At 37.7% G+C, this 143,359-nt stretch overlaps 8 protein-coding genes and 2 long non-coding RNA genes across 13 annotated transcripts; 7 read left to right on the top strand and 3 right to left on the bottom strand.

The window, feature by feature from the left end:
* Positions 1-33,138: 33,138 nt before the first annotated feature.
* On the bottom strand, positions 33,139-36,099 carry LOC149588732 (uncharacterized). Its single transcript, XR_016379771.1, has 3 exons — positions 34,925-36,099; positions 34,730-34,835; positions 33,139-33,445 (listed from the first exon to the last, which is right to left on the bottom strand). It is a non-coding gene; the product is annotated as an uncharacterized LOC149588732 (long non-coding RNA).
* An 11,817-nt stretch (positions 36,100-47,916) lies between these two features.
* LOC149588731 (nose resistant to fluoxetine protein 6-like) lies at positions 47,917-54,104 on the top strand. Its single transcript, XM_089862086.1, has 10 exons — positions 47,917-48,001; positions 48,391-48,570; positions 48,638-48,731; positions 49,126-49,212; positions 49,975-50,140; positions 50,492-50,570; positions 51,234-51,991; positions 52,083-52,269; positions 53,842-53,984; positions 54,053-54,104. Exons 1-6 carry the CDS (start codon positions 47,917-47,919, stop codon positions 50,537-50,539), a joined length of 660 nt encoding a protein of 219 aa, XP_089718212.1. The 3' UTR covers positions 50,540-50,570; positions 51,234-51,991; positions 52,083-52,269; positions 53,842-53,984; positions 54,053-54,104.
* A 433-nt stretch (positions 54,105-54,537) lies between these two features.
* LOC149588730 (nose resistant to fluoxetine protein 6-like) lies at positions 54,538-58,147 on the top strand. The gene is made up of 5 exons (XM_089862167.1): positions 54,538-55,259; positions 55,351-55,537; positions 57,110-57,252; positions 57,321-57,440; positions 57,500-58,147. Exons 2-4 carry the CDS (start codon positions 55,357-55,359, stop codon positions 57,435-57,437), a joined length of 441 nt encoding a protein of 146 aa, XP_089718293.1. The 5' UTR covers positions 54,538-55,259; positions 55,351-55,356; the 3' UTR covers positions 57,438-57,440; positions 57,500-58,147.
* A 10,583-nt stretch (positions 58,148-68,730) lies between these two features.
* LOC149588726 (nose resistant to fluoxetine protein 6-like) lies at positions 68,731-98,146 on the bottom strand. Its single transcript, XM_089862264.1, has 14 exons — positions 97,976-98,146; positions 96,871-96,985; positions 81,284-81,377; positions 81,137-81,225; positions 80,065-80,244; positions 79,170-79,263; positions 78,951-79,037; positions 77,631-77,796; positions 74,967-75,046; positions 74,770-74,892; positions 70,082-70,199; positions 69,764-69,950; positions 69,132-69,274; positions 68,731-69,065 (listed from the first exon to the last, which is right to left on the bottom strand). The coding sequence occupies exons 3-14, from the start codon at positions 81,364-81,366 to the stop codon at positions 68,949-68,951; spliced, it is 1,467 nt and encodes a 488-aa protein (XP_089718390.1). The 5' UTR covers positions 81,367-81,377; positions 96,871-96,985; positions 97,976-98,146; the 3' UTR covers positions 68,731-68,948.
* Positions 73,923-74,704, top strand: LOC149588729 (uncharacterized). The gene is made up of 2 exons (XR_016379834.1): positions 73,923-74,158; positions 74,226-74,704. It is a non-coding gene; the product is annotated as an uncharacterized LOC149588729 (long non-coding RNA).
* LOC149588728 (uncharacterized) lies at positions 82,970-87,463 on the top strand. 3 transcript variants are annotated; one of them, XM_089862262.1, is made up of 5 exons: positions 82,970-83,237; positions 84,090-84,198; positions 84,291-86,413; positions 87,028-87,223; positions 87,355-87,463. In XM_089862262.1, the coding sequence occupies exons 3-5, from the start codon at positions 84,299-84,301 to the stop codon at positions 87,432-87,434; spliced, it is 2,391 nt and encodes a 796-aa protein (XP_089718388.1). In that variant the 5' UTR covers positions 82,970-83,237; positions 84,090-84,198; positions 84,291-84,298; the 3' UTR covers positions 87,435-87,463. The 3 variants fall into 3 exon arrangements, with proteins under 3 accessions (XP_089718388.1, XP_089718389.1, XP_089718387.1); XM_089862263.1 differs by lacking the exon at positions 87,355-87,463 and having other exon boundaries at positions 82,971-83,237; positions 84,291-85,316; positions 85,404-87,171; XM_089862261.1 differs by lacking the exon at positions 87,355-87,463 and having other exon boundaries at positions 82,971-83,237; positions 84,291-87,171.
* On the top strand, positions 92,958-95,495 carry LOC149588727 (sterile alpha motif domain-containing protein 3-like). Its single transcript, XM_089862265.1, has 8 exons — positions 92,958-93,383; positions 93,467-93,691; positions 93,833-93,926; positions 94,117-94,293; positions 94,404-94,601; positions 94,688-94,868; positions 94,928-95,004; positions 95,077-95,495. Coding segments are annotated over exons 2-8 (1,011 nt in total). The 5' UTR covers positions 92,958-93,383; positions 93,467-93,689; the 3' UTR covers positions 95,359-95,495.
* An 8,378-nt stretch (positions 98,147-106,524) lies between the features above and the next one.
* LOC149588725 (uncharacterized) lies at positions 106,525-107,290 on the top strand. The gene is made up of 3 exons (XM_089862092.1): positions 106,525-106,543; positions 106,596-106,835; positions 106,905-107,290. The coding sequence occupies exons 1-3, from the start codon at positions 106,525-106,527 to the stop codon at positions 107,288-107,290; spliced, it is 645 nt and encodes a 214-aa protein (XP_089718218.1).
* Positions 107,291-112,638: 5,348 nt separating this feature from the next.
* LOC149588724 (uncharacterized) lies at positions 112,639-115,544 on the top strand. The gene is made up of 8 exons (XM_089862090.1): positions 112,639-112,886; positions 112,955-113,040; positions 113,112-113,374; positions 113,442-113,965; positions 114,046-114,135; positions 114,508-114,587; positions 115,134-115,286; positions 115,369-115,544. Exons 2-8 carry the CDS (start codon positions 112,965-112,967, stop codon positions 115,542-115,544), a joined length of 1,362 nt encoding a protein of 453 aa, XP_089718216.1. The 5' UTR covers positions 112,639-112,886; positions 112,955-112,964.
* Positions 115,545-129,279: 13,735 nt separating this feature from the next.
* On the bottom strand, positions 129,280-132,256 carry LOC149588723 (uncharacterized). 2 transcript variants are annotated; one of them, XM_089862198.1, is made up of 3 exons: positions 131,788-132,256; positions 131,590-131,727; positions 129,280-131,529 (listed from the first exon to the last, which is right to left on the bottom strand). In XM_089862198.1, the coding sequence occupies exons 1-3, from the start codon at positions 132,155-132,157 to the stop codon at positions 129,332-129,334; spliced, it is 2,706 nt and encodes a 901-aa protein (XP_089718324.1). In that variant the 5' UTR covers positions 132,158-132,256; the 3' UTR covers positions 129,280-129,331. The 2 variants fall into 2 exon arrangements, with proteins under 2 accessions (XP_089718324.1, XP_089718325.1); XM_089862199.1 differs by having other exon boundaries at positions 131,590-131,715.
* Between the last annotated feature and the right edge of the window lie 11,103 nt (positions 132,257-143,359).

Genomic DNA, 143,359 nt, shown 5'->3' with positions numbered 1-143,359 from the left:
TTTCTTAAAATGGAAATAAATTTCATAAAATGGAAACAAATTTCTTAAAATGGAAATTTGAAAATGGAAATAAATTTCTTAAAATGGAAATAAATTTCTTAAAATGGAAATAAATTTCTAAAAATGGAAACAAATTTCTTAAAATGGAAATGAATTTCTAAAAATATAAACAAATTTCTTAAAATAGAAAATGTATTTTCTTAAAATAGAAAATGTATTTTCTTAAAATAGAAAATGTATTTTCTTAAAATAGAAAATGTATTTTCTTAAAATAGAAAATGTATTTTCTTAAAATAGAAAATGTATTTTCTTAAAATAGAAAATGTATTTTCTTAAAATAGAAAATGTATTTTCTTAAAATAGAAAATGTATTTTCTTAAAATAGAAAATGTATTTTCTTAAAATAGAAAATGTATTTTCTTAAAATAGAAAATGTATTTTCTTAAAATAGAAAATGTATTTTCTTAAAATAGAAAATGTATTTTCTTAAAATAGAAAATGTATTTTCTTAAAATAGAAAATGTATTTTCTTAAAATAGAAAATGTATTTTCTTAAAATAGAAAATGTATTTTCTTAAAATAGAAAATGTATTTTCTTAAAATAGAAAATGTATTTTCTTAAAATAGAAAATGTATTTTCTTAAAATAGAAAATGTATTTTCTTAAAATAGAAAATGTATTTTCTTAAAATAGAAAATGTATTTTCTTAAAATAGAAAATGTATTTTCTTAAAATAGAAAATGTATTTTCTTAAAATAGAAAATGTATTTTCTTAAAATAGAAAATGTATTTTCTTAAAATAGAAAATGTATTTTCTTAAAATAGAAAATGTATTTTCTTAAAATAGAAAATGTATTTTCTTAAAATAGAAAATGTATTTTCTTAAAATAGAAAATGTATTTTCTTAAAATAGAAAATGTATTTTCTTAAAATAGAAAATGTATTTTCTTAAAATAGAAAATGTATTTTCTTAAAATAGAAAATGTATTTTCTTAAAATAGAAAATGTATTTTCTTAAAATAGAAAATGTATTTTCTTAAAATAGAAAATGTATTTTCTTAAAATAGAAAATGTATTTTCTTAAAATAGAAAATGTATTTTCTTAAAATAGAAAATGTATTTTCTTAAAATAGAAAATGTATTTTCTTAAAATAGAAAATGTATTTTCTTAAAATAGAAAATGTATTTTCTTAAAATAGAAAATGTATTTTCTTAAAATAGAAAATGTATTTTCTTAAAATAGAAAATGTATTTTCTTAAAATAGAAAATGTATTTTCTTAAAATAGAAAATGTATTTTCTTAAAATAGAAAATGTATTTTCTTAAAATAGAAAATGTATTTTCTTAAAATAGAAAATGTATTTTCTTAAAATAGAAAATGTATTTTCTTAAAATAGAAAATGTATTTTCTTAAAATAGAAAATGTATTTTCTTAAAATAGAAAATGTATTTTCTTAAAATAGAAAATGTATTTTCTTAAAATAGAAAATGTATTTTCTTAAAATAGAAAATGTATTTTCTTAAAATAGAAAATGTATTTTCTTAAAATAGAAAATGTATTTTCTTAAAATAGAAAATGTATTTTCTTAAAATAGAAAATGTATTTTCTTAAAATAGAAAATGTATTTTCTTAAAATAGAAAATGTATTTTCTTAAAATAGAAAATGTATTTTCTTAAAATAGAAAATGTATTTTCTTAAAATAGAAAATGTATTTTCTTAAAATAGAAAATGTATTTTCTTAAAATAGAAAATGTATTTTCTTAAAATAGAAAATGTATTTTCTTAAAATAGAAAATGTATTTTCTTAAAATAGAAAATGTATTTTCTTAAAATAGAAAATGTATTTTCTTAAAATAGAAAATGTATTTTCTTAAAATAGAAAATGTATTTTCTTAAAATAGAAAATGTATTTTCTTAAAATAGAAAATGTATTTTCTTAAAATAGAAAATGTATTTTCTTAAAATAGAAAATGTATTTTCTTAAAATAGAAAATGTATTTTCTTAAAATAGAAAATGTATTTTCTTAAAATAGAAAATGTATTTTCTTAAAATAGAAAATGTATTTTCTTAAAATAGAAAATGTATTTTCTTAAAATAGAAAATGTATTTTCTTAAAATAGAAAATGTATTTTCTTAAAATAGAAAATGTATTTTCTTAAAATAGAAAATGTATTTTCTTAAAATAGAAAATGTATTTTCTTAAAATAGAAAATGTATTTTCTTAAAATAGAAAATGTATTTTCTTAAAATAGAAAATGTATTTTCTTAAAATAGAAAATGTATTTTCTTAAAATAGAAAATGTATTTTCTTAAAATAGAAAATGTATTTTCTTAAAATAGAAAATGTATTTTCTTAAAATAGAAAATGTATTTTCTCTTAAAATAGAAAATGTATTTTCTTAAAATAGAAAATGTATTTTCTTAAAATAGAAAATGTATTTTCTTAAAATAGAAAATGTATTTTCTTAAAATAGAAAATGTATTTTCTTAAAATAGAAAATGTATTTTCTTAAAATAGAAAATGTATTTTCTTAAAATAGAAAATGTATTTTCTTAAAATAGAAAATGTATTTTCTTAAAATAGAAAATGTATTTTCTTAAAATAGAAAATGTATTTTCTTAAAATGGAAACAAATTTCTTAAAATAGAAAATGTATTTTCTTAGAATGGAAACACATTTCTTAAAATAGAAAATGTATTTTCTTAAAATAGAAATTGTATTTTCTTAAAATAGAAAATGTATTTACTTAAAATAGAAAATGTATTTTCTTAAAATAGAAACAAATTTCTTAAAATGGAAAATGTATTTACTTAGAATGGAAATGTATTATCTTAAAATCTAAATATATGATCATAAAATCTAAATATCTTAAAATATAAATATAATTCTTAAAATGGACATATATAAGTTAGAATTCTATGCTATTCGGCGCCCCCACACTTGGATAATTCAGAATTTTTATTTTAACGCGTGCAATTGCTTATCAATAAAGTGCAATAGCTGCATGTTCAGATAAATAAGTTGGTATTGATAGTTCTGTCAACTAGGAGAGGTAAAAATGTTTTATAAACGATATATTTATCAGTTACGCTTTCAGGTACGCGAATGTTACAACGGGAAATGTTGGAATTATGGAAGTAAGAATATTAAAAATTTCTTCCTTTTTATTTAATATATTCTTTGAAATATAATGAAACGTTTTGTTTTTGGTATTAAGTTTAACACAAGATCCTTTTTTCAAACAGGCGGTGCTTTATCATAATTCATTTTTAAAAATGTACCAATTTATGGCGGCATTTATTCTACAATTAGTAAACGTAAAGTACGTCTTCAGACTACAAATACATAGATTTGTCGATTTTACATAATTGTTTTTCATTCTTAATATAAACTAAGCATATAGACCATAGGGTACCCATTGAAAAAATTATAAGACAAGTTCAGGTAACATAACACTATACCTTAAAAGAACTGCCTTTTTCTTAATATAAAAAGAAAAATCATATGTACCATCATAAATTTAGTCCCTAAAACGTGGGCTATGCCCTATCTTACCCTTAATACCCTGCCTGTGAGAATTCAGCCAATCACTTTAGGGGTAAGTGGTTAGATTTAGGAGACGCCACTAAACCAATGGCGGTGCAGTAGTCCACGTTTTTAAGACAAAATAAATGCTAATTATTTTGTAATAAGAGATAATTATTTAAGTAATTTCCTTTTATATTTAGAAAAATTCCATTCTTAAAAGGTATGGTGTCATGCTACCAGATATTTTCGTTTAACAATTATAATTATAACAATATACCCCAGCGATTTCTTGTAGGGATGTGAATTGGCAATTTACCGTCGGTCATTTACTGGCAAACACCGTGTTTTTACCGTTGTAAATTACCGATGTTCAAATACCGTATTTTTACCGTTGTAAATTACCGATGTTCAAATACCGTATTTTTACCGTTGTAAATTACAGATGTTCAAATACCGTATTTTTACCGTTGTAAATTACCGATGTTCAAGTACCGTATTTTTACCGTTGTAAATTAGCGATGTTCAAGTACCGTATTTTTACCGTTGTAAATTACCGATGTTCAAATACGTATTTTTACCGTTGTAAATTACCGATGTTCAAATACCGTTGTAAATTACCGATGTTCAAATACCGTTGTAAATTGCCGCTGTAAATAAGCGTAAATTATTTTAAAACCAAATTGTTTATAAATTTAGGGTTACTGCTTTTTTAAGTGAAGCTTCTCCAGATTCACATTATCGTCTGTTTTATTCCGAACTTAGTTAAATTATCTTTCCATCAGTACTTCAAAATTTTAGTTAACGGTAATTTACCTGGTAAATTTCTGGGTTTTTGCAGATACGGTATTATTGCATCCCTAGTTTCTTGCTGTGTTTTGGATTGGATAAATTTTTATTGTTTAGCAGAATTTTCTGATGTTGTGGCTAAACCCTTTTTTAATCTTTGTTAAGCCTGGTTTTCACTGGCCCAAAACGCAGGTAAAACCGCGCCGTTTTTTTTACTGTTCCGTGAAATTTTCGGCAGTGAAAACCAGGCTTTATGTAGAAGAATGAAGGGTTGGCCTATGGCTATGTGTCGGTAATTTACCGTCCGTTAAATATCGGTAATTTACCAAATACCGACTAACTTACTGATTTATATATTACCTTAATTTTACAGTGGTAATATGCGGTGCTAAATTATGAAATATTTTTTGAAATTATGGTGATCAGAGTCCGAACCCAAGGGTCTAAAACTAAGTGTGCTAGCCAGAGATAATACTTTGTCCCTTTTTACTTCGGAATCCCGTTTTTACGCCGTATGGTTATGTAATAACCAACGGATTAATGCCCTGATACCCAGCTATATAGTTATTAAGTGTCATGCACTCAAAAAGTCGTTTCACGCGATTTCATGGATAATGCGACGTTAAGTGACAGCTTTGATAGTTCAAAAATCGTGGGAGGGTTTTGTAGTTCAGTATAAACCTGGGGATCTAGAGGGTATTGTGAAACGTATCTCACTAGAGATTGTAGAAGTGTAGAATCATTTTTAACCTCATAATGTAAATGAAGAATTTCGCATTGTTTGATAGTCCCGTATGACCCAGCAGTTTTCGTATGCATGTACTAGAATGCCCTCCTCACCACCAATTCGAAAATCCTAATTTGTATGACTTGTTACTCACGTAAAACAGGTTTGCTTTAAAGCCCATAGATGTAGACGGGAAAAATGCGACAAGTATACTTCAAGGCGATCAGGTAACACTGTCGTAATAAGTTTTCTTTCGGCTTTTCTCAGGATAAGCATATAAATGTGCTTGAATTTTTCTCCTAGGATTTTGAATTTATCATATGGTTGTTTAACGTGGAAGATTTCTACGAAAATGAATATTGGCTACCAACACCGACCTATGTGGAGACTGATCTATTTCTAGTCTCACGCCCTCCTGCCAAGTTTCCGAAGTATTCGACTAATTTAATCAACATTGATACTTGGGTATGTGGTTAAAATAGCAAGGCCCATTTAAACGGCACTTTCCAAAGCCAATATAAAGGGTATGAGAAGCTTCGTTTGAAAAACCTCTGATTTATATAACAAAAGCAGAAGTTAATGACTTCTTATCCTGGGAAGTATTGGACACCAAGGCTTTATATAGTATCCATGACTGCTAGTCAAAATTGCGTATGGCATTCGTAAAATAGGGTCGAAAGTTCCCTCCCCACTAGGAAAACGATCTAGTCTACTGAAAAAATCCCACGCCGCGAGGCTGTGGCTCTCAAACTTTGGGGCGTGTTCAAAACTTCTTCAGCGCCAATCGTTGAAAAGCCGTCTGTCTAGAACTCTCTGAAAATAGGACCCTGCACTAGTTTGAACGGAATTTCTAGCAGTCTATTAAAACAGCTGTTCTTGTCACCATTTCTGATTCGTTGCCTCAAACCACAGGACACGACAATAAGTTTCGTTACTTTCCCGCTGCTGGCGCGTGTTGGGGTATTTGGTGTGTAGCAAGAAAAAAAAAGAAACTGTCGCGTAGAAAGACAACTAACAAAATTTATTGAACTTTAAATTAACATAATTGACCGAAACAAGATAACAGACTGAGCAAAGTTTGTACACAGTAAAAGCTATTTATACAGACATTAAAAAAATATTAGTGTGAAGGGTTTTTACCTCTCCGAGTGACGTATGTCACGGAGAGGTTCTGTAACGATCGTGTGTGTCTGTGTGTCTGTGTGTCTGTCTGTGTGTCTGTGTGTCTGTGTGTGTGTCTGTTGTTACACCCACGTGACCGCGTTCGCAGTTTCCAAATCGGAGCAAACGTGTTCGCCATTTCCGAACTGCTTTCACAGTCACGGAAATGGCTACTCTATTTGAGTTCTCACACCACCATCTTCTGGTCTTTGTCCATCCCACACGGACACCAGTCTGTACTTACTGGCTTCTAATCACCACCATCTTATGGCCTTCGTCCATCCCACATGGACACCAGTCTGTACACACTGGGTTCTAACACCACCATCTGCTGGTCATTGTCCATCCCACATGGACACCAGTCTGTACACACTGGCTTCTAACACCACCATCTTCTGGTCTCTGTTTTTGTCCATCCCACATGGACACCAGTCTGTACACCTGGCTTCTAACACCACCACCTTCTGGTCTCTTTTTTTGTCCATCCCACATGGACACCAGTCTGTACACCTGGCTTCTAACACCACCATCTTCTGGTCTTTGTTTTTGTCCATACCACATGGGCACCAGTCTGCACACCTGGTTTCTACTCCATCGTCATCGTTTGGTTTAAGACATTCGCGGCGATCAGCTAGGGTTACGAGAAACGTCTAGCCTCCCTAGGGTGGGTTGTCCACGATAGGTTTTCGCAATTCCGGTTGTTCTTGCTTTTAACCGTAGTTCGACACCCTTATATACTACCTATTTGAATAAGGCGAAGCAACCGGCGTATGCTTCATTTCAAACGCCAATATTAGTCAAGTCTCTCAAGAATGTTTAATTGTTCTTTTTTAAAACGATGTAACGTTCAATAATGCGAATAACTAACGAAGAAAATATTAAATATTAATTATATTCATTTTAATATTTAAGATAATCTTGTTTCTCAATTCAAAATTAATACAGAAAGAGTTAAAAAGCAGTTTATGTTATTGTCTGTGTGTGTCCGTCCGTTATTACACTAGTGCCGCAGTGCGCTGCGTTAGAAGTTCGTTTTGTTTTGATGTGTAAAGAAATCCTACAGAACCATAATATTCCCTTTATCCTTAATATAAAGTGAATATGTGGAAATATTTTTCGTAATTATGATGCATTTAGTACTTTTGTAGCTTTAAAGCTCTATTTCATTTTGATAATCCAAAGATTTTGTTTAATATTATTATTTAAAATGGATGTTTATATATTACCTAAGCTATACTACATCTGTTTATAGCATAATCCTTTCTAAAGTGAATACAAGCACAACGCTACTATGTTGGTCAAATGAACTTTTATTTGTCAATAGGCCTAGTGAACCAAAAAGTAAACGCTTGGGTTTGGATTTCGTTTCTGTAATGCAGAGACATTAACGGTTCAGAGTGAGCCGAAAGTTAAGTACACTTTAGGCTTAGATATTATAATCATGGTGGAAATCTGCACCGCGTTCAGCAGAGCCCAGCGATGTTAGCAGTATCCTACATAACGGGTTTTTGAATTTTGACGTCACGGTGCTTAGCGCTTAGCTAGCGCGGTCTTCAAAGAAAATAGTCGGCTTTTGGAAACCGTGGAGGAATTAATACAAATAGCTCTATGGGACTATAGCTAATTAATTGGCGTGAAACCGGTTGATCACGCGAGAATGTTAAGAGAAATGTTAGTTTCTAATTTTAATTATAAAAGTTGTTATCTATCTCTATAAATATGTTATCATACAATTTTTGTTAAGCCTTGGTACCTTGCACGCTTTATTGCGCTAGCGTCATTTATAAAACGCCGATGACCGGAGAAAAGCTATGACGACAGAGCTCACCGGTAAACATTTCCCTAATCCGCTGTCTTTTTTGGTGAGCTCTGCTGAACGCAGCCCAGACCAGTGAAAGGTCTGGTCGTAATCGGATAATAGCTTCGTGTTTTCATGCTTTTTATGGTACGCATTTACTTTCAGTGTGTGTAGCCACAAACAAGATACACGTACACATTTCATAGTTAATATAGAGCACACATTTCATAGTTAATATAGAGCGAGTATTTAAGAATCTAGCCCACTGTATTAGTGATCATGGAAACCCTGGAAAGTTAAAATAGGTCGAGTATTAATGTTAATAGAGACGGAGTAGAGAAGTTGAATTAGGATAAATAACAAATGCAGTTTGTTGTGTCACTGTCTCAGTTAGAGAGGTAACGGTTGGTAAGTGTGAAACTATCATAAGTGTGGTAGGTTGTGTTTCCCTGTTTTGGGCTCATTCGCGTTGTTGGTACACAATTAGAAAGATGTTTTCAATTCGCGGCCATCTTTGAAGCTTCCACACCTCTGTTCATACTCCTTGGGTGTTTTCAATTTCTTTTCTTAAAGAATTGAGAAGTTGAAACTATATATTTTATTAGTGGCGTATTTAAATATTTTTTACCGTCGCGAAACACCACAATGATAAGGAAAAATTTTTTTAAAACATAAGCAGACGAATTTGAGTTATAAAGGACTAAAATCCTGTGCATACCTAGGAGTAATGGAGTGAATTTTTACCAATGTCCAGAGATGATAAACATAAGCGGGATTGTTTCATATTTCAATAAAAATACTGTTTCCACTAATGGGTTTATACTCCTTGTTTGTGTAAGAGTAGTGTAGCTGTAGAGTGTAATCAGGATAAAAGCTTAAATTAAACTGACATTTTTTAATCCTCTTGATTTATTATTAATAAGAATATTAAAGATTTATTCTTTGTTAAAAAATATTTTATGAGCTTTGATTCTAAGATTGCTTTAGAAAAATCCCAACTTGTTGGGCAGGGTTAAAAAAGATATTTTTAAGCAAATTGTAGAGATTGAAATTGATATTTATGTTTTAAATAAGACTAAAGCTTCCACTATTGTGTTTACACTCCTTGTTTGTTTGACCTAAAACCATCTAGCTTTAGATAACAGTTCGAAAAAAAAATCACTAAAATTATATTTTTAAATCTAATGAGATAACGCCCACCTAGTTGAAAATTGACCTTTTTAGTCCGCGGGAGCCATTCTTAATGAGAATTTCTATGCTTGTAGGTTGTCAATTAAACTACCGGTATATTATTGTTGTTGGAAGTTGGAGAGTAAGTGAAATTAAGTGGTTGTAAAGAGCCAGCAGGTTTTTGCCGTTTCTTTTTGTGAGTATTTGACTTTTTGTATGTAAAATGGAGGAAGATAATGTTGAGAGTAAAGAGGAAATGCGAAAGCGTAAAGCTAGGGAAAGGATGAGGGCAAAAAGGTCGGATCCAGAGTTTAAAAAGAGAGAAAATGAAAGGAGACGAGTTTTAGCAGCTCAGAAAAAAGCTAAGGGTGAAGGTAGCGGTGCTAGAACGTCCAGTCCTAATATGTTTGATAGATCTATGGCGTCGCCAGTCGGCCACGGTAGTTCTGGTTCAGATCGCTCTTTTGTAAACCCAGAGCTGGTTACTGACGATGAACCTATGAATTTAGTTAGTAATAATGCTAATAGTTCGACAATGGTAGCGAACGATGAACAATTACCTTGTACGTCTCATGGTAATGTTTATCCGTTAGAGAGAATGAGAATTTTGAGACAGAATGAAGAGTATAGAATGAAAGAGGCGCGATCAATGGCTAAAAAGCGGGAGAATGAGTCATATCGTGAAAGGGAACACCAAGTTGGTATACTGACCAAGAGAGTTAAAAGGGTGGATGAATGTTATAGAGCAAGCGAAAGAGTTAAGAACCAGTTAAGTATGGCTAATAAACGGCAAGATTTAGAGTACGTTGAAACTGAACGTGCTAGAAATCAGTTGGCTATGGCTAGTAAACGCCAAGATTTAGAGTACGTTGAAACTGAACGTGTTAGAAATCAGTTGAGTAAGGCTAGTAAACGCCAAGATTTAGAGTACGTTGAAACAGAACGTGTTAGAAATCAGTTGGCTATGGCTAGTAAACGCCAAGATTTAGAGTACGTTGAAACTGAACGTGTTAGAAATCAGTTGAGTAAGGCTAGTAAACGCCAAGATTTAGAGTACGTTGAAACTGAACGTGTTAGAAATCAGTTGGCTATGGCTAGTAAACGCCAAGATTTAGAGTACGTTGAAACTGAACGTGTTAGAAATCAGTTGAGTAAGGCTAGTAAACGCCAAGATTTAGAGTACGTTGAAACAGAACGTGTTAGAAATCAGTTGGCTATGGCTAGTAAACGCCAAGATTTAGAGTACGTTGAAACTGAACGTGTTAGAAATCAGTTGAGTAAGGCTAGTAAACGCCAAGATTTAGAGTACGTTGAAACTGAACGTGTTAGAAATCAGTTGGCTATGGCTAGTAAACGCCAAGATTTAGAGTACATTGAAACTGAACGTGTTAGAAATCAGTTGAGTAAGGCTAGTAAACGCCAAGATTTAGAGTACGTTGAAACTGAACGTGTTAAAAATCAGTTGAGTAAGGCTAGTAAACGCCAAGATTTAGAGTACGTTGAAACTGAACGTGTTAAAAATCAGTTGGCTATGGCTAATAAACGTCAAGATTTAGAGTACGTTGAAACTGAACGTGTTAAAAATCAGTTGAGTAAGGCTAGTAAACGCCAAGATTTAGAGTACGTTGAAACTGAACGTGTTAAAAATCAGTTGGCTATGGCTAATAAACGTCAAGATTTAGAGTACGTTGAAACTGAACGTGTTAAAAATCAGTTGAGTAAGGCTGCCAGGCGTGAAAATGTAAATGTTAGAAACCCAGAGCGTTCTAGAAATAGATTGTCTATGGCTGAAAGGAGGACAAATCCTTTGTTTATAGAGCAGACTTATTTTGAAAGTATTAAAGAAGGTCCAACGTGGCCATGTGAAGGGTGCTCTGGCCTTTTTTTTAAAGCATCGGGTAGCTTTGTTAAGTCTACAGTGCTTTTGGCTGTTCCTGGGATTCACGGTCGTGAATTAGGTGACAAAGTATTTTTATGTAGTACTTGTAGTAAAGCTGTGAAAATGAACGAAATTCCCAAGTTTTCCAAAGAAAATGGATTTGAATTCCCTGAAATTCCGGCAGAACTAGTTAATTTGTCCAATTTGGAGGAAAAAATGATTTCACCAAGAATACCTTTTATGCAAATAAGAAGGTTAGGTTGTGATCAACAAAGGGGGATTAAGGGAAACGTGGTCAACGTTCCTATAAATGTAGAGTCTACAGTGTCAGTGTTACCACGGTTACCTCGTGAAACAGATACTATTCAAATTGAGTTTATGAGGAGAATGCAATATAATACACCCTATTTGTATGAAACTGTTAGGCCGAAAAAAATGCACGAAGCTCTAAAGGTTTTGGTGAAAACACCGTTGTATATTAAGCATGGGATAACCGTTAGGAGCGATATATTAGATCCAATTCCAGAAGAACTTGAATTTATTGTTGACGAAAATGACCGTCAGTTAAACCATGGTGATACATTAAGTGAAAACCCACAAGGGTCAATGAATGTAGAGAATGAGAATGATAGCGATGAAATTTGGAATGAATCTAACGAAGTTAATTCATTCCCAGTTGGGAATCAAGACACGTTGTTAGTGTCATTGTCTGATTTCCTACCCACTAATACCATGCATGTTAAGTTTGCTCCTGGTGAAGGTCAAACGCCAATGTCTTTACTCTATGACGAGGACGCGGAGGAATTGTCATTCCCCTGATTTATTATTAATAAGAATATTAAAGATTTATTCTTTGTTAAAAAATATTTTATGAGCTTTGATTCTAAGATTGCTTTAGAAAAATCCCAACTTGTTGGGCAGGGTTAAAAAAGATATTTTTAAGCAAATTGTAGAGATTGAAATTGATATTTATGTTTTAAATAAGACTAAAGCTTCCACTATTGTGTTTACACTCCTTGTTTGTTTGACCTAAAACCATCTAGCTTTAGATAACAGTTCGAAAAAAAAATCACTAAAATTATATTTTTAAATCTAATGAGATAACGCCCACCTAGTTGAAAATTGACCTTTTTAGTCCGCGGGAGCCATTCTTAATGAGAATTTCTATGCTTGTAGGTTGTCAATTAAACTACCGGTATATTATTGTTGTTGGAAGTTGGAGAGTAAGTGAAATTAAGTGGTTGTAAAGAGCCAGCAGGTTTTTGCCGTTTCTGTGGGTCAGAAGAGAGACCTTAAGGTTAAAGGTAGTTTTGGGGACATTGCTAAGTGGGAGCTTCGTAATGTTGATAGGCGTTGTGCTAAAAATCCGTCTAAATTGTTTTACACTTTTGTTAAGTTGGAAACTATGAAAGTTAGAGATTCCATACAAGTTTGTATGAGAAAAACCAAGAGAAAAGATGGCTCAAACTACACTGCTGGGTTTTTATCGTCTGCTGGTGCACTCGATTCAATTGTTAAGCAGGATGATGGTTTTAGAGTATTAGAAAATTTGCAGTCCTCGCCTTCATATTGGCAGCATAGGCAGAAAGAGTTAATGGCTATGATTAGACAGCTTGGTACGGCTACCTTTTTTATAACGTTTTCAGCTGCGGAAGGCAAATGGCCTGAGCTTTTGAACATATTGAGGGTGACTTCGGGTCAGGATCGCTTAGCGAATGATGATATTGGCAATTTAAGTTTTTCGGAAAAGGCAAAGTTGATTCAGGATGATCCTGTTACTTGTGCTAGATATTTTGACCACCGTTTTCGGGCTCTTCTTAAAGCTCTGCAAAAGCTAGGCCCTCTTGGTGTTATTGAAGATTATTACTTCAGGGTTGAGATACAGCAAAGAGGCTCTCCTCATCAACATGGGTTGATTTGGATTAAAGATGCGCCGAAGCTTAAAGGTGACTTGTCAAATGTTAAAGAGGTAGAGGAATATATTGATAAAGTTATTTCTTGCGCTGGTAAATTGAACGATGATAATGGGGATTTGTTAACGTCATTGCAAATGCATAAACACACGACAACGTGTAGGAAGAAGGTTAATGATAGTTCAGTTTGTCGTTTTGGAATTCCATTTCCTCCCATGCCTAGAACTATTATTTATGATCCGAGTTTAAGAGAACCCGGTACTCTTGACGAAGAACTTAAGTGTAAGAACAATTCAAAGAAATTGCGTGAGCTTTTGCAATCGAAAGAAAAAGAATTGTGGGTAGATAGTTTTGAGGAGTTGTTGGAAAAGTTGCGTATAACTGAAGATGATTATATTAAAGCCATTACGTATGATCTCAAAAGGAAAGTGGTTTTATTGAAAAGACACCCTAAAGATACTAGGGTTAATCCGTACAACCCGTGCACTTTGCGCCTCTGGCAAGCGAATATGGACATTCAGTTTGTTCTTGATCCTTACGCTCTGGTTATGTATATCGTGTCTTATATAGGGAAATCTCAGCGTGGTATGTCAATGCTTCTGCGTGAAGCTGCTAAACGAGCGCAGTCAGATAAATGTACGGTGAAGCAAAAGTTGAAGGTGATTGCTAATCAGTTTTTGAACGCGCACGAGGTAAGCGCGCAGGAAGCGGCTTATAGCGCTTTACAAATTCCAGTCTCCAGGTGTAGCCGGGCTTGCATTTATGTTAATACAAATGTGCCCGAGAATCGTGTTCATATTCTCAAAAGCAAATTTGAGCTTGAACAATTGTCCAAAGATAGTTTGGATGTTTTCGCTTCTGGAATGTTAGACCATTATGTTCAAAGGCCAGATGATTTAGAGACAGTAACGTTAGCTCAATTTGCGGCTTGTTATGAATTTTCCAGAAGTCGTAGAGTTTTGAAAACTCAAAGTCATATTGATGACGGTGAGAGCGATGAAGTTCAATGTGGTAAATGGTTAAAACTTAAAAATGATTCAGGGTTCATTAGAAAACGTGGTCATTCTAAAATTATACGGTATCGTAGATTCAATTTAGTGAAAGATCCCGAGCAGTTTTATCGTGAACAAATCATGTTATTCTCGCCTTGGCGTGATGAGAGTAGAGATATTTTGACAAAGGATGTAAAATCTGAGTATGAGCTTAGACTTGAGATTATAACGGAATCCAGAAAAGAATTTCATAATGAAATTGACGAAGTAGCTATTGAACAGGCTGTGAGAGATTTCGAAAGTGAAGCTATTGATGCTGATCTTACTAATATCCAACCTGAATTGGAACATCAAAATGAAATAGATAGGTCTTTAATTGTTGAAGATTCTGAATTTTTAATTAATACAGTGGAAGAGGCAATAGGAAATATTAACAGAGATATTCTTGATGGTAATGCGGAAAAAACTGTTGCTCCATCAGTCACGTTAGTTAATGATTCAGAATACAATGCCCTTGTTAGAAAGCTGAATTTGAAACAGAAAGAAATATTTTATGAAGTTCTGCACCATTTAAAGTGCAAAGAAACGCCTTTACGGCTATTTGTTACAGGAGGCGCTGGTGTTGGAAAAAGCGTTTTGATAAGTGCCATATTTGAATCTGTTACTAGATTTTACAATAAGCAACCAGGGTCTAATCCCTCGGAGGTTAAAGTTCTGCGATGCGCACCTACGGGCAAGGCTGCCTTTAATATAGGTGGGGCGACTTTGCATAGTACCTTTTGTCTACCCGTTAGTCAATTTGCCGGAAACATTTCCAGATTAGAAAGTGAAACTCTTCACAATTGTAGGTTGATGTATGGTCAAGTGAAATTGTTAATTATTGACGAAATATCAATGGTTGGTGCGAAGGTTTTTAACCGAGTTAACTCGAGAATGCAAGAGATAATGGGTTGCCCAGATTATTTTGGTGGTGTCTCTGTACTTTTAGTTGGAGATTTTAACCAACTTAGACCCGTCCGGGATCATTTCGCTTTTCAAAGTCAAAGTGATAGTGACAATCCATATGCGTCTTTAATTGGTAACCCAATATGGGAGGAATTCCAATTTAGTGAGCTTGAAGAAATTATGAGGCAAAAAGATGATAAGAGGTTTGCGGAAGCTTTGAATAGAATGGCTGTGGGAACTATGAATCAGGATGATATTGACTTATTCGTAAGTTTGGAAGTAAACAGAGAGCGTGTACCGCCAAAAGAAGCGATACATCTTTTCCCTACTAACGTTGAAGTCAACCAATTTAACCAAGAGACTCTATTAAAAATGAGTACGGAAAAGTGTATTTCATTTTCAGTAGATGTTGTAAATGGTGATCTTAGTAGCGAAGTTAAAAGTAACATTCTTTCCCAAATTCAAACGTTAGCAACGTCTGATACGTATGGTCTCCCTAAAGAACTAACACTCGCTTGTGGTGCGAGATATATGATGACTAACAATGTCGATACGTCTGATGGACTTACGAATGGTGCGACAGGTTGGTTAAGGAAGATAGAGTACGGTAAAAATAGGCTCGGGGAACAAATTCCGTTCAGGGTTTGGATTGAGTTTGCTGATGCTAATGTTGGGAAGTGTTTGAGACAAAAGTGTCTTGGATTGTACGAGCAGAATAACTATAACAGGACTTGGACTCCTGTCGAGAAGGTTATTAAGGCGTTTAGTAGAAAATGGAGGCAAAATAATGTTTCAGTCTCTAGGAGACAATTTCCTTTGGTAATTTCTGAGGCTATTACGATACACAAGAGTCAAGGCGATACATACTCGTCCGTAGTAGTGCATTGTAATCCCAGAAAAAAATTAGAGAGAACTCATTTATATGTTGCTTGCAGTAGGGCGAGAAACGCCTCCGGTTTGTATATTGAGGGTAAATTTCAAGTTCCAAATGCGCCTAAAAACAATCAAGTAGAATTGGAACTTCGAAGATTACGAGATACAAAGAGTATTGTATTACCGTTTTTGAACGAAAAGGTGTACATTTATGTTCATAATGTGCAATCCTTAAACGCACATTTGGAAGATATTTTAGCAGACACGGTAATAAAAAATGCCCAGTTATTATGCTTTGTTGAAACGTGGAAGAAAGATACCGATGATTTTAGTGTGCCATCCTTTAAGGAAGTGGGCGGTATTTATCTGCCAAGAACGGCACGTAGAATTGCGTTTGGTTCTTCCATTTATTTAAAAGACACACCCGAAAATGTAGTTAACGATTTGGATAATAGGGTTTTGAGAACCGATAGACCTTTCAGAAATTCGCATGTGGAACGTTGCTGGTTGAATGTTTCCATTGAAAATGAACCGATGACTGTTGTTTTGTTGTACAAATCGCCCGGAGCGAGTTTGAGATCAGTTTTTGAGGATTTTAATCCTTTATTCGATATTAGATACGATGCCTCTGTTTCGACAGTTGTAGTTGGAGATTTTAATATAAATTTTTTAAAAAGTAAAACGGCCCTGAAAATGTTCTTTGATTCTTTTAACATGTCTCTTCTGCCGGGTCTTGAAGAGAAAATTTCAACTGACTATCATTGCCAGTTAGATTTAGCGTTCGGAAACAAACTTTTTCAAGACAGATTCGAGGCCTGTTACAGAGAATCGTACTATTCGTATCATAAAGGTATATGTTTCGTTAAAAAGAAACAGCTGTAGAAGTTTAGTAAGAGCAACCGAAAGGGATTGTTAAAGTCCTAGCTCTCGAAGCTTTGTATTATAACCCTGTGAAAGCCCTAGCTCTCAGAGCTTTGTATTATAACCCTGTGAAAGCCCTAGCTCTCGAAGCTTTGTATTATAACCCTGTGAAAGCCCTAGCTCTCGAAGCTTTGTATTATAACCCTGTGAAAGCCCTAGCTCTCGAAGCTTTGTATTATAACCCTGTGAAAGCCCTAGCTCTCGAAGCTTTGTATTATAACCCTGTGAAAGCCCTAGCTCTCGAAGCTTTGTATTATAACCCTGTGAAAGCCCTAGCTCTCGAAGCTTTGTATTATAACCCTGTGAAAGCCCTAGCTCTCGAAGCTTTGTATTATAACCCTGTGAAAGCCCTAGCTTTCGAAGCTTTGTATTATAACCCTGTGAAAGCCCTAGCTCTCGAAGCTTTGTATTATAACCCTGTGAAAGCCCTAGCTCTCGAAGCTTTGTATTATAACCCTGTGAAAGCCCTAGCTCTCGAAGCTTTGTATTATAACCCTGTGAAAGCCCTAGCTCTCGAAGCTTTGTATTATAACCCTGTGAAAGCCCTAGCTCTCGAAGCTTTGTATTATAACCCTGTGAAAGCCCTAGCTCTCGAAGCTTTGTATTATAACCCTGTGAAAGCCCTAGCTCTCGAAGCTTTGTATTATAACCCTGTGAAAGCCCTAGCTCTCGAAGCTTTGTATTATAACCCTGTGAAAGCCCTAGCTCTCGAAGCTTTGTATTATAACCCTGTGAAAGCCCTAGCTCTCGAAGCTTTGTATTATAACCCTGTGAAAGCCCTAGCTCTCGAAGCTTTGTATCATAACCCTGTCAAAGCCCTAGCTCTCGAAGCTTTGTATCATAACCCTGTCAAAGCCCTAGCTCTCGAAGCTTTGTATCATAACCCTGTCAAAGCCCTAGCTCTCGAAGCTTTGTATCATAACCCTGTCAAAGCCCTAGCTCTCGAAGCTTTGTATCATAACCCTGTCAAAGCCCTAGCTCTCGAAGCTTTGTATCATAACCCTGTCAAAGCCCTAGCTCTCGAAGCTTTGTATCATAACCCTGTCAAAGCCCTAGCTCTCGAAGCTTTGTATCATAACCCTGTCAAAGCCCTAGCTCTCGAAGCTTTGTATCATAACCCTGTCAAAGCCCTAGCTCTCGAAGCTTTGTATCATAACCCTGTCAAAGCCCTAGCTCTCGAAGCTTTGTATCATAACCCTGTCAAAGCCCTAGCTCTCGAAGCTTTGTATCATAACCCTGTCAAAGCCCTAGCTCTCGAAGCTTTGTATTATAACCCTGTGAAAGCCCTAGCTCTCGAAGCTTTGTATTATAACCCTGTGAAAGCCCAAGCTCTCGAAGCTTTGTATTATAACCCTGTGAAAGCCCTAGCTCTCGAAGCTTTGTATTATAACCCTGTGAAAGCCCTAGCTCTCGAAGCTTTGTATTATAACCCTGTGAAAGCCCTAGCTCTCGAAGCTTTGAATTATAACCCTGTGAAAGCCCTAGCTCTCGAAGCTTTGTATTATAACCCTGTGAAAGCCCTAGCTCTCGAAGCTTTGTATTATAACCCTGTGAAAGCCCTAGCTCTCGAAGCTTTGTATTATAACCCTGTGAAAGCCCTAGCTCTCGAAGCTTTGTATTATAACCCTGTGAAAGCCCTAGCTCTCGAAGCTTTGTATTATAACCCTGTGAAAGCCCTAGCTCTCGAAGCTTTGTATTATAACCCTGTGAAAGCCCTAGCTCTCGAAGCTTTGTATTATAACCCGAAAGGGTTAGTGATAGTCCTAGCTCTCGAAGCTTTGTATTATAACCCGAAAGGGTTAGTGATAGTCCTAGCTCTCGAAGCTTTGTATTATAACCCGAAAGGGTTAGTGATAGTCCTAGCTCTCGAAGCTTTGTATTATAACCCGAAAGGGTTAGTGATAGTCCTAGCTCTCGAAGCTTTGTATTATAACCCGAAAGGGTTAGTGATAGTCCTAGCTCTCGAAGCTTTGTATTATAACCCGAAAGGGTTAGTGATAGTCCTAGCTCTCGAAGCTTTGTATTATAACCCGAAAGGGTTAGTGATAGTCCTAGCTCTCGAAGCTTTGTATTATAACCCGAAAGGGTTAGTGATAGTCCTAGCTCTCGAAGCTTTGTATTATAACCCGAAAGCGTTAGTGATAGTCCTAGCTCTCGAAGCTTTGTATTATAACCCGAAAGGGTTAGTGATAGTCCTAGCTCTCGAAGCTTTGTATTATAACCCGAAAGGGTTAGTGATAGTCCTAGCTCTCGAAGCTTTGTATTATAACCCGAAAGGGTTAGTGATAGTCCTAGCTCTCGAAGCTTTGTATTATAACCCGAAAGGGTTAGTGATAGTCCTAGCTCTCGAAGCTTTGTATTATAACCCGAAAGGGTTAGTGATAGTCCTAGCTCTCGAAGCTTTGTATTATAACCCGAAAGGGTTAGTGATAGTCCTAGCTCTCGAAGCTTTGTATTATAACCCGAAAGGGTTAGTGATAGTCCTAGCTCTCGAAGCTTTGTATTATAACCCGAAAGGGTTAGTGATAGTCCTAGCTCTCGAAGCTTTGTATTAAAACCCGAAAGGGTTAGTGAAGTCCTAGCTCTCGAAGCTTTGTAAAGTCAGCCGTAATCAATGGTTGATGGAAATCCTAGCTCTCGAAGCTTTGTAAAGTCATCCGTAATCAATGGTTGATGGAAATCCTAGCTCTCGAAGCTTTGTATTATAACCCGAAAGGGTCTGTGAAAGTCCTAGCTCTCGAAGCTTTGTATTATAACCCGAAAGGGTTAGTGATAGTCCTAGCTCTCGAAGCTTTGTAAAGTCAGCCGTAATCAATGGTTGATGGAAATCCTAGCTCTATAGGAGCTTTGTATGATGAAAGATGTATCTTTGAAAGTATAGCATAATTTAGTGGCGTAGCGTGAGGGGGTGAAAGGATCTCTATTCTAGGGGATTAGATTGTACTGTTTAGTCGAAACTTGAAAGCGCTTACCTAACATTGTAATGCTGATAATATTCATCAAAGCTGCTATAAGTATGCGAGTTGAGAGAAAATTCTCGGAATTGAAATTGATCAAATGTATTAGTCTTCAATGTCTAAGTCGAGATTAACAAATCTCCTTATCTTGACAATCGAACAATAGGTATAAATCAACTTTTATCACCATACTAAAGACTTTGCATTGGAAAAAAAAACGCAAAATGAAACTTTATTTAATGAAATACATTTCATTTTAATCCTTTAGAAAACAGTGAAACATTATCACAGCTTTATTACAGAGCTTAATAAGCATAATTGCGAAAAAAGGAGGGCAGAAAATCTATTGTTAGCCTCGGGTGGGATAAAGTCACGCTACGCCACTATTATAGAAAGGGTTGCCCAAATTGAGTTGAAGTGCTAGCTGTAGAAGCTTTGCATAGTAACTCGGAAGGGTTAGTGATAGTCCTAGCTCTCGAAGCTTTGTATTATAACCCGAAAGGGTTAGAGATAGTCCTAGCTCTCGAAGCTTTGTATTATAACCCGAAAGGGTTAGAGATAGTCCTAGCTCTCGAAGCTTTGTATTATAACCCGAAAGGGTTAGTGATAGTCCTAGCTCTCGGAGCTTTGTAAAAATCAGCCGTAATCAATGGTTGATGGAAATCCTAGCTCTAGGAGCTTTGTAAAATGAACTTATAACCCAGATGGGTTAGAAGCTTTACCTTTTTAAGTTGTTGAAAACCCTAGCTGTAGAAGCTTTGTATTATAACCCTAAAGGGTTGGTGAAAGTCCTAGCTCTCGGAGCTTTGTATGATCAGCCGTAATTAATGGTTGGTGGAAATCCTAGCTCTAGGAGCTTTGTAAAATTAACTCACCCGAAAGGGTTGCTTGAACTGGAAACCTATTGCCCGAAAAGATCGCTCAAATTAGAAACCTATTGCCCGAAAGGGTCGCTCAAATTGGAAACCTATTGCCCGAAAGGGTCGCTCAAATTAGAAACCTATTGCCCGAAAGGGTCGCTCAAATTGGAAACCTATTGCCCGAAAGGGTCGCTCAAATTGGAAACCTATTGCCCGAAAGGGTCGCTCAAATTGGAAACCTATTGCCCGAAAGGGTCGCTCAAATTGGAAACCTATTGCCCGAAAGGGTCGCTCAAATTGGAAACCTATTGCCCGAAAGGGTCGCTCAAATTGGAAACCTATTGCCCGCAAGTGTCCCTCAAATTGGAAACCTATTGCCCGCAAGTGTCCCTCAAATTGGAAACCTATTGCCCGCAAGTGCCCCTCAAATTGGAAACCTATTGCCCGTAAGGGTCTCAAATTGGAAACCTATTGCACGCAAGGGTCGCTCAAATTGGAAACCTACTGCCCGAAATGGTCGTTCAAATTGGAAACCTACTGCCCGAAATGGTCGTTCAAATTGGAAACCTACTGCCAGAAATGGTCGCTCAAATTGGAAACTGTGGAAGTGGTAACTGTGATATCTAGATATGAAGGGTTGCTGAAACTGGTATGTTCAGTTGGTAGAGTTACTATTCTCTCATCAGATATAATTGGTAAGTTAAATAGAATCACTTTTGATAAAAAATAGAGGAGGTAGCCTATCGTTAAATATAAAAAATCACTTCTGTGTTACGTATAGTGAACAAGTTTATTTACGTGAAGATGCGTTTGTACAAAGCGCGATACTAGTCGTATCCATATTATCAGGAATGAATGGAGGGGCTGGAATGGCTAAGGGAGCTCTCGTTGTACCCTTGATGGTGGAAACATAAGGCGAGACCTTTTTGTTTTTCGAGAAGTGTAGCTCCTCCCCCTACGTCTGTTTAGCTGTCTGCCGAAGGCGAAAAATGTCATGACTCGTTAAAAAAGGCATGGCAGAAGTGACCTTTTACATTTTTTAAAGTTAAATGCGCTGATTCGCCGCCGTTTGCGTTCATATTCGATTCTCTCAGCCTAGGCAGAAGACCTGACCTAGGGTAGAGGGTGGAGAATTATAGCAAACAAGTTTTTTTGGCAGCCAATGAATGAATGAAAATAATTTAAGTGGTAAATACGATTTTTACGCCAGGCTATGACGTCACTAGCGTAAATTAAGCCACGCCAGTTGTTTCCAAGATCATTTCACGCAGATTAGGATTTGACCTTAGCCATTCCAACCCCTTCATACATTCCTGATATTATTTATTACTAATGTTTAAATAAAAACAGATGAATAAAGTTTAGTTCACAATTTAACAAGAAGTGTTTTTATCTTTAACATTATCACCTTTGATGGGGTTTAAAACGTTTTTTTACCATCGTAGAAAAAGGACGCTAACCATTATTGCATTGTGTGGGTGCAATCAAGAGTACAAAGGGAATTACAACGCATGCAACAGTTAGGCATCATAGTGTCCGTCACGGAGCTCACCGATTGGGTCCACCCAATGGTAATAGTGGAAAAACCAAAAGGAAGGTCACACCCGGAACCCTACTATCCAATGCCTACCGCTCAACAAATCTACGCTGATCAACACCGTCCTGGACGCGCAAAGTGCGTTCTGGCACATAGAGCTGGAAGAACCAAGCTCTTACTTGTGTACAATCGCAACACCTTACGGACGATACAGATTCCTCCGGCTACCTTATGGTCTCTCCTCAGCGTCAGAATTATTTCCAGCAACTAGCGGTAGACAAGATAGAATACTTGGGCAACATCCTGTCCTACAAAGGCCTCGAAATTTCACCAAAAAAAGTTCAAGCGATTCAATGAATACCGTCACCAACAGACAAAAAAATCATTACCAAGATTCCTCGGCATGGTGAATTATTTGGCAAAATTCCTGCCCCAACACTCAACAATTACAGCTCCACTACGCGAGCTCCTGAAGAAAGAGGTCTCATTCATGTGGGACGCAAAGAGGGAAGCTGTCTTCCTAAAACCTAAACGCCTCATCTCCTCGTCCCCAGTACTGGCCTATTACAATTCGCAAGCCACCAGGACAATATCAGTAGAAAGCAGCCTAATAGGCGTCGGTGCAGTACTACTACAAAATGGTAAACCTGTTGAGTATGCTTCATCCTCTTTGACCCGCACTCAACTAAACTACGCGCCAATAGAACGTGAACTTCTAGGCATAGTCTACGCGTGCGAAAGATTCCACTATTATGTCATTGGAGTCCCCTTTATCGTACAGGCCGATCATAAACCTTAAATTGTCATCATTAAGACTCTCACCACTCATCCAGCGCTTAGTTCTTCGCCTGCTCAGATACCAAATAACCATGGTCTACATACCTGGCACTCATTTACAAGTGCCCGTCACGTTGCCACGTGCTCCTCAATCCACGACAGAAATTGACTCATCATACTTAAAAACCGATGAGCCGGGAGTGTACAAACTCAATTCAACAACGCTAACGCATCTGAGCCACCTGCACAAACGATACTGTTCTACATAAAAGAAGGATGGCGATCTGCATGCGAAAAATTAAATTACACAGCGAGTTAAAGCCGTTCTGGGCGATAAAAGAAGAACTTCATGCATCAGAAGGCCTAATTTACCGAGGGGATGCGCTTTACGTTTCGAAGTGCTCCGCCGTGATGTCATGACCCAAATTCACTCGGTTCATCAAGGAATAACCGCGTGCCTATCTAAAGCCAAGCTGTATCTCTACTGGCCACAAATGAAAAGAGACATCACAAAGTATGTCCAGAACTGTACAACTTGCCGAAAAAAGGGACCGTTCCAACACGCTATGCGCTTACGCCTCACGATATACCTCAGCTACCCTCGCACACTGTTGGTGCGGATCTCTTCCACATCAATAATACAAATCTGATCATTCTAGTTGACTATTACTCCAAATGCGTAGAAGCTCAAGAGTTACGAAGCACTAATGATAAAGCGATAATAAAGTTCCTAAATCCACAATTCTGTCGATATGGTGCTCCGCAGAAATTGGTGTCTGATAATGGTCCTCCCTTTAACTCGAGCTTTTTCAAGGGTTTACTTCAACAATGGGCAGTAGAACACGTAACATCCAGCGCATATCATTCTTAAAAAGCAACGGTATGACTGAACGAACCATACAAACATTAAAAAAACCTGGCAATCAAAGCGCAACAGGAAGGTCGTGACCTACGGTATGTTCTTATGGAATATCGTTGGAAGCCCATTGGAAAGCTACCGTCACCCAGCGAGATGTTAAAAGGACGCCGAACCAGAACACCGTAAACTATAAACAAAACAAACACTTCGAACGCACTTCTCAACTTGTCATATTCGCAAACCTTACTGGATTAAAAAAGCCAATGATTAAACGTCAAAATCACGCGCACCGCACGATACCTGAAACCCTAAAGGCCGGGAGACCAGTATATTACCATGTCGGACCACGGTAATGGAAACCTGCAGAAGTACTACACGAAAGCAAAGAGCCCTTGTCGTCTATCCTGAAGATAAATGACGGAAAAACATTGCGAAGAACTCACCACCAAATACGTCCGACACACCTACTCCGTTCAGTACCTCAAAGCGACTACGCTGAACCCAACACGGCACAAGAAGTACAACAGGTGGAGGACAATTGTGTTAAGCATTTGCGGCAAAATTTAACCAATCTACCCGATCCTGCGGCCAATACTTACCGAGCCACTTCAAGAGTCAGACTAGGAAGATTACCACCACCCATTCAAAAACAAACTTCAATTTCAACAACTCAAATTTTTTCACCGCCCTCGGCAACGCAGAACACATCTCCAACACCACGACCCTTGCAAAATCAAACGTCAGTCTTAACAACTCAAACTCATTCACCGATTTCAGCAAAACAGATCCGATCTCCTACTACACTTCAAACGTCAAGACCAGACCAAAAGCAAATAGTGGTTGTAATTACACCGCGTAAACTCGAACCGCCACGTACAACATCAATATCAAACATTAGGACTTTAAGTCCTTCTGGCATGACGACTGCTCAGACGCTGGACAACACCCGAACAGCGCTACTCGAATTTCTCCGGGAACTTCCCCATTTCCCAAGACAATTTCTGTATCCGCCATACCCAGCCCACGAGCACCATTTACACATTTACAGCAAGTACACAACAACCAAGGTCAACCCGAACAAGAACTAATATTTTCAATCCAAAACGTTTTCGTAATACTTAATTTTTTAAAGAATGAAAGATGTTATATAGTCCTGTTATACACTTTCGTAATACACTTGATATATATACTCTTCCTATATACTCTTAATAACATTATCATATATTGTTAGTCTCGCCACTAGTATACCCTGATCTATTCCACTAGTGCGCGCCACCTATAGCGAATAACGAGGTTTCCTCATAAAGGAGCTAGCTACTTTGTAGTCAGTTTATATTGGACACTTGATGAGCACAGTCAATAAATATTTTATTATAATTAATTCTGTCGACTTACTAAACATAAGTGGGTTTTCTCAGAACCTTGTTTTAGACGTTCGAGTGGTTTTTTTTGGTTCGAATTAGCCATTAGTAGTTTTGCATAAATTGGTAGTAATGAAAATTAGAGATACGTTTAGGACATTTCATGTTTTGTTAATTAGGGAGACTAGAGATTAAATAAAGATTTATGATTTGAAAGTGAACTTTAAAATTACCGAGATAAACGCTAAGGTAAAAGAAACCCTTTCAGTTCTATAACCTTGAAAAACTGATAAGGAAAGTTCAGTTTTTCGTTAGAAAGGAAACAAGATCTTCTCGTAAAGGTATGTTCTAATGGAAATCGTGTCTTACAGATTTTATTCCGAATTAAACGTTATATAAGGCAAAGCTAGCGGTATGCATCAGAGAATAAAATTTAACATAGAACTTATATATTCTTTGTAAGTAATGATTTGAAACCTAGGATTAGTGGATGATTATATATTTTGACAATGTAGAGAAAACGTTTCAATGACTTAAGCCTCGTTAGACAAAACAAAGCGAAAAAATGTTGGTCTAGTATTTCGATATTGAGTCGTCTTTTCCCCGACTCGGAGAGGTAATATTTTGGTTTTCCCAACTTGTTATTTTCTATATAATAAAAAAAACTATCTTCGGCGTTGTTATTTTTTAACTATTTAACACTCGCCCTCGACGAAGATATCATGGTATTCATGCAGGCTTAATTTCTGACGTAAGCGGGTGAAGACTTCAGGTGATAATGGCTTCGTGAATATGTCCGCTAGTTGGTCTTTGCTTGATATATAGTTGACTTCAATTCGACCATCTTGAACCAGCTCTCTGACGAAAAATTGCCGTACGTTTATGTGCTTCGTTCGCCGGTGAAACTCAGGATTCAGAATCAATTTAATGGTTCCGGCGTTGTCAATGCGCAAGATTGGGACCTCGTTCTTGCTGATACCCAGGAAGGACTTGATGTTTGAAATCCAGACGATATCTTTAGCTGCTTCTGTAGCGGCGATCAGTTCTGCCTCAGTGGTAGACAAAGCAACAGATTGTTGCTTTCGACTGGCCCAAGTGACTGGCGTTGAACCCACCAAACAGACAACTCCTGAAGTTGAGCGTCTAGGTTTCTCGCAGCCAGCATAGTCAGCGTCACAGTAAGGGAAGAGTTGTGTTGTGTCACTGGATTTAAATAGAAGGCCCAAAGTTGTAGTTCCTCGAAGATAGCGGAAAATTCATTTCACCGCATTCCAATCTGCGACAGTCGGGTTTGCCATCGCTTGAGAGGCTCTATTTATAGCGAACTGTATGTCGGGTCGAGTGCCTAGCGCAGCATACCGGAGACTTCCAATGGCGGAGGCATAAATAGTTGGAGTCTCGAACTTCTTTTGATCATCGTCGTTTCTATTGGATTTTAAGCTGCAAAGCTAATAGTAATTAAAACATGGAACAATAGGAGATCACAACCATTAGGTTCAGAGAAGAGAAAAAACTGTGTTTATTAACAAAGACTCAGAAAAGAATAATAATACATACACAAGTATTTATATATGTTTTACTGCTCGGTTACATAGATGGCTCTAGCATCTCAGTAAATATTATAATGCGGGAAAGTTGAATGTTCCAACAGTTTCTATCTTGGGTCGTAGCCGGTGTATTTACTGCTTTACAATCCCGCATGTTAAATCTTTCCAGGACTTTCTCAAGATAGGCAGTCTGGTGAAGGAAGATGGAACCGTTTTTCGTGAAGTCGACTTTCAGGCCGAGATATATTGAAGCGGCGCCCGTAGTAATCTCGAACTCCTTGGTAAATTGGCGTAGAAATTCTTCTACATCGGAATCAGTAGATCCAGCAATGAGACCGTCGATGACAAGAAAGACCTCTCCAGAAGAATAAGCGTAAAGGCAATGGTCTCCATCTGCACGTTTAAAACCGTACTTCCGTATGACAATATCAACTCGCTCATTCCAGCAACGTGGCGATTGTTTAAGTCCATACAAGCTTTTCCAAAGCCTCCAAACTTTCCCGCTGTGATCATCGAATCCATCTGGCTGACGGAGATATATTTCTTCGGATAAATCGCCATGTAGGAAAGCTGTCTTTACATCAAACTGCTTTAAATGCAATTTTTTCTGGACAACGATGCTGAGAAATATTCTCAAAGTCTCGAAACGAGCGACAGGAGCAAAAGTGTCTTCATAGTCGATCCCTTCCCGCTGCACAAAGCCTTTTGCTACGAGTCTCGCTTTGTATTTAAGAATCGTGCCATCCTCACCAGTCTTTATGCGGAAAATCCATCTGTTCCCGATGATTTTGCAGCCTTTAGGGGGATATACCAGTGAATAGACTTGGTGTTTCTCCATAGATGATAGTTCTTCCGACATTGCCTCTTCCCATTTTAAGGAGTCAGTGCTGGAACGAGCCTGTTCGACAGTACTTGGAACAGCATCGCAGATCAGAGCCACATCGTTATCTGGCAGGCAGGTGCAACAAGTGTTTTTACGTGTCTTCAACTTGGCACGATCCCGAAGGACTGGACCGGTAACTTCGACTGGAGATATAACAGGATCGTCAGCAATTTCCTCGGTTTTAACGGTCTCATCTTCGTCATCCGATAGCTCTGATACTGTCTCGCCCTTGTTGGAGACTTCCTGCAACGAGACCCATGTATCCAAGATGCACTTCTCTGGATCGTAGAACATCATTTAGCTCCGGAACGTATACTCGATAACCATCTGCATAACCTACAAGGATACCCTTGTAGGCTTTCTTGGATAGCTTCTTACTCTTCTCCTTCGGGATATGGACATAGCAATCAGTCCCAAAAACTCGCAAGTGCTTTAGTGACGGATTTGGTTTGCCAGTCCATAACTCATATGGTGTTTTACCAACGACACGAGTAGGAGCGGTGCGATTGAGGATGTACGTCGCCGTGTTGACAGCCTCGGCCCATAGCTTGGGAGGTATATCCGGTTTTGAGTGGAGCATGGCACGAACTGACTCCATAATTGTCCGGTTCTCTCGTTCTGCAACTCCATTTTGCTGAGGAGTGTAAGGCATTGACGTCCGATGTTTCAGGCCGATTTCTTGCGTCGTTATCTGTCGGAATGCCTCATTTACATATTCGGTACCATTGTCAGTTATGAGTTCTCGTACGGTATGATCGTAATTCTTGCAGAACGCAAGAAAATCCTTAAGACGCTCAACAACTTCAGACTTCTTTTCCAAGAAATACGTGATACGGATACCGGAGTATTCGTCTTTGAAGAAAAGATAGTAGAGTTTTCCCTTCATTGACGGCGTTGGCGAGGGCCCCCAAAGATCGGAGTGAATTATTTCTCCTGGTGTTTTAGCCTTATCCAAACGAGTGCCAAAACTATGACGAGTCATCTTCCCATATATGCAGCCTTCACACAGCTTGCCAGCTGCATGTTCGATAACCTCGTAACCGAGCTTCTTCAGAGTAGCCGCTACATGTCGCTTATCCTGATGAGCAAAACGTTCATGCCATACTTGTAAATCCGTATCTCTCCCTGGATTAGTGGTATGGTATACGGAACTTAGGAGCTGCTCTACTGTGATATACAACCGGAACAAGGACTCGACTTTGCCCGGAAGACATAAACGCCTCTTTCCCTTCACGTTCTCATACTGGCCGCATGACGTCGCCGTAGCTTGAAATTCCAAATTTCCATTTCGGTTCATGGCACTTTTCAGAGAAAAGATATTACAAGCAAAACCACTGATATGCTAAACGTTGTGGATGACCTCATATCGTACAGTGTTTCCCATCATAAATCTTATGCGGATATCTCCCTCACCGTCTGCTATCATCCGTGCTTTATTTCCAACTTGTAAGGTGGCTGGATTTTCGAACTTCCTGAACGTGATAAACTTGGTTCCGTCATTTGTTACGTGCTGGGTGGCTCCTGAATCGAAATACCAAACTGGTTCTGCAGTAGAGCGAGCAATCAAACTGTTTGCAGCAAAGAGACCTCCACCATCGTTTCGTCCTTCCTTCTTTTCTTCTTTTCTTCGGTCTGGACAGTCCTTTGATAAATGACCATACTTGTTGCAATTGGAACATCGTGGCCGATATTTCCGGTTTCTCGGCCGTAACGGTTTTGCAACGTTCGGGGTAGTTTTCGGGCTCCCTTTACTATCCCGGTGAGCTACCAGTCCTGAAGATTGTTCGAAGGTGTGTTCGTCTCGAGTGGCTCGTCCGATCAGAAGTCGTTCCAATTGAGCTACTGTTTGTTTTCCTTCTGGTAAAGTATCCCAAAGCATTCCAAATTCCCGGTACTCGTCGTGGGGCAGAGATTCAAAGATGCAAGCGACGAGTATGCAATCATCAAAAGATACGTCCTTTTCTTTCTTTGCTGTCATCAAGATGTCCGACCACAAAGATCGCATTTGCGCGAGATGGGTCGCCATGTCGACATCAGATGCTTTTGTTGTTCGCATTAATTGTGCAAGCAATTTACGGAGCCGATTTGATGACTTTTGTTCGAAGATCTCTAGCAACTTACCCCACATCTCTTTGGGCTTCTCGCAATCGGAAATCATGTTCTGGACCTTAAGAGATAGAGCTGACCAGATAACGGTACGGGCAGTACTGAATGCCACTCGGAACTTCTTTAATGTCGCAGCGCCAGTTTCGATTGTCGTAGTAGGTTCTACCCAGTCTCCAGTGACTATTCCATAGACATCTCGTATTGTCAATATATCAGTCACTTGTCTCTTCCAGCTTCGCCAATTCTCGGGACCAGATAGCTTCTTAACCTCATGGCGTAGAAGACCATCCATCATAACAGAAGAATGTAGAGCAGGATATACGGAGAGACCACGAATTCAGGATACTGTTGACACGCTTACTAGACGACACGGCTTATCTAACGACACATCGCGCAGTGGGAGCGTGCTGGGCCCATAACCTGTTGGGGTATTTGGTTTGTAGCAAGAAAAAAAAGAAACTGTCGCGTAGAAAGACAACTAACAAAATTTATTGAACTTTAAATTAACATAATTGACCGAAACAAGATAACAGACTGAGCAAAGTTTGTGCACAGTAAAAGCTTTTTATACAGACATTAAAAAAATATTAGTGTGAAGGTTTTTTTTTTCTGTATAATAAAATAAACTATCTTCGGCGTTGTTATTTTTGAACTATTTTCAACAGCGCGCGAATCAGCCTGCCAGCGCGAAATGAGAGAAGCGCTGTAGGTGGCGCGGTGATCGGACCTAATAAGAAGTTGGCTAACAGAGATCGTTCCGGATATGGTTAGAGTCCAATACTTCCCAGGATAAAAAGTCATAAACTTCTGCAAAAGATAGAATTAATTACTGTGAATTCAAAAATATTAAGCTTTTAATTCTCCGATTTCTGGTTATTTGGCAATATGCATTTGAAAATGCTTCATATGAAATTATTTTAAATCCACTTTTTAAGAAAGGCTAAAACGTTTCCCTGTTGGCTGACGTCACACACGCGAGATGGTGCCACTCTCTCCGCTATAAGACCCAGAGTTTAGACAGGGGAGAAGCATGGACAAAGCTCGAGACGCGTATAGGATTCCCGCGCTTTTCCTTCCTCATGTCATAGTGATGTCATCAAGCAGGCGAACAAGTTCGACAAGACAACATTGTTGATATATCGAAACTGAGTTTTCGTGATTTTCCAATGGATTTTGAAAATAGAAACTTTGGTTCAATTATATTGAAAACTTGATATTTTGAAAGTAAAGACTTGAAAGTGTAATATAATACCACTTTCGTGCTAAAATATGATATTAAATTGTAAATTCGCATACCCTTTAATGAGGTTAGGGTATTTTTACCTCTCCGAGTGACGATGACATCAAGGAGAGGTATTACACTGCGTCTGTCTGTCTGTCTGATTGGCAAATCGGAGCAAACGTGTTCGCAGAAAGGAACATTGGCTTTTACCCCATTATCATAGTTAGGTTTAAGATGTACGCGACCATCGGCTTAGGGTTACGGGAAATGTCTAGCCTCCCAATGGCAGGGCTTCCACCAAAGTTTCAGGCAATTGCGGATTTCTATTCATTTATTATGAATCAAACGCCTTATACCTAAAATAGCTATGTTTAAACTGATTTTAGAAATAATGTTTCTTAAAACGATTTAACTAGAATTAAGGTAAATTAATGACGATTAAAATAATTAAAACCAATTATATTTATTTAATTATTTAAGAAAAACATCTTAATTGCGTCTCGACTCGGAGAGGTTTTATTTGGTTGACAACTTGTTATATTTACAAAGTTTCGTTAAATCGGTTCGCATTTCATGAAAAAACAATTTTTTGAAATTATTTAATAATAAGGTTCACCCACTTTAAGGGGGACTGTTGGAACTGAAAGAGTTTCCAACATTAATTTTTACGACGATATTTTAAGCATATGTTCTTTATCGTATTTAATGAAATAGGTGTGTATATTTTTAAGGCGAATATGAGATAACGTCTTGAATAAAACATGTTGCTGTTTATCAACTAGTTTTATTGTCAATTAAAACCAATTTAGATCCTCCTCATGACCCGGAGAGGTAATAATTTTCTTTCCCCACTTGTCATTTTAATGCAATTGCTCTCTGATATATTTTATTCGATACTTGAAAGCTCACGTAAATGTTTTAATTTCAGGTTTTAATTTTGCTCTTCTCGTATATGTGCATTATGTCCCTAATTATGTGCTTTTCTAAGAAACTAAGAAAACTGAGGTCAAAAGTCAAGATGTTTTTGGTTAAAATGTGGGATGCCTTTTTTCTATTTTTCTTGGAACGTGAGTATATCAATGAACGCGTGTTTTAGCAAAATGTGAATGACGTAAATTGGGACATTGCGTAATGAATGAAATGCTTATTGTCACTTCTATTAGCTGTCACGGCGATGTCTAGAAATATTTCGTTGAGAATTTTATTCGGATCTTGGCTACTGGTAGTAACCGTCATTTCAATTTGGATCTCCTGCATTTTCAAATCGGACGCTTACGAAGAGTCATACGTCAAAATTAACACCCTGGATGATTGGCTCACTTTATCGGGTCGAAAATTGTTGATGCATCATAATTCCGATTCCCTGAAATTCTTCAAGTCGTGGGTAAGTCTAAGATACTTTGAAAATGTCCATATTTTTCAAAACTCACCAGTAAAGGTTCGACCGACACGTTGAAAATACTATTGAATAGTTCAACGTCCAATACATATACGCAGGAATTTATACCTCTCTTTGGAATGGGAAAAGCTATACAGGGTGTTTCTGAAAAGTCCATCACAAATTAAGGGGCGTGTTTATGGGACCAAACTGAGCGGAAAGTACCAAAGAACATGGGGTGTACAACATTTTGTTACGGAGATATGGCCTTCCAAACATTCGCCCCTAAAACAAGGAAATATCCAAAAATGAGGAGTAACACTTAAGACCGACTAATCAGCTTGTTTAAAATTACTAGACAATTTCAATAGCCTTTAATCGAACAATTGATTTCTACCTTTACTAATCAGAAGCGTATAAATGAGTAGAAGTATGCCTACGGTGGTAATGTAAAATTAATCCCAAGTGACATGATGTTTCAAGATCTTCCCAGCACCAAGTAAAATGGTTCTGATTGAAGGGACTTTTATTAGCACAGCGTAAACAACGTTATTTTCAGGAATTAGTCCAAATGTCCACGGGCGGCATTACAAAAACGAGGCAGTCTTTCGAATGATACTTGGACATGTTGGAAGATCCCTGGCTTGTTCCTGTTATCTCAAACCGTAAAAAGCTACGCAAATCTTCATCATCACGGACAACACTCTTGTACGTTAGGTATGACCTTGAGAAAACCTAAAAGGACATCTCGAATGTATTTGAAAAACCCATCTCCAATTAAGGGGCGTGTTGTTTGTTTCCAACAGAGTAAACTCGCCCAGAGAACAATTACAATGCAGAGCCACGTTTCGGCGTTAATGGCCCACAAAGGTGGTCCCAAAAACAAGAACAAACTTTAATTTGTTTCGTTCAGTAAGTGTTTCATGTGTCATAGATAAAACGCCATGATTAATGCACGAAGAAAATGAATTTATTGACAAGTTTTAACATTTAATTGCAACTAGTTACAAAAATTGTTCAAAGTGTTCACCACCCGCGTTAAGGCACACATTAGCACGTCTTACAAATGATTCCCTTACACGTTGAAAAATGCCTGGAGTTTCGCGAATTGTTTGACAGCCGTGAATTATTCGTCGACGTAGCTCTTCAACATCGGGCACTTCAGTCTGATAAACTAAGTCTTTCAGGTGGCCCCAAAGAAAGAAATCACAAGGGTTCAGATCGGGTGATCGAGCAGGCCACTCCACAGGTCCACCTCGACCTAACCACCGCAAAGGGAAGGTCGCGTTAAGATAATTTCGGACCGCGATGCTGAAATGTGGTGGTGCACCATCGTGCATGAACCACATTCTGTTTAACAAACCTAAGGGTACGTCTTCGAGTAGTTCCGGTAAATCGTCCCGTAAGAACTGCAAGTAAGCCACACCGTTTAACCTGGGCTCTAGGAAATGTGGCCCAATTAAATTGTCACCCACAATACCACACCACACGTTTAAACTGAATTGTACTTGGTGACTTCTAACGCAAGTTGCGTGGGGGTTTAGCTGGGACCATTGATGTTTATTATGTAAGTTAATAATACCATCCCGTGAAAAGTTAGCTTCGTCAGTAACCAACAAATCCCGTGGGAAATCGATATCGTTTACTTTAGCCATAAACCACTGACAAAACGCCGTGCGTCGTGGGTAGTCCGCTGGATTCAAACCTTGAACTTTTTGAACATGGAAAGGATGAAACCGGTGGCTTCTGAGGATTTTCCACACGAGCGTGTGGTTTACGCCTAATCGGCGACCAACTTGGCGGGTACTTGATTCAGGCTCGTCCTCGAAAATGGTGAGAACTTCGTCTTCTACGGCCTCTGGGATGGCTCTCGCTCTAGGTTGAGGTCCAGCCGGTTGGATTCGTCCATCTTGCCTCAAACGTCTGTCCACAGCCTCGAACGTCAGTCGATTTGGTAGTCACCTCTGCGGAAATCTTTCCTGATACAAGCGTACAGCTGCAGCGGCATTCCCCTCGGCTAGTCCATACATTAGGTGCATATCCGCATATTCGGCATTTGTGAAGAAAGGCATTGTAACAGACTTCGTTGAATTATGAGTTTAATAAAACAAACACATGTACGTGAAACCTCTTTTATTCCTTTCTTAAAAAACATAGTGCTCTGTTTTTTAAGAATAGGCGAAGTTCTCACTATTTTCGAGGACGATCCAAAAACAAGCAGCCGCCAATTGGTTTGCTGATTAAGAAAAAACCACACGCAACTTGCGTTAGAATTCACAAAGTACAATTCAGCTTAAACGTGGGTGACAATTTAATTGGGCCATATTTCCTAGAGCCCAGGTTAAACGGTGTGGCTTACTTGTAGTTCTTACGGGACGATTTACCAGAACTACTCGAAGACGTACCCTTAGGTTTAATAATCAGAATGTGGTTCATGCACGATGGTGCACCACCACATTTCAGCATCGCGGTCTGAAAACTTGTCAATAACATTTTCTTTGTGCATTAATCATGGCGTTTTATCTATGACACATGAAATACTTACTGAACGAAACAAATTAAAGTTTGTTCTTTTGTTTGGGACCACCTTTGTGGGCCATTAACGCCGAAACGTGGCTCTGCATTGTAATTGTTCTCTGGGCGAGTTTACTCTGTTGGAAACAAACAACACGCCCCTTAATTGGAGATGCGTTTTTCAAATACATTCGAGATGTCCTTTTAGGTTTTCTCAAGGTCATACCTAACGTACAAGAGTGTTGTCCGTGATGATGAAGATTTGCGTAGCTTTTTACGGTTTGAGATAACAGGAACAAGCCAGGGATCTTCCAACATGTCCAAGTATCATTCGAAAGACTGCCTCGTTTTTGTAATGCCGCCCGTGGACATTTGGACTAATTCCTGAAAATAACGTTGTTTACGCTGTGCTAATAAAAGTCCCTTCAATCAGAACCATTTTACTTGGTGCTGGGAAGATCTTGAAACATCATGTCACTTGGGATTAATTTTACATTACCACCGTAGGCATACTTCTACTCATTTATACGCTTCTGATTAGTAAAGGTAGAAATCAATTGTTCGATTAAAGGCTATTGAAATTGTCTAGTAATTTTGAACAAGCTGATTAGTCGGTCTTAAGTGTTACTCCTCATTTTTGGATATTTCCTTGTTTTAGGGGCGAATGTTTGGAAGGCCATATCTCCGTAACAAAATGTTGTACACCCCATGTTCTTTGGTACTTTCCGCTCAGTTTGGTCCCATAAACACGCCCCTTAATTTGTGATGGACTTTTCAGAAACACCCTGTATAGCCTAGCTGCGATGTGTAGGGTAAAAGAGGGCAAGGACTTAATCTTGCTCTAAGCGCGGATCTATAGCAACATAGAACGACTTCTGTTGTTGCCATGGCAACAGAGATTTCCATATGACACCAACAGGTTCCAAAAAATGGCTGCCTCAAGCGAGTCGAAGGTGGAGTCGTTGATTCATATTTCCTTTTAAGTTTCCAAAACTACATTTTCTTTTTACAATTTCTCGAATTCTTGATGTAAAGGCTATTGATTTTAACTACGAAATAATGTTTTAAAAATTTTATACCGAATAATTCACAGTTGCTAAGCTCTTCTTCAACGCTACATTTTTAGCTAGGTGTGGTTATATAACCAGACCTAGTGCTTGCGATGGTGTTTTGTCTGTGTGTGTGTGGGCGGTAGGGATGTTTGAAACCCGGGATTACACGAAAAACAAGCGTGGATAGAAATCGATTAAGGCAAAATACCCTTACACCTTGGAGCTCGAATTGTTAAAGAATTGCAAAAGAAAGTGCAGTAGCGCTGTGGTACGAGTTTGCAGCAGTTTTCCTGTCTTCTTATGGCCCTAAAACAAGTTTTCTGGGACCCTTATTAAGAAAAGGTCCACTTTCGACTCTTGGAATTATAGGGAAAGGAACGACATTAGCATCGTAAAGGAATTCACCCAGTTAGATTATGGCAAGCCTCAGGTTTAGGTTTAATTTTATGGACGGCTGTATGGAAGCGATTCGTTGGAAAGCGTATATAGGCGTGGGGGGATGGGGAATGCGGGTATGATAGCAGGGAGAGATTCAGTTTCAGACGGGAAGGAGAGCTTGGTTGCTGTTAGTTGTCGTAGAAACCTTGTCCTGACCCTTCAATGTATATATATACATGCATAGGCTTAGTTATAATTGGTTTTTAGCTACGAGCGTGAAAGTAAAAACCGTACTAAAAATTACATTTCGTTACTTCATCCGAACAAATAGGAAGACAAATTGCCCCGGGGAAAGACCTCTTTGGAAAGAATTGGTAAGGTGAGTATTGTGGAAAGTGCCTCCGCCATTTTCGTTGAGAAACTCGCCGAGGGACAGCACGATTTCCTCGTTCCGGAAGTCTTGCTTCATTTTGCGATTGATGTCGCATGCGATTTCCTCTTCTACAAACCCAAACTTTTCATCAGCGACAAATCTTTGGCAACGTTGAACTACGTTTTCGCGTTTAAGAAAACGATTGTAGATACTCCTTGGCTCGTGGAAACTACCATGATTATGTCAGTATTACTATAATCTCTACTTTGACGAAAACCTTAAAGAGACATTATTGACAGATATTAAGTATTTTTATCCTGATTCTTACCTTGAAATATGGCGCCTTGAACTGATTTTTGAAGGACTATTTATAGATTTAAACAATGATTGAAGTTTTGTATCCAAAACATGCATTTGAATTTTGGTAAAGCGATCTACCGGCCAATCAGCGCCCGCGATTTATAAGAGGCAATCCCCAAAGGTTTTCTCATAGCGATTTCCACTGACTGCACTAGAGCACTCTAAGTGCACTCTCGGCGCGTTTTCGTCCGCCACTGGGAACACGAGTGCAACACTCGCCCAGAATCGCGTTTTCCACTGACCCCAAAAACTGCCCGAGAATTGCTCTTTCGTGCTCTGAAAAATTCGACGGAGCGACGGTGCTCGAGTATGACGTAATAAAATTAAAATGGCGGACCATGGGGTATCTCATAGAAGACAGGCTCTCGCTTATGCTTATTTATTTCTGGAATCATCTTCTTAAAGTTCTGAAGATGAAGAATACGAGGTTTTATCATTACTTTAAAGATATTACGCCTCTTCCTAAAACCAATAATTATATCAGAGACGTTGTCGATCATTATTAAAAATATATTTTTTGAAAATTAATTGAAATGTTAATTCTATTAATTGGTTTCGGCCCATTTGCGTCAAGATATACACACTTTATTGCAATTTCGTCTCCGGCGCCAATTTTGATTATTCAGAGCGCGCTCTGACCTCTCGATCGTGTTCCACTGACGAAACTATTCTCTCCAAAACTCGCTGAGGGCAGTTACTGACACTGAGAGCACTCTTTGGAGCAGTCAGTGGAAATCGCTATCAGTCGAGTTTCATTTACGTCGTCTGCATTAGGTTCGGAAATCAATATTCTACTTTTTAGAACTCGAAAGAAAGACGCGGGTTCGATCGTTTAACGATTAGCGGATTAGGAACTTTAAAATTAGCAGGTTTATGCTTTGCGTTTCACTTCAAATCAAATTACCCTCGTAATCTTATTACATTAAAATGTGGCGTGTCGTATTTTGTTGTATATCAGAATGTCTAGTTATTATCCTATGGAATGGGAAGATCTGTGTTCTTTGTGACCTTCGAGATTTAAAAAATTAAAAACCCATCTTTTACAACTCAGCAGAGTCAAGCTGCAACACAATTACTATCGTCCTCAAACTTCAGCAGACGACGGGCCCCTGGTGACGAGTCGACTCAGACCAGTGCACTCTAAAAAAACCTTATTTCCCATACTAGCTTTTCCTATTTGAAACAGACAGCATACGACTTAATATTTTCTAAACCTCACGGGATTGGCTGATTTGGCACTATCCCTAAAGAGGTTTTTATTGGCCGGTAGGTAAGTGCGCTAAAATCGAGACCCATTGCTAAGCGTAACAAACTTAAAAAAATTTAATTTTCATTGAAAAAATTGCTTGAAAAATCAGAAAAAATTAGAGACTTCACATTTAATTGAAACAAACCAGGAAAAAATAAAACACGGCACTAAAATTTTCAGATTGCTCAGAGGTCCTTTTTATAATTATTCTTAAAATTTGAACCTAATTTGAATTTTAAAATCATTCGGAAGTATTTCCTGAATGTTTCACTATGCAGACTGGTCTTGTAATTAGTGGAAGAATCGACAAAAAAATCACTTGATTTTCCACTTCACCCTCCCTTTAAGATCTTCTGTAATTGCTTGCCAAAATATTTCGAAGCGATAAACTGTTATTATCACCATCAGGAATGTATGGAGGAGTTGGAATGGCTAAGGTCAAATCCTAATCGGCGTGAAATGATCTTGGAAACAACTGGCGTGGCTTAATTTACGATAGTGACGTCATAGCCCGACGTAAAAATCGTATTTACCACTTAAATTATAATAAATCATTCATTGACTGACAAGAAAAAACTTGTTTGTTATAATTCTCCACCCTCTACCCTAGGTCCTCTGCCTAGGCTGAGAGAATCGAATATGAACGCGAACGGCGGCGAATCAGCGCATTTAACTTTAAAAAATCTAAAAGGTCAATTCTGCCATGCCTTTTTTTAACGAGTCATGACATTTTTCGTCTTCGGTAGACAGCTAAACAGACGTAGGGGGAGGAGATACACTTCTCCAAAAAAAAGGGACTCGCCTTATGTTCCCACCATCAAGGGTACAACGAGAACCCCCTTAGCCATTCCAGCCCATCCATACATTCCTGTCACCATGTACTATTTTTATTGTCATTTAGAAAAAAAAATTATTATTATTTTTTTTTTAATTTTAGAGTCGAGAGACTATTTGAAACTAAATGTTTCGATAATGTCTTTCTACAATCGACGTACGTCACTGAGCAAGTGAGATGGCAAGTGCCTGAGAAGACCCTTTCACCAGTAACGCTAGTTCAAACAGTGGTCGCATTTCGCATCTTTGGTATTGGCATCGTAATATGCATTGTTACCCTGGTGTTAGAGATCCTATTTTATATCTTCAAAAATCTAAAATAACAATCTCGACTTAAAAGCATTCGTAAAAATTCAAGGTACTAACAGTTAATATCAACTTGCATCAGATGATTTTCTTATCAAAAAGTCTGATAATATTAACAAAGTTACATACCTGTCTTTATCCGTTGCCTACGGAATAAGTGTTCAGGCCAGTTCGCCGTAGGGTTCGCAGGCAATATGTCTGTCATTTTAGTTTGCCTTTAATATCCAATAGGTGCGCTCTTTGCTATCCTATCAGTGACGCTGCGATCAGGGACAAGAGAGGTGAGATGGATTGCAATTTGGAAATGATGATGGTCGACCCGCGGCACTGTAACTTTCCCAGTGTACCTCGCGCACGCCCTTTCCTTCGGTAGGCGATTGCTAAATGCTGCCGCGTAGCGCCATTTTATTTGTATGAGAACTAGCTTCTATTAATAAGATAGAGGGAGCGTCCTTTACGATTTCGTCCGGTACGACCCTACCTAACCCCTTAAAGGGATAGGTTCAATGTTTTCCGACTAGTACAAGATGAGGGCAGTTTTAGGTAAAAAAAATGTGCCTAAAATTATGTGTGCCAAAAAAAATCGAATTAAAATGTTTAAAATTAAGAAAAGTACGTTAGATATTTTGAAATTCAAACTAGCCGCGAAATACCGCCCAACTTGTTTTTCACACTGTGACGTTGCAAATGTCTCTTGATTCATTGGTTGTTTGGAAATAGGAGAATGAAGAGAGCTCTAGACCACTGTATAGTAGCTTTTCACAGTCACAATCACTGGGGAAGCGCCGCGGCGCATATTTGATAAGACCTTTGTAAACATAATTCTGATTTTTCATGTTTATTATCCTTTGTTCTCTTAACTCTCGGTTACGTTGTAGAGTAAGGATGATAGAGATTTGTCAAAATTGTTACAGGTAATGGCCAAAACACCACATTTTTGCGCTATTTTGGCAAAGGCTTAGCTTCCATGTATAATAATGGTATGGCCATATTTTAGCCTAATGGCCCTAATCTAAGCTTTAACATATTTTTAATTGTAATTAAACATAGTAAAACTATTACTTTGAACACCAAAATTACAGTGAAACTATTTACCTTCCTTTATAACTTTCAAAGCATCCCCGTATCGAAATGAGTTATATTAATTTGGCGAAAATGCAGAATAGTATGAAAACTACTTTTAGGAGTAAATCTACTGTACCTCCGAGCAAGAGGAGAGTCGTGGGAGTAATTTAGTTTTTTCGCTCGTGTTTTTGCAAACGCCTGTAGAGGGAGCAGTGATCGGAGCGGCCCCGAAAACTAATACTTTTAAAAATTAATTAAAAATAGTTATTAAAACTATCAATATCTATATATTTTTGAAAACGTAATTTTAGGTTCTATCTGATTTAAAAAAATGAAAGCTTTTCATTAGTAGTCAAAAGATTGATTCTATCCCTTTAAGATGCTGGGAAGACTATGGTGCCGTAGGTGGGCGTACAGAGGCAATGCTATAGGTATTCCTCCATTCCTCTCTCTTTCAAGCTTCGATTTGAAATGTTTTAAGCGCCGAGCTGAGGGACATACATAGCTGCCGGGAGACTGACTTGGGGCAACACGCCCCAAAGCTAAAAGGATGGATTTCTTTATCATCCTCTTACCGGCTTTCACTTCTTTCCCCTTCGTGACTGCATTAACTGGAATGAAATGAATAAAAATTAGAACCATTTGAAAATAAATAGAGGCTCATGTTTGGGGTCTTTAAAAATAGGTTTGGGTTGACGTTCTTTTCCTACACGTTTATACAACGTCAGTTCTCGCGCTGTCTACGGTTCTCGATTTAAGCTTTCAGTATTAAATTACTTATATTTATTAATAAGATAATAATAAGATTTTTAAAATCGTCAATGAACCAAAGGAAATTTACTTTTATGAATGTTCCCTTTATAGAAGGATAGCAAAGAGCGCCATCATGCGACGAAATATATATTTTGAAATAAGGTAAAGTCCCCCACCTTCAGCCAGGCATGAACAGGCCTTAATACTTATTCCATTGGCAACGCTTTATCCGTATCCACCTACAAATTGTTTGTTTAGTTACAATTTGTTGTTAGTTCTCATTATGCTCGGCTGCTGTGTTTTTGTTTTTCGGAGAATCTTAAAACCTAGTCCCGAAACTGCTGATATTGACAAGCGAGTGACTTAATTTTTTCGTTACTTTGAAATGTCAGTACAATTCTATCCTATAAAATGTATGAAAACTTTATTTCGAAGATAATTTTGATGTTCAAATCCAGCCTCGTTAGGACTCTCAAATAAATCCTAAGTTAGTGATGGCTCGTCGCAGAATGATATTGAAGTAGTTTTAAGTTGCGTATCATTAATTAATTTAAAACAGTAAAAATAAAGTTTTTGAATATTAGATGTTATCTTGAACCTTAATAAAATAAGTTATATAGAATGAAATCTTTGGAAACAACATCGCTACATTCCTTTTTTAGCCACATCGTTTAATTTAAATCTACGATGAGGAAATTAGTTCGATTTGCCCTGCTGTCGTGCCGCAGTACCGCCTTTGATAGTGTAACATCTTTCGTTGAAGGGAGAGTGAATTGGACATGATTGTTTTAATGTCATATATTTTTCGTTAGTTTCTAAAGGTGGGGCGGCATACCGACCCCCTCTCCTTTTCTACACACCCGCAATTATAAGCTCTATTAGGAACAGCCCCTTTAATAGGCCTAGGATCTCTGTAGTTGCCAGTATTTGCCCAGAAATCACCCTAAACTACACCCAGTTCACAGGTAAATTGTTTTACGTGACTTGTTCAATAATTTTAGCACTATTAAACTTTCGATAGTCTATAATCATGGGTTGTGGGTAGTCATTTAGCACAGTTGTAGAAAATTGATCGAGGGGCTGTTCACTCAAATGTTCCATTTCGTTTTGAACTATAACAATTATCATAGGATTTATATTTTTTCAAAGTTGCGACATATTCACTGCAAATAAATCGGATAAATTACGGTTTGTTTTCAACAGAGTCATTCCATCTTGTTTAACCCTTGGTTAATGAGATAGCGAAGCGTGTTCGAAGGTCACATTTTCAAGCATTTAAAACCTTCAACTCAATATGGTTGCCAAAAAAAAAATTTAAGAGGTTTTTCGGAATATTAATTAAAAAAGCAGTATTAAATCGAAGTATTTTTATTAGATTAGAAAATAATTTGTTTTTCGCGTGCAATAAAATTTTGTCGATAATTCATTCTCAATAGAAGCTCACAACTTAAAGTATAGACTTTTCTTTTAACATTTTGAGAATTATTTTATTAGTAAAATTACTAATAAATAACATGAAACTAATATTAAATAACACGCTATTTCTTTCGATGATTCGTACTGTTGCACGATAGTCCAATGCTCTTCCACTAAGCCACGGAGAGCCGAAACCTCCTATATTGCTAAATTAACTTTTGACGAAGTATTATAAAGCACTATAAGAAATAATATTACTAATAGAAAAATTCCCAATAAGCAGAAACCGTATAAATGGCGGATTTAAACTCATATTTCAGATAAGATTGGTCGACTAGGATTCGGTTCAATGGGAGAACACCTAAAATTCGATTGTTTGAAAAATTCTCCTCAAACACTCCGACAGCTGCCAAAAATAATTTTTGAGCAAGTTTAAGTTATTTTATTCACGTAATTAATTATCAAAATTAAGTTGGCAACATTTTAGCGAATTTTTGATAGTTTAAAAAAGTACCTACAATGGACCTAACGAAGACAGACTCGAAGCAAAGGGGCAGGGAATAAAGCATGTGAAGTGTCGGTCGCTAATTTGTCACTGGCATTATCACTGTTTTTGTTGTAAAAAGTCATAGTCTTAGAATTCAACTTTCGAGTCTTTGAAAAGTTATATATAAAAAAAATTGCGTTAATGATTATATCGGTAAAAAAATTGTCAGGCCATTTCCTTCTCCCTTTAATAAACCCTATTATTTGGATTTATAGTAGCAAAAATATTTCAGAACAAGGTAGCTTATTCCTTAGTTTCAACTAATTTTTAAATTAATTATAACCTTGGTCTTTCTTAAACGTTGGGAAATGTATAAAGGGAACATAACCTATTTTTTGCAGCAAATAAAAAGAGTGTTTATGGGTTTTCTAATGTAAGGTAATAAATTTTGATATCTATACTGCCGAAACAAAATTTTTGCAGGTCTAAAATGAAAAAAAAAATTAAAATTTTTTTTTTGGTAATACAATTGTAAATATTTTATATAGAAGGGCCCACCGGCCCTCTGGAATTTGCTTGTTAATATATAATATAATTTGCTTCATTTTGTAATATTGTATTCGCCGTAATAGTAGAAGCCGTGGATCTGTAATAGTCGCCATTTTGTACTAAATTTTTAACTCCCTCGAAGTACGGAGGAGGTTGTTGCGTTGAAACTGTGCGACAACTAAAAATTCAATTCTCAGTATATTATTGAAAGTCCTTTATCGGGAGGGACCCAGTCGCCTTGAGACTTATTTATACCCTTACTTATCGCTACTTACCCCCTCATACAAATTTTTTTATTCACATTCAAGGTCTTCAAGACCCATCCATTAAAAATAGACATAGATCCTATTTTAACGTAAAATCAAAAAAGCGTTTCATGTGAACGGCTAACATCTCCTTTCAATTTTCAAATTTGGAAGTAGTCTAACCATATTGTGCTGGATTATGTTAAGTCTTTCTTCAAAACTTTTCGTTCTCAATGCGTTGACAATTTGGCAAGTAAACGCGCATTATTTAAGCAACTTGCCTCTTAGTAAATATGAGAACGAAATACTTCTACAAAAATGGAACGCCCTTGAAGATGACTTTAAAGATTATGGAACCAACTTGGCTAACGATTTCCAATCAACTGTTGACGCTCTCAAATCCAAAAACGTTACCGTTTCAAATCTTTGTTCGGAGGCGTTATCAGAAATGGTTACCGCATTGAGGCAATACAAATTATGGGCCTATGAAAGTAAGTACTAGATTAGTATTGAAACTCTGCTAAATTATTAATAGATTATCTTAAATAAACATAAGTTATAAATTTAATCGAAAAAGCTCAGGTTGAATTTTTAATTCCTTCTAATGGCTAAGATTCATATTATTCTAAATGAGCGGTATCTCCCTTAGATAAGACATCATACTGGTTTAATTTTAAAGGTTGATTTTTGATTGGATGTAACGTTTTTCGCATTGTGTTTGTTTTCTTATGAAAAAACGAACGGAACTAAAATCCGGGCCATTAATGTTTGGTTAAAATTTCAAAGAGATCCTCAATAGTTTATGTTATAAAAATTCAAAGTAGCTAAGGGCGGTTTTAGAATCCATAAAATAAATCCGACCTTTAGGTTCAAAAGACAAAATTTTCCCAAAGAGATAACATGGAAATGGTTTTTTAGAGAACCAAACTAAGGAACGTCGTCTTGTGACCGATCTTAAATGAAAGATACTACCAGGGATAGATTAATTAATTATAGAAGTAGGAATGGAGAACGGTTAGCCTGTTTACTTCAGTCCGACTCATTGCCCAGTATAGAGCCCCTTGATCCTACAGCACGTACGAAAAGTTTAAATGATCTTATTGGCTCACTTTAACTACGTTTTGATGGCGTTGCTGACGGGGACGATAAAAATACTTTGTTCCTTCTTACCTCTGTCGCTATGACCCGCCTCTTCTTTCATACCCCCCCCCGTCCCGGGTAAGGGGTCTGGGACTTTGACGCTCGCCCATTCCTACTTATAAAATTAAATATATCCCAGGTACTTCTATATAGTGCCTTTCCATCGTAACGATCTTTACCCTGAATATAATACAGTCAGTAGTTCCGAGTTTTGCCGGTAAATCACTAATAACCTAGCCAAGGCTTACAAAGTATTATGTAGTAGAATCGTTCTAGACGTTTTTCTCCAAGTGTGGTAGGAGCGGTAGGGAGAACCATCTATCGGCGAGTTGCATCATACGCGTCTAGCCATAAAAATAAATGCAATGAGACTGAAGTCGACGTCGTATGTTTGAACTGTTAGGGTTTTAGATTAGAAAAATCTAATAATTAGCCTTACTCCAATAACTAGATAACAAAATTTTAAGATGTAGGTGGGATCGGTTATGGTTGCTAGAAATGTCTTGCCTCCCAATTGGTAGGGCTTCCTCAATTTATGGCGTCCCATATAGACCACTTCAACATAACTAAGAACGATAGACATGCATGGGTAAAACTTCCACGTCGCTATTTAGCACCTGTAGGCTTGGGGGATCATGAGAGTTGCGCAGGGACAGCGAGGGATCAAAACTCTCGTGTGTCCCGATAATGTGGGTTGCCTACCCACTATTTTACATCAAAAGGGTCTATTGGAAATCGGTCGCCTGATATACTGTAAATTTCCACACATTGTGAAAAAGGCATAAGTTAATAGGAAAACACTCCAATCATAACTCGTGAACGTTTGCCCTTACGATAAAATATCTTAGACTAATTGGTATTAACTGATATACAGATCATAGTCTTTTTACCGAAAATAAATGGTTCGAAAATGTTTCTTTTTAGTGTTAGACGCAACGGGAAAGCTTCCATCTGGCATTCTTTCGTTTTCAACAAGTGAATTAGGATCGTACGAGCAATGCCTTCGGATTTCTGCACCTATGAGTTCAATCGCTGAGAATTCAATCGAGGGGCAATATTGTCTACTGAAATTCATCTTGCCTCTTCCAGAAAAAACTGAGAAATCTCTTCCACTTGGAAACATTTTTCCCTTCACAAACCACATTTAAGACGCAGGTTAGTTTAAAACTTTGTTGCTTTTAGTCTAACCAGTGGCGTCGCTAGGCCATAGCCCCCCCCAAATTCCAAACTTAGCCCCCCCCCCCAAAATAATCCGTAAACCCTACCAAAAATTGCTGTTAGCAACCTAAAATTCTGCAGCAATATATAAAAAATTATAATGATAGCAGGGATGAATTTCAATATCAAACAGTACAATTTTGAAGAAAAAACAGATGGAGACAAGTAAAATTTTTCATGTTCTTTCGAAGGGAGTCCCAAAACTAAAATTAAACTTAAAACGAGTGAAAATCCTTCATAATCGGTTCCGTACTCTTTATCAATAAAAGGTTGTATATCTTTGAAATACGAATAATTTCACGTTGGCACAAATTTAGGGATAGTTTTAAAGGTCTACACATTTTCCAATGAACCCATTATGCAATTTTTTTTAAGTTCCTATAATAACTAGTTTGCCCAGATTTAGCCCCCTCCCCCCAAATTTGAAACCCTAGCGACGCTACTGAGTCTAACGCAATTGATTTAGGCCTATATTGAAGAAATCCGAACTCATGAGTCCGTTTTATAAAAAATTTATAAAAGAAAGATAATGTTTATATGCAATCAGAGAGTAATAGCAAAAGCCGATTAGGCTTCACACATGAAGTGCGTAATGTGAGCTTGTGCGAGCTACAGACTATATTCCAAACTTCTAGGAAAGATACTCCCACACGCGGAGCAAAATAATTCGGTAACGCGGCTTAAGAACCGATTTACCAGGTACATAAATTCAAGAACTCATATAAAGACCACGTATGGGTCTCTAAAATATTCTTTAGATAAAACTATTCACAAATCACAATACCAAAGATTATTTGGGAGTAAGGCAGGAAGAACTCATCAATCTGGGTAGCTGCTGCTTGGACTATTTAAGACGCCGTGTATCTGTTCATTTACGAGGAATTTTTTCTCATTTGGTAGTTGCGGTGGGCTAGCCAAGGCTTAGTGTATTTTTTGAGTCAAACATTCGCAGAGCCATTTTAAATCCGTTTAATTAAAACAAAATCTTATAATATTTAGTTGAAGAATTATTAAGCGACCCTAAAATTTTCTAAACTTGAATGTCATGATCAAAGCTACGGAAACGTTAGACTCACGGACTTTATAAGTGAAGCCTAATCGGCTTGGTAATAGGTAGGGAGACGTAGTGTAAGAGCATTTTAGAGTTACAAACGATAATTAAACGCTCCCACAACGGGCAAGATGGGTTAACACTTGTTTAGAAATTAGCACTTATCAAGGGGTTAGAAGCATCAGATTTCCCGCAAATACGCATTGTGAACTGCCTTCTCCTGAGAATTTCCCATCATTATGAATTCGTAATAACCCTCCTTCGGGGATTTTTTTTATGAAATCCGGTTAAAAGTAATGGTTTGTTAAGGTATTTGAGCATTGGAAACAGTTCATCCGATTTCTGTACAGTACAGCACCAACACTTGGAATATGCCTTCCCTCAGCATGCACCAAAGAAGATACAAGTTCCATCTCTAAATTTTGTAAGTGGTGCTTAATTGCTTCGTTATTTGCAAGTACTGTTTACTTCTAAGAGAAAAGGCATGTGCATTATTTTACTAATAGACCTTATTTTTAAAAATAATCCATTATTGGAAAGAAAAATCCGAGCCCATTTAAATTTTGGTTTTCCCATTTTCCAGTTTTAAAGAACATACCCATTAAACCGGTCGTTGTCAGGTGCGAATCTAACGAATCTGAAATAAAAACTTTAGATAAAGCTCAGCTGGTGGCCCTGTGAGTACAAACTTCTAAAGCAGTGAAGTATCAGCACTCAATTAATCACATTAAATTTTAGATCAATGTTTGGTTTGTTTGCGCTTCTTGTACTCGCCTCTACAGTTTATGCTCCTATCCGTAAACCGATAAAAGGTGCATCGAATGAAGGTACAATATTAACACAATGTCTTGAGTAACTTGTCTCGAAACGAAATTTGAACGAAACCAACTTCAAAAATAATATCTGCATTTATACCATAAGTTTATAAGATATGTTCCATAAGTTTGACACTACGTATACTTCGTAATGCGAGAATTGACTTCACTCGGTTAATTTTCAAATTTTGCAAGACTTCCATCTTCATTACTAAGCCTTTGACAGCGCCTCACGAGGCATCTCTTTACGAGAATCAATGACATTTCACCTATGTCACTTCATGACAAGCTCTCACTCAGTAACCTTTGACAAACTTATGGACCATATCTTATATTAGCCAAACTATATATGTTTGGTTAGAAATACAGAAATACTTATTTTATGAAAATACCTTTGACAGGTTCAATATTACGACTGGAAGTCTTTGAATCGTTCTGCTTATTTAATAATAGTCGAAATGTTTTCGACCTGAGCAGTTCTACCAACGAAACTCTAAGTTTTCTTCATGGAATCAAAGTCATTTCAGTCATTTGGGTCATTGCATGTCACGTTGTAGTTCATTTCAATATCGACGTGCTTCGTAAGTGGTCTACTATTCCACTTTCATACATTTTGGTGAACCTTATTTATTTTAAATTTCTATTTAGGCGATTTTTATATAAGTGAAGGTGCAACAAGGTCCCTTATTTTCCAAGCAATTTCCAACGGGTTTTTATCGGTGGATTCATTTTTCTTTGTCAGGTTGAGAAGGATTCACACAATATAATCATAAGCTCATAAGATATATTTCATATGTTTGTCACTGGTTGCTGAGAGTTTGTCAAGAAGTGACGTAGGTGAAACGTCATAGATTGTCGTGAGGTATCGCCTGATGAGGCGCTATCAATGGCATAGTACAGAATAAATAGGAAGATGGATTGCTAAACATCGTGTAGTCGATTCTCGCTTGTCGTTCTCGTACTAGCTCGAGCTGTAAGTCTCTAGCATTAAGAATAATAGGTATTGTCATACTTATGAAACATACCATATGAACTTATGATATCATCGGGAAATTATTTTCGGTTTTGAATTTTGAAATTGATGATTGTGTCGAAAGTTTTAGCATATTGTTATTTATAGAAATTTCTCCTTTCAGTGGACTCCTTATAACTGCTTTGTCGGTTGAAAGACAGAAACTAAAGAAGTTCAATCCTGTTTTTCTAATCCTCATGCGAATAGCAAGGTAAATATCTTGAAGACGAATATTTTCTACTGTAAGATGTTACGGGGTTTTTCTTTCAAGTAATCGAGGAGTCGGTCATCACGAAATCCAACTTAAGAAATCCGAAATCAATAACAAAATCAGAAATCCGGAAAGAATTAAAACGTATTTTTGCTCATTTCGAAATTCCATAAAAAATCCGAAATCAGTATCGAAATCACACAATCAGTAAAAAATCACAAAATCAGTAAAGAAATTACAAAATCAGAAGCAAAATCATAAAATCAGAAACAAAATCAGTAATGAAATCGCGAAATCCATTACAAAAATCACAAAATCCGACGATATCACGAGAAAAATCTCAAAATCCGAGAAAATCACCGGAAATGCATCAAAATACAACAAAATCAAGGGAAATATAGCAAAATCCGTCGAAATTATGGGACAAATCTCAAAATCCGACGAAGTCCGTTGGATTTTATCGAATTTTGAAATCAAACAAAATCCGATGAAATCCGACGAATTTAATTGAAATCCGAAGTAATAAAATTGAATTTAGAAATCCCGTACACTTGCATGTATTCCATAAATTAAAGGGTTTTTTCTTTGGGTGTAATGATTGAGAAATTAGCTTTACGCTAGCGTACTCACACTTCTACCCATTTAATAGAACTACTCTGCTAGGTCAATAACGTTCTTAGATTGAGGGCAAATATGTTATTAGGAATACTTTAATGGAAGCCCTCGTCGCCTAACTTTGATAAGTCATTTCTTATTTTGCAGACTTTTGCCTTCAGCTATGATTGTAATGGGCATATATCTTTTATTTCCTCTACTGAGTAGAGGTCCATATTGGAACGAGTTCTTCCCCATCTACATTCGTCTCATAAAAGCCAACTGGTGGAGACTTTTAACATTTACTAACAACTTAGTACCGCTGGGAAAAATGGTACCCTTTTATTTCATTACTTTGCATTAGACTGGCATCTTAAGAGAAACATGGATGAAAAATAGTCTATGGATTTCTTACTGACGCTCGATAAATATCGCAATGTATTTGCACGAGACAAGCTATCTCATTTCTGGGCATTCACGATTTCATATCCCGTTTTTTGTGCATTTTCTACCGCGTTTTAATCTTGTCCAAGGCGGAAATAAGAAATTCAGAGGACCTATTAATCATCCATGAATACACTGTAAAGATACATGTGATTTAAGACCACACCGATGAGGTTGCAACGAAGACTTTCGTTTCATGGTTTTCAGTGTAATGATTAATTAAAACAATTTTTTAACCCAGCCAATAGTTCACTACTGGTACATAGCCTGTGATATTCAATTTTTGTAATTGGCGTACTATTCCTTTTGCTATATTTTAAGTATGTATTATCAGAAGGGAATAACACACACTTTATATCTCCATAATGCTTTATACTCGTAACAACAGTCTTACTAACCTCAAATCAACTACCCTTCACTGATTGGCTATCTAACTTCTGTCGTAGCTGTGACGTCACATAAGAAGGTGACGTCTCGGTTGACGTATAAAAAGTAGTTTTGTTTACAACTTTACATTGAAGGAGATAAAAATGTTGATAAACGAAATCAAGCTGTGCAATTAATTTAGATGCACGGGAATTGAGAACATACCAAAATCAGATAATTTGAAGGTAATAAATAGATGGAAACTAATTATTCTGAATTAATATTAAAAAATAAAAATTATTTTCAATAAAATACATACTTGAGGTTATAATTACACAAGAACGAAACATCGACAGCCCTAAGCCTTTGGAGAATGAAAATCTAGCAGACAAATAGGCCGCCTGAGGCTGATACCGCGGAGAACTTAAAGAACTATATTGGTTAAAAGCTGTGTACTTGCGCAAAGTTTTCGCGGTTTTCTTGAGGTTGGTCGGACTCTCGTTACCATAGCAGGCTCTAATGTCTCCCTTCTCTCTTATTCCCTTCTGGTATTATGAAAAGTTTCCTGTTTTGTAATTGGTTCAGCAGGAAATTGAAACTCTTGTAATTTCTTTTAGAAAGCCTGTTACTGCACTTGCCTTTGGTGTTTTTCTTACCTTTGCTAGTATTTTAACCACCGCTGGATTGATCTATATATACGATGTTGAACCATTCACATCAACTACTATCATTGATAGCAAGTACAGTACAGTTAACTATTCTGGTTACTCGTCGCTTTACATTTTATTCGATTAATATAAGAATTTTTGAGCTACTCGAAAAACATCAGTTTTTGCAATAAATCGACTCGTGTTTCGAATAGTGATTTACTATTCAAAATCTACTAATAGCGTACCCCAAACAAACCTCATATACTTAACTTTATTCGAGGATGCAGTGTGTAATGACAAAACTTCAATACGTTATTAGCGACGTAGGGAACTCAAAGCCATACTCTTATCCCAAAAACAGGACAGATATTCTGTTCAGTCGTGATCCACGTAAAATATTTTAAGCCGCACCTCAAACACCCAGTCGAGTAGAAATCCAGCGTTATCTAGACTTGACTCAATTCGACAAAACAAATATAGAAATGGTCTGTCAAATAAGATTCGAAAACAAAATTGTAACATTTTTATCTTTTCTGACGTTTTCGACCTAAGAGTGGCTTTGTAAGCTCCCTATTCATCAATGTATTCACAACGTTTTGTTATTTAGGTCCTTCAGACAAAACCTCTTCATTCACTTCTACCCATCTTCTCATTTGGGTCCTTTCGTTGTTGGCTTGCTAACTGGCCATTTTATTATCAGAAATCATGACTTCAAAATATCCAAAGTAAATATAAAATTAAACATCTTGTAGCACGGTACTTAATTTTTTCCGTCACGTAGAACTTAATGAAGTATTAAGAAAGATTATTTTACAGATTAAGATGGCATTCGGTTGGAGTATTGCCGTATTTAGTTGTTTTGCTTCCGTATTTGGTATCTATTGGTGGAGTAACGGTGCTCCTATTACCATGATGGCAAACTTAATCTACGGCTCTATTCACAGAACAACTTGGGCTCTTGGTTTGGGTTGGTTAAGTTACATGTGTGCAACTGGTAAAGGAGGTAAATATTAATGTTGCATTTTATACTAATAATTAACAGACTATGTCGGAATCTTTATATGACTTGAATAGACAAGGTAAAGTAAATACAGAACTAGCTCTATTGCCCCGTGCTGCAGCCTGCATAAATTACTAGTAATATCAGACGTTGGGGGTTGTGAGGGAGGAATCTAGGACATAATACCCCGGACATAATCTCCCCAACAGAGCCAAATAGGGCAAAATCCCCGAACAATATTCCCCCGTATGGATGTTGAGGACAAAATACCCGAAACAACAGGTCAAATTCCGGCCTGAATCGGTTTACGACAAAAAACTTCAAACAACGGTTGAAATCGATGAAGAAAGGAAGATTTTGTACCTTTCTATGATGAGGGATAGTGATCGTGGGATTTTGTCTACAGAGTGGGGAATTTTGTACCTTCCTATGATGAGAGACAGTGACCGGGGGAATTTGTGTACAGGTGGGTAATTTTGTACCTTTCTATGATCGGGGATATTGACCGGGGGATTTTGTCTACAGAGTGGGAGTATATTGACCGGGGCTTTTGTCTACAGAGTGGGGATATATTGACCGGGGATTTTGTCTAAAGAGCGAGGATTTGGTACTTTTTTCAAGAACGGGGAGATTATGACCGGGGGTCTTTTCTCTTGGGGGTATTTAGTTCGTATGCAATATCGGAATTGGCCGGGTGTAATCCAAGTTTATTAATTTAAACCCCTAAAAACTGTAAGGGATATTGGTATAAGCGTTATTACGTTTTCTTTTATAAGAGAACCATTCTTGAAAGCAAATATGTGCACGGTTAAATTAAACGGGACTGCTTCAAGATGATCTTATTATTTAACTTTAATATTTCATGAAATGACATCGCGCTAGCCCATGACCTAACTATCGCAAAGGAGAAAAAAACCAAAACAAGCAAAATTTTTAGCTAGTGCTAAACAAATATGTACACTTCTTGGGTGGCTTTAACGTCCTAGCCAAATTTTAACCTCTCTTACTCTTAAATAGAAGGCATGCCCTAAAAAGTATTTTGCCAATCCGCCGAAATGTCAAAAACCAACTTTAGGGAATTACTTCCGCGCTTTTCAATGGTTTTCATACCTCTTTAGTATACTGGTTCCTCAGGGCCATATCCTGAAACCGAACTTCATGGCTTTTGGAGTTCGAAGCATGCCGATATCTTTTAAAATAGCGACCAGAAAAATCTTTATGGAATAACGTTCAAGCGTTTCCAGTAATTGTACTGAAATTTTGAATACTTTGCCGTTGTGTCCTAAAAACGGGCTTTATGGCCAATGGGGCTCAATTTTCCGCCATCTTTTAAAATGGTGGGCTGAAAAATGTCCCGATCAGTAACGATGGGTCCTCTTTCTGCCATTGTCGTTATATTTGACAGGGCTTATACCTGTAGCATAAGTTCATAAGATATGTTCCATAAGTTTGTTACTGGTCACAAACTGGAGCTTGTCATGGAGTGAGGGTCGTAAGTCATATAGATTCAGGGTGAAGCGACGCCTGGTGAGGCGCCGTAAAAGGCTTAGTACAGACTAAATATCGTTTTCACAGGTTTTATCAACGCCATTCTTGGATCGAAACTATTCCTTCCTTTGAGTAGATTGACGTATCTGACATATCTTGTCCATTTCGCTGTGGTGATATTTTTTTGGTCGATTCCACACGGTGTACTCGATACCAGTTACATTCTAATGGTAAACATATGGAGCTTGAAAAGAAACGTCCTACTATAGTTTTACTGACAAATTTAAAACGTTTTTAGATATGGCTCGTCATTGGCGTTACAGCAACCTCTTTTGGATTGGCATTTTGTAGTTACCAAAATCAGATAATTTGAAGGTAATAAATAGATGGAAACTAATTATTCTGAATTAATATTAAAAAATAAAAATTATTTTCAATAAAATACATACTTGAGGTTATAATTACACAAGAACGAAACATCGACAGCCCTAAGCCTTTGGAGAATGAAAATCTAGCAGACAAATAGGCCGCCTGAGGCTGATACCGCGGAGAACTTAAAGAACTATATTGGTTAAAAGCTGTGTACTTGCGCAAAGTTTTCGCGGTTTTCTTGAGGTTGGTCGGACTCTCGTTACCATAGCAGGCTCTAATGTCTCCCTTCTCTCTTATTCCCTTCTGGTATTATGAAAAGTTTCCTGTTTTGTAATTGGTTCAGCAGGAAATTGAAACTCTTGTAATTTCTTTTAGAAAGCCTGTTACTGCACTTGCCTTTGGTGTTTTTCTTACCTTTGCTAGTATTTTAACCACCGCTGGATTGATCTATATATACGATGTTGAACCATTCACATCAACTACTATCATTGATAGCAAGTACAGTACAGTTAACTATTCTGGTTACTCGTCGCTTTACATTTTATTCGATTAATATAAGAATTTTTGAGCTACTCGAAAAACATCAGTTTTTGCAATAAATCGACTCGTGTTTCGAATAGTGATTTACTATTCAAAATCTACTAATAGCGTACCCCAAACAAACCTCATATACTTAACTTTATTCGAGGATGCAGTGTGTAATGACAAAACTTCAATACGTTATTAGCGACGTAGGGAACTCAAAGCCATACTCTTATCCCAAAAACAGGACAGATATTCTGTTCAGTCGTGATCCACGTAAAATATTTTAAGCCGCACCTCAAACACCCAGTCGAGTAGAAATCCAGCGTTATCTAGACTTGACTCAATTCGACAAAACAAATATAGAAATGGTCTGTCAAATAAGATTCGAAAACAAAATTGTAACATTTTTATCTTTTCTGACGTTTTCGACCTAAGAGTGGCTTTGTAAGCTCCCTATTCATCAATGTATTCACAACGTTTTGTTATTTAGGTCCTTCAGACAAAACCTCTTCATTCACTTCTACCCATCTTCTCATTTGGGTCCTTTCGTTGTTGGCTTGCTAACTGGCCATTTTATTATCAGAAATCATGACTTCAAAATATCCAAAGTAAATATAAAATTAAACATCTTGTAGCACGGTACTTAATTTTTTCCGTCACGTAGAACTTAATGAAGTATTAAGAAAGATTATTTTACAGATTAAGATGGCATTCGGTTGGAGTATTGCCGTATTTAGTTGTTTTGCTTCCGTATTTGGTATCTATTGGTGGAGTAACGGTGCTCCTATTACCATGATGGCAAACTTAATCTACGGCTCTATTCACAGAACAACTTGGGCTCTTGGTTTGGGTTGGTTAAGTTACATGTGTGCAACTGGTAAAGGAGGTAAATATTAATGTTGCATTTTATACTAATAATTAACAGACTATGTCGGAATCTTTATATGACTTGAATAGACAAGGTAAAGTAAATACAGAACTAGCTCTATTGCCCCGTGCTGCAGCCTGCATAAATTACTAGTAATATCAGACGTTGGGGGTTGTGAGGGAGGAATCTAGGACATAATACCCCGGACATAATCTCCCCAACAGAGCCAAATAGGGCAAAATCCCCGAACAATATTCCCCCGTATGGATGTTGAGGACAAAATACCCGAAACAACAGGTCAAATTCCGGCCTGAATCGGTTTACGACAAAAAACTTCAAACAACGGTTGAAATCGATGAAGAAAGGAAGATTTTGTACCTTTCTATGATGAGGGATAGTGATCGTGGGATTTTGTCTACAGAGTGGGGAATTTTGTACCTTCCTATGATGAGAGACAGTGACCGGGGGAATTTGTGTACAGGTGGGTAATTTTGTACCTTTCTATGATCGGGGATATTGACCGGGGGATTTTGTCTACAGAGTGGGAGTATATTGACCGGGGCTTTTGTCTACAGAGTGGGGATATATTGACCGGGGATTTTGTCTAAAGAGCGAGGATTTGGTACTTTTTTCAAGAACGGGGAGATTATGACCGGGGGTCTTTTCTCTTGGGGGTATTTAGTTCGTATGCAATATCGGAATTGGCCGGGTGTAATCCAAGTTTATTAATTTAAACCCCTAAAAACTGTAAGGGATATTGGTATAAGCGTTATTACGTTTTCTTTTATAAGAGAACCATTCTTGAAAGCAAATATGTGCACGGTTAAATTAAACGGGACTGCTTCAAGATGATCTTATTATTTAACTTTAATATTTCATGAAATGACATCGCGCTAGCCCATGACCTAACTATCGCAAAGGAGAAAAAAACCAAAACAAGCAAAATTTTTAGCTAGTGCTAAACAAATATGTACACTTCTTGGGTGGCTTTAACGTCCTAGCCAAATTTTAACCTCTCTTACTCTTAAATAGAAGGCATGCCCTAAAAAGTATTTTGCCAATCCGCCGAAATGTCAAAAACCAACTTTAGGGAATTACTTCCGCGCTTTTCAATGGTTTTCATACCTCTTTAGTATACTGGTTCCTCAGGGCCATATCCTGAAACCGAACTTCATGGCTTTTGGAGTTCGAAGCATGCCGATATCTTTTAAAATAGCGACCAGAAAAATCTTTATGGAATAACGTTCAAGCGTTTCCAGTAATTTTACTGAAATTTTGAATACTTTGCCGTTGTGTCCTAAAAACGGGCTTTATGGCCAATGGGGCTCAATTTTCCGCCATCTTTTAAAATGGTGGGCTGAAAAATGTCCCGATCAGTAACGATGGGTCCTCTTTCTGCCATTGTCGTTATATTTGACAGGGCTTATACCTGTAGCATAAGTTCATAAGATATGTTCCATAAGTTTGTTACTGGTCACAAACTGGAGCTTGTCATGGAGTGAGGGTCGTAAGTCATATAGATTCAGGGTGAAGCGACGCCTGGTGAGGCGCCGTAAAAGGCTTAGTACAGACTAAATATCGTTTTCACAGGTTTTATCAACGCCATTCTTGGATCGAAACTATTCCTTCCTTTGAGTAGATTGACGTATCTGACATATCTTGTCCATTTCGCTGTGGTGATATTTTTTTGGTCGATTCCACACGGTGTACTCGATACCAGTTACATTCTAATGGTAAACATATGGAGCTTGAAAAGAAACGTCCTACTATAGTTTTACTGACAAATTTAAAACGTTTTTAGATATGGCTCGTCATTGGCGTTACAGCAACCTCTTTTGGATTGGCATTTTGTAGTTACCTCTTATTTGATGGACCAATAGGAAAACTCCAAAGGATATTTCTTAAAAATAAACTATAAAATGTAGAAGATAGTTTTATATGAATTTTTCTCGTTCGTTAACAAAATGTTTTTAATTGCAGACATTGAATAAAATACTTGTTTAATATCGTTGGCATCGCTATAACAACCTCAATCTAAATAAAATATCACAACGTTATAGAGCTCGGCATTATCTATCAATTATCCACGTTATTTTATCTTTATCCATACTCGAAACTAAAGCTCGGCATTTTCGATCAATTATCCACAAATTTGTGGATTATAATATGATTTAACCTGTAAGTTCTGTCAGAAGCGAGATGAGACAGAAGTGAAGGGCTCTAGCATTGGTACTAGATCCTGGCATTAGTGAACAAATTTGAGGATTTTACGCCGCTTCAATCGCGCCTACGCTAGAGAGAAAAAAATTGGTCGAGTTCCAAAAAAATTTCTTACCCCCTTACCCTCAACCTAAAGCGGCGAAACACGGACGCGGTTGCTTGAATCTAGTTCGGCCGTCTACCACCGCGAGCGTCTCACGTTTTGGAGGGGAAATTCCGAAACCGCCACCAGAGGGCCAACCGCTGTTGTGTTATCAAGAATATTCACTTTCGCCGAGTGAAGAATTTGGTTAGCTCAGTACTTCTAGTCTCATCTCACTTCTAGTTCTGTGGATATGTTTCGAGTATGGATAAAGATAAAATAACGTGGATAATTGATAGATAATGCCGAACTCTACACTCTAAGAAATGGAAGTGTTAAAAAGGTGTTAAAACGGTGTAAACACCGTAAAAACACCCAAAAGAGTGTTTTATTACCTTGAGTTTTTAGAGGCCAATTTAAAGTGTAAATTCGGTGTAAAATAACACTATTAAAGCACCGTTCGAAATTAAACATGAAAAATTATAATACTGCTGGTTTCTTAAATAAGGTCTTTCATTTATTTTCCATTAATGTTTTAATATTAAAGTCAATACAAACAGTAAAAAATTATTGATAAACGTACTTGTTAAACCTTTTTTTTAAGATGATATTCATGAAAGAAAACAGTTTTATCCTTTAAATAAAATTAACAAAGAAATTGGTAATCTGGCGGTGTTGTACCTTCATAAAACTATGCTAAACGTGTTAGGCGACACTCTTACAGGTATTAAGCGATACTCTTAAAAAGCGAGACTAGGTTAGATACTGGCCTCACAGTAGGGCCAGCTTGAGAATCCAAAGTGGGGCACTTGCTTTTGTGACATGTTTTATCATTATTTTGAGAAAAATTAGAGTACTAAATGTATTTTTTTTTTGTAAAATCTGTAGTGCAAATTAGATCAAACGTGTTTCTGGTGCTCGAAAAACTCTTAGTGAAAAGACATTATTAAATTTAACAAGAACGTCTATATCTACTGCTTGAATATTATAGCCTCCAAAACTAATTTAATACCCTATGCATTTTTACGAAGTGAAAACTTTCTGCCTTTTTCAGAAGTTTATCAACCCGTAAAAATGACTTTATACGCAACAACCCTCGCTTAAAGAGGTATAGTTCTGCATGTGAGAACTTTCCTCCCCATAGGTGATGAAGTTCTCTCAAGATGGAACCCTGCTATGAATATAGCAATGATTGCTAATAATACTGCGGAATGGCGGATAATCAAAGTTTAATCAAAGTTTAATTAAACAGGAAAACCATACTCGATATTTGAGTTATAACTCATGAGTGGTCAAAATGTAGCTACTATAGTGTTTTTTACGTCATCGGTTTTGCTCTTAAGTCTAGGAAAAGTACCAGAATTTCTACTACTATCCTACCAAATAATCTCCCACTCTTAAAGGTGTTACGCGACACTCTTAAAGGTGTGAAGCGACACTCTGAAAGGTGCTATGCCGCACCCTTTAAGCAGTTGCACAACACTAATATGAGAGTAAAAATTCACTATCAGTGCGATATAAGAGTTAAAAAGGTGTTAAACTGCACCTCTGTTGCACAATTTTATACTTATCTTTGCCACCAATTGCTCAAATAAGTGTTATTAAACCCTTTCAGGGGTGTAAATGAACACCTGTAACGGTGTCAAATTTGGACCCATATAAACTACTTATAAAGGTGTTAAATCACACTCCAATTTCTTAGAGTGTACCCCTTAAGCCGTGGAAAAGGAACAGCAAATGTTGCTGAGAGGGAATAGTATTTAACTCAATACACCCCCAACAAGCCTTGCTCCCGGGGGCCAGTGCCCCCTCGCCCCCCTTAATCTGGCCATAACGTTAGGGTTGAGTCGTTACGATAACCCAATTACGCCTAAACCCAATAATAATAATGATATTGGTATAAATTAAAACTAGGCTGAAGAAGAACCGCGGTCCGGAAGCTCCCAAAATAAATGATTTTTAGTTTGAAAATAAACTTATATTTTTAACGAATTCCATGGAGTAGCAGTTCTTTATTTAAATTAACAAAGTTAGAAATATAACCTAGGGTTTCATAAAAATAAGTTTTGAGAAAATTATACATGACAGTTGAGATATCATAAATATTTAATGATATCGCAACAACCCTGAAATGCGTTTGTGTCAATTGCGTTAGCCTCACGCGATGTCAGAATCTATATATAATCAAAAGTGGATGAGGGGAAAGTATGAAAATGGCCATAAGTCGTGAGACATCAGAGTTTATTCGCCGTTGTTGGACGTTGAATAGGCGCGGCTATATTGGACTTACTCACTCCCTAAAAGTAGGTCTTCTGCTAATTCGCTGTTACCGTCGTCTGCTATTGTGTAAGCAAGAACTACCTCAAATGTGTTTGTAGTCTGGACGGTGATGGTAACTGATATAGGTTTTAAATTGTTGTATTTAAAGCAAGGTTAATAGTAGAAAAATGGATACCCCTGATTTCCACGGACCATTTTCTGCAGAATTATGAGAGAATTATTTTTATTAAAGGCTCGTTTGGTTTATTTTGGCAAAGGCTTAACATTTTATGTAGATTCTCTTCTATTTTTCTAGTTTAACTTTATCATTTCCGTCAATATTTCCAGGGAAAATGCATAAATGCCCTCTTTTCAGTAATGCGTTGTATTTCACAATTGTTTTGACGTTTCTGGAGCACATTAAGCTGAGAAATCAAGCGACGTTACTACCCCTCCATTTTTTTTTTGTAATCGCCTCAACCCCGAAGGTTAAACCAAGGATTATGAATGCCTGAACTACTTTCACTCTCGAGTCCAACAGTCACTTATAAACTAAATAGTGATTGGCGAAAGTTTGATGTCCACGCTTTTTAACACAGGCTCTATGGCCATTTTCATACTTTACCCTCATCCACTTTTGACGCTATTCATCCTGAAATGACGCGTATCAAACCGATAACCACCAATGCATTTCAAGGATACGACTGCGGTTCTTGCAATAGACAAATTAGTTTATTAAAAACAGAGAAATCAACATGCAGGGGTGAGGCCGCCATTGAAGCAACACCAGATGGAGCCCGAGTGCACTACAAGTGGGAGGCTAGCCAACTCACACTGCCTCTGGCGGAGCTTCTTGGCGCGAGGGAGAATACCCCAATGGCGGCCTCGCCCCTGCGTTTTGGTTTCTCTTTTTGTAATAATCGAACTTGTCTATATCCATTAGGGTTTCTTCTTAATAAAGCAGTTTCATAAAACAGCGATGGTCAGCGCTATTTCCTTCTAACATAGAACTACAAATCCTTAATAATTATAAAGCTTTTGAGATTCGCTATTCATTGAAAACACGTATCGCAATTAAGAATTTAGCAAAGTGTATGTATTATCCCAAAAAAAGAAGACAGTAGTATGGTTCTGTCGTCGGAACTTAACGGCATTGCCAACGTGAGACTAAATTAAAATGGGCAGTAGTTTGTTTTAGTTTCATTGTTTACTGTAATTATTTATCAATTATACTAGAGTTAAAATTAAATCTGTGATGAAATATGTTCCTTAAGCTTGTCACTGGTTACTGAAAGATTGTCATGAAGTGACGTAGGTTATTGATTCTCGTAAAGAGACGCCTGGTGAGGCGCTGTCAAAGGCTTACTGCAGACTAAATAGGAAGATGGAAGTCCTGCAAAGTTAACCGAGTGTTGTTAACATGCAATTATAGCTTGTCGTTCTCGAACTAGCTCGAGCTGTATGTCTCTAGCATTACGAAGTATAAGTATTGTCATACTAATGGAAAATATCTTATAAACGAATACTAAGCCTAATACTTATTTCACAAATTTGTCGCTGGTTACTGAGAGCTTTTTCCATGAAGTGATGTAGGTCACAGATTCTCGTAAAGTGACGCCTGGTGAGGCGTTGTCATAGGCTTTGTACAAGTACGTGTCAGACTTATAGAACGTATCTTAGAAACTGGCGTTTGTTCAAGTACTTTATTTTAATATATTTTAGCATTCCGTTTTAAAAAGACTTTCGTATTTTATAAAGTGTGCCTGGATACAATTATAGTTTATCCTTCGTCAACGAAACTATATAGGAAAATACGCAGTCTAGATGTAGTTAACGTGTGAAAATTTCCATGTGATGTTTTTCTTGCAAAATCATACATCGTAACGATTTATTGAACTGCTTTCCACAGTAATGTTTGAGTTGCAGCAGGAGTCTAATTATAAAATCGTAATTATTGACATTGGTCCTTGGACTTGCCAAAACTATGTTGCTACCTTTTCTGCGTGTCTCTGCATGATTAGAAAAAGCTAGCTGATATTTATCCAAAGTTTTTGCGGCGCTCTCAGTTGAGCTACCGTTAGTTGAATTTAATTATTTATTGAAGAGAATTAATTAAGAGATAATGTCGATGAAAATTGGAGTTATTGGCGTAAGTATTAACCCAGAAATTAATAGCGTGAACATTAAGAAATTAAATATTTTCGGTTAAGGCTGCGATGACTCAAAATTCGGGAACCATTTTTGAAGGAACGGCAAATTTTCTAGGAAAATCTTTAAAAATAAAGTAACTTCTTTAAATTAATTTTAAATTTAATTAAAATTGACTTGATTTGCATTCATTAAGCACCACGTTTGTGGAAATTGACGTCGAAGCAATGACGCAATATGATGGCAATGAAGATTTAAGTGAAGTTAGTAGAATGCAATTATTTTATATTAGTATTATTAAGGTGAAAAAATATTTGGTTTTCCATCATTTATTTCAACCTCTTTATACTGTATATTTACTTGGGGTGCCTTTCTCAACTTAGAGTAAGTTCGATGAAAAGGAGTCAATAATGGTTCATACGTTTTTAGCATTAACTGTAGGTAGGCCTATTTATGATTTTTCATACAGTAAATGGTAAGAACGGAGCCTCCGAAATGAACTAGGCCCATGCGTGTCGCGAAGCGAGAATATTTTTTTAACCAATTTAGTTCGCCGTGGTTTTACGCTTGGGGGCGCTTATATTACCGTAAAATAAACAAAGTTCAACCCCGTGACCCTGTCGACTGCTTAAGTATTAGGGCGCGGATTGTAAGTATACGTTTTTGTTGATCTTTCTGAATTATTTTAATTGAAATAATTTATTTTGTTGTCATCAATACAATCTAACCGAAAGATTCAATAAAAAGTGAATAGCCCCAAAAACATTTACGTTCATTTTAGGATGAAACTTTTCTCTATCATAAACATTTTATGACTGACCCCTAAAAGATCAACGATAAAATAAGGGAAGACCCCTGTCACAACGGTAATATAAGCGCCATCTCGTACACATATATGGTGAAAATATTTTCCTTAACAAACTGGATATTTCCCCACATAAAATTTGACATGCATGGGCCTAGTTCATTTCGGAGGCTCCGGTAAGAACTTTTAATATTATTATTATTCCAGAGCTTGCATAGATTAATTAATGTATTGTATGATGAGTTAATGACATTACTAAGCTTTATACATTTCGATTAAAACAGATTACTTTTCCTTCTTATGACAAAACAATTACCCCCTTGGTTTTTAATAGCTCTAAATAATTCTATAGGCTGAATTAGAGTAGTTACATAGGTTTCAATTAATGCTGAAAAATCACAATTGAGATGAAACTCAAACCCTTTGGAAGCTATGCCTACATATAACACAAAAATACCAGACTATAGTTTTCGAATCTTTTGCCCAAAAATTGTTACCTAATCAGAATTTTTTAGATTATTATACTTCGAAGTGCTATTTTCTACAGATTACTAGTAACTTAGATTAGTATTTGACCATGTTTCAATATTATTAAGGGCACAGAAGTATTCATAATCCCAAATGATTTATCATTAAAATTCTGGAAACGATATATATACACTGGCGTTGTTGAATCACTGAGTGGACTCATTTTATCTGGTTCTCCAAAAATGGCTTTAAGGACCACATGGGGAAGCTTTTTCATGCTTAATCCACCTGTATGTGTTGAATAACATAATATTTAATATCTGAACCTGTGAAAAACCCAGCTTTCTTTTGATAATTTCCAAATAGATTTTGTTGCAAATGGCTATATCGTCTTTTCTAGTTTGGTTGGTTAATAATTTAATTAGCTACGTCTTAGATGGAGTTTCTGGAGAAACCAGGAAGCTGTCCTGGAGTAATATTCCCAAATACTTTAGTCAAATGTTGGCTTTGAATTTGACCATCGTTCAAAAAGGTAATGATATCAAACCTCTATGGCTGAAGATATACCCTAAGTCATACAGTGGTGTCGCTAGGTCTTTTTTGGAGGGGGGCAATAGCCCCCTCAAACTAATCCGTTAACCCCACCAAAAATTGCTCTTACCCCCCAAAATTCTATAGCAGTATATAAAAAATTATATTAGAGAATGCTCGCTAGGTGCTCAAAACTTGTTGACCTTCATTCTCTCAACACCAAATATTTTTCTGGGTCAAACAGAGATGAAATATGGTACTACCTGGAGTATCATGAATAGGAGAATATTTCCAAAGCAGTTTTTAGTCTTTGTTGGAAAGAAAATCGGTTTAACATGGTTTAACGGTTTTCAGCTGAGATTAAGAAGGTAGTTTATAATGTTGGGTTCAGGTTTAGTTATAAAAGCACAAACTAAACATATTAGCGGTTTGAGTCTTAGCTTTTCAAAATCCTTATTTAATATAAAAATCACCCTACAACGTTAACAAAGTAATTTCAATTCATATCTCAAGCTATTTAATAATCTTTGATCAAAGTACTGATAAAGTGTACCATTATTGATATAACTAACATAATGACTTGCAACCACTTATCTAAGTATCAAGGAGATTTAATAACCCGAAGATTATTAGCATAAGAAAATAATATATAGCTCCCTATAAGTATGAAACTCTCCATTTAAGCCATGTAAACAGCATTTTCTTCCATTGAAATTTGCAAAAAGTTTCCAATGCCACCTATTAAGAGTTTTTGGCGTTAAAAAGATGAAATATTTGTTTAGAAAATTTTCAAATTTTACATTGTAATTAAATAGTTAAAGGTCTAGAAGTTATTATTATGATAATTATAACTGATTAATTACATGTCAAAATTATCAAAATAAATTATTGGATAGCGCGAGATTTTGACGACGAGGCTAACGCCTACACTGGTACGAGGTAAGGAGCATCTTGTGTCTCTACGGGCGCGGCGACATTACCCCGGCCCATCGTGCCTTTCGCGGACACCTTAGGTGGCGGTGGTGGTTTCACCCCCCCTTTACTCGTAGTACCGAAACTTCTCCCACGGGGCGTAATAGCGTAAGCACGCCAAATTTGGGAGCAAATGGTGTAGTATGTAAATGTACTACGTTTCATACTTATAGGGAACTAAATGTTATTTTCTTATGGTATTAGTTATTGAATTTGCAATTTTTCTCCTCTTTTTTCAGCTTTGGTGGTTCAGATTAAACCATATTTTGCTTCTAAAATGCTGTTTTTCTTTTGGCTAATTTCTTTGACGTTTTTCTTATGCAACATTCTGAGTTATTTTAACGCCAAAGCGTGTTCTACCGAGTACATGAAAGTAGACCATATAACTGACATGCTTTCGCAAATGCCAAATATCAAACCGAAATTGCTGAAAGAAGGACCAGAGCATAAACATATCAGAGAAAAGGTAAAAATTAAACAATATAGCGCTGTAATATGGTCCTAGCTGTATGAAGTTATAAATATTAGATGTTTCTGAAATCTTACCTGATACTTATAGGAAAATGTCAGGAGAAATAACATCATACCTTAAAAGAACAGCCTTTTTATAAATATAAAAGGAAAAATATTAAAAAAAAAAGATGTATTATTTGAAAATAATTACCATTTAATTTGTCTTAAAATCGAGAATTACTGCTTAAGTGGCGTCTGCTAAATCGAAACACTTACCCTTAAAGGGATTGGTTGAATTCTCACAGCGTGTAGGAGGTTCGATTTAGCAGACGCCACTAAACCAATGGTGGCGCAGTAGTCCTTGATTTTAAGTTAAATGCTAATTATTTTGTAATAAGTGATCTTTTATTTTTTTCCTTTTATATTTAGAAAAAGGTCGTTCTTTTAAGGTTTTGCCCTTTTCATTTAAAAAAAACAGCATTTAAAATATTTTCCATAGGCAAGAGGAAACGCAAATTACCAGAAACTTTTAAAATTCATCGAATCAAACGAGGATTCGTGTTACATGGACACTTTCGTGGATATTTTAGATATGCATTTGTACGAACAAGTATCAAAGGGTGAAATATATTTAGTCACTAATGAAATAGTTCAAACAATGGGTTCATGCATCCCTTTGAAAGCGTTTGACAGTGGAGCAATAACAATTTACATTTCCAAGCAAAATTTTTATTCGATAAACTTATCTTACTTCATCCACCGAAACGTATCTAAACAACGCTATGAATTAATTAATCAGAGGTAAGCTACGTAATGTATGCAAATTCATTCATCTTTTAAAAAATTCAAAATGAGAATGATAAATATGACGAGAAAGAGAAAAGGCAAAACGTTATTTTAGTAATATCAGAAGTAAGATGAGACTAGAAGTAAAGAGCTCTAGCATTGGTAGTAGATCCTGGCACTAGTGAACAAATTTGAGGATTTTATGCCGCTTCCCACGTGCCTACACTACTGAGAAAAAAATTGGTCGAGTTCCAAAAAATTTCCTACCCCTTCCCCTCAACCTAAAGCCGCGGAACACGGACGCGGCTCCTTGAATCTAGTTCGGCCGTCTACCGCCGCGAGCGTCTCACGTTTTGAAGGGAAAACACAGAAACCGCTACCAGAGGGCCAACCGTTGGTGTGTTATCAAGAATATTCACTTTCGCCGAGTGAAGAATTTGGTTCCCTTATTTTTAATGTCGCTGCATGGTTATGCAGTTTGGTCGAGATTTGACCAACACCTTCCTTTGTGGACAACCCCAATAGAGAGATTTCAGTTGGAGGAGGAGCTGAGTCTCGTGACATAATTTACGACGCCATATTGGTAGGTTTAAAGCAGGAATGAAGCTGAGACCACCCAATATGGCTACCAAAACAGCGGTAAGACTTGGGAGGGTGTGACGTACTACTATCCCACCTGAAAGCTTTCTATAGACTAGTCGCGGTAGAGGGGGGTGTTGACTGTGTGTCCCTTCCTCTGGTCGCACTCTTGTAAGAGCTAAGAGATAGAAGGGTGTGACGTTTGCATACGTAGTAGTGGCATTACTCCATACTGCCAACGGATGACATAATTATACAATATTATACATGTTGTAAATAGATGTTTGAAATTCATGTTTTATCCTCTCGCTTGTCGTTCTCGAGCTAGCTGGAGCTGTAGGTCTCTAGCATTACGAAGTATAGATAGTGTCATACTTATGGAACATATCTTATAAACGTAAAATGAAAATATGTTGTAATTAATGTATTTACTTGCAGGGTTATTAATACGTTTGAATCGCAAGCCTTTCATTATGTTTTATTGGACTGCCGATTTCACGCGTATGATAAAAATATTTGGAAACAACCCAGTGAGGAGAAACGCAATTTATCGTTCAACGACATTTATGTACCTTTCATGGCAGTAATTTTGCTGATGGTTATTTCGATTATCATTCGTTTGTTTGAGTTCTTGACGAGTTTTCGGCAGAAATTCTCTAAAAAATCGAGGCGTGCTTGTTTCAATAAGACGCAATATTCTTTCTTTCTGACACGATAACATTTTCAAGTGCGCTTGAATTGAAATTGATCTTTCTTATTATAATATTACCAAAAACGGATTAATGTAATAAGAACGTTGAACATAGTTCAAATTCCCCTACCCGTCTTCGACTACTAAGAAAGTTTTGATGGGAGTGGCTAATTATAATTATAAAAACTCGAGCTCCCCAACTATCTGCCTTATTCTCGCTTACTTTGGGCTATAAAGGATGAATACTGTAGAAGGCAAGTAAATAATAATTCAGTGCAAAGCAAGAAAAACCACATACTTTAAGAAACTAATAATTAAAAAACATGGACTAAATATATTTTTAACTTTAAAACTTAATTCCACTAAATCGGAAAGGAAATTATTTCGCATTGTTGTACGCTTTGCTTCTTTACCACTGGCACAATTCCCGAACAACTTATTTCACCAGGAAAATATAGGTCAGAACAGGAGTTCATAATAACCACCCTTCGAGGGAAGTACGAAACTGGCCATAGAGCTAATGGTAAAAATCGCTGAACAACAAGATTTTGTCGTTGCGCATAGAAAAGACTAGTCTGTTGATGGACATACAACTTTACAGTAGATTGTAGTGGTATCTATTCTCCTTGGTTTTCGTTCCGTTGGCTGGGATCTCCGTCGTTAAGAAAATTGGCGACTATGGTGGACGTAGAAACACGATGTAATTCTTATATTGAAGATGCTGCGAATAAATTTGTCGAAAGAGTTTTAATTTAACCTCGGAATTTCCACTCACACATATCACAACAAAAAATTAATGTCGATCGTTTAAATGTTTTGTACAAAACTAGAAACCATAGAAAAACTTCTTAGCCAAGGCTTAATTTCCACACAGACGCCAGCCATTTTCGCTCCCAAAATTCACAAGATAAAAATAGTGCTAAAGCGGAAGTGTGGAAGTTAATGCGCGTGGGCGCTAAAAATTGGGGTAACTATTTCCTTGGAAGTAAAGCGGTGTATAAATCCGCTGAGCTTTACGGCGAAACTTTGTTGTTACGGGGTTACGGGCTCTGTAACCAGTTTTGCACTTACCCCGAAGGGGGGTTATTATGAACTCCTGGTAAGAATGATATTTATGACTCACGTAGTTTGGTCAAATTCAGTAACGAATTGTGCCTGTGCATAAAACAAACATTGTATAATTAAAAATAATTTAGCTACAAATGAGTACTGATTTTTCATAGATCGAAAAGTTGTATTTTTCTGCAAATAGATTTTCATGTGAGCTTTTTTGTCAACCCCTGCGTTTTTTTTCTGTAAATGTGCGATATTTTATTTATATTGAAATTTTTTATTGATGCCCACGATTATAAACAAGGCTTTTATTCAATGACAGTTAAAACCACCTCCTTTGTTAACGAACGCGAAAGATTAAGATAATAATATCGACTACATTTTATAGCTTATTTTTAAGAAATATCCTTTGAAGTTTTCCTATTGGTCCATCAAATAAGAGGTAACAACAAAATGCCAATCCAAAAGATGTTGCTGTAACGCCAATAACGAGCCATGCCTAAAAACGTTTAAAATCTGTTAATAAAAATAGTATGACGGTACATTTTATGTTCCATATTTTTACTATTAGAATGTAACTGCTATCGAATACACCGTGTGGAATCGACCAATAAAATATCACCACAGCGAAATGGACAAGATATGTCAGATACGTCAATCTACTCAAAGGAAGAAATAGTTTCGATCCAAGAATGGCGTTGATAAAACCTGCGAAAACGAAAGTTTTTGCATTTATAAATATCTAGTAATATAAACATTTGTTTGTAAGATATTTTTACCCTATTTGGCTCTGATGGAGGGATTCTGACCGTAGTATTATGTCTTACCAGGGATAGATGTAATTTTAGATGTGGGAATGGAGAACAGAGTAATCTGGGCGCGCGTGAAAGTCCCGAACCTCCTTTCCCGGGACGGAGGGGTGTGAAAGAAGAGGCGACAGGTAAAAAGGAATTACGTATTTTTCGCCGTCCCCGTCAGCAACGTCATCAAAACGTAGTTTATGTGAGTAGCCAATAAGTTCATTTAAAATTACGTTACGTGTTGAGGGAGGAGCTCTAAACTGGGCTATGAGTTAGACTGAAGTAAAGGCTAACCGTTCTCCATTCCTACTTCTAAAATTATATTTATCCCAGATTTTTCTTTATATTCCAACATGGTCTGATAATTATTAGTATAAAATGCAACATTAATATTTACCTCCTTTACCAGTTGCACACATGTAACTTAACCAACCCAAACCAAGTGCCCAAGTTGTTCTGTGAATAGAGCCGTAGATTAAGTTTGCCATCAGTGTAATAGGAGCACCGTTACTCCACCAATAGACACCAAATACAGAAGCAAAACAACTGAATCCGGCAATACTCCAACCAATTGCCATCTTAATCTGTAAAATAGTCTTTCTTATTGTTTCAGTTTAGTTCTACATGACGTGAAAATTAGCAAAAAAAAAGAAGTGATTGTTTTTTTAAAAAAAAAACCCCCCATTGGCTACAAAATTTAAATATTTAAATTTACTTTGGATATTTTTAAGTCAGGATTTCTGACAATAAAGTGGCCAGTTAGCAAGCCAACAACGAAAGGACCCAAATGAGAAGATGGGTAGAAGTGAATGAAGAGGTTTCGTCCAAAGGACCTAAATAACAAAACGTTTCGAATAAGAATCGATAGTACCACATATTTGAAATGCTAAATTCCTCGCTCTAAACTGATACAGTTTACAAAGCATTAACAATTGTGCCTCTCTCAGGTCGAATAGGGTCAAAAAAGATAAAAAATATTATGATTTTTTAATCTTATTTAACCAGCCGGTAAGTTCCCATAATACCCAAAAGGAATATTTCGCCCAAAAGATTTTTTGTCCCATTTCGCCCAAAAGATTTTTTGTCCCATTTCGCCCAAAAGATTTTTGTCCCATTTCGCCCAAAAGATTTTTTGTCCCATTTCGCCCAAAAGATTTTTTGTCCCATTTCGCCCAAAAGATTTTTTGTCCCATTTCGCCCAAAAGATTTTTTGTCCCATTTCGCCCAAAAGATTTTTTGTCCCATTTCGCCCAAAAGATTTTTTGTCCCATTTCGCCCAAAAGATTTTTTGTCCCATTTCGCCCAAAAGATTTTTTTTCCCATTTCGCCCAAGCCCGGAAGTTGAGATCTAATTTTAGCCTATAGAAATAAAAAAGACCCTGAAAAAATTAGCCTAGGGTTGGGTTAGGCTAGGTTAGGTTAGGTTGGGTTGAGTTAGGCTAGGTGTGTGGGAAGCCTTCACATGAGCGGTTCCCTTATGAGCGGATTTCATATTAGCGGTCCTCATAACAATAGTTCTCTAAATAGCGGTTCCCGAAATGGCAGTTCACCCATTACAGCAATTACCGATACAGCGGTTCTCGTAAACGCGGCGTACCGTTACAGTAGTTCTCTAAAGAGCGGAAAAACAGATATGCGAAAAACCTTAGTTGTTTATTAGAGAGCTGCAACTCCGTGGAAGAACTCCGAAACCCGCTGTTTTCCGCGTTTAAGCGATGGGAACTCCAGGAGTTGGAAATGTTTTTCTGAGATAAATTTGGAGTTGGGTGGCAGTAGAAGTTTTCGTGTGCGGAGTTGGGAGGCAATGGGAGTAATGATATTTATAATTGCGGAGTTGGGAGGCAATGGAAAATTATCTTAAAACATGGAAATCTACGGAGTTGGAAAACTTAAGTCTGCTAAGTGGTAGGGCTCCATTTTAAAAGCGGACTTTAGCGTTGTTTGTCTTTTGAAGCTTCGTACGAAATTATTTTTTCACCCTTAACCCCACGTGACACGCCCCCCCCCCCAGTGAGTCTCTCACACAATGGGGCCGCGGGCGCTTTCCTTTTCTCTTAACCCCATTGACAAGAGTCTCCTTTCTAGCTTTGAGGCATATTAAAGTAAGGCAGTAGGCATATTGGCAGGCACAACTAATAACTGAATGAACTCTAGTGTTTGTATTTCTTGATTCGTGAAGTTTGTGGACTTGTCCTTTAAAATAGCATTTGCGAAGCGAATCAGTCCGATTTTAATTAAGTAGCTAATTTAAGAAACTAAGCGTAAAATATGACTCAACGACAACGCGTAGCACCTTTTCCCCCCAAATCTTAAATTTTAATGTCTAGAAGAATTTTATGAGTAAATATTATTCCTTATTTGAAAATCATAATTTATAAGCACTCGTGATATCAATCTCAGGCCAAATATGAACGAAAACTAATGAGCTACACGTTTTACTTGAACTTTCTATTTTTCCAATTCTAAAGAGTAAAGAAATCATCCAAAGACTAGAAACTAGAAAGGTTTTAATGGACGAAGTTAGAAGGAGTTTAAGAAATTTTAATGTTCATGGAAGGAATTGGAAGGAGTTTAAGAAATTTTAATTTTCATGGAAGGAGTTGGGAGGAGTTTAAGAAATTTTAATTTTCATGGAAGGAGTTGGGAGGAGTTTTACATTTCGCTTGGCGGAGTTCTGCGGAGTTGAAACTTTTGATTATGGCATTGGGAGGAATTGGAGTCATTGTTGTGTATTGCCTTGGAGTTGGAAGGAGTTGGAGGTTAATATTTTCATTTTGCAGCTCTCTATTGTTTATTATGGTGTAAGCTGGCCCAGCTGGGTTATATGAACTCAAAAAGAACTAGGTCAGATATGTTTAATTTGGTTAGGTTAAAGTTGAATTTTTCAACTAAATAGTATTAGGTTAGGTTAGGTTAGGTTAGGTTTTGTTTCGTTTGGTTAGACTTAGGTTAGTAATATTTTGGAAATGGTATAACAATGTTACGCCTTTTCCAAAAAAATTAATGTTTACAATTATCTTCTTCCGAAATAAAATAACCTTTCTCGAATTATAATATGCCTTTTCCAAAACATTACTGTTTACAATTATCTTCTTTCGAAATAAAATAACCTTTCTCAAATTATAGCATGCCTTTTCCAAAAAATAACTGTTTACAATTATCTTCTTCCGAAATAAAATAACCTTTCTCGAATTATAATATGCCTTTTCCAAAAATAACTGTTTACAATTATCTTCTTCCGAAATAAAATAACCTTTCTCGAATTATTTTTCTATCCTGGTAAGAGAATTGTAAACTGATAAAGTGAAGAATAGTACAATATTTAAGTGTACTTTCATAAAAATGCATAAATACGCGCCGAGTTTATTAAAGCAGTGGAAGGCACGGATCGAGAGGATATTGTAAGGGAAATTAATAGCCAATGTTTCTGTTTTGGGGGAAAAATATTTTGGGACAAATGAGTTTTGGGTGAAATGGGAATTGGGGGAACTGTTCTTGGGTGAAATGGGGGAGAATCAACCAGCCAATTATATATTTATTTTTGTCTGGATTTCTACTCAACTGAAAACTTATCAGAGACTGGGTGTTTAGGGCTCGACTTAATATTTTTACATGGAACAGAATAGGCCTATCTGTCCGGTTTTTGGGATAAGAGTAAGAGTATGACTTTGAGTTCCCTACGTCGCAAATAACTTATTGCAGTTTTGTCATTACCAACTGAATCCACGGGAAAAGTTATGTACATGGGGTACATGGGGTTCGTTAGAGGTGTGCGATTAGTAGATTTTGAATAGTAAATCGGCCATTCGAAACACGAGGCGATTAATTGCAAAAACTAATACTTTTCGAAAAGCTCAAAAATAGCTCGATTAATTGAATAAAATATAAACCGACGAATAATATTCGAGGTCGGAACTCCGTCGGGATTTTCGGGAAATACAGTTTTACCTAGAAAGTTATACCAAGCTTTTGGATATACGTTGAAATAAATGTGACCATGTGGTTTCACCAAGAAAGATTTTCCCGCGATTTCATCAAACGTTTTGTGTGAATAAAAATCTGACAAAAATTGCCCAATAACATGGAGGACTCAATAGAAATTAAAATAACTTAAAGTAGAAATTCTGGTAACATTACATTATACCTTAAAATAACGGCCTTTTTCTGAAAATAAATGGAAAAATATCAAAAAAAAGTAAATGTTATCTTATTACAAAATAATTAGCATTTAATTAGTCTAGAAAACGTGGACTACTGCGCCACCCGCAATTGGTTTAGTGGCATCTGCTAAATCGAACCACTTACCCCTAGATGGATTGGTGGAATTATGAATGGCTGAAAAGATGTGTTTAGATTTAGCAGACGCCACTAAACCAGTAGCGGCATAGTAGTTCTCATTTTTAGGACTAATTAAATGCTAATTAGTTTGTAATAAGAGATAATTTAGTTTTCTTGGTATTTTCCTATTATATTTAGAATAAGGCCGTTCTTTCGAGGTATAATGTTATGTTATTTCGATTTCCCTTTAATTATAAGGTATAGAAGAACCATAAAAGCAGAAGAAAATAGGGGAAGTGGGTAGCTTGGGCAACTTCGCGAGGCGTCCCGTTTACGGATTATTCGCGCCATTTCCCTCCCCGTGGGGGTGAAGAGAGATAGGATTTTTACGCGCATTAACACACGAGTGACGTGATTCTGTGGACAGTACGGTCCTACGCCTTCCAACTGACTAGAGGCGTCTGCTAGAGGCAGTGAGGCACTCAGGCAGAATGGCAGAGGCTGGAATCGAGTGGTAAGTACTAAATTCATAACTTATTTTAAAATATGTCTTTATTGTTAAATACATTGGTATTTCTAAGTTCCAGGGAAAAAATTAACTTGTCCGAAGTTTTAAACTGTGATAGGGAAGAGTTCAAAGTAATAAAGTTGTATCCAAGTTGTTGTAGTTTGATTTTTAACATTGGGATTGGTTTGGGTAGATCTTACTTTTCCTTTCAACACAGCCTGAGTTTTCTTATCGGTAGTTTCCTTATACGTTAAATCACACTGCGTACTCTTAACGACATTCATTTTATTAAATAACCGAATTTTCGTCCTTAATTAAACCAATATCCGCATTAACCCCTTGCCTGACGTAACCCTAACTCAAACTGACGCACAGCAGAAATATAAGCAGACTACACAAGTTAGTTCCACAGTTCGCTACATGGTGGCGTTCGTAATGAAATCTGGTACTATTTTATGCTTCGCGCCGATTGGCCAGATTCAAATTTTAAGGGTGGTAGGGGAATCGACCATTGTAAGTGAGAAATACTGGACGACTTGTATGGCTCAAGGCTACGGCTACCCACTTCCCCTATTTTCTTCTGATAAAAGTTATTTCGCAAAGTAACAGTACTATACTTGTTATCAAAGATCGAAGTTGTTGTGAATGGTTCAACATCGTATTTGTAGATCAATCCAGCGGTGGTTAAAATACTAGCAAAGATGAGAAAAACACCAAAGGCAACTGCAGCAACTCGCTTTCTAAAAGTAATTACAAGAGGTTCAATTTCCTATACTGAACCAATTAGAGATAGGAAGATTTTCATAATACATACTTAAGATATAACAAAATGAATAGTACACCAACTACAAAAAATTGCATATCGCATGCTATGTACCAGTAGTGGAGTATTGGCTTGGGTAAAAAAATTGTTTGTTTTACTAAATTATTATACTGATAATCATGGAACGAACGTATCAACCTCATCAACAAGGCCTTAAATCGCACGTATCGTTACAGTGTAAAGACCATTCCATTAAATGCTTTGCTAAGAAACCAACTCACAGGGGAAGGGCCACCATATTAGGAGAGTTCCCTCGCGCCAAGAAGCAACGCCAAATGGAGCTCGCCTTCGATACAGGCGGGAAGCTAGTCAACTCACCCTGCCGCTTACGGTGCTTCTTAGCGGCACGGAACTAGCCTAATTTAGCGGCCCGGCCCCAGTACTGTTTCCTTTTCCTATGGCATTAAAGGGTAGTGGTCGGCATTTGGATAGGATAATATCTGTTTGTTTTATCTTTATTCATAATTTGAAATTATCCACGGGAAGTCTATGATTAAAGCAATGTAATCACGAATAATTATCTGATTATTATTCATGAATAACTGATTAACCAAAATTCTGTGGATTATCTTGTCCAAACGCCGACCACTACTACAGGGACCCACTTCTGTAAGCGTTTTTGGCCGTAAAGTTTTCGTGAACCGTAAAGATTACGGTCGGCTAAAACCGTTTTGAGAAAAAGTATTCTGTAACTTTTTAGGCGAAAACTTAACGGTAACGGTAAACGTTAACTTTTCGTGAGCTCGAAGGCATCCGTTTGGGACTTTACGGATTAAAAACGAGTTGTTAAGCCTATTTCAAAAACGCTTCTAAACTGATATATACTTAATTGTTACAAATGCATTTATTTTTGGTCATAATTTCAATTAAGTTTTGAGAGTGATATTTAAAATGACCTAACGATTTATGAAATTGGGAATTCTTCACTTTGCTGAAGAAGAAAAAAGGTAATGTTTTGCGTATCAACGCGTTTTTCACGATAAATGAAAGTAAACTAAGTTGACAATCTATAAACAATTAAAGAAAAACCAAGTGAACTATCTGTCAATAATTCTACTTATGCCTAACGAAAACGCTATGGTGAAATTTCACCGGGAATTGAAAAATTAACTTGAAAAAAGTATTTACTTAACGGAAAAGTTATAGAATAGCATTTTTCTGGAGTTTTCAGTTGACCGTTATGCGAAAAACGGAAAACTGGAAACTTTACCGGAACCGTAAGGTTTACGGTCGCGATCGAGAAAATTACAGAATAGGGTCCCTGAAATGAATACATGGATGAATAATAGGTCATTTGAATTTCTTATTTCCGCATTTGGCAAGACTAAAACGCGGTAGAAATTAAGCGAAAGGGGGGGGATATGATATCATGAATTCCCAGAAATGATACAAGTTCTTTGGCGCGATTTCATGTTGAACAAGGGCAAAGTACACTTTGAAATACTAAGTGTGGTTTCCCATGTTCGAAGGTTTAACAGCACCTAACAACGATTTAAAACTATAGGCTGTAGGCAATTTCACACGTATTTGAAACAATAAGGCCTAGAGGTCCGTGCACTCGACCTTAAACTACTCGCTAAATTTTTAAATCCTGAAAATCCTGAAATTTATTGTCTCTTGTCAGCACGCACAAAGCTAGGTTACATAGAGACCTAGGATTGCGCGTGCTTACAACCGATGCAATAACAGAGTATGTACAGAATAAGCTGTAGTTCGAGACAGGGTCCCAGGGAGTTGCCTATCCTACAGCGTGAAAACAAATTTCTTCACGTGCATTCTAACTTCAAAATCATCCTCGTAGAACGATTTTTGAAGTATCATTTTTACCAATTCCACTTTACGATTGAATTGTCCATGAAATCGCTGTGCAATGCCTATTCCTGTGCATTACACCAAAAGTGGATGAGGGGAAAAGTATGAAAATGGCCAAAAGTCGCGAGTCATCAGAGTTTCGCCGTAGTTGACCGTTTTATTGGCGTAGCTATACTGGGCCTGTTCACTACCTTAAAATAGGTCTTGTGTTAATTCTCGGTTACGCGGTTACCGTCGTCTGCTATTTTGTATGCTAGCACTTCCTCGATTTGTGTTTGTAGTCAGGAAAGAGTAGCTGGTAATGTTTTAAAAGGTATTTGAAGGTATAATATGGATTTAAGTAAGGTTTTCGAAGCGATAGAAGAGCACATAAAACTAGATACGTTTAAAACAAATCTCGGTAATTTAGCTATAGCGCGAGCAGCTTGCGTCGTGATGCACGTGATCCAGTGGGCTAAGGTTAAACCAAGGAGCATAAATGTCTGAACTACTTTCAGTCGCGAGTTTGCAAGTCCATCAGTCACTAGTAAACTAAATGGTTATTGGCGAAACTTTGATGTCCGCGTTTTTTAACACAGGCTCTATGCATGCCATTGTCATACTTTCCCTCTCATCCACATTTGATTACACTAAATAACTGGTTATCAGCTCATAACTCCTTTGGTTCTTACATAGCACACTGAGTAAATAGTACTTTCCGCATATCTTTTGTAATTTTTAGAGCCGCGTGAAAATATATTGGCATATTTCTCGAGCGTCGGTAAGAAATCAATAGACACTATTTGTCATTTAAGTCTCTCTTATGATACCGGTCGAATGAAAAGTAATGAATTTAAAGGGTACCATTTTTTCCGCTGGTACTAAGTTGTTGGTAAATGTTAAAAGTCTCCACCAGTTGGCTCTTATGAAATGGGTGTAGATGGGAAAAAACTCGTTCCAATATGGACCTCTACTCAGAAGAGGAAATAGAAGATATATGCCCATTACAATCATAGCTGAAGGCAAAAGTCTGCAAAATGATAAAAAATTACTTATCAAACTTAAGCAGCTTGTGCTTACCTAGGCTTAAAGTATTCCTAATAACATATTAGCCCTCAATCTAAGAACGTTATTGATCTTGTAATTTCATTTATGATGGTGTAGGTTTGGCTTTTTGAACTAAATTAAGTCTGCGATTAAACTTGGCTACTTGTATCAAAAAGGAATTGGTTAGGTTATACTTAAAGGGAGGGTGAAGTGGAAAATAAATTGATTTTTTCTCGATTCTTCTACTAATTATAAGACCATTCTGCATAGTGAAACATCCAGAAAATATCTTGGAATGATTTTAAAATTCAAATTAGGTTCAATTTTATGGATAATTTGAAATAAGGACCTCCGATTAGAGCTCGGCATTATCTATCAATTATCCACGTTATTTTATCTTTATCCATACTCGAAACATATCCACAGAACTTACATGTTTAATCGTATTATAATCCACAAATTTGTTTATGAATAATCGGTTATTTACCAATTTGTGGATAATTGATCGAAAATGCCGAGCTCTACCTCCGATCAATCGCGTAACGCCCTGCCTTCCTGTTAACAAAATTTCCATTGCACGCTCTACATCTCGCGCCATAATTGTCACATCGCGAGCAACAGTTATCAAATCTCGCGCTAAATTTCATTCGGCATGGAGCGTGCCACGAGAATTTTGTTAACAAGAAGACAAGGCGTTACGCGATTGGTTGGAGGTCCTTATTTCAAATTTTCGATAAAATCTGATCCTAATTTGAATTTTAAACTCATTCAGAGATATTTTCAGGATGCTTCACTATTTATAATGCTCTTAAAATTAGAAGACGAATCGATAAAAAATCGCTTGATTTTTCACTTCACCCTCCATTTAATAGGTAAGATAAACCGGTAGGGTTAAGAATTGATGAAAACTCAAGCTAAAAACTGCTATTTCCCAAAATAGCAAACACTATTTCTAAAACAGCAGTATTGAACAACGCCACTGTTTTTATGGAATGACGCTTGCTATTTCGGGAACTGCTCTTCTTGGGTACTGCTCATACCAGGTACACCCGAAAACACCCTTTAATTTACGGAATACTTAACTGAATAACTCTGTAATTGCTTACAGTAGTAAGTATTCGTCATGATGATAATTACCTTGCTAATCGCATAAGGATTAGCAAAATTGGGTTGACCTTCTTTAGTTTGTATCTTTCAACGGACAAAACAGTTATAAGGAGTCCACTGAAAGGAGAAATTTCCATAAATATAAATAGGCTAAAGCTTTTGAAATTATAATCAATTTCAGATTATGGTAATTTCAGAATATGAAACCGAAAATAATTTCCAAATGATATTGAATGAATCCTTCTCAACCTAGCGAAGAAAAATGAATCCACTGATAAATAACCATTAGAAAATGCTTGGAAAATAAGGGATCTTGTTACACCTTCGCTTATGTTAAAGTCGCCTAAATAGAAATTTAAAATAAAAAATCTTCACTAAAATATATTGGGCCTATGAAAAGGGGGTGGTCACCCGTTTCCGCACAGTTATACTTTTCAAACCTATAGCTCCTTCCCGCACAATTTTTACCTCTCAGAGTGACGATGAAGTCACGGAGAGGTATTACACTGGACGTGTCTGTCACCGCGTCGTTCGGCTAAGGTTACGAGAAAAGTCTAATTTCCCAATGGTTCACGTAATTGCGGTTTTTTCTTATCATTAATCGTGAATCAATCGCCTTATATACCCTAAATTTCCAAAAATTGTTAAAAAGGCATACGCTTGAATTCAAACGTCAACAATAGCTATGTTGAAAATGATTTTAGGAATAAAGTTTCTTAAAACGATTTAACTAAAATTAAAGTAAATTAATGACGATTAAAACAATAAATATCAATTATATTTATTTAATTATATAAGAAAAACTCTTAATTGCGTCTCGACTCGCAGAGGATTATTTTGGTTTCCCAACTTGTTTTTTTTTTTTTTGCTTATGTCTATCAATACACTTTTCTATATCGATAGTGATATTGAAGTGCTCACATACCAAGTTTAATAGCAAGCCTATATTGTAGCAAAAGCCTTACCTAACCAAACTCTACCCAAACGAAACCCTAAATCTTTGCTGAAATGAGTTATGGTTAAAAATGGTGAACCATGATTACGATTCTAAAACTGCGAAAATAGGCCATAAAAATTGTGTGGAATTGGGCTATGATTACCGAAAATTGTGCGGAAATGGGTATCATAAGAAAATGGAACTTACGAAGTACATCTATATTGAAATGACCTACAAAGTGACACACAATGACCCAAATTATTGAAATGACTTTGATTCCATGGAGAAAACTTAGATTTTCGTTGGAAGAACTGCTCAAGTCGAAAACGTTTCGACTATTAGTAAATAAGCAGAACGATTTAAACACTTCCTGGCGAAATATTGAACCTGTGAAAGGTATTTCATAAAACGAGTATTTCTGTACTTCTAACCAAACATATACAGTTTGGCTGACGGGTATAAATATAATTTCATAAGATATGTTCCATAAGTCTGCCACTGATTACCGAGAGCTTGTCATGAAGCGATATAGGCGAAACGTCATGGATTCTCGAAAACAGGGGCGATCCCTTGGGGGGGGACAGGGGGGAGGAGTCGGGGAAGTTTGATGAATTTAGTCGGGAAAATTTGATGAATTTAGTAGGGGAAATTTGATGAATTTAGTAGGGGAAATTTGATGAATTTAGTCGGGGAAATTTGATGAATTTAGTCGGGGAAATTTGATGAATTTAGTGGGGGAAATTTGATGAATTTAGTCGGGGAAATTTGATGAATTTAGTCGGGGAAATTTGATAAATTTAGTCGGGGAAATTTGATGAATTAAGTCGGGGAAATTTGATAAATTTAGTCATAGATTTTCATTCCAAAACTATTTTACGAAACAGAGTAACATGATACTACATTACTACGTGTCGCTTGGCAAATTTTTGGTTTCAAGTTGGCAAAATTTGGTGGGCTCCCCCCCAAAACCTTGTCCCTTCGGAACGCCCCTGCTCGAAAAGAGATGCCTGGTGAGGCGCTGTCAAAGGCTTAGTACAGACTAAATAGGAAGATGAACTGCATAACCGAGTGTTGTCATTTCTCGCTTGTCGTTCTCCCTCGAACTAGCTCTCAGTAAGTCTCTAGCATTACGAAGTATAGGTAGTGTCATACTTATGGAGCGTATCTTATAAACTCATGGTATAAATGCAGATATTGTTTTTGGGGTTGTCTTTGTTCCCATTTCGATTCAAGGCAAGTTACCCAAAAAATTTTGTTATTTAAAACGAGAGTTTTGTACCTTCATTCGATGCACCTTTTACCGGTTTTCGGATCGAAACATATACCGTAGAGACGAGTACAAGAAGCGCAAACAAACCAAACATTGATCTAAAGTTTGCAAATATTTTAGTGCTGATACTTCATTGCTAGAAGTTTTTGTACTCACAGGGCCAATAGTTGAACTATATCTAAAGTTTTCATTTCAGACTTGTTAGATTCGCACCTAACGACGAGCGGATTAATGGGCATGTTCTTTAAAACTGGAAAATGGTAAAACCAAAAATTAAAAGGGTTGGTTTTTTATCAATAGATCCTTTTCAAAAGGGCTAGGCGCATTATAATCTTCTTGGTATAGAGGTATACTACAGAACATCCGGTATGTATGTTATATTTGGCTTCATCGTTACCAGTCTGCCAAAGTTCTTTGGTTTGAAGCTGCATCTAACGTTTTTGGATCAAAATACCGCATATTCTGTCTTAAAGCTTTGTCCACATTAGGCTCGGACTCTCGTGTTCGGGCATCTTCGCAGAATATTACGAAAAACATTTGCGCCTCTGTTCTGATACACGACTTAGTCACTGAGCTGCACGCTGCTTCCACCATTGTGAAATCATGGACAAAGCAATACTGAAGGACCGATGGCAGAGGGAGAAAGTTGAAAAATACTTGTTAATTCGCCTTCTAGCGGCAGATAGTAGCAACCCGGATAGTGGGAGGTATATGGGGGAATCAACGTTCTGAAGAGGGAAGCATCTAACGGCTTAATTTGTCTAGATGGCGCTAGTTTTTCTCGGGATTTGACTCCGTATTTTTCATAGCCCCCCAACATTTTGGGGCTGAAAAGGGGGAAGTAAAGTTAACATTGTTTGTTTAGTCGCTTAGCATGGGGCTCTATGGGTTGCCATCGGCCATTCAGTATTGCTTTGTCCATGGTGAAATAGTGAGAAAAAATGAACTAATTAAAAAAAGCTACACTGTTAAAAATAAAGGTACTGCAAAGGTATTCCGCAATACCCTTTGGTATTTCTTAGTACCCATTAAGGTATAACTGATGTTCCCTTATGACCTTGGTACTGAAAACATCTCAAAGAGGTTTTTCCGAAACTTTGGTATAAAGTAATACCTTTTCGGGAAGTTTTGCTGGTAGAAAAATCTAAAAAATCACGAAAAAGGTTCTTCAGAAACATTGGTATTATTAAATACTTTTCTGAGTAGTACCTTATAAGAGAGGTAAGTAATCATTCTAACAATGCAAGGTATACAGAAATGTCGGGAATGTTTGAAATGAGGGTTATTAGAGGGTTACTCCTTTTTAAAATGGTATATTTGCGATTAGTTAATCACTCAGATAAATCTTGTACACCGATTACGGATTACTCGTAATCATTTTGGCCCTGTGGCAGGTCAAAGCTATATAGTGAATAATAATCCATAATATGATAGAGTACAAGGAAGTTAGGATAAGCCCGTCATTCCGAAGGCTCTTACTCTTTCAAAATAATAATTTACATTATCATAAATTCACTTAAATCATTATTGCTTTATTTCATTCCTATACATTGGAACGTTACTCCTATCTATCGCCTACATCAGTCTTATCCCCCCCCAACAGTATCTCTTATAAAAAAATTGCTCCCCAAAAGCCGGGAATTAAGTCTTATACCCCTCTCCACCAATATTACTCTATAATATTTTTTTAAACCCACGGAAAATTTTAAGGACCATGGCTTGAACAGAAAAAAAATTCCCGCCCCCTTGTTATATTTTTTTAACTTTAGTAACCCTGTATAAAGTTCACGCTCTCCCGCCCCGCCGGGGGGGCTTGAGCTAAAGGGGATCTCCCTCGTTGCCGAAGTGGCCCGGACCGGTCCGGTAGCAGTAAAACGAGTCTCCCACGTTGATAAGAGGGTTAAAGTCGCCCTTTACGTTCTCTTTTCGGACTTTTTATTTATCGCTTTGACGAGGGGCGCAAGAGTTTGACCGGTTCACGTGTTTTTCATCGCGGTAGAATAGGAAACGAGCCTCGCGTGACGCTCCTCGTGCCAGAGCTAAGCCTAGTACGGCGTTATTTTATCGAAGTTGCGGAAGTGTTTCAAACCTGATCGCCTAGTTTAGAAAGGTAAGCAATATTGTTGTTTTTATTTTAACATCTGGGTTGGATAATTAGAGATACTATTGTTGAAATTATTTCAATATTAACACTAAGATTACAATATTGAACTCAAATAAAGTTTATATCTGTTTAAGTAGGCCTACTTTTTTAAAGATGTAATTGTGGCCAAACAGGTTCGAAGTATGTCTCATAAGCCAAACACTTTGAAACGGTTTTGAAGCGTTCAGATATGGTTTAGGCCCTAAACCATTTCTGAAAAAATAATTGCATTTTCTCGTTTAAAAACGGGTTAAAGTGTCTAGTGTAAATATGTTTACGAGATATATTTCGAAACTCTTAGGCCACAGCTATATCTTTAAAAAACTACGCGTAATTTTTTCCTGTTAACCATTTTTAAGGCCTATTAGGTATATTCAAAAGGGTTAAGGGCTAAAACGCTTCAAAACCGTTTCAACAAAGAATATAAAGGAAGGAATAAAAACTTTCTTTCCCCTGCGTTCTGCTGTATAAGAAAATTTCCGGAATGGCCAAGTTGAGGACTTTTGTTCTTTACATTCCTTGCTTTCATGTTCTTTGGTTTCAAAGAATAAAATGTGGAAAATTTTTACCCCACCTTTTTAAACGGAAATTCCCCCTCCCCCGGGTTATTCTACTATAGAGGCGAGAGGGGTACGAAGCGCATATCCTTCCCCTCCCCCTAGTCTACTCCGACAGAAACACTATAGTAAAGGCAGTTAGCTTAGGGAAGTTTATGTGTTTTGTGTGATAATACAAATAAATGTTTACATAATAATATATAAAATTTATACTGATCAGTTAGGCTGTCTTAAGTAACGTCTAATATAATTTACCTTGCAGAAGAGAGCATTGGGGTTTTGAAATTATCAACGAGATCTCTCACTTGACGATATTTTGCAGTTTTGTGGTTTAAAAGAGAAATAATATTCAGCCACTATATTTTGATATGGTAATTACAAACTCGGTTATTATTCAATAGGCCTACACTATTATTTTGAGTCTATACAAATATTTCTAAAAGAGTGTTCTGTTATTGTTCAGAACTGAAAATGTATCAATGCTCTGTGTGCCACGCCAAGAGAGCTTCTTTCATCAAACTTCTAGCTCATTACAGACATTTGCACTTACATGAACGTAATCTTAAAATTACCTGCAGTTTAGGAGGCTGTGCAAGGACATTTATCAACTATAATACATTTAAAAGCCATGCCCACCGTAAACATAAAAACGAGATCAGAGAAAATCCAATTAGGGAAAGCGCTAATGTTGAGCATTTAGCTGAAAACAATAATTTAAATGAATGTTTAGCGGAAAGTGATGAGACGCTAAACTTAGGAGCTCCAGAATTTAATAGGGAAAACTATTTATTTAACACGAGGAAAAACTTGGCCCTCATGGTTTTAAAACTTCGAGAAAAGCATATGCTTCCTCGTTCAGTAGCCGTAGATATCGCCAATGGTGTTGGGATGATTTTAGAAAACGTTAAAGACCTGTTTTCAAATTATGAGCCAAACAGTATTCCTATTGAAACATTAACTGATGTAATTAGAAGTGATTACAGGCTCAATACCTTTTGCATGCAAGAACTCAAATTAATCCCTCCCACTGAGTATAATCTAGGTGTAAGAGAACGATTTGGAAAAGTATATAAAGATAGCTTTCAGTATGTTAGTATTTTGACATTGCTTAGCAGAATGCTGTCATTTAATGACGTGTGGGATGAGATAAAATCATACCGGGAAACTTATTTTGGGACAGAGAAGCTTTCTGATTACCATGATGGAGATATTTTTAAAAATCATCATCTTTTTGCGATAGACAACACAGCTTTGAGAATACATTTGTACACTGACGAGGTGGAATTGGCAAATCCCCTAGGATCTAAGCGGGGAAAACATAAAATTAGTGTTTTCTATTTTTTTATTGGAAACCTTTCCCCAAGACATCGAAGTAAAATTAGCAATATTTATCTGGCAATTATAGTGAGGTATAAGCTAGTGGAGCTTTACGGGTATGAAGCCATTTTGGAACCTTTAATACGTGATTTAATTACTCTTCAAACTGAGGGTATATATGTAAAAGAACAAAATTCGATCGTTAAAGGAGCTTTAGCGTCTGTTTCAGGTGATAATTTGTCATCGCATTTATTGGCAGGATTTAATCAAAGTTTTTCACGTGGAAGAATATGTCGTCATTGCATGGCCACTAAAAACAATATAGCGGAACAATTTTGTGAATCTGAATATTCAATTAGAAATGAAGAAGGTCATTTGTACCATATTGAGGCAGTTTTAGCAAATAGTGACAATTCTACGATTTATGGTGTCAAGGGAAAATCTCCCTTTCTCAAAATTCCTGGTTTTCGCGTTACGGAAAGCTTCCCTCCCGATGTCATGCACGACCTTTATGAAGGAGTCATACCTCTGGTGATAAAAGTTGTATTGGCTGGCTTAATCACGGCAGGCGTTCTTAGCTTGGATAAAACGAATCATATTTTGGAAAATTTTAACTACGGTTCTTTAGATTCAACCAGCAAATCTGGTACTTTTACAAAAAACATGATATTAAAAGATGGCCATTTAATCGGTTCGGCATCTCAGAAATGTTGCTTATTTTACATGTTTCCGTTGATGTTTGGGGCATTAGTACCAGAAAACAATGCGCACTGGAAGCTATATTTAAACTTGAGAGAAATTGTTGACATCGTTGTTGCCCCAGTTATACATAAATCATGGTTATCCTATGCTGCCGATTTAATAGAGAATTTTTACCAAAAACTTAAACAACTGGCCCCAGAAAAATTTACTCCCAAAGTTCATTATATGATTCACTATCCTAGATTAATTTACTTGTTCGGACCCATTCGCAGACTTTCGTGCATAAGATTTGAAGCAAAACACCAGAACATAAAAACGATGGCGGAGAGAGGACGCAATTTTACGAACATTTCTAAAACACTAGCTGTTCGTCATCAGTACGCTCAATGTTATGATTTTAGTTTAGGGATAGGCTTAGATAACGATAATCAAGAGAAAAACCTCCAAGTTATTTTGTTTAAGAATCTCCCGTATGAGTTGAAAGGAAAAATTAAAGATTTAAACTATATTACTTTAAACGACGGGACAGAAACGGTTTGGAAAGCCAAGGAAATAAAAATTAAATCGGTATGTTATAAGCCTGGTACGTTTATAACAATAGATTTAGTGCATGGCGAAAATATTCCTGTATTTCTTAAAGTTTCGCACCTTTTAAAAATATCCAATGAATGGTTTATTTGTGGCAAAATATTTTTGGCCAGAGAATTCTCATCTCATTTGCACTCCTTTAATGTCAGTGATTCTAAAAAGTGGGGTGTTATTCATCCTGGGCAGGAAATAGATTACTCAGCTTACAATGCTTACAGCATAGATTCAAAACTATATGTAAGTTTAAGATATAGTCTCTGCAAATAGCATTTTGGAGCTCAGGAATATATAAAATACAAATTTAAAACCTTTTTATGTGTTAAATTAAAACATATTTTATACGAATATTGTTAAAGAATAATTACCAATATTGTTAAAGAATAATTACCAATATTGTTAAAGAATAATTACCAATATTGTTAAAGAATAATTACCAATATTTTAGAGAATAATTACCAATATTGTTAGAGAATAATTATCAATATTGTTAAAGAATAATTACGAATATTTTCAAAGAATAATTTTAAACTATAAATAGTTATTATATTTGACAAGTATGAAATCTAAACATTATCATAAAACCACCCGAGTAGGCGTCACGTAGCTACTGTGTCACATACCATCAAAGGACAAAAGAAGTAAATCTTCAAAGCCCCTTCACAATAGAAAACCTCTCTGTGAATATCAAGAAAGCTTTCAAAAAAGATTTTACCGCTATACAAGTATTATCTGCCAAATGGAACAAATACGTTGATATTGATAGCGATGAGGAAGAAAGCCCGCCAGATGGTACAGAATTAAATATTATTGGTACTGAAAGCGTTAGAATAGGCTAACAATAGACATGCGTAATAATAGGCTAATAATAGACATAAGTGATAACAACTGATAAATTTATAAAAACGCTTTTCGTTATCTAGAGTATGACGTCATGATTTTAAAAACGCCTAGAGACAATTGTAATATTAAAATCATTCCTGTTCGTGATCTCGATATGTAAACACAAGTTAATAAACTATTTTAATTTAACTTTTAATTATGTTACTCGGCGCATTACTGACTTAGCTTTAAAATAGAGCTAACATAATTCAGATGTGGGGTGTTGTCCAATGGACCGAACTTAAGACACTCAAACGACAAAAAAAAAAAAAAAAAAAAAAAAAAAAAAAACTCGGAATGTTTTATTTTTTGCGCGATATTGTCGAAAGTTACGAGAACGTGTTCCGAAGTCGAGGTAATTGAAAACGGTTCGTGAAGGAAAAGTTAACCACGGACAGTGACGGGGCTACGAATTCTGCCTCAAGGTTCAGCAAGCGACTAAAGGAAAAGGGTGAGAGAAAGGTCTACTCGACAAATTCAAGATCAAAGATCGCGAGGTCAAAGGCGGCAGCGAAGTATCCAACTACCACACGTTTACTCGGGAAAGGATTAAAGCCCACTTTTTCCAACGGAAGATCACGAGAAATTGAAGGAGTGTCGGTTGACGTAGAATATAACGAAGTTAGTGGCCATACATTCATCGAGAGCGATTCACGCGAAGAATATTTACACCCAACTTTTGTCGACGGCGCCCTCCACGAAGGAAGGTACGATAATATCGGGATAAGGGACTTGGAACGAGCGTTTAACGAACAAGTCAGAGACCACGGGAGCGACTGCTTCGACGTTACGGAAACTTACAGAGAATCACCTTACGATAATTTCGGCGTAAATCGTAAAGGTCCCAACGAAGATTCGCGGCGTACAATGACCGATACGAATCAAAACACGCAGGGAGCGGCAGCGGCGGCCCCCCTTACGGGACTTGAGGATGCAATTAAGAATGCGGTTGCTACAGCGGTACAGCAAGCACTTTCTGCAATGACACAAGTTCAAGTACAGTTTCAACAACAGCTTATCACTGCTCAAAACAACCAAGCGAATCAGGTGAATAACCAACCACCGGCGGCTACTCCTACAGAACACCATCACTGGGGCGATACAGGAAAGTTAATACCAGACTTCGACCCTTCAACGTCTCCACACCAGACAGTTGATCTATGGATTAAGAAGGTTGATGAGACCGCGGCGGCCTATAATTGGTCAGACAGAGTTATTGTTAGCCACGCAGTATCCAAACTCAAGGGAACGGCTCGCATCTGGTATGAAGGACTATCAAGCGTCAATCATTCTTGGGATGAGTGGAAGGCGTTGTTGGTGGAATGGTTTCCCGTAGTAAAAGGAACTCAGAGACTTTATCGCGAAATGGAAGCGCGCGTTAAACAACGCAACGAATCGGTAGAAGCATATTGCCACGATAAGATGACGAAGGCTCGTTTGGCTGGAATTTCGGACTCGGCAATGATAGACTACTTGATAACTGGTCTACGCGACGAGCAACTTATAATGTCATTAAGTACTCGAGACTACGCGTCACCCCAAGAGTTCTTGAAATACGTCAAGTTAATGGAAGAACGAATGGGCTTATTGAGAGAAAGTCAACCGGGTTCTACATGGGAATCAAACCGGAAGGATAGGTCACGAATTGCGAATAACCATCCTAGCGGTCATACTGGAAATAGCAGTAAAAATTACAACAGCGAGGAGCAGACAAAGAAGACTAAGCGGAAACCTAGATATAACGAGAAGGGTGAACCCCTGTGCTTCAACTGTAAGAACTATGGTCACATTTCGAAGAATTGTTCACAACCACAGGAAAGAGAACGCTGCACAGAATGTCACAAGACAGGACATGAAGTAAAGGATTGTCCATCATTAAGAACTAAAACGAAGACAGTTCATCATCTAGACTCGAAGCGAAATGAAGATACCAATCTGAAATACTTCATGGATGGAACCATAGACGGAAAACCAATGAAGTCCTACTTAGATCTTGGAAGCAAATGCGTGACAATTCGTAAAATCGATGCTGACAATGCAGGACTTAAATATAAACCGGCACCAATAGGAGTAACCATCGAAGGATATGGGGCAGGCGTAACAAAGGTTTTGGGAACTTTCACGGGTAAAGTGAAACTCGATCAGGCTGAAACTATAGTAGAAGTCCTCATTGTACCAGACCACGCTCAAGAAATACCGATGCTAGTGGGCCAGCCCTTTAGCGAGAAACCACACATTACGATAATTAGGAGGAAGAATACAATTCGAATCTTTGAAGAACCATATGATGCAGATCAGGAAGATAACTGTCTCCAGAACATTCAAATTCCGACGCTACCCGAGAAGGCAATTAATCTTTGGGCTAAAGAGGCGACTGTTATACCAACTCAGTACATTGGGTTCATTGATGTTCACGTAGGAGAGGAAGGAACGAGGAAGTCCGACCTTTTCGTAGACATGCAGATGCGATGCGGTTTGGGTTATGAGCATTGCATACCACGAAGTGTTATATCAGTCGACGAACATGGCAAAACTACAGTTCCGGTACTCAATGTATCCGAGCGGGAACTGAAGTTCAAGAATGGCCAAAGGATAGCGAGAGCCGAAGTCTGTACATTGGCCGAACCTTTGACGAACGAGATTTTGCAATTGGACGTTAAGCGTGGTAACCCTATCGTGGTTGGAGATGTCAACATCGGACCTAATGTATCCCAAGATGACAAGGAGAGCTTGATTGAATTACTAAACGAGTATCATGATTGCTTTGCGGAGGACATTTCGAGCATAGGACGTACAAATAGTACTAAGATGGAATTAGAACTAAGTTCTGAGCAACCGGTGACCTTCCGCCCATATCGACTATCCTTCTCGGAGAGACAAAAGGTTTCGAGCAAGATCAACGAATTAAAGGCTGCAGGGATTATCGTCGACTCCGTATCACCATTTGCAAGTCCAATATTAATCGTCAAGAAAAAAACTGGCGACGAGAGACTTTGCGTCGATTACCGAGCTCTTAACCGAATTACAAAACGAGACTCGTATCCTCTTCCTCGCATTGAAGACCAGATTGAACGATTACAAGGCAACAAATATTTCACAAGTTTGGACCTCGCGTCTGGATATTATCAAATTCCACTCGACGAAGCATCAAAAGAGAAGACAGCGTTTATAACTCCGGACGGGCACTACCAGTTCGAAGTAATGCCTTTCGGTCTGAAGAACGGACCAGCAGTTTTCCAGCGTATGATCAATGCTGTACTTGGAAATCTTCTGTATACGGTTGCAATGGCGTATATGGACGATATACTGTTGCCATCAGTAACGGCAACGGAAGGAATTCGAAATTTACGGGAGATTTTGGAAGTCCTCCGAAGAGCTGGATTAACACTGAATCAAAGGAAATGCTATTTTCTTATGGAAGAAATTGATTACCTGGGTGTCGAAGTTAGCGGAGAAGGCATTAGACCGGGGACGCGCAAAATTGAATGCGTCCGTGCTTTTTCAAGACCGAGGAATGTTCACGAAGTCAGACGATTTCTGGGGTTGTCAAGCTACTTCCGTCGTTTTATCGAGAACTTTGCAAGATTGGCCTCACCGTTAACAGACTTGCTACGTAAAGAAACAGCATGGAAATGGGGACCAACAGAGGAATTGGCATTCGAGACGCTCAAGCTTAAACTCACCGAACGCCCATTATTGGCTTTGTATGACCACAGTGCCAAGACGGAATTACATACTGATGCCAGTCAAGTTGGCCTTGGCGCTATATTAATGCAGGAAGGGTCCGATGGAAATATGCATCCAGTGTACTACGCAAGTCGGAAAACAAATACTGACGAAAGCCGATATCACTCGCATGAACTCGAAACTCTGGCGATAGTATGGTCGATTGAAAAATTCAGAGTATATCTACTAGGAAAACAATTTACGATTGTCACTGACTGTAACGCCGTACGGAACACTATCTCGAAGAAAGATATTGTACCCCGCATCGCTCGATGGTGTCTAAAGTTGCAGGATTTTCATTATGATGTTATCCACCGCCCCGGCTCCAGTATGGCACACGTTGATGCATTAAGTCGAGCGCCGCACGGTGATTGTGAAGAACTTGACGTGGTACAGGGGTTTCAAATCTGCCACGTATCCTTATCCCACGAAGATTGGCTCGTAATGGCCCAGAAAGAAGACCCTAAAATATTGAGACTTATCGACCAACTCAATAAGAAGACTGATCTTACTCAAGCGGATAAGCAAGTGAAGGAGGAATTTGTATTGAAAAATGGAAAGTTGTACAGGAAATCCTCAGACGATAAGTTGCAAGAGAGGTTACTGTGGGCTGTTCCGAAGAAGGCTCGTTGGCAAGTAGTAAAATGGAATCATGACGATGTTGGCCATTTTGGTGTAGACAAGACCTATGACCGAGTGAAGAATGCCTATTGGTTTCCACGAATGAAGGGATTCGTTCAACAATACGTATCTTCATGCTTGGATTGTCTATATCACAAAAACCCGTCTGGAAGAAAGCCTGGATTTTTGCATTCCATAGATAAGGTGGGCGTACCAATGGATACAATTCATATGGATCATCTAGGCCCGTTTATCAAGAGTACCAAGGGAAATGCATACTTAATCGTCATTGTTGATGCATTTACGAAGTTCACAATATTGAAGCCGGTTAGGAATACAAAAGCCGCATTTGCTCGGAGATCCCTGGAAGAAATTATTGGTCTTTTCGGTTCACCAAGAAGAGTTATTACGGACCAAGGTACATCGTATACAAGTAAAGAATTTGAAGATTTGTGTAAGAAATCAAAGATTATACACATCAAGAACGCAACGGCAACGCCTCGTGGCAACGGACAGGTCGAGAGGTACAATAGAACCATAACGCCAGCCATAGCAAGTTTGTGCACACGACAAGATGAAAAAGATTGGGATGACCATCTTTCGCAAGTTCAATGGGGCTTGAACAATACGTTCCACAAAGCGACCTTAAGAACCCCATTCTCACTACTATTTAATTTTCGATCCCGACATCCGCTGGGAAATGAAATCGACGACGACTCAATAGAACCAATTGAGCTAGAAACCCAAAAACGAAGAATGGAAGCGATAGATCGAATACGTATAGACCAAGAAAAACAGCGATTACGCTATAATGCCAAGAGAGCCAAAGCAGCGGAATATTCACCGGGAGATCTAGTAATGGTTCAGCGAGAACCAATCGCTACTGGAGTACCAACAAAAACAAATCCGAAATTCAAGGGCCCCTACGTTGTGACGAAAGCACTTAACTACGACAGATATCAAATTGAGGACATCCCTGAAGCTCAGAGGACACAAAAGTTCTATAGAAATACAGCACCAGTAGATAAGCTGAAAAGGTTTCAAATATTTGACGCTCATGAAGGTTTCGAATCTTCTTCAGATGAAGAGAACGTTGATGGACAATTGTCACCAGTCAACGCAATAACCCAAGAACCATCAGTAACAACCAATGCTAGTAAAGAAGCCACTCCAAGTTCATCCAACGATCAAGTACACGCAGCGTCTGAATTGGAAGGAATAGATTACCAGCGACGAAGCGGTAGAAACCGAAGAAAACCAGACAATTTCAAGATTTAAGTTAGGATAATTAAATTCTTCCAAATTTTCAAACTGTGTAAACATAAAAGCAAAATCTCCATTGTTGTAAACTATTATTGTTATCATGCTTAGTCAGGAGTCTAAGTTATTGGGATGGCCGAATGAAAGCGTTAGAATAGGCTAACAATAGACATGCGTAATAATAGGCTAATAATAGACATAAGTGATAACAACTGATAAATTTATAAAAACGCTTTTCGTTATCTAGAGTATGACGTCATGATTTTAAAAACGCCTAGAGACAATTGTAATATTAAAATCATTCCTGTTCGTGATCTCGATATGTAAACACAAGTTAATAAACTATTTTAATTTAACTTTTAATTATGTTACTCGGCGCATTACTGACTTAGCTTTAAAATAGAGCTAACAGTACGGTTGAGAAAACCGCTTCTCTAGAAGTTGGTGATTTGCCATTAATAAGGTAATAAATTAAAATTCATGCACTTAAGGTTTGAAAATAATTATACTCATTATTCCTAATTTCGACGAATTTCTCTACCATAGTGGGAATTCTGAATCAAGTGATTATGATTTAGAAAGTCGGATTTCTTCTACAGCAGATGATTCGAATTTGAAACCAATAGCCACTCTGCCGCTAGGATATAGGGTTCCACCTTTACCAGCTGTTGTTCAGCAATTGATTGATTCAAAAAACAGTTTGGTTTTCGCAACACAATTCAAGTCGAAAATAATAGATTTGTTATATGAAGATTTGAGTCGATATACAATGTACGCTATATTCAACTATACTTTACGCTTATTCAAAATATGCACATTTTTATCAAAATTGACATGGTGCATATTTTAAAAGCTCTTTTATTTTCGGATGAAACTTTCGAATTTATACTATTTGTTCCATTTTTAATCTAGGTATCCTCAACATGACGAATACGTAAGAGTTGTGTCTGCTTTAGTTAGAGACAACCGATTTCTAGTAGATAGAACCAAAGTTGGGACTGAATATGTAAGTTCGAATGATATATTAATCAATTGGCAACTTTTATGGTCCCATATGCTTCGCATGTGCCTTGAAATGAACTGCCAAAGCTCACCAGTAATCTAAATTAATGAGGATTTAAAATGATACCATTTAATGTGGTATCAGTCTCTTGGATGGGGGTTGTCTTCATTAATTTTCTCTCTCTTTTCTCAAGGACACTTGGCTTGGAAGTTTAATTTCAAAATTTAAAAGAGAGCGAAAACCTTTGACTCATTTGGATTGCGTACAAGAAAAGAAAAAGAAACATGGTCATTCAAAGAACAAAAAAAGGGAGCTCAGCCCTGAATCTAAAAAAGACACAATAACGAAAGTACAGAGGATTAAAGTGACTGTAAGTTCAAAGACCCCGTTTTGAGGATGGCATTTTTCTTAATATTAAAGGGAAAATATTAAAACAATAAAAGTAATTTGTTCTACATGTTTGACGATGAAATTTTCCAGGAGTCTTTCCTTGAAGATGAGTTGAGTATTCAAGCCCATATAAAAATTATCCAAGATGAGTTTAAAAAAACCAAGCCAAACCAAGTTTTGCTTGATGAAAAAATGAAGAGAACCCTTCATCATAGACAAAGTTTAGTGAAAGACAAGTATGTCTCCGAAATTTTGGAAATTTTCCCCAATCTAATTAACGGTGACGAGGTGAATTACGAATAATTAAAATTTATTATGTGAATCGTATTAAAATTCTAAGAATCTAATTGTTTCATTCTGTAAATGTATATTAGCTTATCAGGGAGTTTCGAAGAGTGACAACCAGTGATATAGACCCCGAGAAGAAAATTAAATCGTACATCATGCCTCTAGCTACAAAAATCTTAAGCATCACGAAGCGGACGTCTATTTCTCAAAAGATAACCGAACAGTTACTGGCCAAAAAGGATTTTTTAACTGAAGAAAAGTATAATGGTATGAATAGAACGGTGAAGTATGTTTTCCAAACTTTATAATATTTGGATTTAATTTAGAGCTTCAAATCAACGCTTCGATTATTCTATTGCCATTGGTATTTAAGGAAAGTTTTGAAATGCTGATAAAGTTTGAAGTGGGTTTAGACATCATGGTTTTCTGTTTTCCCGAAAACGGCCATTATAACCCCTATTCTACTCAATTTTAGGACCCGGGTGCTGAACACAAAAATGCCGTTTTAATTCTGGAAACTGAGGATTTTTTAGAAAAACCAACGAAAATGCTTTTGGAAAACGCCATATTTTCGTCTTCGAATATAACAAAAGGATTTGTTTCCTTATTTATATCATACTACGTTTTTGGCATAGAGTACCCGAAAAAACTTACGAAGACATTAGAATTCGTCCAAAAGGCTATTCTACAAGTGGGGCCTAATTTGAAAAATATTTCAGTGCCTATTAAAAATGCCATCAATCGATTAAGTGCCTGAACAATACAGTCAAAAATCGCATTTCATTGGTTAGTTTACATGAATATTGTACCATTTTGAGTAGCAAATAAAACCATTTGTAGTACCAAATGAAAAAATTTTTTGTACCAAATAAAACTATTTTTAGTACCCAAAAATGCCATTTTTAGTACCGACAAATTCCATTTTTAGTACCGACAAATACCATTTTTAGTACCGACAAATACCATTTTTAGTACCGACAAATACCATTTTTAGTACCCAAAAATGCCATTTTTAGTACCGACAAATACCATTTTTAGTACCGACAAATACCATTTTTAGTACCGACAAATAACATTTTTAGTACCGAAAAATGCCTTCTTAGTACCGAAAAATGCCGTTCTTAGTACCGAAAAATGCCGTTCATAGTACCGAAAAATGCCGTTCTTAGCTCCGAAAAATGCCGTTCTTAGCTCCGAAAAATGCCGTTCATAGCTCCGAAAAATGCCGTTCTTAGCTCCGAAAAATGCCGTTCTTAGTTCCGAAAAATGCCGTTCTTAGCACACAATAATACCGTTCTTAGCACCCAATAATACCATTCTTAGCACCCAAAAATACCATTCTTAACACCCAAAAATACCATTCTTAGCATCGGAAACTGCCATTTATAGCACCTAATAATGCCCTTCTAAGCAGGGAAAAATACTTGTAAAGGTACTTTCTCATTCCTTATATTTCATGGAAATACCTTTAAATTAAGGTATTTTCCAGTACTGTCTAGAAAGAGTATTTTTAAAAACCTCTATTGGTTCTCCCACAGATGCACGATCAAATACCTCTATAGGTATCGAATGACCCCTTTTTTTTAACAGTGTAGCTAGCTAATTGGGCCAAGTCATCTTGCGACTTACTGCCACTTATCTAACGCCTTTACAATGCATAGAGGGGTGGTGGCTAGCCCCTATGCCACAGCTAACCAACAGCGCCCTATACTAACTATTACCGTTAACCTCTGCAAGTTTTGATGGAAAGGAGAAACCGGGTTAGACCGCGGAGGAAAACTCCTTTAACAAGTGGGGAGAGAACTTGCAAACTCTACGCAGAAGGATTTCTTCCCAGATTTTTCACCCGGTGCCACAGTCCGGGATCGAACCCGGGATCCTCTGCTGCGAGGCGAAAGCGCTAACCGCTACGCCACCCCACCCTGACGCCCATCGCATCCCACCATTAATTCCCCTCGTCTGCGCTTGGTGATTTACTGATTTTCTCGCGAAGGCTCGAAATTCTTGGCCTATAATCGAGGGAAATTTGAATCTTCGCGAAGTGAGGATGCAAAGAAGCGCAAACCTAATGTGGATGCAGTAGAGCGATTTTGCAAACAAGCAAAGCGAAGATGTGAACGCGCATAATGTATTAGCCTCAATGGCCTAAAGAACACCAGATTCTATTTTTGACCTTTCTCAAAAATCTTAGCAAAAGTATTCTATTATAGAAGGAAACAGTACTTGAAAATAGTTCTAAAAATAAAGCAACAATTTATGCACCACTTACAAAATTTAGAGATGGAACTTGTATCTTCTTGGGTGCATGCTGATGGAAGACATATTCCAAGAGTTGGTGCTGTACTGTACAGAAATCAGAAGAACTGTTTCCAATGCTCAAATACCTTAACAAACCATTACTTTTAGTTATTCAGATGTTTAATCGCGGATCACACTGCGCGTATGCGGGAAATTTGATGCTTCTAACCAAGGAGGAGACATAACAGGGGAGACTCGTTGTGGAAAGGGGGAGTTAAAAAAACGAGGCAGACACACCGCATTCAATTTTGCGCTACTCCAACGTGCAAGTCATTGGTAAAGGTGCTCGTCACGTGATCATTGTTGGAAACGAGGGATATTCTAAATCATAAACAGGCTCGAAAGGCTAGAGCAAGGGGGCTAGAACGCATTGATTTAACGTACGATCTCTTGCCGTGAGGAGGTAGCGGTAACCATGGTTACCGGGGTACGGCACGCTAACGTTTTAGGGACAGGGAACTACGTGCATTTCGTCTGACTCCGAGTCTCCCCTTATATGCATTATCCTTGTTCTAACCGCGTGGTAAGTTCAAACCAAGTGTTGCACCATCTTTGAGTCTGTCACCGCGTTCACAGTTGGCAAATCGGAGCAAACATGTATACTATATGCGGAAGGCGTTCGCACTTCCATTATCGTCGTTTGGGTTAAGATGTACGCGGCAATCGGCTAGGGTTACGAATTATGTTTGGCCTCCCAATGGCTGGGCTTCCACCAAAGGTTCACACAATTGCGAGTTTTCTTATCAATTAATTTGAATCAATCGCCTTATATACGCTACATTTTCAAAAGTTATTAAAGAGACATACGCTAGAATTCAAATGTCAACTATAGCTATGTTTAAAAGATTTTAGGAAACACGTTTCTTAAAACCACTTAACTAACATTAGGCTAAGTTACTGACGATTCCCATAATTATTAATATCAATTATATTTATTCAATTATTTAAGAAAAACGTCTCGACTCGGAGAGGTTTATTTTCGTTTCCCAACTTGTTTATTAAACGGTCATTAAGATCGGATTTCTTCAATATAGCTGGTTTGCGTTAAACTTAAAGCAACTAATTTTTAATCTAACCTGCGTCTTAAAAGTGTGGTTTGTGAAGGGAAAAATGTTTCCAAGCGGAAGAGATTTCTCAGTTTTTTCTGGAAGAGGCAAGATGAATTTCAGTAGACAATATTGGCAATCGATGGGGTTCTCAGTTATTGAACTCATGGGTGCAGAAATGCGAAGACATTGCTCGTACGATCCCAATTCACTTGTTGAAAACGAAAGAATGCCAGATGGAAGCTTTCCCGTTGCGTCTAACACTAAAAAGAAAAGTTTTCACAGCATTTATTTTCAATAAAAATACTATTTGTCTATGATATCTTAACTTAATGGTTTTTAATTAAACTATGGAAAGGATCAACCCTGAAGTGGTACCTTTAAAGGTCGTTCCCAAAACATTCCTTAAAGTTTGAGTATTAAATGTTATCTCTATTTGAAAATTTAGTCTTTTGCACGCAGCACGCAAATGTCGCATTAACTTTATGGATTCTTAAAACACCCTTAGCAACTTTATTTTTATCATGAACATCAACGATGTGGGTCTTAGTTTGACCTGGCCTGTTATTGTTGGCGGTGGCATTGGCGTGAAGGAGAACCGCCTTTGGCAGTAGAAGGATGGGGATTATAATAGCAAGTCTAAGCATTGCATTTAATTGTGCTAGTAGGTAAGGTTAAGAATTTTGAATTGTGTTTTACGTTTGCTCGATATATTTAAAGCGAGGGAGAGAGGATTATGGCATTAACTTATTTTAGATTGAAGATTCCCTACTCCCATTAAAATTCCTGCTATCCGTCAACAACGAGGGTTTCACGCTCCCATATTTCAAAATTCAAAGAAATCGAGTGAAATTTTTAAAAAGCAAAAGGAAGTACGGCGACGTTTAGAAAGGTCTTAAGGTGGTTTTTATTATTAGAAGCAGAAGTCCATTAAATTAGCCTAGAAAGTGAACAATTACAATGGCTGGTATAGCGTACGTCTCTGCTGGGATAAAAACTCTTTCTAGCTCCATGAATAGGGGGTTAAATTTTTCCCCCTTTCCTAACACAGTTAGAAATCTCGAGCTCCTCTCTAGGAAGTCTTTCTTGACGTGAGCGGGGCGTGACTTCTTCAGCCGATTTACTCCCATTTAACCCAAACCGTTTCTCCCAATTCCCATATTTCCCAATCCCATTTGACCCAACACTATGTCTTTTCCCCCAATTTCTTTTGTCCCAATTCAGCATAAAACATATGTTAATAAGTTCAAAGAGAATTTTTTGTTTTATTAACAATGATATGTTTTACATATTCAGTAGGAGAATGTTTAGGAAAAGGTGGCAGCTAATTAATAGGAGAATATTTAGAAAAAGGTGGCAGCTAATTAATAGGAGAATATTTAGAAAAAGGTGGCAACTAATTAATAGGAGAATATTTTGGAAAAGGTGCCAACTAATTAATAGGAGAATATTTTGGAAAAGGTGGCAACGAATTAAAGGAACCATTGTTTTGGAAAAGGTGGCAACGAATTAAAGGAACCATTGTTTTGGAAAAGGTGGCAGCTAATTAGTAGGAGAATTTATTTATTTATTTATTTATTGGAGGGATAGGGCTGCTAATCCAAATTGACTTATGTGCAACCCCCCAAAAGCATTAAGGTACATCAAATGAACCGAAAAATATTAAATTCAGGCGTTGTTGAATGTTTTGGAAAAGGTGGCAGCTAATTAATAGGAGAATATTTAGGAAAAGGCGGCAACTAATTATTAGGAGAATATTTTGGAAAAGGTGGCAACTAATTAATAGGAGAATATTTTGGAAAAGGTGGCAACTAATTAATAGGAGAATATTTTGGAAAAGGTGGCAACTAATTAATAGGAGAATACTTTGGAAAAGGTGGCAACTAATTAATAGGAGAATACTTTGGAAAAGGTGCCAACTAATTAATAGGAGAATATTTTGGAAAAGATGGCAACTAATTAATTGGAGAATATTTTGGAAAAGGTGGCAACTAATTAATAGGAGAATATTTTGGAAAAGGTGATAACTAATTAATAGAAGAATATTTTGGAAAAGGTGGCAACTAATTAATAGGAGAATATTTTGGAAAAGGTGGCAACTAATTAATAGGAGAATATTTTGGAAAAGGTGGCAACTAACTAATAGGAGAATATTTTGGAAAAGGTGGCAACTAATTAATAGGAGAATATTTTGGAAAAGGTGGCAACTATTGATTAGGAGAATATTTTGGAAAAGGTGGCAACTAATTAATAGGAGAATATTTTGGAAAAGGTGGCGAAGAATTATTGGAACCATTGTTTTGGAAAAGGTGGCAGCTAACTATTAGGAGAATATTTTGGAAAAGGTAGCAGCTAATTAGTAGGAGAATGTTTTGGAAAAGGTGGCAGCTAATTAATAGGATAATAACCTAACCTAACCTAACGTTTTGAAAGCAACCATTTGCAGCATAAAATATTAGACGAAACCATTCGATTGGGAGAAATGAGAATTGAATAGTTTGGGATAAAAATTCCGATTGGGAAATATAAGATTGGGAGAACTGGGAATCGGAAAGTTTGGGATAAAAATGTATTTTGGGAAACACAGAATTGGGAGAAATGGGACCATACCCTTCAGCCCATGAACGCTGGATCTCTAAAGTGTATTTTGTTTGCTTTATAAAAAATTAAAAAAAGGAACGGCCACGGTTGTTAAAGGGAGGGTGAAGTAGAAAATCAAGTGGTTTTTTATCGATTCTTCTACTAATTATAAAAAGGCAGGGGGTTACGCGATTGGTCGGACGTCCGTATTTATAATTATCCTCTAATCTGAACCTAATTTGAATTTTAAAATCATTCGGAAGTATTTCCTGAATGTTTGGCTCTGCAGACTGGTCTTGTAATTAGTAGAAGTATCGATGAAAAATCACTTGATTTTCTACTTCACCCTCCCTTTAAATAGTTTTTTTTCAATAGGTTTATGAAGAGTCATAAAAAACTGAATGACCTTGACTGTTCCAAAATTTACACCCCCATCCCTTCTCCTATGCTAAAGAGGGCTCGGTTTTACAGTGGAAGGGGGCGTTTTCCGGTCTTTTTAGAGATACAGTGTTCATTTTCAGCCAATAGTTTTTTCTCTCTCGATAGGGCAAATTTTGGCGTACGAGTCGCACTTAAACCGGAGATCTGAGAAAAATTACCGCGAGGTGGCGAATGTGTCGCCCTTCTTCAGTATTGCTACACAAGAGAGCGGAGTCCCAAACCCCGCTTTTGGTTACTTCCTAGGCTAATTTAATGGACTTCTGTTAGAAGTTACGTGTATTTTTCCACAAATCGAGAAGAATTTTAAAAGAAAGTACTAGTTTGTAGCCCCGGATACATATTACAATTATAAGTAAATTTATTCAAGTAAGGATTAAGGGTTATAATTTTTGTTTGGGCATCGAGGGGCTATTCACTCTGATTTTCTGTACTTCTATTAATGGGTATTTACGGTTATTTTTATAACATAAATTGATATTAGGATTTCATTGTTTTAAACACGTGTATGTAGTACAGTGGAAATGTTTCAAAGCAATAAACACAATATGAAAAATGTTAAATCCAATCAATATCGAGATACCGCTCAGTTAGAATAATATAAATCTTAATCATTAGAAGGAATTAAAAATTCAACCTGAGATTTTTTGATTAAATCAGAAGTGAGATGAGACTAGAAGTGAAGAGCTCTAGCATTGATAGTAGATCCTGGCACTAGTGAACAAATTTGAGGATTTTATGCCGCTTCCCACGCGCCTACACTACTGAGAAAAAAATTGGTCGAGTTCCAAAAACATTTCCTATCCCCTTCCCCTCAACCTAAAGCCGAGTAACACGGACGCGGGAGCTTGAATCTAGTTCGGCCGTCTACCATCACGTTTTGGAGGGAAAATTCAGAAACCGCTACTAGAGGGCCAACCGTTCTTGTGTTATCAAGAATATTCACTTTCGCCGAGTGAAGAATTTGGTTAGCTCAGTACTTCTGGTCTCATCTCACTTCTGATTAAATTTATAACGTAGTTTATTTAAGTTAGGCTATTAATAATTTAGCAGAGTTTCAATATTAGTCTAGTACTTACTTTCATAGGCCCATAATTTGTATTCCCTCAATGCGGTAACCATTTCTGATAACGCCACCGTACAAAGATTTGAAACGGTAACGTTGTTGGATTTGAGAGCGTCAATGGTAGACTGAAAATCATTAGCCAAATTGGTTCCATAATCTTTAAAGTCATCTTCAAGGGCATTCCATTTTTGTAGAACTATTTTACTGTCATATATACTAAGAGGCAAGTTGCTTAAATAATGCGCGTTTACTTGCCAAACTATCAACGCATTAAGAACAAGAAGTTTTAAAGAAAGACTTAACATAATCCAGCACAATGTGGTTAGACTATTTCCAAATATGAATGGAAGAGGAAAAGATACTTAAGCCGTTCACATGAGATTCTATTTTAATTTTGCCTTCAAATAAGCTCTATGTCTATTTTAAAGGCAAGGGTCTTGAAGACCTTGAACGTCTTTTTCTTTTTGTGATGAAGCTCATAACTCAAAGTGGTTTTTATTTCGAGGAAGCGGATATAAGTAGCAAAAAGTAAGGGTATAACTAATTCTCAACAAACTTGGTTCCTCCATAGATGATTTACCTCAAAAAGGACTTTCAATAATATACCTCCTCCGTAATTCGAGGGAGTTAAAAGTTTTGTACGAAATGGCGACCATTAGGCCCTATATATCCACAGCTTCTACTATTACGGCGAATGAAGAGAGATACAATATTACAAAATGAAGCAAATTATATTTTATATTAATAAGAAAATTCTAGGGGGCCGGTAAGTCCTTCTAGATAAGAACTTACAATTGTATTACCATAAAAATTTAGGCCTTTTACGGTAATATCCTATTGGATAGAATCCCGTTGGATCGAATTCAGATTTTTAAAATTGTAGCCAAAATTAAAACAATTTATAGCACAAAGAGCGATTTTCTACTGAATGGAAATAGTTATATGGAAGAGCTTTCGACTGAATGGGATGGGTTTACACATATAAAATCATAGCGTTTTCCTTGAGTTGCCGGGCTCCAGTAGCGCAATGGTTAAAGTGATTGGGATGATCGAAGAAGTTAAGCAGTTATAACCTAACCATACCTAACGTAATCTAACCTTACCATTAAGAGATCTCCCTCCCAAGTACTGACGGCGCTCGATGCTGCTTAACTTCTTCGATCATCCCAATCACTTTAACCATTGCGCTGGGTTAGACAATTTCCAAAAATGGAAGTTATTTCCTGAAATTTATTGAAGAATGTTATTGGTGAACACATATTATTTGCTGCAATATCAAGAAGTTTAATCAGAAAATCAATTTTACTTTTAGGTTAGGTTACGTTAGGTTAGGTTAGGTTAGTAATATTTTATAAATCATTTAACAATGTTACGCCTTTTCCAAAATATTGATGTTTAGCTTCATTGACTTCTCAAATAATATGCCTTTTCCAAGACATTACTGTTATGTTAGGTTAGTAATATTTTATAAATCATTTAACAATGTTACGCCTTTTCCAAAATATTGATGTTTAGCTTCATTGACTTCTCAAATAATATGCCTTTTCCAAAACATTACTTCTACGTTAGGTTAGGTTTGGTTAAGTTAGTAGCCGATAGATCGCGCTACTAGTGGCCGTTTTTTCCGTTGGACGCCTTTTCGCGACCCTGCCTAGTCCTCTTACATTCTTGGCCCATGCTTCTACAAACTCTTACACGTTTTTAGAGGCCAACTTTTATACTGAACTTTAAAACTGTCCTCGTGCCACGATTTTTGAACTAACAAACCCGTCACTATTACCAGTCTCCTTTACTATTGAATTAGCCATGGAATCGCGTGCACTGCCTTTTTAGGTGCATCACAGGTCTTCTAAATAACTAAATAACCAACCTACACTGAGAGAAAATAGTTCTGTAAAAATTACAGAAATCTTCTGGCAGCACGTGATGCCTGAAAACTAATGTAAATTGTACAGATAAGTCTGCCCATTGATTTTTCAGAAAAAATCAGTAGTATTAACAGATGTTTCGTTATTGCTAAGAATAGAACTGCTTCCAAAATCTGTATTTCTTACAGACAATAACTGCTTTCAAAATCTGTATTTTTTACAGACAATAACTTCTTTCAAAATCTGTATTTTTTACAGACAATAACTGCTTTCAAAATCAGTATTTTTTACAGAAAATAACTGCTTCCAAAATCTGTATTTCTTGCAGACAATAACTGCTTTCAAAATCTGTAATTTTACAGACAATAACTGCTTTCAAAATCTGTATTTTTTACAGAAAATAACTGCTTCCAAAATCTGTATTTCTTACAGACAATAACTGCTTCCAAAATCTGTATTTTTTACAGACAATAACTTCTTTCAAAATCTGTATTTTTTACAGACAATAACTGCTTTCAAAATCTGTATTTTTTACAGAAAATAACTGCTTCCAAAATCTGTATTTCTTACAGACAATAACTGCTTCCAAAATCTGTATTTTTTACAGACAATAACTTCTTTCAAAATCTGTATTTTTACAGACAATAACTGCTTTCAAAATCTGTATTTTTTACAGAAAATAACTGCTTTCAAAATCAGTATTTCTTTCAGACAATAACTGCTTTCAAAATCTGTATTTCTTACAGACAATAACTGCTTTCAAAATCTGTATTTTTTATAGACAATAACTTCTTTCAAAATCTGTATTTTTTACAGAAAATATTTGCTTCCAAAATCTGTATTTCTTGCAGACAATAACTGCTTTCCAAATCTGTATTTCTTACAGACAATAACTGCTTTCAAATCTGTATTTTTTACAGACAATAACTACTTTAAAAATGTGTTATTTTTAGAAAAAAAAACTACTGTGCCTTTAACAGTCATGGTCTGCGTTAAAAATTTGTTGTAGTTACAGAAAAAGCTGCAAAGTTTACACTTATGGTCTGCTTAAACAATCAGTTGTTTTTACAGAAAAAACTGTTCTTTTAACATATAAAGTCTGCGTTAACTACCTGTTATGTTAACTGAATAAAAATAAATGTAACAGTAATGGTCTACGTTAAATATCTGTCATTTGTACAGAAAAAACTGCAAATTTTAAAGTTACGGTCTTCCTTAAAAATCTGTTATTTTAACAAATATAATCAGCGTTAAAAATGTGCAAGTTATACAGAAAAAACTGTACTTTCAACATTTAAAGCCTGCATTAAATATCTGTCAGTTGATACGGTCTGCGTTAGAATCTGTGTTTTTCACAGAAACCACCGTGAATTTTACCGTTACGTCTGCGATAAAATCTATATTTTTACGGATAAAAAAAAATTGAGTGTAGCCTATATAACTACAAAAAATGAGAAAAATTTCATTATTTCCTGAAAGCCATTTTAGCTCATTTTATTTTGAAACTAAGTAAGCTAAAATATAATTCACACGTAGATTAAACATGTCAATTTAGTTTTATTTTTATAAGAGTTTACATTTATTAAGAAAGATTAAAAAAGAGTTATCTTTCACTAAGTTTTCAAACAACCAAAGAGGTTTGTAGAGACTACCAACTTCACTTAACTCTCTTCTACACTAGCCAGTCAAACTGGAATTTTTTTTTCATTAAGAACAAAATTTTAACGTTTACTTCCTCCTAATCCTTGCCATACATCTGTAATATAAAAACTAAAATTACTAATTATACCTATAGTTATAAACATTATGATCAGATTCTCGACTCCAACGTTTATTATAAAAAAAACGTCTGGGTTTGGACCAAGGCCGAAAAAACAAACGATATGTGTGAGGTTTACTGAAGTTCAGATATTGAAATTTTTTTCTAGTTATTTTTATCCACTCAATCCTTAATCAATATTTAATTCAATCAACTAATTAAACTGTTAATCGATCTAGTCCCTCTAAATTAATTGAAAAAATTACATATCTACGCTTATTCAAGAACAATTACATTTTCCGAAAACATTTTATCATGAAATTAATTATTTTGAAGGGAGTACGTGTTGAGGGATCAGTATTGAATATTTGAAATGTTCTACTGGATGTCTAAAAAGAGCAAGCGAGCTTTGGCATAACTCGAATGGAAAATGTAAATATTTAATAGATGCCAAACCAGGGTGTTGCGCGAATTTATACATTAAATTTCGAAAATCGAAATGCTACATTTCTATTGTCGCCTCTATGAAGGTAAAGTTGCACTGGAACTTCCGTACTTTAGAATTTCTTGGTCATAACTCAGTCTTCATTTGAAACGTCACCCCCCTACTTTACACCGGTTACGCATTACGCGTAATCATTTTAGCAAGCGTAAAGATCATTTCGGAAAACGCAGGGGCGTCATCGCCAGACGGTGCCAAAGTTCACTACGGGCAGGAGGCTAGTCAACTAGACACTTCCTATAGCGGTGCTTCTAAGCGAGCGAGAGAATGAGAGAAAAAGAGAAAACACCTCAATGGCGGGATCACACCTGTGTTTTAGTTTCTGGATAATGTTACCACTACGACGAAGAAACGTTTCAAAGGGAAATGCAACAAATGTCAGAAAGTAGGCCATAAAGCCGTGGATTGTTGATACAAGGAGAAAGATGTACGAAAAGACAAGGATGACCACAAGAAAAAGGAAACTGTGAAAAAGGCACACATCCATTATGAAGATGATGGTGCAGCAAAAAGAATAGGCGATTGGCTGATCGACTCCGGCGCTACATCACATATGACGGCGCAGGCAGCGTGGGTTGAGGATTATCAAAACGAAACCTCAAAAAGAATCCAGACTGCACAGGGATCGTTACAGTTCAATGGGATTGGAAACGTCACATTACCAATCAAAGTAGAGGGTCAAGTGACGACTTTGCGCCTGAGCTAGGTTTTGGTCGTTCCTAACTTAAGTGAGAATTTAATATCAGTCTCCAAGCTTCGGGAAGACGGTTTGCTAGTTGTTTTCGACGAAACCGTAAGAATCCATTGTAAACAAACTGGACAAACACTTGCTATTGCCGCAGAAGAAAATGGTCTTAATCGACTAGACGTTGCCTGGGAGAAACTTTACCATGTGTCTGACACGTTAACGTTCACAATTTGTCATCAACGCTTAGGACACTTAAGCATTGGCGGAATGCGCCGCCTAAGAGGCATAGTTGATAGTATATATTGCCCATCAATGCCCGAACAAACGATTTGCGTACCCTACGTTATGGGGAAACAGCATAGGAATGCATTTCCAAAGAAGAAAATACAGAGAAAGCAAAATCTCTTAGAGCTACTATACATTCAGATTTATGTGGACCCATGACGGAAAACTCGATTGGTGGGGCCAGATACATGTTCTGCCTTATTGATGACGTATCACGAATGACTTTCGTCTACTTTCTAAAAGCGAAAAGCGAAGTACTTGAAGTTTTTCAGGCGGTCACAGTACAAGTTGAAAAAGAGACGGGGAACGTTATCAAACGCATAAGAACGGACAATGGAACGGAGTACGTCAACACGAAGATGAACAAGTTCCTTCAGGATGAAGGTTTTACCCATCAAACGACAGTACCATATTGTCCAGAGCAGAATGGAGTAGCTGAACGAACGAATCGCACGCTGGTGGAAAGAGCGCGCGCAATGTTAGCGGATGCTAACCTGCCAAAACGTTTTTGGGCCGAGGCAGTCAATACGGCGTGTTACCTGAAGAATAGGTCACCAACCGTAGCTGTCAAGAACAAAACACCATTAGAAGTATGGAGTGGCGAAAGGCCCAATGTAAAGCACCTGAAAGTATTTGGATGCAGAGCGTTTGCGCATATTCCGAAAGAAAAACGGACGAAGTGGGACCTGAAGTCAAAAGAATTAATGTTCGTTGGATACAGTTTGACACAAAAGGGATACCGCTTAATGAATCCTACAACCTACGAGCTAACTGTGTCACGGCGGTACGCAAAAATTTGGTCTCGCCGTTATGGTCTCGCCGATTTGGTCTCGCCGTTTTGGTCTCGGGACAAATGGGTCTCGGGACAATTGGGTCTCGGGACAAATGGGTCTCGGGACAATTGGGTCTCGGGACAATTTTTTCTCGGGACAATTGGGTCTCGGGACAATTGGGTCTCGGGACAATTGTTTCTCGGGAAAATTGTTTCTCGGGACAAATGGGTCTCGGGACCTAACCCAACCCAACCTTGTTTGGAGGTAAGAAGATTATTTATATGAGCATTAAAAGCCCGCCTCTTACCACGAACAATTTATTAGCAATAATAGAAATATTTTGGAAAAGGTGTCAGATAATTAATAGGAGAATATTTTGGAAAAGGTGGCAGCTAATTAATTGGAGAATATTTTGGAAAAGGTGGCAGCTAATTAATTGGAGAATATTTTGGAAAAGGTGGCAGCTAACTATTAGGGGAATATTTTGCAAAAAGGTGACAGCTAATCAGTAGGAGAATGTTTTGGAAAAGGTGGCAGCTAATTAGTAGGAGAATGTTTTGGAAAAGGTGGCAGCTAATTAATAGGAGAATGTTTTGGAAAAGGTGGCAGCTAATTAATAGGAGAATATTTTGGAAAAGGTGGCAGCTAATTAATTGGAGAATATTTTGGAAAAGGTGGCAGCTAACTATTAGGGGAATATTTTGCAAAAAGGTGACAGCTAATCAGTAGGAGAATGTTTTGGAAAAGGTGGCAGCTAATTAGTAGGAGAATGTTTTGGAAAAGGTGGCAGCTAATTAATAGGAGAATGTTTTGGAAAAGGTGTCAGATAATTAATAGGAGAATATTTTGGAAAAGGTGGCAGCTAATTAATTGGAGAATATTTTGGAAAAGGTGGCAGCTAACTATTAGGGGAATATTTTGCAAAAAGGTGACAGCTAATCAGTAGGAGAATGTTTTGGAAAAGGTGGCAGCTAATTAGTAGGAGAATGTTTTGGAAAAGGTGGCAGCTAATTAATAGGAGAATATTTTGGAAAAAGTGGCAGCTATTAGGAGAATATTTTGCAAAAAGGTGACAGCTAATTAATAGGAGAATATTGTGCAAAAAGGTGACAGCTAATTAAAAGGAGAATATTTAGGAAAAGGTGGCAGCTAATTAATCGGAGAATATTTTGGAAAAGGTGGCAGCTAACTATTAGGAGAATATTTTGCAAACAGGTGACAGCTAATTAGTAGGAGAATGTTTTGGAAAAGGTGGCAGCTAATTAATAGGAGAATGTTTTGGAAAAGGTGGCAGCTAATTAATAGGAGAATATTTTGCAAAAAGGTGACAGCTAATTAATAGGAGAAAATTTTGGAAAAGGTGGCAACGATTTATTGGGACTATTGCTTTGGAAAAGGAGGCAACTAATTAGGTAACCAAATAATCACGAGACCAAATAGTCCCGAGACCAAATAATCACGATACCAATTAATCCCGATACCAAATAGTCCCGAGACCAAATAGTCCCGAGACCAAATAGTACCGAGACCAAATAGTACCGAGACCAAATCGGTGAGACCAATTGTCCCGCGACCAAATTGGCGAGACCAAAATGGCGAGACCAATTCGGCGAGACCAAATTGTCCTGCTCCGGTGTCACGGGATGTCACATTCATTGAAAGTCAAATGGCAAGAGCGCACGACACAAAGAGGACACGGAACCGTTTCTCGTGGAAGTCATATCAACACCATGTATCTCAGCAGAAACCAACGCAGCGGTCCGTCTCGAGCCGCAAATAGAATTTGAAATCGACGTAGGTCCCGTCGTGTATCGCCCCCAAGCGGATGCACTGGAGGCAGATATCAATCAGCCAGAAGGAAGCGATCTAGACAACGTCATTGCGGAACACGAGCCAAGAAGATATCCCGTGAGGAACCGGAAACCCCCCATTCGCTATGGACAAGATGAATATGTGGACTTTGCCAAAGAATAAGAGTCCATCACTGCGGAGTCAGAAAACTGCGAAGACATTATTCCTGTTGTTTCTCTTGGCGATTACCTTTAACTCGTTAATGAAGAAAACGAAAGTGATACAAATGAGCCTTGTTCGTACGAAGACGCGTTGCGAAGCGGAGATGCTTTAAAATGGAAGAATGCCATGCAACAAGAGTACGATTCCCTTATGAAAAATGGCACATTTACGCTTGCGGAACGCGCAGACGATTGTACTCCGATAGGAAATAAATGGATTTATAAAATCAAGCGACACGTCGATGGATCCATAGAACGCTACAAAGCTCGATTAGTAGTCCAAGGTTGTTTCCAAAGGGATGGAATAGACTACGCAGAAACCTTTGCACCAGTAGTCAAATACACCACCCTGCGAGTACTACTCGCCTTAGCAGCGCACTTCGATTGGGACGTACATCAAATGGATGTAGTCACGGCTTATTTACATGGCGACCTCGAAAAAGATATCTTCATGAAACAACCAAAGGGATTTGAAAAGAAAGACACGAATGGAAATGTCCTCGTTTGCAAACTACAGAAAGCCCTGTATGGCCATGAGTTAATAATATGTTATCTCCCTATAAGTTACTCGGGCTCCATAGGCGTAATGTATCCAGCGATTTCTTCTCATTTCGCCCGCGCGGGAAAGAATCCGAATGTTGCGCTCTCTCTTGTCGAAAAAAAAATCCCGCTCGTACGGCTCCTCGACCTCGAGTCGTCGGCTGCTTTTTCACCAAAAGAGTGTTTTAGTCGTGAATGTTTATGTTTTAACAATTTAACATTAAATCATGGCGTTTGTTTCAGTACTGAGACAAAAAAATGCAGGAAATCAATGCAATTTGCCGATATTGATAAAGAATTCTAAAGATAAGAGTTGTTATTGTGACCTGAAACCAGAAAATTGTACAACTGAGCTAAATCCAATCCACTGATCTCTTAACTGTTTCCTTAACCGAGGCTACTGAGCGAAATATTCGGCTGCTTAAATAGCGCCGATATCATTGGCTAGCTTCCACTACACGCGCTTCCGGGGAAAAAACCGGAAAGAAGAGTAAATAAGATTTTCGTTCAAGTGGCGGCCGCAGAGCGTCGCATATAATTGGGAAGCCGGCGGCGCGGAAGAAAACGCTGGGGTATAAAAATTAATTGCCTGAGTAACTTATAGGGAGCTAACATATTATTAACTCATGGTATGGCCTAAAACAGGCTGGCAGAGCATGGTATGCTAAACTGGATAGTATGCTACGAAGCATTGGTCTAACGTGTGCCAACTTTGATTGTTGCGTTTACCATTGTTGTGTTTCGTAAATTAATCTGCACGAGCTAGTTCTAACTTAAGAGTTACTTTATTCGTTAAAGGGACACTATTGGCAAAAATTAAGTATTTTTATTTTGATTCCTTATGTTGAAATATGCCGCCTTGAATTTTTTCGGATTTTTTGAAGAGCTATTTATAGTATTAAACAATAATTGAAGTTTTGTATCCAAAACATGCATTTGAATTTAGGTAAAGCGACCTACCGGCCAATCAGCGCCCGCGATTTATAAGAGGCAATCCCCAAAGATTTTCTCAGTCGAGTCTCATTTACGTCGTCTGCATTAGGTTCGGAATTCTATATTCTACTTTTCAGAACTCAAAAGCAGGCTGGGAAATAGCACACTTCCTCTGGTCCAAAACCAGTTTATTAATTGCTTGGACTAGTTTTTTAATTGAAGAAGTGGGGGTTACTGGTCCTCAGTACCAGTTTATTAATTGCAAATCTATTGGAGAGCAAAGGCTGCGACCAGTCCGGAGACCAGTTAAATATTTCAGATACTAGGGGGTCACTGGTCCAAAGGACTAGTTTAAAAAATATCCTTATTTCCCAGCCTGCTCAAAAGAAAGGCGCGGGTTTGATCATTTAACGAATAGCGGATAAGAAACATTAATAACTAGCAGGTTTATGCTTTTACGTTTCACTTACACTCAAATTTTTCTCTTAAACTTACTATATTAAAACGCGGCGTGTCGTAATTTTGTTGTATATCTGATAATCTGAATGTCTAGTTATTAGTCCAAGGAATGGGAAGATCCGTGTTCTTTGTGACGTTCGGGATTGAAAAAATTAAAAAACCCATCTTTTAAACCTCAGCAGAGTCAATCTACAACACAATTACTAACGTCCTCAAACTTTAGCAGACGACGGGTCCCGGGGAGTCAATGGTCACGAGGCCACTCTAAAACAATCCTTATATCCCGACCTTGGAAACTCTACTTTTCCTATTTGAACTTTGAAGCAGACAGCATACGACTAAATATAATCTAAACTTCACGGGATTGGTTGATTTGTCTCTATCCCTAAAGAGGTTTTTATTGGCCGGTAGGTAAGTGTGCTAAAATCGAAACCCATTGCTAAGCCTAACAAATTTTAAAAAAATTTATTTTCATTGAAAAAAATGTTTGAAAAATCAGAAAAAAATAAGAGACTTCATATTTAATGAAAACAAACCAGGAAAAAATAAAACACGGCACTAAAATTTTCAGCTGAGAGTCTCCCTTAAGAGTTAAGATTATATTTAATTTAAGTTTCTTTAAATTGCAGTTTCTTTAATTGTGTAGTTTTTGCTTTGTACTAAAATATTATTTACATGCCTTATACAGTATCCATCTTTAAAGCCCAAAATATAAGAGAATAAGGCCGAAAGATGGCGAGCACGAGTTTTGAAATTATAGGCCACTCCCTTCCCTTCATTACATCTCAGATTAATAACCCCTGGATATGAAAGGAAATAGGGAGGCATACTTGAATAGGGCATCGGCATCTCTAGCGCCCCTATAGTCAAAACTTCGAAACAAGTTACCCCAAACAAACTCAGTAAGCGCGTGACCGCGTCTGCTACTCCATGCTTTTTTAAGCCTCGGCTACTTTTCATCCGCGGTTCCCGTTTCTTTTTTTCTTCTGAGTCTTCTAATCCCGGTACCTGGTCCGGAGGTTTTGTTCACTAAATTAGGTAGGTTTTTTGTTTTTTATTTATATAAAAATTAGATTAAACTATAAATTTGATAACTCAAATGACAGAAAAGCAATAATGGATGATTCAGAGACAGATAGTGATTCAAGTGCAATATTGGTTCCAGAATTATCGTTTTGGGAAAAGGTGGAAGGTAAATTTTATAATTAATTTGTAAATGGTTACATTTAAGTGCAATCCCAACAGGCCAATTACTATTTACAGGTGTTATTTCAAATAACTTTGAAATTATATGCAAGCAAGCATTTAATAATATGATTACTACCTCCGACCAAGGCATGGACTGTGATTTATCTAAAGCTATTAAGATATGTGCAAAAGAATTGGTTTCCTTCTACGCACTCAAGGAAATTTACCTTGATAAGTTTTCTCTTATGACAAACCTAACGAGGGAAAATTACGTTGAGGAATGCCAAAAGCTATTTAGGAACTGTGATATAAAGAATCACATAATTAATATTGTCGAGGTTAGTAAATATTGAAATATTTGTCTGTTGGTTGTGAGAAGAAATCACTTATAAGTTTATACTTTAGGACAATGTTCCCATTTTAACGTCAGTGTACGATATACGGTACATATCACATACCATCATGGTAGAAATGTTTGATGAAATTTTGAATGAATCTGTTACCATTACAAAACCCGAAGAGAGAAATGTTCCGGTAGCCACAGGCGAAGAAAATTACTTGGAAAACTTCAAGTTACTACAGTTTGAAACAGCTGAAAACCATGATCTTGAAGCTGTATATTATGTTGGAGGTTCTGTCATCAGATCTATTAAGAGAAAAGTTCCTACTGATTTGTTTACCTTCATTATGGAAAGGATGTCTTTGGGCGAGCAGGACAGAATGTCAGAACCTAGTAATTGGACAGTTAAAAAGGACAGGGGGAAATTGATTCACATTAACGACAGCACTAAAGAATTGTTTGTGATAATTATTGCAATAGCCAAGAAATATAATTCCCCAGCTCAACGATACCCAAGAGAACTTCGATTAAAAGCTGAATTTGATATTTTAGCTAGTAAAATTGTAAGATCTAAATGGTCTGAAATCTGGTCTGAAGATAGATACTGTGATAAAAAAGATTCAGTTTTAAAAGCTATAGTTAACATTTTTCTAACTATTTACGGTTCAGGTTTAAAAACATTCCTTTCACAAAAGCACCAAATTGCAAACAAAAGAAAGATCAAAGAAAAGAGGCTAAGGAAGCAGCTCTTAGAAATTAGTAACTCAAATCAGAGTTAGTCATCTAATGTTCAAATTAAGTTTATAGTATTAATTTGAATTTTATGTATTAAAAATGGTAAAAAATTGATATTTTGAAAAAAGTGATAAAAAATTACAAAACACCAAAGTTAATTTCTGATTGTTATTCACTTTATTTTTAAAACCTTACAAGTTTTTAATTTTAGGAAAATCCCTTAATAATTTTAATTTAGAACTCGTGGGTTCCAAATTTCAAGATTTATCAAAAAAATTAGAGTCCTAACTTTATTAATTAACGCTACTCTAAAAAAGGCCACTATTTCCATTTTTGGAGCCTTAACAAATGACCGAATTATTTGCGTTTTTTCATTACTCTCTCCGTAACCTTTAGCGTTTGGGTTGTGATTAGCACCAAGCAAACATCGTACTTTTCCAAAATGTTGCTCAAGACAGTCTTGATTCAAATGCGTCGTGAGAATGTATTTTGCACCTTTATTCTATGAGAGCGGTAGCTCTCTTAGATAAGACTTCATACTGCGCTTAAGGTGCGTTTTCAAAGGCGCGTGTTGAGGGTAAAAATCGAGCGGGTGCGAGAAAAAATTAAAAATTCTCGAACCCGCTCCACGAGCAACCGTTTTCATTAAAGCGATATTTTTTGCGGGTGCGAGTAAAAGCCGCGAGCGGGTAAAAAAATCGCTACCCGCTCCGATCAGATTCAATTAGATATTCTCGCTAAGCGTTTTTCTTTCTCGCTTAATGTTTGTTATGTCATATTTTTCGTATAGCCAATAGGAACGTCGAAAACTTTGGCGCGTGTTTCAAGTGCAGCGCGAGACTTAAAAGTCTACGTTTTAAGCCTAATTATTCCGAGTTTTAAAAGTGAATATAAAAATGGGTAAAAAAAATTCTTAATAAACGAAAATATATATAAAAATGGGTAAAAAAAATTCTTAATAAACGAAAATATATATAAAAATGGGTAAAAAAAATTCTTAATAAACGAAAATATATAACTAGGCCTAATTCGAGCTGAAAATAAAAGAGTTTTAGATGAAAATAAAGAAAAATTTATAGATTTAGTTAGAAAAAGAGACATTATATGGAGCTTATCGCCAAACAGATTTAGAGAGAATAAATGGATGCAAGTAGTGACGAAAATGGAGATGAATAGTACGTTTTTTTGTTGTGTTTTTCTTCGGCTAAAATGTTTATTATTTAGAAAACTAATGCAAAACATTTACTGAAAAATTAGGCTTAACGCTCTCTCTATGCACGTTTATCGCGCACATGAAAACGGTTGACAAAAAAGTATCGCTAACGCAAGCGATAGCGAGAAAAAGAAAATTTCTTGGCGAGAAAAAAAAATCGCTCGGTCCGCTTCTCGCTAAAAAATACCCTCAACACGCGCCTTTGAAAACGCACCTTTAATGTATAAGGAGAGTTTTTTGTTTGGATGTAACTTTTTTTGTATTGTATAAACTGTTTTGAAAAAATTCCACAGAACTACAATTCTGGCCCTGAATATGTGGTTAAAATTTCAAAGAGATCCATTAATTAGTTTATTTTATTCTATGAGAGCGGTAGCTCTCTTAGATAAGACTTCATACTGCTCTTAATGTATAAGGAGAGTTTTTTGTTTGGATGTAACTTTTTTTGTATTGTATAAACTGTTTTGAAAAAATTCCACAGAACTACAATTCTGGCCCTGAATATGTGGTTAAAATTTCAAAGAGATCCATTAATTAGTTTATTTTATAAAAAATATAGTTGCTAAGGGTGGTTTTCATTTCCATAAAATTAATCAGCCCTTTTGACGAAAAACTGGAAATTTCCCATAGAAATAACATGTGAATTTTTTCGCAAACGGCCATTTTGTCCAGGCACTTATAGACATAACTACACATTTGTTAGACTTGAAAACGGTTTTAAATGAAAGGTACAACATTTTACTTGGCGCTAAGCGATTTTCATTAATTATAATTAAGTCTAAGTATGTTTAATTTTAAATTTTCAAAACCATTCCAGTCTGCGACATTTAAGCAGTGTAAAGAGTCAGCTTATGACGTTAGCACTTTTAAAGCTATTTGGTATAATTTTCGTGCTTGTTGAAAAACAAGGGGACCTAGCTTTGTGTGAGCTAACAAGTTAATTTGGAAAAGGTCCCACACACTAATAAATTATGTAACCAACGGCCTTTGGGGCAGCAAAAAAAAAGGTGACTTAACAATATTACCGACTGCTGGTAATTACGATAGATTACCGAGTGCTGGTAATTAAGGTAGATTACCGACTGCTGGTAATTAGGGTAGATTACCGACTGCTGGTAATAAAGCTAGATTACCGACCGCTGGTAATGGCGTTTGAGCTCTTGTTGGTGCTTTGCCCGGGTGCTTGTGGGTGCTTGTGGATACGTGCAGGTGCTTGTGGGTCCTTGTGGGTGCTTATAGGTACTTGTGGGTGCTTGTAGGTACTTGTAGGTACTTATGGGTACATGTAGGTGCTTGTGGGTGCTTGTAGGTACTTGTGGGTGCTTGTAGGTACTTGGGGGTGCTTGTAGGTACTTGGGGGTGCTTGTAGGTACTTGTGGGTGCTTGTAGGTACTTGTGGGTGCTTGTAGGGTCTTGTGGGTGCTTGTGGGTGCTTGTAGGTACTTGTGGGTGCTTGTAGGTGCTCGTGGGTGCTTGTGGGTGCTTGTAGGTACTTGTGGGTACTTGTAGGTACTTGTGGGTGCTCGTAGGTGCTTGTGGGTGCTCGTAGGTGCTTGTGGGTGTTTGTAGGTGCTTGTGGGTGTTTGTAGGTACTTGTGGGTGCTTGTAGGTACTTGTGGGTACTTGTAGGTACTTGTGGGTGCTTGTTGGTGCTTGTGGGTGTTTGTAGGTGCTTGTGGGTTTTTGTAGGTACTTGTGGGTGCTTGTAGGTACTTGCGGGTGCTTGTAGGTACTTGTGGGTACTTGTAGGTGCTTGTAGGTACTTATGGGTACTTGTAGGTGCTTGTAGGTACTTATGGGTACTTGTGGGTGCTTGTAGGTACTTGTGGGTGCTTGTAGGTACTTGTGGGTACTTGTAGGTACTTGTGGGTACTTGTAGGTGCTTGTAGGTACTTGTGGGTACTTGTAGGTACTTGTAGGTGCTTGTAGGTACTTGTGGGTACTTGTAGGTACTTGTAGGTACTTGTAGGTGCTTATGGGTACTTGTAGGTACTTGTAGGTACTCGTGGGTACTTGTAGGTGCTTGTAGGTACTCGTGGGTACTTGTAGGTACTTGTAGGTACTTGTGGGTACTTGTAGGTACTTGTGGGTACTTGTAGGTACTTGTGGGTACTTGTGGGTACTTGTAGGTACTTGTGGGTGCTTGTAGGTGCTTGTGGGTACTTGTGGGTGCTTATAGGTACTTGTGGGTACTTGTAGGTGCTTGTAGGTACTTGTGGGTACTTGTGGGTACTTGTAGGTACTTGTGGGTACTTGTAGGTACTTGTGGGTACTTGTAGGTGCTTATGGGTACTCGTGGGTACTTGTAGGTACTCGTGGGTACTTGTAGGTACTTGTGGGTACTTGTGGGTACTTGTGGGTGCTTATGGGTACTCGTGGGTACTTGTAGGTACTCGTGGGTACTTGTAGGTACTCGTGGGTACTTGTAGGTACTTGTGGGTACTTGTGGGTACTTGTGGGTACTTGTAGGTACTTGTGGGTACTTGTAGGTACTTGTAGGTACTTGTAGGTACTTGTGGGTACTTGTGGGTACTTGTAGGTACTTGTGGGTGCTTGTAGGTACTTGTAGGTACTTGTGGGTACTTGTGGGTACTTGTAGGTACTTGTGGGTGCTTGTAGGTTTTTGTGGGTGCTTGTAGGTACCTGTGGGTACTTGTAGGTACTTGTGGGTACTTGTAGGTACTTGTGAGTGCTTGTAGGTACTTGTGGGTACTTGTAGGTACTTGTGGGTGCTTGTAGGTACTTGTGGGTACTTGTAGGTTTTTGTGGGTGCTTGTAGGTACTTGTGGGTGCTTGTGGGTGCTTATAGGTACTTGTGGGTGCTTGTAGGTACTTGTAGGTACTTATGGGTACTTGTAGGTGCTTGTGGGTGCTTGTAGGTACTTGTGGGTGCTTGTAGGTACTTGGGGGTGCTTGTAGGTACTTGGGGGTGCTTGTAGGTACTTGTGGGTGCTTGTAGGTACTTGTGGGTGCTTGTAGGGTCTTGTGGGTGCTTGTGGGTGCTTGTAGGTACTTGTGGGTGCTTGTAGGTGCTCGTGGGTGCTTGTGGGTGCTTGTAGGTACTTGTGGGTACTTGTAGGTACTTGTGGGTGCTCGTAGGTGCTTGTAGGTACTTGTGGGTACTTGTAGGTACTTGTGGGTGCTCGTAGGTGCTTGTGGGTGCTCGTAGGTGCTTGTGGGTGTTTGTAGGTGCTTGTGGGTGTTTGTAGGTACTTGTGGGTGCTTGTAGGTACTTGTGGGTGCTTGTAGGTACTTGTGGGTACTTTTAGGTACTTGTGGGTGCTCGTAGGTGCTCGTAGGTGCTTGTGGGTGTTTGTAGGTGCTTGTGGGTGTTTGTAGGTACTTGTGGGTGCTTGTAGGTACTTGTGGGTACTTGTAGGTACTTGTGGGTGCTTGTTGGTGCTTGTGGGTGTTTGTAGGTGCCTGTGGATGTTTGTAGGTACTTGCGGGTGCTTGTAGGTACTTGCGGGTGCTTGTAGGTACTTGTGGGTACTTGTAGGTACTTGTAGGTAATTGTGGGTACTTGTGGGTACTTGTGGGTACTTGTAGGTACTTGTGGGTGCTTGTAGGTACTTGTAGGTACTTGTGGGTACTTGTGGGTACTTGTGGGTACTTGTAGGTACTTGTGGGTGCTTGTAGGTTTTTGTGGGTGCTTGTAGGTACCTGTGGGTACTTGTAGGTACTTGTGGGTACTTGTAGGTACTTGTGGGTGCTTGTAGGTTTTTGTGGGTGCTTGTAGGTACTTGCGGGTGCTTGTAGGTACTTGTGGGTACTTGTAGGTACTTGTGGGTGCTTGTAGGTACTTGTGGGTACTTGTAGGTACTTGTGGGTGCTTGTAGGTTTTTGTGGGTGCTTGTAGGTTTTTGTGGGTGCTTGTAGGTACTTGTGGGTGCTTGTGGGTGCTTATAGGTACTTGTGGGTGCTTGTAGGTACTTGGGGGTGCTTGTAGGTACTTGGGGGTGCTTGTAGGTACTTGTGGGTGCTTGTAGGTACTTGTGGGTGCTTGTAGGGTCTTGTGGGTGCTTGTGGGTGCTTGTAGGTACTTGTGGGTGCTTGTAGGTGCTCGTGGGTGCTTGTGGGTGCTTGTAGGTACTTGTGGGTACTTGTAGGTACTTGTGGGTGCTCGTAGGTGCTTGTGGGTGCTCGTAGGTGCTTGTGGGTGTTTGTAGGTGCTTGTGGGTGTTTGTAGGTACTTGTGGGTGCTTGTAGGTACTTGTGGGTGCTTGTAGGTACTTGTGGGTACTTGTAGGTACTTGTGGGTGCTCGTAGGTGCTTGTGGGTGCTCGTAGGTGCTTGTGGGTGCTCGTAGGTGCTTGTGGGTGCTCGTAGGTGCTTGTGGGTGTTTGTAGGTGCTTGTGGGTGTTTGTAGGTACTTGTGGGTGCTTGTAGGTACTTGTGGGTGCTTGTAGGTACTTGTGGGTACTTTTAGGTACTTGTGGGTGCTCGTAGGTGCTCGTAGGTGCTTGTGGGTGTTTGTAGGTGCTTGTGGGTGTTTGTAGGTACTTGTGGGTGCTTGTAGGTACTTGTGGGTACTTGTAGGTACTTGTGGGTGCTTGTTGGTGCTTGTGGGTGTTTGTAGGTGCCTGTGGATGTTTGTAGGTACTTGCGGGTGCTTGTAGGTACTTGCGGGTGCTTGTAGGTACTTGTGGGTACTTGTAGGTACTTGTAGGTAATTGTGGGTACTTGTGGGTACTTGTGGGTACTTGTAGGTACTTGTGGGTGCTTGTAGGTACTTGTAGGTACTTGTGGGTACTTGTGGGTACTTGTGGGTACTTGTAGGTACTTGTGGGTGCTTGTAGGTTTTTGTGGGTGCTTGTAGGTACCTGTGGGTACTTGTAGGTACTTGTGGGTACTTGTAGGTACTTGTGGGTGCTTGTAGGTTTTTGTGGGTGCTTGTAGGTACTTGCGGGTGCTTGTAGGTACTTGTGGGTACTTGTAGGTACTTGTGGGTGCTTGTAGGTACTTGTGGGTACTTGTAGGTACTTGTGGGTGCTTGTAGGTTTTTGTGGGTGCTTGTAGGTTTTTGTGGGTGCTTGTAGGTACTTGTGGGTGCTTGTGGGTGCTTATAGGTACTTGTGGGTGCTTGTAGGTACTTGGGGGTGCTTGTAGGTACTTGGGGGTGCTTGTAGGTACTTGTGGGTGCTTGTAGGTACTTGTGGGTGCTTGTAGGGTCTTGTGGGTGCTTGTGGGTGCTTGTAGGTACTTGTGGGTGCTTGTAGGTGCTCGTGGGTGCTTGTGGGTGCTTGTAGGTACTTGTGGGTACTTGTAGGTACTTGTGGGTGCTCGTAGGTGCTTGTGGGTGCTCGTAGGTGCTTGTGGGTGTTTGTAGGTGCTTGTGGGTGTTTGTAGGTACTTGTGGGTGCTTGTAGGTACTCGTGGGTACTTGTAGGTACTTGTGGGTACTTGTGGGTACTTGTGGGTGCTTATGGGTACTCGTGGGTACTTGTAGGTACTCGTGGGTACTTGTAGGTACTCGTGGGTACTTGTAGGTACTTGTGGGTACTTGTGGGTACTTGTGGGTACTTGTAGGTACTTGTGGGTACTTGTAGGTACTTGTAGGTAATTGTGGGTACTTGTGGGTACTTGTGGGTACTTGTAGGTACTTGTGGGTGCTTGTAGGTACTTGTAGGTACTTGTGGGTACTTGTGGGTACTTGTAGGTACTTGTGGGTGCTTGTAGGTTTTTGTGGGTGCTTGTAGGTACCTGTGGGTACTTGTAGGTACTTGTGGGTACTTGTAGGTACTTGTGAGTGCTTGTAGGTACTTGTGGGTACTTGTAGGTACTTGTGGGTGCTTGTAGGTACTTGTGGGTACTTGTAGGTTTTTGTGGGTGCTTGTAGGTACTTGTGGGTGCTTGTGGGTGCTTATAGGTACTTGTGGGTGCTTGTAGGTACTTGTAGGTACTTATGGGTACTTGTAGGTGCTTGTGGGTGCTTGTAGGTACTTGTGGGTGCTTGTAGGTACTTGGGGGTGCTTGTAGGTACTTGGGGGTGCTTGTAGGTACTTGTGGGTGCTTGTAGGTACTTGTGGGTGCTTGTAGGGTCTTGTGGGTGCTTGTGGGTGCTTGTAGGTACTTGTGGGTGCTTGTAGGTGCTCGTGGGTGCTTGTGGGTGCTTGTAGGTACTTGTGGGTACTTGTAGGTACTTGTGGGTGCTCGTAGGTGCTTGTAGGTACTTGTGGGTACTTGTAGGTACTTGTGGGTGCTCGTAGGTGCTTGTGGGTGCTCGTAGGTGCTTGTGGGTGTTTGTAGGTGCTTGTGGGTGTTTGTAGGTACTTGTGGGTGCTTGTAGGTACTTGTGGGTGCTTGTAGGTACTTGTGGGTACTTTTAGGTACTTGTGGGTGCTCGTAGGTGCTCGTAGGTGCTTGTGGGTGTTTGTAGGTGCTTGTGGGTGTTTGTAGGTACTTGTGGGTGCTTGTAGGTACTTGTGGGTACTTGTAGGTACTTGTGGGTGCTTGTTGGTGCTTGTGGGTGTTTGTAGGTGCCTGTGGATGTTTGTAGGTACTTGCGGGTGCTTGTAGGTACTTGCGGGTGCTTGTAGGTACTTGTGGGTACTTGTAGGTACTTGTAGGTAATTGTGGGTACTTGTGGGTACTTGTGGGTACTTGTAGGTACTTGTGGGTGCTTGTAGGTACTTGTAGGTACTTGTGGGTACTTGTGGGTACTTGTGGGTACTTGTAGGTACTTGTGGGTGCTTGTAGGTTTTTGTGGGTGCTTGTAGGTACCTGTGGGTACTTGTAGGTACTTGTGGGTACTTGTAGGTACTTGTGGGTGCTTGTAGGTTTTTGTGGGTGCTTGTAGGTACTTGCGGGTGCTTGTAGGTACTTGTGGGTACTTGTAGGTACTTGTGGGTGCTTGTAGGTACTTGTGGGTACTTGTAGGTACTTGTGGGTGCTTGTAGGTTTTTGTGGGTGCTTGTAGGTTTTTGTGGGTGCTTGTAGGTACTTGTGGGTGCTTGTGGGTGCTTATAGGTACTTGTGGGTGCTTGTAGGTACTTGGGGGTGCTTGTAGGTACTTGGGGGTGCTTGTAGGTACTTGTGGGTGCTTGTAGGTACTTGTGGGTGCTTGTAGGGTCTTGTGGGTGCTTGTGGGTGCTTGTAGGTACTTGTGGGTGCTTGTAGGTGCTCGTGGGTGCTTGTGGGTGCTTGTAGGTACTTGTGGGTACTTGTAGGTACTTGTGGGTGCTCGTAGGTGCTTGTGGGTGCTCGTAGGTGCTTGTGGGTGTTTGTAGGTGCTTGTGGGTGTTTGTAGGTACTTGTGGGTGCTTGTAGGTACTTGTGGGTGCTTGTAGGTACTTGTGGGTACTTGTAGGTACTTGTGGGTGCTCGTAGGTGCTTGTGGGTGCTCGTAGGTGCTTGTGGGTGTTTGTAGGTGCTTGTGGGTGTTTGTAGGTACTTGTGGGTGCTTGTAGGTACTTGTGGGTACTTGTAGGTACTTGTGGGTGCTTGTTGGTGCTTGTGGGTGTTTGTAGGTGCCTGTGGATGTTTGTAGGTACTTGCGGGTGATTGTAGGTACTTGCGGGTGCTTGTAGGTACTTGTGGGTATTTGTAGGAGCTTGTAGGTACTTATGGGTACTTGTAGGTGCTTGTAGGTACTTATGGGTACTTGTGGGTGCTTGTAGGTACTTGTGGGTGCTTGTAGGTAATTGTGGGTACTTGTAGGTACTTGTGGGTACTTGTGGGTACTTGTAGGTGCTTGTAGGTACTTGTGGGTACTTGTAGGTACTTGTAGGTACTTGTAGGTGCTTGTAGGTACTTGTGGGTACTTGTAGGTACTTGTAGGTGCTTATGGGTACTTGTAGGTACTTGTAGGTACTCGTGGGTACTTGTAGGTGCTTGTAGGTACTTGTGGGTACTTGTAGGTACTTGTGGGTACTTGTGGGTACTTGTGGGTGCTTGTAGGTGCTTGTGGGTACTTGTGGGTGCTTGTAGGTACTTGTGGGTACTTGTGGGTGCTTATAGGTACTTGTGGGTACTTGTAGGTGCTTGTAGGTACTTGTGGGTACTTGTGGGTACTTGTAGGTACTTGTGGGTACTTGTGGGTACCTGTAGGTACCTGTGGGTACTTGTAGGTACTTGTGGGTACTTGTAGGTACTTGTGGGTGCTCGTAGGTGCTTGTGGGTGCTCGTAGGTGCTTGTGGGTGTTTGTAGGTGCTTGTGGGTGTTTGTAGGTACTTGTGGGTGCTTGTAGGTACTTGTGGGTGCTTGTAGGTACTTGTGGGTGCTCGTAGGTGCTTGTGGGTGCTCGTAGGTGCTTGTGGGTGCTCGTAGGTGCTTGTGGGTGTTTGTAGGTGCTTGTGGGTGTTTGTAGGTACTTGTGGGTGCTTGTAGGTACTTGTGGGTACTTGTAGGTACTTGTGGGTGCTTGTTGGTGCTTGTGGGTGTTTGTAGGTGCCTGTGGATGTTTGTACGTACTTGCGGGTGCTTGTAGGTACTTGCGGGTGCTTGTAGGTACTTGTGGGTACTTGTAGGTACTTGTAGGTAATTGTGGGTACTTGTGGGTACTTGTGGGTACTTGTAGGTACTTGTGGGTGCTTGTAGGTACTTGTAGGTACTTGTGGGTACTTGTGGGTACTTGTGGGTACTTGTAGGTACTTGTGGGTGCTTGTAGGTTTTTGTGGGTGCTTGTAGGTACCTGTGGGTACTTGTAGGTACTTGTGGGTACTTGTAGGTACTTGTGGGTGCTTGTAGGTTTTTGTGGGTGCTTGTAGGTTTTTGTGGGTGCTTGTAGGTACTTGTGGGTGCTTGTAGGTACTTGTGGGTACTTGTGGGTGCTTGTAGGTACTTGTGGGTACTTGTAGGTACTTGTGGGTGCTTGTAGGTTTTTGTGGGTGCTTGTAGGTTTTTGTGGGTGCTTGTAGGTACTTGTGGGTGCTTGTGGGTGCTTATAGGTACTTGTTGGTGCTTGTAGGTACTTGTAGGTACTTATGGGTACTTGTAGGTGCTTGTGGGTGCTTGTAGGTACTTGTGGGTGCTTGTAGGTACTTGGGGGTGCTTGTAGGTACTTGGGGGTGCTTGTAGGTACTTGTGGGTGCTTGTAGGTACTTGTGGGTGCTTGTAGGTACTTGTGGGTGCTTGTAGGGTCTTGTGGGTGCTTGTGGGTGCTTGTAGGTACTTGTGGGTGCTTGTAGGTGCTCGTGGGTGCTTGTGGGTGCTTGTAGGTACTTGTGGGTACTTGTAGGTACTTGTGGGTGCTCGTAGGTGCTTGTGGGTGCTCGTAGGTGCTTGTGGGTGTTTGTAGGTGCTTGTGGGTGTTTGTAGGTACTTGTGGGTGCTTGTAGGTACTTGTGGGTGCTTGTAGGTACTTGTGGGTACTTGTAGGTACTTGTGGGTGCTCGTAGGTGCTTGTGGGTGCTCGTAGGTGCTTGTGGGTGTTTGTAGGTGCTTGTGGGTGTTTGTAGGTACTTGTGGGTGCTTGTAGGTACTTGTGGGTACTTGTAGGTACTTGTGGGTGCTTGTTGGTGCTTGTGGGTGTTTGTAGGTGCCTGTGGATGTTTGTAGGTACTTGCGGGTGCTTGTAGGTACTTGCGGGTGCTTGTAGGTACTTGTGGGTACTTGTAGGTGCTTGTAGGTACTTATGGGTACTTGTAGGTGCTTGTAGGTACTTATGGGTACTTGTGGGTGCTTGTAGGTAATTGTGGGTACTTGTAGGTACTTGTGGGTACTTGTGGGTACTTGTAGGTGCTTGTAGGTACTTGTGGGTACTTGTAGGTACTTGTAGGTACTTGTAGGTGCTTGTAGGTACTTGTGGGTACTTGTAGGTACTTGTAGGTGCTTATGGGTACTTGTAGGTACTTGTAGGTACTCGTGGGTACTTGTAGGTGCTTGTAGGTACTTGTGGGTACTTGTAGGTACTTGTGGGTACTTGTGGGTACTTGTAGGTACTTGTGGGTACTTGTGGGTACTTGTAGGTACTTGTGGGTGCTTGTAGGTGCTTGTGGGTACTTGTGGGTGCTTGTAGGTACTTGTGGGTACTTGTGGGTGCTTATAGGTACTTGTGGGTACTTGTAGGTGCTTGTAGGTACTTGTGGGTACTTGTGGGTACTTGTAGGTACTTGTGGGTACTTGTGGGTACCTGTAGGTACCTGTGGGTACTTGTAGGTACTTGGTACTTGTGGGTACTTGTGGGTACTTGTAGGTACTTGTGGGTGCTTGTAGGTACTTGTGGGTGCTTGTAGGTACTTGTAGGTACTTGTGGGTACTTGTGGGTACTTGTGGGTACTTGTAGGTACTTGTGGGTGCTTGTAGGTTTTTGTGGGTGCTTGTAGGTACCTGTGGGTACTTGTAGGTACTTGTGGGTACTTGTAGGTACTTGTGGGTGCTTGTAGGTTTTTGTGGGTTCTTGTAGGTTTTTGTGGGTGCTTGTAGGTACTTGTGGGTGCTTGTAGGTACTTGTGGGTACTTGTAGGTACTTGTGGGTGCTTGTAGGTTTTTGTGGGTGCTTGTAGGTTTTTGTGGGTGCTTGTAGGTTTTTGTGGGTGCTTGTAGGTACCTGTGGGTACTTGTAGGTACTTGTGGGTACTTGTAGGTACTTGTGGGTGCTTGTAGGTTTTTGTGGGTGCTTGTAGGTTTTTGTGGGTGCTTGTAGGTACTTGTGGGTGCTTGTAGGTACTTGTGGGTGCTTGTAGGTACTTGTGGGTGCTTGTAGGTACTTGTGGGTACTTGCCCCGGGTGCCTCTGGGTTCTTACCCCGGGTGCTTGTAGGTACTTGCCCCGGGTGCTCCTGGGTGCTTGCCCAGGGTGCTTGTAGGTACTTGCCCCGGGTGCTCCTGGGAGCTTGTAGGTACGGGCCCCGGGTGCTTGTAGGTACTTGCTCCGGGTGCTTGTAGGTACTTGCTCCGGGTGCTTGTAGGTACTTGCTTCGGGTGCTTGTAGGTACTTGCCCCGGGTACTTTTAGGTGCTTGTGAGGGCTTGTATGTACTTGCCCCGGGTGCTTGTGAGGGCTTGTAGGTACTTGCCCGGGTACTTTTAGGTGCGTGTGAGGGCTTGTATGTACTTGCCCCGGGTGCTTGTAGGTATTTTGCCTCTTCCATAGGATTAACATTACACTAAATTTTGGAAGATCGTAACTCTGGTTATATTAGAGATACGGGGATATCCTTTGATTATGTAATAATCCTATTTGCCCCTTCCCTCCTTCGTTAACATTTGCTCCATAGGATACTCCATATACGGGAAAAACCTAGAAAACTCAGGGAAGTATATGGGGAAAAGCCTGGGAAATCTCATGGAAATTTGTTTTCCAAAAGTTGTATGAACTTTGTTATGGAACGGATGTTATAAACTCATGGTTTTAGTTATATAAAGTTTTACCAAGAAGCGATATCTAGTTCACTAGGGAGAAGGTATAAGATGCCTCAGTATTCGCGCGCCATAGTCCCAGTCCCACTTTCAAAATACAAGGGGGGACGTAAAAGGAGGCCGGGCTATTTTGCCTCTCCTCACTCTTAAAATACGTAGTTTCCGTCATTCGCGTCGCGTTTACGTGAGTTTTCTGGCCCGTGACCAAATAAGCATTTTTTAAACTGGACAATAGGCCAGCGACTTTCCTGACTTGGAATAAATAAACTGGTCCGTGACCATTGACCAGAGCACGTCGTCTGCTAAAAAAGTGGATAATTAAAATATTAGAATTTTAATGTATGGAGTCTGGTTAACCTTGAACTTTCTTAGTAGTCTCGTGGACCACTGACCCCCCCCCCTCCGATTTAATTTTTGAACTGGACCAGGCATTTTTTAAACTGGTCATTTGCCCTGTGTCACCGCCTTAATTCCCACGCTGGCGCGAGTTGCTTTGCGTTGTCGAGTGCGTGATGAAGTCGACTTTGCCTGGAGTCCCAACCTTGAAGGAGAGAGGATTGGAGTGGAAACCACCATACCTATAGCGTTGCCTGTGTACCCCCACCTACGGCACCATAGTCCTCCCAGCATCCTCAGCGGTTAGGTAGGGTCGTACTGGACGAAATTGTAAAAGGCGCTCCCTCTATCTTCAAAATAGAAGCTAGTTCTCATACAAATAAAATGGAGCTACGCGGCAGCACTTAGCAATCGCCTACCGAAGGGTAGGGGCGTGCGCGAGGTACATTGGGAGAGATAGGGTGCCGCAGGTCGCCCATCATCATTTCCAATCCATCTCAACTCCCTTATCCCTGTCCCAACCCCCGCGACTTCCAACCACTAGCATATCCCACTCGATCACGCTCTCTTTTCCCCGGCTACATATTTTGAAGATGGCACTTTTTAGGCGTATTAACAATCTTGGATCATCTTTGTGAACTTTTAGGGTAGCCCTGACTATATTTTGTTTAAGGTTTTAAGCTTAATATCAAACAGACGTTAGTTTATTCTACAAAAAAGTTTGAAACTGACAATCTCGGATCGTCTTTATGAAGTTTTAAGGATATCCGAATTTCATATTGGGTTTAATTGTCAATTTGGTCCTATTTCTGGAATTTTTAGGGAGGCGCCTCGCGTTTCAATAAATGATTGTAAAAAATTGTATTATGTTAAATACAATAAGAATACAAACTTTTATTGATTTACGTTTTTTTTATCATTATAAATAAATGTCTGATTGAGCTAAAGTTATTTTCCCCTTTATATATGTTTCTGCTTAATGCAGATTTTGTAAATGTAAAACAGTTTCTTAACATTCTTAATTAAAGTGAAGACTGAAGGAACAGATATTAATCAAAAATGTCTTGATTAGAATCAAGACCTAAAAAGTGTCGATAAGACTGAGGTTATCACTTGTCTGAAGGATCAGATATTAATTTTTCTTTTTAATTGAAACTTAAATGCATGCTTAAGAAAAACCAACGTTCCATTACCGTTTTCCGTTGAAATAAATTATTTTACTGGTAATGAATTTCAAAAATTTACTTATCTCGGCTTTTCGACCACAATTCCATTCCCCGAAAACATTTTATCATTACATTAATTACTTTAGGGAGATAACGTGTCAAAAAAACCTATAAAACAATAAAAAACTGTAATAGCGGTCTGTTTAGCCATGACAACAACTTTTTTAAAGTTACAAGCACTATATAACCCTTTCGAGACTAAAGGGACCTGAGCAAACTATAGCTTAACCTGCTACTAGCACGACCAGGGAGAATTGATGTAAACTGGAGTTGAAATTTCATCATGTGCGATCTGCGGCCCTGAAACTCTCCCATAGTCCCAGTGTGTGTATAACTTAATTTTTTCGCTGTTATCTGCCAAAATCAACCTTTCTAGGTAGTGCCGCCTCCTCACTTGAATTTTTCATGATATATTAAGGTTTGAACGAACAAAATTCTAGAATACTATTTTCACTACCATGTTCCTCTGCTAACTTGAAGCAAACTTTCCTCTCTTTTTGCTGAATTTTGAATTTATTTATTTCAAACCAAAATATAAAAAATGGATTCTTTTTCCTTTTGTGCTACTTAGAATTTACAAATGTATATAACGTTGTGACGTGCTATATCAAATAGTCTCTAACCATTGTTAGAAAGTAGAGAAATTGGGCAGTAACACTGATCATGCCCAGAACTAAGAGAAAGAAGAATACGACGGTTGACTAAAGTACACTTGATATTACATCATTTTGCAAAACCGCGAGTAAAAACCTTTCTGTCCCTATTGAATTTGGCGCCATTGGTTTTAGAATAATTGAAATGTTCCACTGCGAAGCGTGCCGGTCACGAATGGGGATGTAACGTCTTTAGGAACCTTTTAAAACGCAAAACCATACACGTACTCTCCCAAAACTAATTAATGTAATGATAAAATGTTTTCGGGGAATGGAATTGTGGTCGAAAAGCCGAGATAAGTAAATTTTTGAAATTGATTACCAGTAAAATAATTTATTTCAACGGAAAACGGTAATGGAACGTTGGTTTTTCTTAAGCATGCATTTAAGTTTCAATTATAAAGAAAAATTAATATCTGATCCTTCAGACAAGTGATAACCTCAGTCTTATCGACACTTTTTAGGTCTTGATTCTAATCAAGACATTTTTGATTAATTTAATAAGAAGCGGATAATTTGAATAATGGAATTAGTTGAAATACGGATGCCCTCTAGAGTTTCTTGACTTAATTGCATCATCTTTCTCTCAGCTTTAGAAAAAGCGGGATACTTATCATCTATTTCTTTTTCCCAATCTTCAAAATATGAAAGAAACTCTGTCTGCAACCAATTTAATCGCTCATCTTCCACACTTTCAATAGGACGTTTGTTATCATTTTTCTGCCGCTTTCCTGTAGCGTAATTCGATACATTCATGATATCAAAAAATTTATCCATTAAACGAATGAATTTGACAGTTTCGCTTGCTTTTTCCCCCAAAATGTCCTCCATGGCCAATGCTACACTCTCACTTAGAACCTGTGTCGCTAGCTTAACTCTCATGCGAGAATAAGAATCCAGATATATGTGCTCAAATTTTAGTTTAGGAAGTTTTCTAATAATATTAGACGAGTCAATTTTGTATAACTCCTCAAGATGCGACCATAAGATTTCCTTGTTGTTTTTGATCATCCTTCTGGTAGGAAGCTCAGCCTTTACATTAGTTTTCTTTTTTCCTTTAGATATTTTCTTTTTTGTGAACTTTGGCAAACCACTTTTAGAAAGACAATTTCTTGCAGTCTTCATAATGTGTGGAATGTCATATATGAAATACAATGGCCTTTCTTCAGATCTAGCAAATCCATTTTCACAAAAATGATCAGTACCATAGTTCATTTGGAAAAACTTTCGGTTTGAGGATGCTCCATCTCCGACCACGCATAAAACCCTACAGCCTATTCCTTCTAATCTTCTAATAGTATTCCACACTAAGTGGTTTAATGTTTCTGCGTTTAATGACGCCGTTGGATAAAACGATAAAGGGTATTTTAAGGAAGTAGTTATCCCACGAACCATGATTTGCATGACATGAGTGGCTAATTCCAAGGGTTCGTCTTGGGATTTAGATCTTTCTTCAATGCTTCGAAGTTTTTCAAGCGCATCATCTAACTCTACAAATCCGGATATTTCTCCAGTACTTTTATGATATATGATATCCTGTTGAACCTTCATTTCATCAATGCTTAAACAAACATATTTTTCATGTTCCTTTTTTGAGACTTTGTTGAACTCTTCTTGGAAATACAATAGAGTTTCTTTGGAGAGACCTGGTTTTTGTAGCATATTCTTTGAATAATTATGAAGGGTTCTTTCAGTTGGAAGCTGCAACGCTCGTGATTCTTGTAAAGCTCGATAAGCAGAGGGCGATTTTGAACGCATATAAATACACCATTTAATTATGTTTGGATGCCATTTCCGGGATTTTGGGTTTTTGTCAAGCATTTTTATTTGTTCCATCAAAAATTCCCTAGCAAACTCATTTTCATCATCGTTAACGTGATTCTTCAATATTTTCGCGAATCCTTCGCTAGATAGCTTATCAATTTTTTTCCCTTTTTCTTCAATGTATGATTTTAATTTTTCATCTCGGCGTGAAAGCTTACGCTCATAAGAACGTTCTATCTTTTTTGCTGCTTTAACCTTTTTGATTAAGTCATCTTTCTTCATAGTTTTGTATTTTCTTTTACATTTAGTCACTACATCAAAATTCCGCCTTTTGTATTTGAATATTATACTTCTCAGTTGAGGACGAAATAAAACACAAGCCATACATCTTTTGCTTCTTTGATATGTTGGTTTGAAAATGATAGAGCATTTAGTTGCTCTTATTGCCTGAGTGTTTTTACAAATATATCCACTTTTGCGCTTTATAGATAGGTAACATTTTTTAAATGTTTCTTCGTCATTTCCGCAACAAAGTGACCAAGTATCTATGACTTTCAAGACTTGAAGAAGGGACTCAGGGCAATCAACTACTTGTGGTATTTCTTGAAAAATATAATGAGTCTTTTCTATGACGTCATTCCAAATGTATAGAGAAATGGAGTTATCTTCATTAACAAGAAGTTTTAAAATAACAGAATCATGAAGGATTTTAAAAACTTCAAGTGCATCATATCTTTCGGTTTTAATGGTTTTAAACCATCCGTCTGGAGCAGAGAAAGCTTCCCAAACATTTCTAAACAGCAATTCTGAATTAACTGGCTCCAAAAAATGTTCACTGCATAAGTTGGGGTGAACAGCTACTGATAGGTTTTCCCCGCTATCATTTAAACTCATCCCATCTATGAAAAATCTTTCTGCAATCTCAACTATAACGAATTTGTTCTCATTAGTCTTAAGTTGCATGCATTTACAGAAATAACGGTTACCGGAATTGTTTCCCAGTTCCATTATCGTTTCAATAGCTTTGTCCTCTTTAACTGCCTCACAGCTGTGGTCTATATTTATAACTGATGCATTTTCCATGCCATCATTGAAACTAATTCCATCTATTTCTGCAATCTCAACTATATTGAATTTGTTCTAATTAGTCTTATGCTACATGCATTTACAGAAATGACTGTTACCTGAAATGTTTCCAAGCGCCATTAACATTTCAGCAGCTTCATCCTCTTTCGTCGCCTCACACCTACGGCCCATCTTTTTTACTACCAGCTTGGTACTATTAATTGGGTTAGGATTCTGTTTCGTTGGTTCATTCTCAACGAAATGTTTTGAGCAAATCCAGTACGTTTTTAATTTGTTATTTTTGTCCCTCTCTAACAAGTTTTTTATGCTAAAGTCTGCGCGACCACAAGCCTTAACCCATTCTTTACTACGATCAAAATGAATCCTTGAACTTGGAAATTTAAAGAACCTCACGTTCTTCATGTTTGGTTTATCACTATACCTATAGTCACTCTTACAATTTGCGTAAGAACAGCGTTTGCTAGGCATTTTTTTAAATATTTAATGTCTTTAACTTAATATCGAAGTAGACACAAAAAAAAACCGTTTTCGTTTACTAGGCCTTGCCGGTACAACCGTACAATTCAAACTGCGTCGTCTGCATGGGGTAACAAAGTTCTACGTTTTGCCGTCTGAGGGCGCCACATGGCGATACTATTTGAAATCGCCCGGTTTTGCTTGCCTTTCATATCCAGGGGTTATTAATCTGAGATTACATTGAAAGTAGTCGAGGACAGGTAGGGAATTTGCTAGGTACAACGTTCTTCTTATATTAATCGGTTTTTGATAGAAGAAAATGTCTAGTTATGGATTTCCAAAGAAATTCCGATTAATGGAGTCCTTAATTCAATCTATGCAGAGGCTATAGTTAAGTGATATTATTGTTTTGCCAACATTTTAGGAGAATTTCAAGAAATTGTCCGCCGCACGAAACTATTATTAGCCAACTCCATATCTTGAAAATGACCAGCAACTGAGTTACTGATACGATTTGGTCCGATTGGTTGAATTGTTGATTTTTATTAAAATACTGGGCGTATTTTTTACTTTCCTCTCGTTGAACTAAATGTCCTTGACCGGTTTCGGCGTATCTGGCAACTCTGAAAACAAACGATATATTTTACATTTTTTCTATTTCAGGTAAAAACCAAGCGTCATTCTTCCCAACATCAGCTTACATTTGGAGTAAGGTTACTAAACCGAATCACATACGCGATAAATAGTTCATCATCATTATTTAAAAATTTACCAAGGCGCATGCGCTTGTGGATTTTTTCCCCACATCAAGACGAGGTTTAGTGGTTGCGTGTAGAGATGTGAGTCGGTAATTTACCGTCCGTAAATTACCGGTAATTTACCAAATACCGCGTAAATTACCGTTTTATATCTTACCGTAATTTTACAATGGTAATTTACCGGTAAATTACCAAACACTTTTATTACGCCTTAAAACTTCATTTTACACTTAAACGATCAATTATTTCTGTGTTTACTTCCAAAATGAGTCACCAGGCGCTACTCGCTAGCCAGTACTTACAAAGTTACGCCAGAAATTAGTCATTTAATGAATTTTTAGTTAGAGATCAGATTAGAAGGCCACGGCTGCCGTCTTGGTAGCAAAACCCACAAATACGTGTAAAGCAGTCAAGATAGTGCTCGCAATTAAACGTTGTTTAAAGTAATGGATTGTAAGTACAGGGGAAATATAAGTTACCAAAAATTACCGGCTGAATTAACGGTAATTTTTGTTTTCCCGGAGCAGGGTGCGATTCCCATCTGAAGTTTGTTGAACGGGGAAGCAAACAATAGGGTGAGCCTTGGAAGAATGAAGTTACGTAACTAAGGTATTGAGAGTATACAGAGTGTCATTCTTCTGCATTTATTCATTTCTGATAACACGTAATGTTTAATTACTTACAACACGTCGACATTTTGAAGTACATCAAAAGACAAGTTTTTGTTGAAATATAAAGTAGTTGTGCGCCACGTTATAGACTCTTTTCCTTGGTACAATTCTTTTCCATTTTCCGAGAGTTGAGGTTTAAGTAGATCTAACGCTGTCATAAAGAGCCTCGGAGTGTCAATTGCAGCGGCTTTACCATGTAGTAACAAAGTAACCAAATTGTCGTTGTATTCAGTGAATTTGTGGATTGGAGTATCTCTCGCTCCGTCAGTCATTCGATAATTTAGACGTCGAAATTCCGTATCGTCATTATCCTTGACATTCTAAAAATTTAATTATCAATATGACACCACAATGAGACACGGGCTATCAAAGTGCTTTTAAACTTCCAATTTTGATTTTCTAAATTATGCAGCATTTCACCCCGGATTGTTAATTCTTACAATCGGTGTAGGGGTTAGTGATTTTTTGATATCGTATTGGCTCGGGTAATAAAAAATATTGCTTGTTGGTTAATTAGGCTTAGCAGAAAAATGGTTGTCGGGTACCGTCCGGAATTAAAAGTTACAACATATTCTTATCGGATAAAATGATAATAATGGACATCTGTTGAGTAGAGTAAATTTTAGAAATAGTTTGAAATTTTTCCAAACAAATTATCCAAATAGTTTGAAATGTTCAAAACAAATTATCCAAATAGTTTTAAATATTCCAAACAAACTATCCAAATAGATTGAAATATTCCAAACGAATTATCCAAATAGATTGAAATATTCCAAACGAATTATCCAAATAGCTTGAAATGTTCCAAACGAATTATCCAAATAGGTTGATATACTCGAAACAAATTATCCAAATAGTTTGAAATGTTCAAAACAAATTATCCAAATAGTTTGAAATGTTCCAAACAAATTATCCAAATAGATTTAAATATTCCAAACAAATTATCCAAATAGATTAAAATATTCCAAACGAATTATCCAAATAGGATGATATATTCCAAACAAATAATCCAAATGGGATGATATATTCCAAACAAATAATCCAAATAGTTTGAAATATTCCAAAAAATTATTGAAATATTTTGAAATAAAGTATCCGCGAATAACCCTGAAGAAGGAGTTTGAACTTGATACAGGTAGAAGAACGAAACATTTTTCTGCTTGGTTAGATTCAGGTAATTTGCAAAGTCAATTTCGGGCGAGTGTACAATCTGCTTCCTCTATAGTTCTTACCATTATATCATACATTATCGGCGAATAAAATCTAGCTATTGGTGTGATGTTACTGTTAAGCAAATCTCGAATGTTATCAATGCGTTTCTCATTCCCCAACAGATACTCAGATTTGAGGTTTCCAGAGTAAGCCATTATGAGAATAGACGATGTTAAGAACCAGGTGCCAAGAAGAATTCGAAAAGTTATGGTTTTAACATTGACTGGGGGCGCTGCCAAATGTTAAATTTTTTGTTAATTAGCTGCAAATACAACACTTAAGGCATGCACGTATAAGATTAAAATAGACTTTTTTTCGAGCCCTTTGTCTTTATCGTCAATTTTTTAAGGATCTTTTGTTAATTTAGACGTTCAAAAAGTCATTAGACCGAAATAGTTGAATTTAAGCAAGAATTTATTTACTATAAGAATGCCTAAGTCACTAGATTTTACGCTTCTACTCTTACGCCGGTGTTAGTGGACAAGTAATCCCCACCCCTTTCATGTCCGTCATTGCTCTGCGCTTTCCTATTGGATTCCGCGGTGATAGGTCATACAGACGCGATTGACGTATTCCGAATAGAGAAAAAACCACCTCGAGAAAAGTAAACAGAAAATGGAGGCTGCCAGCGGTGCTGAAACGGTTAGGGAAAGGTTTTTAATAGCCATTAACAAGTTAGTTAAAGGTTTTGAACCTAACTTAATGGATTTTGAATACGTGTCTCTACGTGAAAATCGTTCGTTCTATAATTGTTTCTAAACCGAATCAAGTGTACTATACTTACGATTTCGTGAGTTCCAAAAACCAAACCAAGGCTTAACGAAAAAGGTAAAAGAGGTAAATGGTGGAAAACTTAGAGTAAGATAAAATATTAAGTCCCGCCTTGGTTTCCAGCCTCCCTCCACCCATGAGGGGGGATTGTCGACTATCACGCGCGCACCGGACGCCTTTTTAGGCCTTCTTATAGTAAATTCCTTCTTGATTTAAGTTAACAAACGAACCTGTGCTATTTAGACTTAAATGTTACAGAACTTCTCGTTTTAGTTTTTAGCCACATCGTAAATACAGGATGAGGCTATTAGTTTGTCCCGCGAGCCTGTGGTGGGTGTGGTGGTGGTGGTGGTGGGTGTGTAGTAGTTTTTCGCGATTTGGAATGTGGTCAGAATTGCCCAAAGTAATGGTTATGTCAGAGCTAACCGAAGAAATGTTCATTTTATGCCTTTGGCAGTATAAAATTTTTCGTTCGTCATTGAAGGGAGGGAGAGTGAATGTGAGAGAATTGTGGTGAGGTAATAATTTTCGTTCGCGTATTTTAAAAGGATGGGGATAATAATAGTATGTTTAAGCATTGCATTTAATTGTACAGGTAAGGTTATATATATATTTAAAGTGAATATATTTAAAGTGATACTCTCAATGTTTTCCGGTTAGTACAAGTTGAGGGCAGTTTTAGGTAAAAAATGTTCCTAAAACTATGTGTGCCAAAAAATATATCGAATTAAAACGTTTAAAATTAAGAAAAGTACGTTAGATATTTTGAAATTCAAACTAGCCGCGAAATACCGCCCAACTTGTTTTTCACACTGACGTTGCTAATGTCTCTTGATTCATTGGTTGTTTGGAAATTGGAGAATGTAGGGAGCTCTAGACCACTGTATAGTAGCTTTTCACTTTCACTGGGGAAGCGGCGCATATTTGAGAAGACGTTTGTACACATAATTCTGATTTTTATGTTTATTATCCTTTGTTCTCTTAACTATCGGCTACGTTGTAGAGTAAGGATGATAGAGATTTATCAAAATTGTTACAGGTAATGTCTGAAACACCAAATTTTTGCGCTATTTTGGCAAAGGCTTAGCTTCCATGTATAATAATGGTATGGCTTTATTTTAGCCTAATGGCCCTAATCTAAGCTTTAACATATTTTTAATTGTAATTAAACATAGTAAAACTATTACTTTGAACACCAAAATTACAGTGAATCTATTTACCTTCCTTTATAACTTTCAAAGCATCCGTATCGAAATGAGTTATATTAATTTGGCGAAAATGCAGAATAGTATGAAAACTACTTTTAGGGGTAAATCTACTGTACCTCCGAGGGAGAGGAGGGTCGCGGGAGTAATTTAGTTTTTTCGCTCGTGTTTTTGCAAACGACTGTAGAGGGGGCAGTGATCGGAGCGGCGCCGAAAACTAATACTTTTAAAAATTAATTAAAAATAGTTAAGTTATTAAAACTATCAATATCTATATATTTTTGAAAACGTAATTTTAGGTTCGTTCTGATTTAAAACAAGATGGCCCCGGCCTAATTTATGCTTTGCGCGCTCTCTATTGGCTAGAACTGGTATGATTCCGGCAAATATTTTTATCAAATATCCTATCGATTATGAACAAAATCAATTTAGTATGACTATGGTTTAATATAAACATCACTGATCATTTTGACCTAAGGATAAACATATCGCTTACACATGGCACTAAAAATCCTGTAACTAAACCAAATTACAGGCCATAAAGCCTACAACACACCTTAATGGGAAAGTACAGAAGAGCCCTTGTGTTTCTACCAAGTAAACGTTACTACGTAAACGCAATTTTAGTTAAAACTGTATTTATTTTAAATATTACATATTTTGAAAAACAATGAAGAGTAGAAAAATCATGATTAAGAAACTAAATATAACGGTTACTAGCAAAGGAGCTCAAAAGTAAACGACAAGGGTGATGGGGGTAGAATACTCGGAGAATAGCATTATAGCCTACTCGATCACGCGCATCACGACGCAAGCTGCACGCGCTATAGATATAGCAGCTATAGCGCGAGCAGCGCAGCGTCCGTGAGCGCGGATTGAGTGGGCTAGGATCGGAATAAAGGCAGGTTATCTACTTCAGATCTATGCTATATTTAGCGCCATCATGTCAGCCTAATTTTAAATGCATATGCCAAAGTTATTTTTAACTCTTTTGTTCATACATAAAATTTACAATTGAAAAACTAAATTTAATATAGTGTTAACAATTAACAATAATTGCTTCCAAATTGTTGCTAAAATAGTAGTGTACGTAGATGGCGCTACAAAAGGGCAACGCCGGTAGGCATAGCCTCTGCAATCTGCAAGGAAGTGAATTCGAAGATGGTTTATGCAAATTTTGAAACTTGGTTCATAATTGTTGCGTTTAAGAATGGGATGATGATATTGATATTTTTTCTTGATGTCTATATAATTGTTTTCCTTCTGGTGAGAGAAACACGTACATTCATTTCTGAACTCTTTACTTAATGTGAAGTTGTAGTATTAGGTTTTTAATTATTATATTACCAATGCTTATTTTGATTACGTTTATAAAAATAATATTGAACTTTTTTTCTTAAAGTTAGTGATCATAAGTGATGATTAGTAATTTATTAATCTTATTAGTTAAAGTTAAGAGTTCATTAAATAAATTATCATTAACGTTTATAGGTAAATTTAAACTTGAAACGATATTTTGTCTATGGCAAATATGTAACTGAAAAGAACCCAATTAAGAGTTAATTAAATAAATTATCATTATCGTTTTAAGTAAAATTTAAACTTGAAATGATAATTTTTCATTGTCAAAATTTGTTACTGAAAAGTGAAAAGAACCTAAGAAAGTGCTTGTGCTTCGTAAAATTTATTATTAGGCTTATTTGAGTAATCAAACGTTGATAGAAAGATTTTATTGCGACGTATTTTATAATTGTAGCGCTACCCGTTTTAGAGCCAAATTCATGAAAGCGATCTCAAGTTGCGTTAAGTTGCGCAAATTTTGCGTCTGAAGAAAAATTTGCGTTTGGTTCGTATTCACGAAGAGAAAGTTGCGTTTCGCAACTATTTATGTAACGCAAACTGCGCAACTTCATTTCGACCAATTAAAAGCAAGCGCGCCTTTTTTAAGTTAAGCCTACTTTTCAAAAACGACAAAGGCGTTGGTCGATGTTTCATTAAAAGAAAGGCAAGCAAATTGGAAGGAAAGAGAAATTGAATTATATATTAATAACATGTTTGAAGAGTCGTCCAGAGTTAATAAAGGGAGAAATAACTCCAAATGGTAAATTTCACTCGACGAAGCAGATTTCTAAAGCTTGGGATGAAGTCGCCAATGGTAGGATTGCACTATATCTATTTACATGAAATAACGGTCTTATCTGACTAATTAAACCATGGGGAGTTCAAATAAAATAGTTTAAAAAATATTGGCCCGCCGCAAGAATTTTTAATTTTTTTTTCCAAAATTTCAAAATTGCATGTTTTTACCGTAACTCCTGTATACTGTATTCCGCACTCAGTCTTGTAAAAAACGTAATTAATAGCCGATAATTTGGAAAAGGCGCATTATTTTGGCTGAAGGAACTAAATTTTAAAACTCATATTTAGAAATAGGGGCATAATTTTTGGTGAAGGCACTAAATTCAAAAACCGATATCTTGGAAAAGGTGGCAACTAGTTACAGAATCCATCAAACATAACCTAGCTAGAGCTATAGGGAGACGAATTTTTGGTGATTTCAAATTTTCAAACGAAGTTTTGGCCCAGTTCCGGCGGACGAATATTTTTTTAACTATTTTTTTTTAAACTCCCCGTGCTCTAATTAGTCAGGTAAGACTGTTATTTCATGTAAATAGATATAATGCAATTGTACCGAAACGTGAAATAACCCGCGATACAGTTGGTTGTGATACTTTGTAATGCAAATCTCGACCAACTACACCCTGAAAACTACCACCAGGGCTACCACTTGCCATGAATGACAATCCCATCAGAACCTAAACGAATATTTAAAATTCATTACATATAGCCTATAAATAGCGTGCATTTTATTTATCGCATATAACTTGCCTGCGTTTCAACAGCCAGTGAAGAGCTTCTTCTGGTGGGATGCTCTTAAAAGATCGCAAAGCTCGAAAACATTTGTTCTTGGAAGCCTATAATAGTCTCTAAACACATGTTCGGGAAACTCAAACGCATTAGTTCTATCCCTAAAAATTCTCTGACGCCGCAGATCTCTTCGTTCGGCAACTACGATTAACTCCAGAAACTCCATTTTTGTTTTTGAAATTGAAATTCGCGCACGTTTTGAAGTAATTTTCCCGCGTTTTACTACTTGCGATCGATAAAAACGAAGCGCAAAAGTTGCGTTACAAAAGAACACGTGATTAACGCATTTTGCGTCGATTTTTTATCATGAATACCAAGTTGCGTCAGGTGAAAAAAGTTACGATTAGGGCGCTACCTTTGACTGTATTAAATTTTGCGTCAGACGCAAAATTTGCGTTTTCATGAATTTGGCTCTTAAACTGCCTATCTACCATTCGCGAATTTCCCGCAAAGAGATTTCAATTCTCGGCATGTATAGTTCTATAGACGCGCTACCAGACGGCCGAGAGCGTAAAGGCGTCAATACGTGGAGTGAAAGCTCTGTGCGATGGTGCGGGATCGAAACCCGGTCGAGGAGGAAAATAATTTCATAAATAAATAGAATTCTTCCACGTTGCGATACTGAGTGCTTTTTAAAAATTTCTGTAATTCCGCACGGGAAAAAAAGGGGGAAATGGGGGAAAAAGGCGCGCCCTGCCGTAATCAAATAGTCGGACTAAACCTTTGCACCATCCGATAGATGGCGCAAAGCAAAAAAAGAAAGCTTTTCATTAGTGGTCAAAAGATTGATTCTATCCCTTTAAAGCTAGAGAGAGAGAGAGGATTTTAGTATTGCTTTAATTTAAATGGAAGGTTTAATACTCCCTTTAAAATTCCGGTCACCCGTGGACAATAATGGTTTCACGCCATCAATCATCCCGCTCCCCGATTTCAAAATTCAATGAAATCGAGGGTAATTTTTAAGAAGCAAAAGCAAGTAAATAGCGACGTTGTATTTTGAATGGTGTTTATTATTAGAATTTACGTGTATTTCTCCTCAAATCGAGAAGAATTTTAAAAGAAAGTACTAGCTTGTGGCCCCGGATATAACAATTATAACATAAGTAAATTTAGTAAGGATTAGGGGATTATAGTTTTTGTTGGGGCACCGAGGAGCTATTCACTCTGATTATATGTGCTTCTTTTAATGGGTATTTCGTTTTATCACTGTGGCGCATCCTCACTGAAGTAAAAAAAATCAGTAATAATTTTAAAACAGTAGCGCATCGAAAGGCTATTCACTCAAATTTTCTGTACTCCTGTTAAGTATGGTACGATGTGGCTGCTATTACGAGCCCTTGGGTCGTTCTTGTTAAAATAAATTGTTGAGCTCTTTCTTAATTCCCACAGGGATGAGAGACTTCAGAGGTAATACTAATGTGAATAGGCGGATTGGTTCTCTTCGTGGCTAAACTCGTCTCTCAGTAACTCGCCGCGGTGTCCGCGCGCATGCGTCAAATTTAAAAACCGGCTTTGAAATGGAAGTGGGAGCTGGCGGTAGCAGGTCTCTCCTCCCTGGCGGTTACAGGCGCGTGCGCGTTAGCTAAAATCTAAGGAGAGTGAGATACGAACTCCTACCCTCCCCTTTTCCCCCTTCCACTTATATTACTGCTTCTTTAAAGGGAATGAGAAGCTTCGTTTGAAAAACCTCGGATTTATATAACCAAAAATAAATAGGGGAAAGTGTCGGACTGCCATATTTTCCTGCCTTTGCCTTAGCTTGACATTCATTTCGAGCCGCTCAAGCGCGCGAGGTGTTTAAAATGGTATCAGCCAATCAGAGTTGTAGTTGATGTCATTCTTCCGAAAATAACGCTCGTACGCCACCAAACGGGAGAATTTGGCATAGGCGTATCTCAAGGAAGAGTCACAACCTCCGCGCTGTCCTATTTTCTTTAGTGTTATTTTCGCGTTTGAACGAGGTTAAAGTTGGTTTAAAACGTTAACACGCCAGAGAGGGTGCAGCCAGTATACCGAACAAAGATGGCGGCCACTCAAGGGGGAGGAGTCGGGTTTTTTCGATCTCCTCTCTTTACCTGACAATATTTGATTGATTGTATAGGCTTATAACAAAAGATGGTTTTGTAGGAATAAATTTATAAAGACCGTAACATAAAGTAAGTTATCTGTATGAGTAAGCTTATAAATAAAGACCATAATATAAAGTAAAAAACTATTTATTTTCTTTAAAAGTATAGGTTCTAATATTAAAGATATTTTTTCAATTTTCATTTTAAAATGCATTTGATTTATTCTAAAATAATTCCTTCTATCTTCGTAAGGAAGATGATAAATTTTAATACTATTTTTAAATCTTACGTATGTCATTAATTTTTTCTTTGATATACAACGCGTTGAGTTGTTTTCTAACGTAGAGCTCCAAAACTAATCTTTCGAGATCTTTAGTTTTAACTTTAAATGTATGATAAGGTTCTTCCGTGTTTTCTAAGGGGTTTTCCGGTGTTTTTTCTTCAGTTTTGATTTTTATATTTTTGGTGTACGTCTCTGTTTCGTCAATGGTAAAGGGTATATTTTTAGTAGGCCCACCTCTGATAAAATTACATTTAGGGAAATGTTTTAAATGTTCTTCGTAAGGATTATCGGTCGGTTTCCAGGCTAGCAAAATCCCATTACATTCGAAGCATTGTACTAGATCATCGGTATGTAACGAATAAAAGCCAGCGCTGCTTAAAGCTTTTTTATAGTTTTCATCTTGAGGCCAGGAGTAAAAAGAATGATATCTTTATACTGGCATTTATATAATACTACCAAAAAAAAAACACCAATTTTACCCTGCACTAGTGGCTTATTAGTAACTAATACGGAATTTCATACGAATATTACTAAATTACAAGGGATTTATATAAAATACATGCAAAAGTTATAGCTGACTACTACTAAAATACACATGAATATTGATTAAAATACTGGCATTTATATAATCCTCCCAAAAAAAAACAATTTTACCCTGCACTAACTAATACGGAATTTCATACAAATATTACTAAACTACAAGGGATTTATATAAAATACATGCAAAAGTTATAGCTGAATACAGGCTAAAATACACATGAATATGGATTAAAATACAAACATTGTTATAATGCAAAGTGAAACATACCCTTTTTTATGAAGCTAAAGTTGATTTGTATTAACTATGATGCTTCCACAATTCTATTTCATCTCGAAAGTCACTGTTGTACCTGATTTAAATCTCTGGTGAATCATCCGTCCAATTGTAACACGGGCACAAGTCCTTAATCCGGTATTTAAACTCACCGCACAGAGTACAAAAGTTTCGCTCGTCAAGAAGATGTCTTCGCTCTTTTTGGGTCGACATACGGATAAGGTTTTTAGACTGAACTAAAACACAACGTCTGAAGTGCGCACAATCACGTGATGTGCAGAAATAATTTAATTGGCCGCAGTCAGGCACGTCTTTTAAAGTCCCATCACAATGAGGGCAGTGTAGATGACCCGTACGTGGCATGGGGACATACCCTAGTTTTTTGAGGTTTCCATGAACATTTACGGCCATACCGAAAGAGATGTGGTCAAATGAATGAAATATACCGGAATATTGCTTATTATGCTAAAAAACTTACCGATCTTAACATTTCAGAGTAAAGT

The sequence above is a fragment of the Phalangium opilio genome, unplaced genomic scaffold (genome assembly GCF_054372755.1).
Source record: "Phalangium opilio isolate 3A_F unplaced genomic scaffold, DU_Popi_V2 ptg000537l_1, whole genome shotgun sequence".
Classification (NCBI taxonomy): Eukaryota; Metazoa; Arthropoda; class Arachnida; order Opiliones; family Phalangiidae; genus Phalangium; species Phalangium opilio.
Note: the sequence above shows the minus strand (reverse complement) of the source record. Positions and strands in the feature narration are given on the sequence as shown.

Bases quoted from the DNA above. Each gene is read 5' to 3' on its own strand.
- LOC149588723 (XM_089862198.1), bottom strand. From the start codon at position 132,157: ATGCCTAGCAAACGCTGTTCTTACGCAAATTGTAAGAGTGACTATAGG. The intron at 131,728-131,787 runs GTAACAGTCATT...AATTCAATATAG, and splicing joins GGCGCTTGGAAACATTTCAG to TTGAGATTGCAGAAATAGAT. The intron at 131,530-131,589 runs GTAACCGTTATT...AATTCGTTATAG, and splicing joins GGAACTGGGAAACAATTCCG to TTGAGATTGCAGAAAGATTT.
- LOC149588728 (XM_089862261.1), top strand. From the start codon at position 84,299: ATGTATCAATGCTCTGTGTGCCACGCCAAGAGAGCTTCTTTCATCAAA.
- LOC149588726 (XM_089862264.1), bottom strand. From the start codon at position 81,366: ATGCCCATTAATCCGCTCGTCGTTAGGTGCGAATCTAACAAGTCTGAA. The intron at 81,226-81,283 runs GTGAGTACAAAA...TGCAAACTTTAG, and splicing joins ATAGTTCAACTATTGGCCCT to ATCAATGTTTGGTTTGTTTG. The intron at 79,038-79,169 runs GTTGAGAAGGAT...TTCTCCTTTCAG, and splicing joins GATTCATTTTTCTTCGCTAG to TGGACTCCTTATAACTGTTT.
- LOC149588727 (XM_089862265.1), top strand. The intron at 94,869-94,927 runs GTATGAATAGAA...GATTTAATTTAG, and splicing joins AACTGAAGAAAAGTATAATG to AGCTTCAAATCAACGCTTCG. The intron at 95,005-95,076 runs GTGGGTTTAGAC...ACTCAATTTTAG, and splicing joins AAATGCTGATAAAGTTTGAA to GACCCGGGTGCTGAACACAA.
- LOC149588731 (XM_089862086.1), top strand. From the start codon at position 47,917: ATGTTTGGTTTGTTTGCGCTTCTTGTACTCGCCTCTACAGTTTATGCT. The intron at 48,732-49,125 runs GTTGAGAAGGAT...TTCTCCTTTCAG, and splicing joins GATTCATTTTTCTTTGTCAG to TGGACTCCTTATAACTGCTT. The intron at 50,141-50,491 runs GTACCCTTTTAT...TTTTTAACCCAG, and splicing joins TAGTACCGCTGGGAAAAATG to CCAATAGTTCACTACTGGTA.
- LOC149588725 (XM_089862092.1), top strand. The intron at 106,836-106,904 runs GTCAAGTGACGA...ATTTAATATCAG, and splicing joins ATTACCAATCAAAGTAGAGG to TCTCCAAGCTTCGGGAAGAC.
- LOC149588730 (XM_089862167.1), top strand. From the start codon at position 55,357: ATGGCATTCGGTTGGAGTATTGCCGTATTTAGTTGTTTTGCTTCCGTA. The intron at 55,538-57,109 runs GTAAATATTAAT...TCGTTTTCACAG, and splicing joins GTGTGCAACTGGTAAAGGAG to GTTTTATCAACGCCATTCTT. The intron at 57,253-57,320 runs GTAAACATATGG...AAACGTTTTTAG, and splicing joins ATACCAGTTACATTCTAATG to ATATGGCTCGTCATTGGCGT.
- LOC149588724 (XM_089862090.1), top strand. From the start codon at position 112,965: ATGGATGATTCAGAGACAGATAGTGATTCAAGTGCAATATTGGTTCCA. The intron at 113,375-113,441 runs GTTAGTAAATAT...TTTATACTTTAG, and splicing joins ACATAATTAATATTGTCGAG to GACAATGTTCCCATTTTAAC. The intron at 113,966-114,045 runs GTCTGAAGATAG...TTTACGGTTCAG, and splicing joins TCTAAATGGTCTGAAATCTG to GTTTAAAAACATTCCTTTCA.